Source organism: Tyto alba, unplaced genomic scaffold (genome assembly GCF_018691265.1).
Source record: "Tyto alba isolate M040663 unplaced genomic scaffold, T.alba_DEE_v4.0 Super-Scaffold_5, whole genome shotgun sequence".
NCBI classification, from domain to species: domain Eukaryota; kingdom Metazoa; phylum Chordata; class Aves; order Strigiformes; family Tytonidae; genus Tyto; species Tyto alba.
The window spans coordinates 15,391,005-15,530,789 of record NW_024881326.1 but is presented as its reverse complement, the minus strand read 5'-3'; the positions used below and the strand labels follow the sequence as shown (position 1 = coordinate 15,530,789).

General features: G+C 39.2%; 2 protein-coding genes across 11 annotated transcripts; both read left to right on the top strand.

Annotated features, from left to right (window-relative positions):
• The first annotated feature begins 2,058 nt into the window (after positions 1 to 2,058).
• Positions 2,059 to 57,583, top strand: HDX (highly divergent homeobox). 5 transcript variants are annotated; one of them, XR_006166980.1, is made up of 10 exons: positions 2,059 to 3,660; positions 11,698 to 11,844; positions 16,505 to 17,629; positions 22,980 to 23,033; positions 34,130 to 34,276; positions 40,329 to 40,424; positions 43,757 to 43,836; positions 44,437 to 44,495; positions 46,702 to 46,785; positions 49,456 to 49,568. XR_006166980.1 is itself a non-coding variant. In XM_042807354.1 (10 exons), the coding sequence occupies exons 2-10, from the start codon at positions 11,698 to 11,700 to the stop codon at positions 50,338 to 50,340; spliced, it is 2,094 nt and encodes a 697-aa protein (XP_042663288.1). In that variant the 5' UTR covers positions 2,059 to 3,660; the 3' UTR covers positions 50,341 to 57,583. The 5 variants fall into 5 exon arrangements, 4 of the variants coding, with proteins under 4 accessions (XP_042663288.1, XP_042663289.1, XP_042663290.1 ...); XM_042807354.1 differs by lacking the exon at positions 44,437 to 44,495 and adding an exon at positions 50,215 to 57,583 and having other exon boundaries at positions 40,217 to 40,424; positions 49,456 to 49,578; XM_032982747.2 differs by lacking the exons at positions 2,059 to 3,660; positions 44,437 to 44,495 and adding exons at positions 15,177 to 15,239; positions 50,215 to 57,583 and having other exon boundaries at positions 11,782 to 11,844; positions 40,217 to 40,424; positions 49,456 to 49,578.
• Positions 57,584 to 76,932: 19,349 nt separating this feature from the next.
• RPS6KA6 (ribosomal protein S6 kinase A6) lies at positions 76,933 to 120,379 on the top strand. Of its 6 annotated transcripts, none has more exons than XM_042807167.1 (23): positions 76,971 to 77,196; positions 86,865 to 86,924; positions 90,491 to 90,607; positions 94,198 to 94,279; positions 95,103 to 95,183; positions 95,621 to 95,700; positions 98,505 to 98,611; positions 98,883 to 98,920; positions 100,460 to 100,602; positions 101,430 to 101,500; positions 102,628 to 102,716; positions 103,175 to 103,239; positions 105,275 to 105,377; positions 106,349 to 106,372; positions 106,715 to 106,839; positions 107,124 to 107,249; positions 107,829 to 107,918; positions 108,592 to 108,750; positions 109,178 to 109,339; positions 109,773 to 109,849; positions 111,477 to 111,594; positions 113,525 to 113,665; positions 114,544 to 120,379. In XM_042807167.1, the coding sequence occupies exons 1-23, from the start codon at positions 77,116 to 77,118 to the stop codon at positions 114,667 to 114,669; spliced, it is 2,265 nt and encodes a 754-aa protein (XP_042663101.1). In that variant the 5' UTR covers positions 76,971 to 77,115; the 3' UTR covers positions 114,670 to 120,379. The 6 variants fall into 6 exon arrangements, with proteins under 6 accessions (XP_042663098.1, XP_042663101.1, XP_042663100.1 ...); XM_042807166.1 differs by having other exon boundaries at positions 106,346 to 106,372; XM_042807164.1 differs by lacking the exon at positions 106,349 to 106,372 and having other exon boundaries at positions 76,933 to 77,196; positions 106,670 to 106,839.
• Positions 120,380 to 139,785: the final 19,406 nt, after the last annotated feature.

Genomic DNA, 139,785 nt, shown 5'->3' with positions numbered 1-139,785 from the left:
TCTGTTCAGTGGGTTGGTTTTGCCTCATTGGCTTTCTTAGTGTTTTCTAGATCCAACAGAAAGCCAAGAAATGGAAGTAGCAGCTGTTGCTCTAAACTGTATGGCCAAAATTGCTCAGGTTCACCGCCCGGTGGTCACACACCAGCTCCCCTCTCTGGGACACTTCTGGGATGTTCTTACAGAGACTTCTCTTACCTGCACAGTCTGATAAAAATCTGAAAATGCTATGAACTGCTGGAAAAGGAAGGTGGTCTCGGGATGGGAGAAAAGAAGAACTGTGTGATTTTACAGGTGGGTTCCTGACTGTGGAATATGAAATAGGGCTTTTGTCCTCTTCCGTATCGCATGTGGGAATGATGGGACAGCCGCACCCCGTGGCTGCTGTTAAAGCAGGGAATGCCTACGCACAGCGCTTAGGAACCAGCACACGTATTCCTGAGAAATTCTTTCTCTGCCACATAGAAGCAGTAACACATACCAAGCTAAGTAACTAATAGTAAGCTGAGCTAATTAGTTTAATGAGCTAATATAAAGTAGCTACATCGGAGAGTCTCACTTTGATGCTAATTCCCTCATGTAAGGAGTCCTTTTATGTCCCGGGCTACTGTTTAAACCACTGGTCCAATTTGCCAGCCCCTGTTAATTTAACTCTGTTATTAATGATTGAGAAAGCATGTGGATCTGGTTGCAGTAGAAGAATATTTGTTTTATTTCATCTTGCCATAGTTCTTCCCTCGAGGTTTGTCTCATTGAGAGGCGACACCAGGGAAGGAAGTAAATAGTATGAAGTTCATTCTGGAGCTTGTCATTCCACTGCTGCAAACAGCAGCAGCTTTTTTAACCTATACATTCAGCTTACTCTTCTATATTTTAAAGTGTCTATTGTTGAGCGTGCCTCTTCTACCCCGCTCCTATCACCAGCATGAATATATTTTTTCATATTTCCTTCACCTCTTTTTTCTTTTCATATTCTGCTTGCTGGATGTAGAATTTTCTGCTTAAACTCTTAGTCTTACCATTTATACTGAGACAAATTTCTGTTACTGTGATCTATAAATCTTTATGTGGTCACAAGTCCACATATTAGTTTCTTTGATAACTTCAATACACAGCTGATGTCTCCTTTAAGAACAATTCTATGATTTTTTGTTATAAACTGTAGACAAAGCACCTGTGATCCCATTGTTACACAGATAAGAGCCCTTGAAATATTACCTTCTATTATTCAACATTTTAAAAGAGTTTAATAAGCTGTATTTTATCAAACACCACTGTATCTTTTTCAAAGGATTTTAGAGACACTGTCTCACTTTTGTTTCCCAAGCCCTAGATAATGCGAGAAGAAAACATCCAAATTTCTCTGAAATCATTCCATAGCAATTTCCAAAACAATAATTTTCTATAAAAGTGGTGTAGGTGGGGTTTTTATGGGTGCTCTATTTAATTTTTACAAGTTGAATGTTGGTGGCACACAGATGAAGGGAATGTATCTAGGGGAAGAAGCAGCGTAATGCAAGATTTAGGGTTTAATACATGGACTATGTGTAAGATCCTGTTATTAAATTCAGGGTGTTTACTACTCCATCTAATCCAATATAATTGGGAGCTGCTACCCGAGGGGATACCCTCTGCTCCGCTCCCTATCCTCAGCTGATTCCTCATGGTGGCTTTTTGTGGTGGACCGAGCAACTGTGGAGCAGCAGGAGAGTTGTATCAGCGAGCTGAGCCAGTAGGTAACCGATCCCACCCAGAAAAACACCACCTCTTCAGGTGGCCCACCTTGTTCATCCAGTTCCCTCTGCACCACACGGTTACTGGGTGTGATACAAAGGAAGTATCATATCAGTATGTCTGGTATATTATCCTGATTTGGTGGAAGTATGCAGAACTCACAACATCAGCTACACCTGGAGATGTACATGACCAGAGGAAAGCTGGCATGGTTCGTCCTCTCCTTTATAAAGCAGGAACGCTAAGGTAAAGACTGGCACTTTACTGAAAGCATTCAAGTAATCTAAGATCTTTGGCTCAGATTAAGCTTTATTAATTGATTGATAGACGTTCCAGAGTGGTGAAGGAAATGTAATTACAATGTGGATAGAACATGAACTGCTACTCAACTATTAAAGGACACTCTAGGACATATTTTATCTTGCTGCTGCATGGAAAACCATAGACAAACCTTTAGGTGGCCAGAAACAGAGTTAAATATATCAGAAATCAGTGTTTAATTTTTTAAACAGTATAAGTAACTTACTGTAGTTTTAAAATAAACATACACGTTGACTGCTTTTCTCCTCCCTGCCTATAAATAACCAGTAGCAACTCTTTTCAGTCCTACAGAAACGTTTACCTGTAGTTCTGATTAAAGTTGTTGCACAAAATTAATCGCCTGTTTTAATATTTTAGCATTGTGACTGACAGCGTAAACTATTCAGGATAGGGACATGACATATCTAGAGGCATTGTAATTAACACAACGAGGCCTCAGATCCAATTCAGGCTTCTTGGTGCTCCTACAGCCGAGCGAATAAATGACTTTACATGATTTCTATCGCATAATCCATCAGTATGGATGAGCGGTACCGGACTTCCCGCTTGTTTGTTGACTAGGTATCCTTTTGGATGGAAAACCGAGCCCGAAGGAGGGCTGGCATTGATGCACCTGGTGGTAGCGTGCCCCCCGTCATGGCCCAGCGTGAGGAGCGCGCATCGGTGCTGTGGTGCTGGTGCAGCCACTGCTCCCAGCCACGCACTGGTGAGGCGTCCGGCCCCCGGGGGGGCACCAGCCCTGAGCTGCCCACCTGAGGAGACCAACGTTTCCTTTCTTCCCACACCAAAGGTTATTCACCCCAAGCAATAAAAAGTTCATTTCTTGACTGCCATAACGTTCACGTGAATTGAAATCCCTTTGTGGGGCTTTTCAGATTTTACCAGACACACCTACTCATCTGCTCGGAGCAGCACAATAGAAATGTTGTAAAACACGGTAAATTTTATTTAGCTGGCTATTCACTGTTTCTTTCTCTCTGAAAAGGCGGGTATCGCTTTACGCGCACACTGTAGGCATCTCCACGGTACCCACCAACACCCACGCACAGGCGGGGACGCTGGACGGGCCGCCGAACTGTGGGTGCCCCACGCCCCGGGGCAGGTGAGCTCCGGGAGGGCAGGGCCGGGGGGGCCGCAGTGGGGCAGAGCTGCCCCGGGCTGAGGGCGGCGCGGCGGGGCCGCTCCCGGCGCCGGGGGACAGGCCGGGAGCCGTCAGGGAGGCCGGCGCTGAGGGCGCTGAGGGAGCGGCGGGCGCGGAGGGGCGACCCCCGCCGCTGAGGGGCTGCGGGGCAGCGCGGCGCTGCCTCCTCTCGCCCGCCCGCCGCCCGGGGCGCTGAGGCGGTGGCCGAGGCGGTCGCTCCCCGCAGCGGCCCCTCGGCCCGGCGCAGCCCGCAGCGCGCGCCCCCCCGGGCGAGGGGCGGGGGCGAGCACTGTCCCGGCCGGCGCTGATCTTACGCTCCCATTGGCCGCTGTCTGCGCTGACGTCACGATCATGATGAGAATTAATGATCGGAGGCGCTGATTTCATTGTGTGACGCCGGGACCGACCCAGCCGAAACCGGCTGAATCCGGAGCCCCGAGCCCCCCGGACCAGCCCCGCACAGCACGGTAAGCCCGGCGCGCCGCGCAGGGGCGGCAGGCGGGCGCGAGTCAGTCCCGAGGGGGCAGCCGGGCCCCCGCCCGGGAGGGGCGCGGCGGGCGGGGAGGAGGAGGAGGAAGAGGAGGGTGATGATGGCGGTGATGATGATGATGATGGTGATGATGATGCCCCTGGGCCGGCGGCCTGGCGGTGGGGGAGGGCGGCCGCGCGGGCTCGCGCTCGCAGACCAACCTCGGGCGCGCAGGCGCACTGCGCCGCCCCCGCCGGCGCCGCTGAGGCAGGCGCGAGGCACCCGCCGCTGCCGCCGCCGCCGGAGCAGTGCGCATGCGCGCGGCCGCCCGGGGGCGGGGGCGGGGGGGTGGGGGGTGTGTGCCGCCTGCGCCGGCTTCGGCCGTACCGCGCGTGTGCAGCGCTCTGCAGACCTCGGTGGCCCGCGGGGCGGCCGGGGCGCATGCGCGGGGGGGAGAGAGTCGCGCTCAGCTGTTACTGGTGCCCCGGGTGTGGGGGACGGGGGGGCCGGTCCCTCAGGCTGGGCTGGGGCAGTGGCGGGAGAGTAAGGAGAAGGCTTACTGCCACCTCAGGGTGCGAGGCTTGTGGGGTCCACGCGGCGGCAGGTGGGCACCCACTCGTGAGTGGGGCTGGAGGTGTCCCGCAGCAAGAGAGTGTCACGGAACAGCTCCAGCCTTGTTTGCCCTGAGGACTTATACCTCTCAAGGGCCATACTGGCTCTGTTTTGGTGTCAGACATACCTGGTCGCGGTGGCGGTTGGAGAGGGTGTCCTCTTGCTGTCAAATTTTATTCCTCACTCCTTCAGAAGGGAATGAGGAGGAAGAAGTTGTGCGGTCTGTGGTGTTCGGAAGGGATGGTGGTGCCAGGGGAGGTCCCCTCTGAAAGCCCGTTTGCTGCCCCCAGGCTTGACCTGCTCTAGAGAGTAACAAGTAATCCCCGACCCTGTCCCGCTGCGTCTGGTTAGCGTAGGGCTTCTGACATTATAGGTAAGGTCGTATGTAACTAACCAAAAGTAGTTCTGTGTCTTCCCTACTGAAGTCTTGAAGCAGCTCACATCTTCAGAGTAAAATTGCACTTTGATGTTAACTTCCTTTTTTTCTGACATACGTCTCACATGCTTGTGTACATGCTTAATTTAAAATGTGGCTAATCCAGTTGAAGTCAGAAGTCTCATTTGCATGAATAAAGTGGGATGGGCTGCATAAATCTGCAGAGTTGTGGTCATAGGTAATTATGTTACTAAGTTACTGAGGGCTGCCTAATTTGTCCCTAATAAAGGGCTGAATTGTGTAGGTAGAACTGTAATACAATATTACAAATGCTGCACTTAGTGAAGAGGGAAGCAATTGTGCTACGAGTCACTGTTATTTAAAAGCAGCTTTACAAGCTGGCCTGTATATTACACTTACCCAACCATAAGCATAATCTACTGCATTTACAGTTTTGTAGTTGTAACTGGTTTGGCCTGTGTAGGAAAGAGGCAGTAACCTACAAATTAAGATTATTAAACATTGTTGCTTGATGTACATCCAGTATGTCCACACATGGTGTGTAAGTTGGGTGGGTGGGATGGTTGTTTTCTTTCCATTTGGGCTATACAAAAACTTGTGAGCTTTTGGCAGGCACAGAAAGTGAATTAGGTGGTTGCTGGTCCAATTCAGGTTTCTAAAGCTGTAGTAAGTGTCACTACTGCAGTCTTGGTTTATTTATATAGATAGTAGCTTTATTATTATGGTTGCAGTTTTGCCCCAGATTTATATTGGCGCTGAGTTTTGTTATTTTGTACCACTGGAGGCCTGTGGAGGGAAAGAAAAATTTTCCTGTTTATTATTATGTGTTAATACCTGACAGTTATGTAGTGTTTTATCCTGTACAGTTTTTTACACTTAGTTACTTTGTGGTAGCTTGTACTCTGAGTGAATTAATTTTTTTTATTTCACATCCAAGTCTGGTTTCTGTTACTGTTTGAAATGAAAGAAGTATTGGTTTTATTTCATATTTTTCAAAATAATTAGTATTAATGTAGTATTCTATAAAGATTTACCTTGTAAGTAAGTTTACTTGGTTCAGCAGTCTTAGTATTTAGAGACTTTTTGGCACTAAAACTATAAAGCTATACATTGTAGGCAGACTTTAGACCACAGAATATTTTTTTCCTTCTTATGTTGCTTTTTTTTTTCTGCTTTTTCTTTTTTTTTTCCCTCTAGATCTTTCAAGTAGTCATTATAGAACAGCTAAGTAACTGTTGATTTTTTTTTCCCTTTTTCCTAGCATTATTCCCATTTTCTTATTGTTGTTCTTTCTTTTGTGGTACTCCTTGACACTAAGTTGTTTTCATTAGTTTCTAAAAATACATCTGTGGGCTTCATGAAGTCTCCCTGGAGAGTCTTAATTTTGGATGTTGAATAAAGTAACTAGAGTGGAAGGACTAGGCATTTACAGTAAACTGTGTGGCATAATTGTTACATTAAGTACCTGTGTCATGAAGCAAATGCACTACTACTTCAGAAGCAAACTTGTCTTTGGTTTTCTCATGTTTTCCCATCTCTACTTGTGCTCGCTCTTGCCACAGAAGGCAGAGGAAGATGGGTACTGTGGAAAAAGTTGCTCAAGCAGCTAAAGAAGACTAAAGACATTTAGCAGTTAGAATAAACTTAATCTCACCTGGCAAGGAGCCAATGTGACAGGTTGTGGTGTGTTAGTAGGATTGTCCTTCGTGAGGCTCATATTCAGCAGTCTTGGGGAAGCTGAAGGGTATAGAGTTCCTGTCTTTGTTCTTATCGCCTTCCAGCCTTGGATCTCTGGTGTGTTCCCAGTGCCTGACTTAGCACTTGGACTACATTTATGTCTCCCAAACCACTGCGTGTAGTGAAGGGATTCTTCTGCTACTATGATATTTTTTTAGATTAATATTCAGTTTAGAAAGGGTATGAAGAACAACATCTTAATACTGATGGGTGTACCAAAGGTTGAGGAATGGGAGACCACCAAAGTGGAAAGTTGAATGGTTAGTTGGCCTAGCACACATAGTAGGGGTGAAGGAAGTACTTACAGGAAACCGTCTTTTTCATTTTGTCATAGATTATTCTCTGCACTGTCACATAGACAGCAACATACTTGGCCAAGACTATCTTACTGTATTATCAGAGCAGGCAGATGTTGAATCCTTAAAAATACTATAACTTACGTTCATGGAATTTCAATTTGCATAATGCTTTGCCTGAATTTTATTACATTTCACAGAGTTCTTTTCTGTAACAAACTCTTTTCAGTGCCAATGTGTTGCCAACCAACTGGACACTTGGCTTCCCAAAAGCTCAAATGCATGTTTTCTAAGCTTGGCAAGTCATGATCAAAATGAAATTGTGGTAAAAATCCATGTGGATTTCTAATTTGGAGTCTGAGGTTCAAGACAAAGGTGATAAATCCTGAAGAAACCGGAGTGCTTCATAGGTACACGAAGTAGGAAAAGGAGTTTATTTCTTTTGAAGTTGCTGAGATTGTTTTGGATAATACTGAGTCTATTGTGAATGTGTATGACCTGCTGGTTCCCTTGATACTAATGTGGTTACCTTAATGCTTAGTAATGTCATCACTTTTTAAATTATTTCCCATATTAAAGAAAATGTAAGAATGAGTATCTTGTTCTGTGTAACTTTGAAAACTGATACTAAAGAGGTAATACTTCTTAAAAAAAAAAAAGATCAGTGTAATCCTTTGATGAATATACACTGTATTCATTTGTCTCAGAGACAGTAGCATTATGTTCTTATGGGTATTTTAATGCTCAGTGTACTTAATTTAGATAAATTGCAAGGACTGACAGGTATGGAAAGTGAGCAAAACTTGTTGCCTGTGAAGATAGGATATGCAGAGCAGTGCTTCATGGATTAATGTGATGGCTTTGGACTTCATGACTTTCTAATGGAGCTTCCATTGTAATTGGTTTATTCAACACAGGGTACTGTCATAGATATTCTAAATAAGCACTTAAGAACTGCTGATAGCAAACTGATTTCCATCTGGACTTTACAGATAACATACTATCAGAGAGCTGTTAACCTGCAGGAGAAGGAATATTGCAAAATGTTCTACACACTAGTGTGAAATCAGTACGCCAGTTATTGTTTTGTCCTACAATATTGGGATTGAACGCTTGGAGGTCATTACTGCTATTTCAACTACTAATAGTAATCTTGTGATCTTTTATATCTAGTTAGAAATTATTATGTTGGCAGTTTAAAAGCAAAGAAACTATGATTCTTAATTTCCTTTCTCTCGTTCTGTGTAATCTAAGATCTTCATGCGAAGTCGTGTTTCCTGCCCAGCTGTGACCAGAGCAGGTTGTGCTAAGTTGGCAGCCCAAATAGCAAAAACCACTCTGCAGCTTCCTGGGGGCAGAATGGGTTTGTTGGGGCTTTGTTCTATGCATTAGTGCTCTATGTTGAGGTTATCTATTGTTTTTGCACTGTCTGGAACTTAACATCCACTTGTTAATAACCATGTTATACCAAGCAACTGTAGTGTAGTTCAAAGTATTATGGGATGTAATGGACCTGTGGATGCAGTGGTTTGGTTAGTTTGCTTTGAGTTTAATATTTTGAGTAGAATTTGAACCAAATTTTCTGTTGGGCAGATGTAGCTGCCTGCATTGCCCTGCTGAACATTCTGTGCGTGCTCTGGTTTATTCTGCAATTTACCTGTAATTTCTGCTGCGTCTGGTAAAAGGCAGATTTTTTTTTTCTTTTTCTTTTTTTTTTTTTTTTTTTTTAAGGATTAATTAATTGGCAGAGCAGAATGAATAAGGTTGATTTACATAGCAGGATAGCTAAGGATATTTTAAGACTATTTTAATGTCCCTTCTGTAGTTTTAGTAAATATGTGTGTGGATAGGTGGGGTAGTGGGAAATGGTACAGAACTGTCTATTAGCTTAGGATTCAGTATATTTAATACACAAAAAGCATTAATGAATTCTCACCTGCTTATTTGAAAGTTTAGATGTTGGAATGTAAACTCAAGTTATGCCACAGCTTCTATAACTCCCTGTTTGTACCATCCTGCAATCTGTTTAAGTCAGTTTCGGGTGGCCTCTGCACAGATCCTCTCAGCTATACTTGACTGCATTCAAGGCAGAAGTTAGTTACTAAGGTATCTTACCAGTATTTTGGTTGGCAGGAGTAGATTACATGTGATTAAAATAAATTGCAAAAATTAGTTGTTTATTAAACCAGAACATGACCCTTCTTGAGTTTAGCCAGATGAAGTCTGTCATGCAATGCATATAGGTTTATCCAAAGATCAAGAGATTTCATCAGAACTAAATGACAGATCTAGAACTATTAGATCTACTACTATCTAGAACTACTATCTAAACTACAGATGTCACCTGCAACAGTGAAAGTATTTTAAGACAGAAGTGACTTTGGATACAGAAATCCACATAATTAAAAAATGTGTCAAGGACTTGAGACACATCTTTGCCTGCAGATTATCAGGTCTGATTCTAAAAGTTTATCTTGCAGTTGTAGGAGTCTTTATGGCAGTTGATGAAGTATTTGGAAAGCATGCTTCTTTTTGATGAGCATATGTATAGAAATGCTGGAGCTATTGGGTGGCAGACTTAATCTGGATTTGGAAAGATAGAAAGTTCATAACTATTTCTGATGAGGTCATTTGCCGGAACTGATCTCAGCTAAATAAAAAAAGACCACTGGTACCTAAACAGTAGTAGACACAGGAGTGTAAGCGGGGTCCTGTCAATCGTGTAGGAGGAAAAAGAATCACAAAATTAACTCTTACGTATTCTTTAAAAATAACAGAAATCGGTTGGTGGCTGTATCATCATGTATATCCACATGGGAGATCTGAAGACAGTCCTTAACTTTATAAAGTAGATTTTTATGAACTTTATTGATTTGCTAATGGGCTAATAATTGTCTTATCTGTTGCTTGCTATAAATCTCTTTAAATAGCGGATTATTCAGAGCAAGAGTGTCCTTTGTCCAGCTCTGACTGACTGAATATGTGTTCTGGCGGAGGCATAACTTGGGCAAAGCCTGACTTGTAGTGCTGTGTTTGATAATGCACTAGACTGAGGTGGTAAATAGGAATCGGGAACAGAGGTTAAAATGGGATTGAAAAGTCATCTTCTGTTTTAAGTATTAATGAGAAAAAAAAAAAAAGTAATTTTTACAAATTGGCAGTTAATGATTTTTCTATTGTATGTTGACAAATAGAGGAAAGTAGACTCTGAAGTCAAAGCTCTGTCATAGCTAAAAGCCTGGTAGCTACGAAGGGTTCCCTCATCCTCTTTATTTTCCTACAAAATGATAGTACGATTTCTTATTCTTTAGTTTGTTCTGCATTATTTTGATACATATACTTAAAGTATTAAAAATAACTTGTGGCTGGTGACTCTGCCTTCAGAGACGCAAAATCAGGTGCAGGTTGTTCTGGCCAGTGCTTGCAGTGTCTCAGCTGGCAGCCTCCCGTTTGGGACAAATACAGGCCGTGTTCTAGAAATCCTGTGATGATGGGGCTCTTCTTTTCTTACATATAACCAGAGGATTATATTATTTGCCTGTATAGACCATATAACAAGAGCATAAGGCTTCAGTTTTCCATTAGGGAGTCTGTTCTGTAGTTGATAATATTCAGCTGTTTGCCTTTTCCAAGCTAAGGCATGGATTTTCACGCGTAACAACGCTGTGTCTGGCTTAATATGTTCCCCCAACTGCTGCAGACGAGGCTGTTTCGTCCCTGGCCACCTCCTGCCTCTGCCATGGGCTGATACAGCACTGTGCTGAGCCTGGCAGGGGCACGGCCCTGGCGGGGATGCGGTGAGGGGTCTGTCCCGTGGTCTGCCGTGGGGCAGTGCTGCTCGCCATGAAGGCCACGCCGTCAGGAGTGCGTGGGCCTGGCAGGGGCCCGGGGGCCTGCCTGCCTGGTCCCTGCCTGCCCTGTCCCCACGCAGCGAAGCTCTCTCATGGGGGGACCCGGTGCTGAGCTGGCTCAGCAGGCTGAAGGCAAGACTTGAAGGAAGGGTTGCTGTTAGCCTGGGAGGAGCATGGGTCTCTTCATTCTGGTTGAGCATGCTGAAAAACTCAGCACTGTTTCGGACAAAGCGAAGGGGCAGGAACACATCCTGAGGTCCTGTAGTCAGCATTGGCTTAGACCCCTGTAAAACACCCCTTAAGTGTTCTTAAAAAGCCTGATTTATAGCCTCAGGGTAAAATTTCACAGTAGCTTGAACCTTTCTAAATGCAGGCTGTGATTTGTGTGGTCCCTCCTTCGTGTTAATTAATATTAGAGTATTAGCACTGCAGTGGGCTGGACCAGAATTGCCTAAAGCCCTTCTCTTTGGTTTTTTTTCCCTGAGTTGGTGTTCAGTTCTAGTTGTTGATCTTCCTGACTGCAGCTGGGAAGTGCTGATGCTGACACAGCAGGAGTAGCATGGCCAGCCATGAAGGGGCAAAGGATTTGCTGAAGTTGGAGACAGTGGAAACTTTACGGGTGACAAACAGTCACCTTTACTTTCTCTCAGATTTTGTCTCTTCTTTTCTTCTTTTTTTGGGGGGAAGGGGGGTGGGGATGTGGTAGGGGGTGGGGTGCAAGGTGGACAGGGGGGAGTGGGGAAGAACAGACCTGCCAATATTGTTGGAGCTGCTGGTGTTACTGTTTTGCCTAATGCTTGCTTTTTTTTTTTTTTTTTTTTTTTAAGGAAGACACTTTTTCTTTGAAACCAAAGGCTCTTGGACTTAGCAACACAATGTAGCATTTATTTATTTATGAAAGGCTGTCAGTGTTGTTCCAAACATGTAGTTCACCTGTTCAACTTGAGTTTATCACAAAGGAATCACTAATGCTAACTGTAACAGGTTTTTATTGGAAGTAAGTAAAAGTGTTGGTACAGGACTCTGTAAAGAAAACGTGTCAACACTTAACGTTATCACAGCAAGCGTAAATGAGAGCCTGTACATTCTGCAAGTATTACAGTTTTTATTCCAACTTTCAGAGTATCTTCTTTTATTTTTAGATGAATCTGCGTTCTGTATTTACTGTAGAACAACAAAGGATATTACAGCGTTATTATGAAAATGGAATGACAAATCAAAGTAAAAATTGCTTTCAGCTCATATTACAGTGTGCACAAGAAACTAAACTGGACTTCAGTGTAGTCAGGGTAAGTACTGAGGCCTTCCAAATTTGTATGTTAAAAGTTATACACATTCATTTCTTTACATAAAATATCTGTGGAGGACTGGAGTCTAACTTCATACTTGTCTTAAATCAGACTTCAGTATGCATGTGTGACATGTTCATTTTTATCCAGTGAACCTGTTTGTTTTCGCTGAAATGTCTTCACGATTGTTGTATTTAACAGGGGCCTGGATTGCACAAGGAGTGATTTTTTTGTTTTGTTTGTTTTGGATTTTTTTGGTTGTTGTTTGTCTTTTGTTGATGGTGTTTTAATTTGGGTTTTGGTTTTATTTTTTTGTTTATTAAATTGCAAATTAGTTTACCCTATAGAAACCTTGTGCAATGTATTCTATCAAAGAAAGGTCATGTTGTTAGGAAACAATTCTTAAGTTAAACAAATTTCTATAACCTAATGTATTTGGGGGAATAATTGTGGAAGCATTTTTTTTGACACACTCTCACACTTGTATTCCATGTCACAATCATAAATATTGTGATCCCTCGTGGTTATTTACAGTGAGTACATTCTTTTCTTATAAAAGAAGTAGTGCTAACAGGGGCTCTTCCAAAGTCTATGAATTCTGTGGGAAGGGAAATAATAATCCCTTTGTGAAACACTAGACAACAAAATGGCTGTTGTCTCAGAGCAGAAATAGAAATCATGAAGCTGAAAAAATAACAATGGTAGTGGAACTATCAGGATTTGCTGCAACACTGAACACTGAAGAGGAAGAAGTAAGACCAGTCTAGGGGTTTTGGTTTGGTTTTTTTTTTGTTGTTTTTTTAAATGGTGTACCGGTTGTATATTGACAAGGACAACCCCTCCTACTCCCTAATTGTTACTTGGATTCCCCTCCCTCAAAATACTCTGGAAGTACTAAAACTTACTTTCTCAGTTCTAGGTGGTGGGAAGTTCTGAAAGTCAGCCAGCAATTCAGACTTCCTGGAACAGACAAACAGTTGTAACAGTAATCTGGATGCTGATGATGCAGTCAGGGCCTGTTTTTCTATTTTTATTCTGATTGAAGGACCTAGAGTCTGAGGCAGCCAGTCTCTCCTCTACTTGGAATCCTCATTCACTCCCCGTCTTCATATTTCCCTGTCCCTCCCTGTTTCCCTTATTGAAATAATGTATCATGGCCTTTTTCCTTTAGTTTTCTTCCCTTACTGAGCCTTTATTTGCCATACTTAAACTTTGTTTCTACTTGTGAAGTGCAACAGAAACTGCATTTGTCCTGCATTTGTCATATTTTTGCATTAGTTTACCTTTCTCTTCTTTACGCCCTTCCTTTCTGCCTTTCCTAATCCTGGCCTTTCTTCTTTTCTTTTTCCTCTAAAACTCCTGGACAGAGATTAGTACTTCTTTTCACACTATTTGGCAAAACGATACTTAGGTTGCAGCTGGCATCTGCAGATATGATTATAATAGGAACATGAATTCCCTAAATGTAACTGTTACAAATCAAATGTCATAACTCTATTAATAGATTCTTTCCCCAAATCAGGATTTTGATAGCCTTGTCCCATAGAACTACATTCAGTCTTTCCAGTCTTGAGCTGGGTTGGAAAAAAGAAAACTCCTATTTATGATTTGAGGTAAACCTCTACAGATTTTATTACTGCAATACATTAAAATATGTTGTCCTTTTCAAAATTAGGAAATGTGGTAGAGTTACTCCTGGGAAAAAACCCTGGCCCTCTTCAAATTTAATAGAGAGATATTCTAGCTATGTCAGGTTTGAATGGCATGGCTTCATTCATTAATATTAGCACATTTCTGCTGGCTGATTTTTTTTTTTTTTTTTTTTTAACTTAAAGTGTGAGCAGTGTGACTTGATAAAATGCAAGAGTTCTCCGAGTCAGGTTTTCACAGGATCACTGAGTGCTGGGAGCAGTGATCAGGGAGGTGGTGTGGGGATATCCCCATAGTATAACAGCAGATATCAGAAGAGTTACAGCTTTGTTATTATTTTAGCCCTCTTGAAAGATTTCCTCAGGACACTATTTTCAGATTTAGGATGGACCTTCTGGTCAAAACTAATGGCCAGGAGGCACTGTCAGTTCCTCTGTGGTGTGTATCTGGATTTTGGGACAGTCTGAAATTCCAGCTCTGCCTAATTCAAACTGGGAATGTAAAATCAAGGTCTTTTAAAATCTGGGTAGTTTTCTTAACAGCTGGAATTTTGATGTATCATCTCTTCTTGGAGCTTCTCTTCCTTCTAAACAAGAGTTAAGAATTTCAGTAATGCTTCCAGTGTTGGTGGAAGTGCTCCTGAAACTTTCTTATTGGGTAACTTGATTGAAACAAAGATTCATGTCCCTTTTCTTAGGATATTTTTTACTTAATGACTCCTTTGTCACATCCCAAATTAATACCATGATCATCAAGCTAGTAACAATGTGGAGCTTCCCTTTCAGTCTAAGGGTATAGTTTTACATAGTTCTTCTCAGTACTAATGTCTCACAGTACTAAAAATGGGGAGTTTTGTACTCTTTTCCTTCTCCCAGCTATGTAATTCCTTCTGCCTTGTGCTGATCATCTCTTGCATTTATTCAGTTTCAGAGTAACCCAGTTAAATTTTCTAACCTTACCAAAACTTTTGTTCTTTTTTTTTTGTTTGTTTGTTTTTTTTTTCCAATTCAGTTTTTAAGCCTTTTGGGAGAGTTGCACTCACTGATCCTTCAGGTGGGTGCTTTTGGATAAATGGTAGGAGTAAGAAACTGGGGGACATTGTCAGGAGAATGAGGTTCTTTCAGCAGTAGCAAATCTGACTTGTGCTGTCTCATGAAAATGTACTTTAATCCCAAGTGCTAGTAAGTTATTTGCATTTTTTTTCAGGAAAACTTCACATGAAATGTGAGCAATGTGACTTGATAAACGCAAAAGTTTTCCAAGTCTGATTTTCACTGAGGAAAATCTTCAGGTTTTAGTTCTACACAGTTGGAAAATTTGGGGGTGAAATATCTTTTCCTGGTCCAAAATTTGCAGTGTCTCTATTTAATAATAATTTCTATTTTGAAAGTTTACTGACTGAGCAGAAATTACTAAAAATAAATTTTATCTTCTAAAATTGTTTTATGCAATAAAGTAACTTGAGATCTGTGGCTGTAATTTCTGTATTTAAACTTGCTTTTGAGAAGAAAAATTTTATCACTAATAACTGAGATTTTACTGCATGCAACATATCATGCCTCAAATTAGGCGTTTTGTAGAATTTGACAACAAAAATGAGTAGAATGGAATGGAAACTTCAGCATACTTCTGTATGGCAGTGATGCATATTTTCCTGTAGAAAAATCTGTTTACTTCCTTAGCAGGTATCGGTATGTGAAGAAAGCTTTCCTCCTTTCATGTGATGAGATGGAAACCCAAGATAGGTACTTGGTGCAGTTTGCTTGTTATGGGGTGAGGGAGTTTATTGATTAATCATCTGGTTTGGGTTGCTGAATGTTGAGATCTTGCTTTGGTTTGGTTTTAGGTGTAGCAAATGATATCCAGAGTGGTGCAGAAAACTGTTTCACCCTATCTGTATATGCGTATCTGATCCTTTTCATAACCAGCAAATGCAGATGCAAAAGCTTATTTTTCATTCTTTGGCACTTGTATCCTGCTCACTTATGCCCTCACATTCAGTAGAGACGTACTGTGGTAAAAGAATTGTGCAAGTCTTGTCTCTCTGATCGTGAAAATTGCCAGGAATAGTTAGGTGATGCATATGCTTCCAGTGTTAGAGCTGATGTTTCCACCAGCTAATGCTCTCTTTATCTTGAAATACTTATGTTAATGTTTCCCCTTCAGTTCTTTTAGCTATCTCTTAATGTGTTACTTTCAGGGACAGGCTTTGTATTTAAAACAGCAGTACATTTTAACCTGTACACAACTGCCATACCACCTGCATTTTTAAAATATTTTTCCTCTGCTATCTTTTACACAGAACCACATACTGTCATTGTCACTTTCAGAAATGTCCTTAATAGCAAATTTCTGTTGGAATCTAATCCCAGTAGTCCTAATCTTGTCTATTGGTGTATTTCAAAAGCAGATTTTGACATCAGATCTTGATTTGTGCAGCTGGCAGAGAAGGAATTAGCTCATAGGTCTAAATACTTCACAAAATCACTTTGTAGTTGTGTAAGAGAGAGTTCTTTTTCTTCCTCTCATCTAAATTCAAGAATTGGCAGTTTCTGTTCAAGGCAGTTTTGAAGGTCGTATCTCTCAGTTATTTGGTTACAAAAGTTTAGCTACATACCTCAATGATGGTTCTGCATCCCCAGGTGCTAAATATTAAAAACTTAACTTTAGGGGAATTAGTCACAGCTGTATCAGTGAAATAAATCTTAAGGGTAACTTCAGGACAGGGGGCATGATCCAGTGTCAGGATTTTTGAGAAACTGGGGCTTTGGAATTGAGACTGGGGTTCTCATGTGTATTAGTGTATGAATCCCAAGCATGAGAGGCATGGATTTTCACCCTGTATTGTTCAGATGCTGCATAATCAGTAAATGATTTACATATTTGTAAACTTAGGTCTCAACTTGAACACTTAACATTTCATCAGATCTGCTTAAAAATGAAATTGCCTAATTTTTCTGCTTATTTAATGCTTTGTTTTGTATTTGTTGTTGTTGTTTGTTGTTTGCAGACGTGGGTTGGCAATAAACGAAGGAAGATGAGCAGCAAGAGTGCTGTAGAATCTGGAGGCACTCCCCCAGGGACTGTCTCTACTACTCCCTCAGTACCTCCAGAAGCAGCAGTTAGAAATGTGGTAAATATTGCTCGATCCCAAAGTCAGCAGTCTTCTTGGACCTCTTCTAATAACGATGTAATAGTTACTGGTATATACAGTCCTGCTAGTTCATCCGGTAGGCAAGGATCCAGCAAACAGACAAATGCTTCAATGGCAGAAATACATAAAACCTCTATTCCACGACTGCCAGGAAAAAGCGATACAGAGTTTCAGCAGCAGCACATCCCTATAGGACGACAAGTACCCCATTGTAAAAATGCTTCCCTATTAGTAGGGGAGAAGACTATTATTTTATCTAGGCAAACAAGTGTATTGAATTCTGCGAACTCCATATACACTCACACTAAAAAAAGCTATGGTGGTTCATCAGTCCAGACTGCAGAGTTGGTGTTACCTCAGAAACCCATGATATGCCACAGACCCTGTAAAGCTGAACCCGTGGGATGTCAAAGGTTACAAAAACCGGAACATGCAGCTCTCGCATCGCATGTGCCCCCTGGACAAAGGGCTAATACCAGGGACCCTTCTTGTAGCACACAAAACCTGGAAATCCGCGAAGTGTTTTCTCTGGCAGTTACAGATCAACCTCAAAGAATTGTAGGAGGAAGCGCCGTGCAGAAGCATTGCTCAGTGGAAGGCAGCTGTCTGTCCATCGCAATGGAAACTGGAGACGTGGATGACGAATATGCTAGAGAAGAAGAACTGGCATCCATGGGAGCACAAATACAAAGCTATTCGAGATACTGTGAAAGCAGCAGTTCTGTTCGAGTAGAGAACCAAAGCGCAGCCTTGTCTGGGCCAGGAAGAAATGTGAGCTGTAGTTCACAGATGGTGAATGCCAGGGACGTGCCTGACAATATTCTGTATCATAACAGAGACTACCACTTGCCAGCACGGACCTCATTACATACAGCATCCAGTACATTATATAACAGTGCTAATCCATCAAGAAGTACCTTTTCTCCTCATTTTACATCTTCAAGTCAACTGAGGCTGTCACAAAACCAAAATAATTACCAGGTAATCTGTCAATTTATCTTTGTCTTCAAACCTTGAAGACGAGGTTATAGATAAGTACTATTTTCTGTGAAAGTTGGTATCTTGTAAGTGACAGGTTTGCCTTTCTGCAGGCTGTGCTCCATTTACATCTTTCAGTAGAGATAATTCCTTTGTAAACAGAAGTGCAGGTAGGGCTATGGTAGCACACTTATCTGTATAGCTGTGCCCGTGGCTTCAGGGTGTAGCTGTATATTAAAGATTGGTGTGGGCTTCATAGATTCAATAGATAAACTTTGGTTACAGGAGAGTCATACCTACGACTGCTGATGCATGCTTAAGTCTGTGTTGTCGTGACGTGGCTCAGCAGCGCATGTCACAGCGATACCCTGGGTTCTTCCTCGGAGGCACACTTCGCATGTGACACAGGGCAGAAGAGGGGATCATGCTATCACTTGTGTGCTGTACAGTTGCTTGCCCTTATTAATGTCAGCTTGGATTAGCTCTTCCATCAGCGCTGCCTGTGCCCCTTATGCAGTTTCCAATCTCTTGGACCTGTTTTCTGATAGGGATTAGGATCTCCTGTGAGGTAGCTAAAATGATAGGAGACACTAAGTGAGCAAATACTCTTCCTCTCCCACAGCATCTAATTAAAATATTGGTTTTACATTCAATCCCGTTATTTCCTCATCCTGTAATAGAGTGCCTTCAGTGATACTGAGAGGGGAAAATCGAGTGCAGATAACTGAGGAACTAAAAGATGTTCAGAAGAAGCTACAACACTGGCACACATTTTTCCTTTTTTGTTATAACTAGAGGAGAGATAATTATGCAGGAAACATCCAAATTGATGTTTTTTTCATGGATTTTTATGCTGTCTGGCATGACACAGTCTAGAGATACTGAGATAAAAGTCTTAAGACTGACAGGATGTTATACTATGTGTGTGTTACCTTTGAGCATTTGCCTGTTATTACCTTTTTAATTTATCCTGACAGTGAACCATGTAAACAACATACCATCTTTTCTTGTGCATTACTTACTAGTATAGGGAACAATACTTTGTGAAGCTGTTGTGTTGTTTTTTTTTTTCTCTTTTTTCTGACTTGTTCCTATCTCATGAGGATTTGAAAGAAAGCTTTTGAGTCCAAGTAAGTGCCGCTTTTCACCAGAATTATTGCTTTTCTTGGTAAACCAGAGGTTTGAGGAGCATATATACTCTGGAGTAGATTCTATGTGGTAGATGGGACATCTGCAATTCTTATTTATAGTCTTTTCTAAGCTGAGCACTTCAGATGAGCTGTTCTTTCCCTTTGTCCATTCTCTCAGTCTGTCAGTATTCGCTATTACTGTCCTTACCTGAGTTATAAAACTTATTAAATACCGTTTACCTGGTTTCATAGGAGGAAGAAAGCTGTAAAAGTGCACATCTGTTCAATAAAGGGCTGGCAAAGCTGCAGATGTGCATATGATAGAGTTAAGGAAATTTTTCTTAATATATTTCACTTCATGAAACTTACTGATACCTCCAGCTGTGTGCTCTTGGTACTTTATTTCACTCCTGAAAAAACATCGGTACTGCTTATTTGAATTTAAAAATGAAATTTGAAATAACTTTGATTTGTGTTTTTTTTTTTTTGGGGGGGGGGGTAGGGACAGAGTCTTTTTAAACAACTAGAACAGTTCATGGGAGATGACATTTTATACGTCCACGTGGTGTGATACGGATCAGAAAAAGGAGATCTCTAACTTTGTTGTGTTGTGTTCTTTTCCTTTTTTTTTTTTTTTTTTTTTTCCCCCTGTTATAATAACCTACCTATTTTTTCAGTAAGTGAGGAATTCATCTGTAACCCGTTTGATTTCCATGCCTGTCTGTCAGAGACCCTGTTCTGTGGATTTAGGAATGCATCTTGGATTGGGGGAGCTCCTGTTTCCCCTGGTATCCCTTGCTCTTCCACAGTCTTAAAACTGGGCAGATTGCTTTTAATTCACCTCTAAGCATGTGTGCTGTGAACCTCTGAGATGGCATTCTTCAGTATTAGAGAATTTACAAGGGAGGGCAAAAGCTGTGGGGTCAGGGCATGTAGTGTCATGAAGCTGCAGAGGAATAGTGTCCTATAGCCTGGCCAGATGCCGCAGTATGTTGAAGAAACAATGATGCTGATTTCTTCAGATGACTGTGTTCCTTGCTGAGAGTTTTTAGCATGCTCCAGAACAATGCAAAACTAAGTTCTGTATGTTAAGAGGTGTTAGTGTATGACAGTGACATCGCTAACACTCATTTATCATGTTGACCAGAAAATGTCACCTACTGCCTTCAAAGTCACATGTAACAAAGTGTACCCCACTAGGCTGATAATGTATAACATATTCCGTCAGAATCATCAGTTTTGCATAGTTTAACCCCCTCCTCCAAGTTCTCCCTTAAAATTACGTCCAGTATGACTGCTATTTCATGTAGACGCTCCCCTTATAGCTTAAGCTTATTTATATATGAAACTTCCATGGGCATCGATTTTGTAAAAGGTGCTGTTTGAATTCTGTCAGATTTATTCAGGATGGCACTTCCCTTCTATGTAGTCAGTTTCAGTTAATTTTATTGCCTGTGTTTAGCTAATTTATCCATCCGCATAGGAATGAAAATCCTTAAACTTAGGGAAATTTAAAAACAGATTAAACCTGAGCTACATGATTATTGGAGTAGTTAAACATCCAAGCAGATGCTTCTTCAAAGTCAGGACTGTGTGATTTGTGTTTTGATGAAGTAATTACTGTCGTATATTGGTGGGGTATCTAATTAGCAATTAGTTATAGCTTCCTTACTGGTTCAATTAATCAAATTCATATTAGTGTAACTTAAGAGTAAATCTAATAAAGTGATCAATTTTAATGCCTGAGCAGTTTCAGTAAACAAATTGTTCAACCTACTTACTTTTCTTAGTGTGGCTTTAAACATATTGAACTAGGGAGGCTATTCTTGCTGATCGTAAAGGCTGAATCATGATTTAGTCTTGGCTCCCTCCCCCAAAGCTAAGGGACAAAAATACTGTTGAAAGTATGTATATTTTAATTAATTTTTTATACACACTGAAGCGTGTTTAACTAATTTAGCCCTGTCTTCAAGGGAAAATCCTGAGCCTTGCAGCCAGTGCATCAGAACAGGATATAGATACAATATTTATTTATTTATTTTAAAGGTTAACTTTAAGAATGATGCTTTATATGAATGAGCTGCAAGCTTGCTTTATTCAAGGAAATGGGACTCAAATGTTTTACTTTTCTTTTTTTTTTTTTTTTTTTTAATGTGTCAAAGTGATTTGTTTACTTCCTTAGATACTTCTGAAGACAAGAGGAAGACTTTTTGTTAAGTTTGGGCAGCACAGCTTTTTGTTAGGGCAAGCAACATGATCTTCCCTGAAGAAACTTGAACAAAGTGTTTCCTGACGCTCATTCTTGTAACAGACGCAGAGTTACCTTTGTCACAGGAGTTCCTCCACCTTATTTCTGTGATGAAATAGTTCCAGCTGCATGAGTGGGGAGAACCTGTGGGGCTCTGGGGAGGACAGCAGCTGTGCCCAGGCTGCACAAACACTGCATATGGCCCCAAGTAATGCTGGGGTACACAGCAGCCAGGACTGGATTGGGGCTCTTGGTTTGTTCCAGTCCACTGAATTTGGGACAGTAAATTTATGGGTGAATTGGGAAAAAAATATGCAGGGACCTTATGTACTGTAACCACTTTAAAGTACAGCATAGGCAATACACAAGTGTTGCAGTGCCTTTGAATTTTCTCTAGCACCTGCCACAGTTTCCATTTATGAAATAAGCATTTCATGTTGTCATTTTTGCAGCTCACAGTAGCTGTCCCAGTTAGACTAGGACTGGAGATACACCTGTGGATGCAGAATAACTATCCATCTCAGTCAAAAAATAATTCCACCGCACTCCCGCCCAAATAAAAAGCCCCAACTCTTGTGCCTTTTCATAGAGCCGGTTGGAATACTCGCATGCATGGTCTTTCAAGTATTTATCTCAATATAAACTTGATTGTACTTGACGTCATATCTGTCAGAACTTGTGTGCGTTTGTCTTCCAAGTAATGGTTAATGCTCTGCAGACTGATTGCTTTATTCGCATAGAAAAGCACTTTTTTTCTGTAGCCCCACTTCAGAGAAGTCATCTGGGTGGATACTGAGGACACAACCACAGCGTATTCTGTGATGTGAAGCTGTTGTGTGGCATATAGAATTGTAATAGACATGACTTGCTTATACAGAATTTCTAGAATGTTTGTGTGCAACTAAGACATTAGTATTTTAGACACAAAAGCTGATGTAGACTTGACCTTAGGAGGGGAAGGTGTTAATTTCTAGCCCCCCTCAACTTGCCTTGTGCTGTAATGAGAAAGTGTCTGACCTTAGGTAACCTTCAAGTGCTTCCAGCTAAAAGCTTGAAGATTAGGAGTATTTTATGTATTTGTACACTAGACAAACTGTGCAAGTATTCTATATTTGGTTATGCTCATGCTGCAAGATTCATTAGTAGAGCAATTCGCAAATACAAAAACTATTAGCGTAGTTTGATACAGTCAGCAGAAGTGCATAGATTTTTCTTCCTCACGTGTATAGGGTGTGTAATGACTTGAAATTGATTAATCTCTCAAGAGCTATGTTTAGTCTCTCAAGCCTTGCTTGTCTACAGCAGAAGATGAACGTGGAATCCTAAATAAGCCTAAAATATTCCAGGATATGACATATTTCCGATGGCCAGGGAAAACAGTCCAGGATTATTATTTGATAAAGTCTGACCTCTGGGAATGATGGAGAAGCAATGGGAATCAAGGCAGCTAACCTGTGCCTTCACATCCCCTCCTCTTCCTTCTCCAACCTGATGGCCCTAGTTTTTCTGCTAATATGCAAATCCTTAATGTCTGACATTGAATAGCTCAGTCACTAATGTGATGGTGTTTTTTTCTGAAAGTTTAACTGATGTAATTGGAAAAATATGTGACGGCTGTTCTGTCAGACTTTGGCCCTTGTCTCAGTCTGCTTAATTTTACCAGTTTTGTGACAGATAGCAAGTGAAAATTTGTGTTCTGAAATACAAGTTTTGAGATAGCAAAACCACAGAAACACCTAAGTTGCCATCATGTTACCTTACCTTCACCCAAAGAAACCATGTTTTGTTTTTAACTTTACAACAGTAAGGCTAAGCGTGACGTTGCTTTGCTTTTAAATCTTAACCTGTTTCAAAGACTTTCTTACCAGAATTGAATGCACAATATTGAACTCTTGTGAAAGCTGTTCAGTACTAGCTATCATAGCGACCTAAGCTGCTGTTGTTTTCTGTTCTGTTTCCTCCTTTCCCTCTACAGATTTCAGGAAACCTTACTGTGCCTTGGATTACAGGTTGTTCCAGGAAAAGAGCAGTAAGTATATTTCCATTTAAGTCTCTAACGTGATCAAGTGAAGGAATTAAAAATTTATAAAAATGCATTTTAAAATGTCAGTTGTGTTTACCTTGTGTGGGGTTTTCTTCTCTTTATATTTTGAGTAATACAAACATTTGCAGATACAATGTTTCAGTTAAAGTAAATTCAATGTGTATCTTCAAAAGGAGGTCAGGGTCATAATCCTGTGTCAAGTAATGTGATGCCCAGGTATATGAATTGTGCTATTAACTGAAATACAACATCTGAATTTATAAGGTCTGAGAGTTTAGAGCTCAGAATACATTTTTTATGTTGAAAGTGAAATGGTTGTTAATTGAGGCAACTAAATGCTTAAGATTGTAACTCCCTCTTCAGCTGCTCTGCACATGCACAGAAATAGTCCTTGCTATCTGTAGTAACTTTATCAAGTTTAATTTTATCCACATATATGTCATTTCACATTAGGAAGAATCAGCCAGGTTGGTGTCCCCAATTCACAAATGAATCCAGATCATAACAAAATGTATGAAACAGCTTTTGTCAGGAATATACCTCTGTCTAACTCTCCTGTTTGATTACTGTTCAGCATTTTTGTTCATGAGTAGTCTGCTAGCTTCTCTTTGAAGACCATGTTGATTCTGCTTCCTTACCATGAAAATACACTCTAAACCTGCAGGTTGGATGGTACAACCAAGCTTTCAAGAGGTTGTTGCATGTTAGTCCAGTTATATCAGAAGCAATAACTAGGGAGATGGCTATCATGATAACCAAACTTAGCCCATCAAACCTTCGAACTCATTGATCTGTCAGTACCATGTGTGCTTATTTGGCAATTGTGTCTAGGTAACAGAAGAGCCTTTCCTTGCCTTCTCCTCCCTGCTATACCCAGTACTTTTTTCTTTTTTTATTATTTCCAGTTCTTCCATTTAGCCTTCAAAAGGTGTGAGTTTGGTAGTGTTTCCCATTTAAGGAGGAATCTAAGGACCATCACATTAATTGTGTTTTCTCTCAGATTTTTTCTAACTCTCAACTGTAGCACACTTCTAGTTTCTGCAGACTTTGGTAATATCACTTATTTCTGTTTATATAGCGAACACTTTATAAGAGCATCTCCCAGAGGAACCAGTACTTTTATACAAATCCTGTTGTTGCTCATTCCATCTTTCCTCCCCTCCCCCCTTAAGTCCTAGTTCTCTTGAGTAGGCTTTTTTAAATGCAGCCCTTTTTTTGGAAGGCACCTTCCCTCTGTCGCTTAATGACCTTTTAAAACGCCATGCAGCTGGTGAGTGTCCTAGAGTACAGTTTCACTGTTTGGCTGAGCTGATTTCACAGCACATCCCTGTTGAAAGGGGGAGGTTTTCTCCCCCCTCTCCCTATTGGTGCACTGCCAACCCAGCCCTAGCACTGGTGCTTGTATCTAATTGCAAGGTAATCCAGGTCAAGTGTCTGACCTGTCAGATAGGCATTCTTCTGCTGAGTTTGTCTTTAGTGAGTTGGATGTACTTGCTGGGGACCAGGCAGGGGCCAGAGCCAGCTCACAGGAGGCAGCAGGAGCGGGTGGCTGAGAGCAGTGAAGGGAGTGGGGCATGATGCTGTCCCCTGCTTTCCAGCACCGCATAGGTTGTTGAGGCATTCTGATCATGCTAGATATCTGATAAAATCTGTAGAAGAAATTTCTGCAAGAAGTTTAAAACCTTGAAGGATGTAGAAGTGCCTGTTTATTAAGGATGGTTATTAGGGAATTCTTTTTCGTTAGACCTTTATTCCTGTGTCTTTTTTAATTAATAAAATGGATAAAACCTTTTGGTTAATACAGTCCAGTTTGACAACTTCTGTTTCCAGATTTGTGGATGTACTTTCTCCAGTGTGAATGCACAATTAGCCTTCTTAAGGAGACAGGTTGAGGAGTTGTCGCACTAAAACTGCTGTATGCACACAGGTGTAAGACAACAACAAGAGGGAAAAAGCTCTTGCTTCTTAGGAAACTTCAGTTTCAAATGTGAAATTCTTTTGAAGAAAGAGTGTGAGGGAATAGAAATAGAATGAATAGAGTTGTAGAACTGCGATTATGGCAATTACTGCCATTCAAACAGTAAAAAGGCTAATCTGTATGTTGTTTAAATTAGAGAAGATCATCTTTTAGATGCTCTGAATTTTTAATCTTTTGCCTTGATGTTTTGTTTTCCTTGCCCTGTCCTTCAACTGTATCAAGAGAAATAAAAACTGTGCAGTTCTGCAGAAACTCTTTCTAGTCTTCTCAGCTATGCTGTAAAATGATGTAATCCTGGCTGTTAATGAATATTAGGCTAGAAATATCACCCTCTCGGTTATTCATGAGAATGTCTTTGGAAATTAGAGTTCTGTATTCTGTCATGGTGCATGTGCAATGCCTTGGCCTTTATGAATGCACTGATTTTCAGTTTTTCACAGGGTGGTGGAAGGATAACAAGGATTCAAATATAGCAGTGGATATACTTCCCCCCCCTCTTAAACCAGTATATCCACTTTTGTCCTCAAATTTAAATCTTGAGTATACTAACTGTGCTTAAGTTATGTGTCATCTAATGTCTTAGCATAATGTTTAGTGTTTATGGTAGATATACCTTGGGGTACTAACTATGGAAAACATTTGTCACATAGATGTTGACTCTAGGTAAGCTGTGCCTGGCTTAGTTGTGAAGGTTTTTTTTTGGTGGAAAGTGTGCGTTTGGTTTTGCTTCTTTTTCTTTTTTTTTTTTTAATTTCTAACTAGAAACAGTTCTAATGATCTTAATATCAAGTCTGAAACACAAAGTCATTAAACTAGCAGATTAAGGTTTTAGAATTATTTCCGCCCATCACCCTTCAGAAGCAGGCATAGTAAATCACATGGTATGTAGCGTGTGTATTTTGGATGGGATTTTAATTGAAACTTAAGTTGTCTTCCATGTTAATGTTTGGGCTAGTTCATGTGAGGCTTCAGTAGAATGCTGTCCTCAGTGGAGGAACTCACAGGGGAGCTGATCTTGTATTTTCCACCTACCTGGAGCAACACTGCATTGTAGTAATGGCTTTGATACCTTCTTGAACAGCATACTTCTGTGCTTTTGTGGAATCTCTGCCATAGGTAGGTTAGCTGAATCTGCCTAGATCTTCAGCCTGAAGTTTTTGGCCTCAGTCTGACACATTTTGGGGGGGAGAGGGGGACGGGCAATACCTGAAATGAGTAGAGTTCCTGTGCTAAATTTTTATATTTAAATTGCTTTTTCAACACTGCCTATTTGAATACAATTCTGGAGATAGTGACATTAAAGCATTCCCCTCAGAGTCCTGCATATCACAGGAAGAGTACAGTAGAGGCACTTTGAATCAGGTAAATGAGCTGGTTTCACCCCAGGTCTGTGTGATACCTGCCACCAGTTGTACTGGCACATCTGTGGGCATGGGGAAGCCAGCTGGATTGTGTGCAGGAGACTGGAGAGGGGAGATAAATCAATATAACTACTAAAGAAAATATCACATTGGTCCAAAAGTCTCATGAAAACTATCGGCTGCCACCGTAAGCCTACATGGGCTGGAGGAAAAATGTCTTAGAGTGTTTTTTAAAGTAAAATGAGTACCCGTAGGGATTAAAGCTACCTAAAGTTAAAGTGCACCTCAGTTGTACCTTTTGTTTTAAACCTATACCAACATTAACTTGTGAAGTTCTCTTCACCTGTTCACATTCCTCTCCTCTCCTAGAAGGGCAGAGGGAAGAAAACCGTTTTAGTCAAGTTTGTCAGAGCATGTCTGAGTGAGATAATCTTCAGCAAGGGACAGACGAGCCAGCCTCAAGGTCTCCACAGGACTGAATTGTGAACACCATCCTTTTTCATACCTGCTATGTCATTTGAATAACTGGTTAATGTTTTTCTCCTTCTGTGAAATATTTCACCACATATCTCAAGGTATTTCACTTTGTTAATGTTTACATTAGATGATAATAACACACATAGCATGTCATAACCTTCTTGCTGTGAACAACACCTCTTCACTACTCCCAATAGCAACCCTTCAGTTAATACAAAGGGAAGGCAAGTCTTATCATCATTTCAGACAAAATACATCTTTTTATTATATTGCATGCTGCACCTAAGTTCTGCAAATCACCTAGGCTTATTGTATGCTGTGATTCTGTAGGCTGAAACTATTTCATATCTGGCCAGGAACTGGAAAAACAGACTTTCTAGTCAAATATGAGGAAGACATGGATAGATTAAGAATCATGATAGTTACTGTCTAAAAATCAGTTTACTTTGAGACTGAACGTTCACTATTTAACAAGCTAGTTCAAAATCTCAAGAGGGGTGAGTTGTCAGTTTGTGTAGATTGGAGGTTGGTTTTGGAAATTATGGAGTGAGATGACTGGAGTTTAGAGTGTCATTTGTTGGCTAGACTATTCTGTTGTACTGATATCTCTTTTTTCCATTTTTTTCTTTTTTTTTTCCCCTATTCTTGGCTGTGTTTGGTTTAGAAACACATGTTGACAGAATATATGTAATTTTGGCAGTGTTGAAGCAGTTACAGCTCTTGTCAAGCTGTGGTACTATGAAATATTTATCAGTTCTGCTTCCATTGGAGCAAACTTAAAGCTTACCCAACCAGAGGGAAAAGATACAAAAAGTCTCCCTTCCATAGATCTAACACTTGCACTAATAGTATGTTAGCAATAATAGTTAAAGGGTGCCTTCAGATGCTGTTCGGCTTGCAGTCCATTTCCAAACACCTTTTTGCCTGAAGGCTTTACAGCTTGCTGCTGTGTCTTCTGTTCTGAATGAAGCTAGCAGTAGTCACTTGCTTTGCTAGGGGCCTTCAGGTACATTTCTTTGTCCTAAGAAGTTTGAAGATGTCTTCCAGTGGGCACATTTCTGCTCACACGATGAGAGGGGAACTGTCAAGACTCAGGGAAAAGCTGTGTCTGGATACCAGCTCTCTGAATCACTCTGGTAGCTGTGGTCACCAGCTGCTGTCCATTTTTTTTTTTTTTTTTCCCTGGGGAAAATCAGGCATGGCAGGGAGTCTTTAAAGCTTTACTGTGTGGAAATGCATGCAGTGTGCCTGTCTGCAGAAAGTATGGTTCTTTGAAAAAGTCCTTCAGATTGCACTGTTGCTGCACAGGCAACATGCACTGTGTATGAGCATCAGTCTCTAGCCAAAGCAGCAGGATTGGTTCTGTAGCAGGAGACTGGGTATCACTGACAGGAGGGACAGCTTTGTGACAGTTGTGAAACCTGAGGTTAAAACCTCAAACTGAAGGAATATGTAATCTGGCCTAGAGGTTAAATATGCTTGTAGTATTAAGAGAAAATACAGTTCTTCAGAATTTGTGTATGGGAAATGAAATCAAGAAATAATAAACTGAAGAATAAGAATAATAATAAATGGTGCAGATGGGAAGGAGGGAACAGGTGTAGAATGATTGATTTAGAAATAGCTATTATTATGTACAAATAAGATCTTGAGATATGAATTGATAATCCTCTGAAAAAAAGTCTGTTAGACTTAGGTAGTATCACAGTTCAGAGCTTCATGCTAACGTCATTAGGAATGGCGAACAAAGCAAAGTAACACTATGCTTGGGTAGAAGAATCTAGGATTTGTTTGTACCTTGAATGCTGTGTGCATTTCTGATTTCCCCATTCCTCTCAAAATACAGCAGAGAAACAGTGACAGCAATCAAAGGCACAGAACAGCCATGTAGTGAACAACCAAATGGGCTGTATCTTCAGACTTGAAAAGAAATGACAGAGGGAGTCGAGAAGTGTGATGCAGAGCTTTCAAAATATGAAAAGTACGGAGAAGCAGATACGGTCTCATTTGTTCCAGTATAAGAGTAGGTACCAAACCAAGCTAGCCTCGTCTGGCTCAAAAGGAGATTGGACGTGTTTATTTAGAGTAACTTAAAATAAGAAGTACCTCCAGTTTATAAGATGCTGTGGTTGCTAGAGAGTATTGGAGGTCGGTGTTACTGTTTGTCCTACTTACTTTTGACTAAACTGAAGAGCCTTTAAAATATACAAAAAAAGTATTACCCTCTGAGATTTCTTGCTGTTTCTCCATAATAAGAGTTTCTGAGTGGTAGTGACTAAAGTTTGTTGTCAGAGGTTTGTTTGCTATAAGTAACCATTACCTTAGAACATTCCATCACAGAGCATTGGAACTGAACTGTTGATTTAATATGACTTTACTGCAGTTTAAATGAACATAACTTTTTGTTAACACCATACAGTGCTCAGCTGCAGCATAAATGCAATGGTTATTACACTTATATTAAAGGTCTAGTTCTTTCTCTTTTTTAACATGTCTTTTATTAATAATCTGAAGATCGTGTATAGCTTTTGTGCCTGTGGCCTGAAACATTTTCAACTCATGCATAAAAACTGATCTAAAAAAGCAGGCTCTAATAAAAGGCAGGATAAGGACACTCTACTGCAATGCAATTATTCATACCAATTATAGACACCAGATTTGCACCACAAATATTGCATGCACAGTGGGTATTATGAGGGGCTTGGCAGAGGGCCAGGAATGTCTATAATAAACTGGGTCATCTCTTATAAGAATGTTGTTATTACACTTGAGAGGTCAGGGGATAAGCAGGGTTTAACCCTGCACTCAGCAGAACTGCTGATTCAATTTGCTCACAAGGATTGCTTTTCATTGTGAGTTGATAGTCTGTTTTCTGCTGGAAGAAGCTTCTCTCTGGTTTTAAAACTACAGACAACATAACTGGTAAATGTGAAGAATTCAGCAAACAGTTAACACTGCCGAGGATAAAGCTGAGCCTCAAATCAGCAAGCAGGGGATATGAAGAGAGGAAATGAGAATTGTGTTCACAATAGTAGTTATAATGAAGTAAAAATAAGAACCGAATTACTAGCTTGTGTTCAGCTGTGGGAAGTATTGTCCTAAATATGAAGCTTTGCAATATTATCTTTTGATATTTTTCCCTATGCTAACTGATGCATAACCATGAATATTATGATATTTATAGGACTGTAGGACTGTGGGTTTTTCCTGTTCTTTCCACAGTTCCTCTGATGATACAATGCATGAGAAAGTTATTAACTAAATTGATGGAAGTGTAGTTATATGTTCAGTGTAGAAAATCTACCCTTTATTTTCTCTCAGAAGTCACTGACTTTTGTAAAACCTTTATGTAATTTTTGAGCAGCTTATAATGCAGGAGTCAAACTTAGGTATAATCTTTGTCAAGTGGATGATCCTGTTATTGAATGTGGTTTGTGATTTCCTTAAGAAATTAATGAAAAGGCGTATGACACAGTCCATTATACGAAGGTAGTCTGCATTTAAATTTTGGACAAGCTGGAAGTGTTATTTGCATTTAGTGAGCATAAGGGTTGAGACTGATCCTGTTATGTTGGTACAGCAATTGAGAGCAGAGTGAGTAAAACAATCTTCCTATGTGCTCGCTGAGAATACCATAAAGCAGTTCACACTGACTGTGCACGAGTGTGCAGGCAGACAGCTCCTGTGGTTCACTCCATATGCAGTAACCTGATACCCTTTTAGCAGCATCTTTGTGAATCAGAGCCCTTAAATCTTGAGAATCTTTCTTTTGGGGTACCGGTAAAATTTCAGATCCAGAAGCCTGATAGATTCTGTCTTTCATTGCTGCAAAGCCTGACCAGCTGTATTACAGTCACGCTGCTAAAATGTCCCTTTCTGAAGACAACGCTTTCATCTTCTCAGAGGCTCAATTCCTACCTGCTTGGCTGTGTTCAATAGGTTACTCAGTGCTGATCTGGGTGGAAAAAAATGGCAGAAATGAGGTACAGATTCCAAAGTAGAAAAGCTCAAGTGGGATGAGAAGTACTAATTGGAGAACACGCTGAGTTTGCAAGGGTGATTGAGTCAGGCACCTCAGTGAGGCTGCTCTCCTCAACCCTGAGGGGGAAGTGACTTTTCATACTGCCTTCTATTCACACGCACTTGTGTTTACCCTCAGTTCCATTCCTGCTTTCTGGACTCTTTCATGTGGTGTGTGTGTTGTGGGTTTTATGTTTTTTCTTTTATATCAGTTGACTGAAAAACTTGTTCTCCATTTCCTGCACTGACCTGCGATTGGTATCAGTGTGATTCATGTGCTGCTGCACGAGCCCTTCAGGAATGAGTGAAAGGATAAAGCAGGCGGTATGGCAGTAACTGCAACAGCAACAAAGAGCAAAAATATATGTTGTCATCTGAAATACTAGGGATTGTTTTTGTCAAGGCAGTAAAACAAAAACTTTAAGTTCTCTTCCACCCCCCCCACCCCGGCCTTTCCATTGCCACAGTAAGTGGCTGTAAAAAACTTCTTTGGGAATGTAGCTACAGGATAGTTCCTGTAACTTTGAAACATATACTTTGATCTAAACTGTTGGCATTGACTCTACAACCCTGGTCTTGTAGCAAAATTGTACAGAAGTTGTGAGGTGAAAAACACTGAATAGCGATTTATCTAATAAGTTTTTTATTAAAGCATTTGTCTGATCATCAGAATTAACATAGATCCACCTAAAATGGAAAAGACATGACACTTGCCTTTTTAAGTAAAATTTTTGAAGGCCAGGTGGTTTTGCTAAACACTGCTTTCTCCACTTAAAATCTTCGTATTTAGTAAGTAAAAGCTGAGCAGCCTTTTCACCCTTCCTGCAGTACCATGCCTTTGGTAACTCTGTAGTCAGTTATTGTGTGTCTTTTGTCTAATGTGGGATCCTTCTGCGTGTCACTAATCTAAAACTTTTCTATTAGTGAATATTCTTGCCCTGTATTCTTTCAGAAGAAGAAGAAGCGTTTTCTTAGATAACTGGAAAATCATGTGGCAAGCAGGAAGCTGAACTTACTCCACTATCAGCTGGACTTTCTTTGGTTTTTGTTCTAATTTGACTGTTGCAACAAACTAGATGACAGAAGACAACACGAACTGAGTTGCTCCCTTATGTCTGCAGCAATATTAGGCCTAATTCCTTTTGCTTCTCTCCTTTCACCACGCTGCTGGGGAGGGGGGGAATTTCCACAGCATATTCCAGGGGGTTTCTTCAAGCTGTGCATATTAAATATGAAGAAATTTTCTGTTTTATTTTCCTAATAAGTGCATATCGCAGTAGGCTGAGTGAATGGTGGATTGTTGCAGCAGTGTCGTCAGTGTGAACTCTCCAGAATCAAAAGTGAATGTTATTTATTTATGTTTAAAAACCCCTCAGTATACTTTAGAAGGTGAAGTTGCCCTGAGCATTCAGGAAAGCAGGATAGGCCGGAGTGACTTGTTTCTCTTTGTAGTTTACGTGTTGCTATCATGCTTCTTTCTGCCTTCCCTTCCCTCAGTGTTTGGCTGCTGCTTCCCGACCGTAGAGCAACAGCTCTTCCCATCACTTTCAGAACTTACAGTCTATTTTGCCGACAGCTATAAAAGGAGATATTGCTGCAGTGATTCAGGAGATAACTATACTTGTAGGTAGGAGGAGCTCAGATCAGGCTACAGGGAAAACCAGTGCCTGCTAAAGGTGAATGGGCACCAGGGATTTAGCTTTGCTCAGCAGGGTACTCTTGAGGTGAAGTCCACTTACTGCACATTGCTGCTTATTCTAGAGCAGCCTAGAAATGTGCCAACTGGATTCCTTTTAGATTAAAATAGACTGCAGCGTGCCCTCTGGGGGTGCATCTCGTGTGCGGTGGCTGCTAACAGGCGCTTGGTGTGCGGGACGGGCGGCGAGCCGCTCCCCGGCAGCGAGCGTGGCGTGCCCGTGGGCTCCCACCCGCCTCGCTCTGCAGGGATGCTCCTGGCATCCTGTGCAATGGCTGGGCAGGGTGGAAGCAGCTTCTCTAAATCTGTACTTGTACGTATGAAATGATTGCCAAGAAAAAGTCTGAGTGCCTGGGAGCAGTTAATAATGGACCATGTTTGAATATAACTGATACTTTTTTTTTTACTGGACCACCTGGGATTATTTTAAGGAGATGAGGTTTTGATATGCCTGATTTATAGCCATACACTAAGGCGACTCATGTGCTTTTAACATTTTGAGAAATAGTAATTTTTAAAAGAAGAAAATTGCAAGGATTACCATATTCTGAAGATTAACAAAATTAGAATTGGTAACTGTACAAGACTGTAAAATGATTCTAATTCTGCAAAATTTCTTTTTACTCCATTTTAAAGTTATTCCATTGTAACTTTTAACAGTTTTTAAATGAGCAAACCCAGATTTCAGGTATTAAAATCATCATTATGTCTTACAAAATTCAACTGTTGAAATATGACAAATTTGGCATATGTGGCTACATCTTACTAGTGCAGACTTTATTGTTGCATTTATGTGCGCCAAGTAGCAGGAGAGATGACAAACATGGATTGGTATAAATAAACTGTAGATTTTAGTTAAAATTTTGGGGTAAAAGCTTTTGACAAAGCTTGTAAGTTCTAGTGAATGATACTGTATGCCCACAACAGTTCAAGTCATAGGATATCTACGATTTGTTTTTCAGTGTTACTCTTTGTATCAGGAATCCACTATTACATATTTTGATAAATGTACACAAAGAGTTAGGGAACTCACAAATAAACAGTGGAACCAATTTAAACTCTGAAGCTTACCAAATAAACATTAAAGTATTCCCTTTAGGAACCCAGAATCCTTTGAATTATACATGTATTGTGGTTTGCAGTAAGATAAAAGACCTTTAGGTGGGGGAGGGTGAGAAATTTGAAATGCCTTAAGGAATAATTTGCATAGATTGGGTGGAGAGAGTAAACAGCACAAGAGGAAAAAGTAATTTTCAGTAAGGCTTTATAGAACAAGATAAAACAAATTTAAAAAATCAGGTGGAGTTGGAACAAAGCTGAAGCACTTTAAACTTGCGTTAGCACTGCCATTGCCTTTAAAGCAAATCCCAAGGAACGCTGTACTGCCCTGGATAAAAAAAAAAAAAAATTCTCAAGGGAGAGTTAAAAGAGAAGAAAAGCCATGGAGACAGTATAACGTGTGTTTTACTGTATGCAAGACCTCTGGAAATTAAATGAACAGCATAAACAGAATTTTTTAAAATCTAACAGTATTTTTTTTATCTTACAGTTACAGGACCGCACACAATTTAGTGACCGAGACTTAGCTACCCTAAAGAAATACTGGGACAACGGCATGACCAGCCTGGGCTCAGTCTGCAGAGAGAAAATTGAAGCTGTGGCTGCAGAATTAAATGTTGACTGTGAAATAGTGCGGGTAAGAAATCTAGAGTCTTCCCTTATCTTGTTGCAGAAGCAAAAATAGGACAGATGAAAGCCTTTAAAAATTTCATGAGAAAGCTTGAAATAGATTTCATTTATTACATAATGAATGACCATGTTGGGAAGTGCTCTCTTGCTCTTTCTGCAGTCTATATATAGAAAAAAGCCCTCAGGTAAGATTCTTATTGATCAGCAGCAGAAGTAGCACTATGAGCTGTTTGACATTCTCTTTAGACTTGAATAAGCTTTTAAGTAGAAGTGTTACATTTTTTTAGGGATATCCTAGAACACTAAAAAGTGCTATTTATGTTGCTAGTAAGATACAAAGAAGCCTTCCTAAAGAGACAGGGAAAATATTTCTTATCAATGCTTATAGGAAAAAGTCATTGTAAACATAGTAAAGAAAATGCTGAAAAATAGGAAAAAAGTATTTCACAAGACTGTCTTGAAGCCAGGTTGAAATGTGATAGAAGGCAAAGAGTAATGCGAAGAATTCTAGGTCACTTCAATGTAGTAATTCTTATAGGTGTCATTGAGGAAGGATTGCTTTAGATAGTACAGGTTTGGTGTAGATAACCTGATTTCTGAGAACCATTCCACATCATCTGTTCCAGAGATTGGGAAGTTTGGTACAGTATCTCAAACTGTGGATGTCTCATTTGCTCAGTGTTTCCGTTCTTCAGAAAACAGTCCGACTGTCTTTGCAGTCAGTACAAAAACATGATTAGTCTTCTTTTCCCTCATAACAGGCATGACAATTGTGACTGGTCCTTTCAGCCTTCGTCCTCTTTCTCCACCGCTTTCTTAAAATTCTGACATTGCTACAAAAGCAGAACTAGAAGCCCTTATTTGAAACTTTTCTTTTGTGAAGATCTCTCTTGGGTTGGTATATCAAAATGGTATCAGAGCTACTTTCAGTATCAAACACTAAGCTGGTTATTTACTTGCTTGTTTTCCTGAGCACATGTGAATTACAGAAAATTAAATTGTACTTTTGGAGGCTGAAAAGAATTACTCTTTTCTCTGTAGAGAACAAAGCTGCTTCATATCTTCCAAGCTCTTCAGTTTGCTTTCTGAAAGGTGAAGCTATTTCCATTGACAGCATCTCAAAATGGACTCCTGGATAAGAAATACCTTATTCACAGGACAGTAAGACGACCCCCATGCTTTGCCTCCCTTACTTTGTTCCTCTAAGAACATCCTTATTGGTACACACAGGATGCCAGTATGCAGTTCTGTACACATCTTTCAATAGCATCTGCTTGAAATGCTTTTGTCTTCAGGGCAGATGTACTAGGCTCTGATCAACTTTATGGCATAGCATGTATTAGAACATACACAAATGAGTGAACAAAAAGATTTCTTTTCTTCATAGTAACTGGTGTTGTTACCAGTGTCTGACCTACCTCTGCCTCTGGTTCCTCTATATGGCAGACTTGAGAATTGTAGCAAGAATTAGACATAGGCTGGTCCTGCACAATGCTGCACTATTTTTGTTTGTAAGGGCTGTATTAATGCTACAGGACACATGATCTTCAGTGCTTGCTATTGTCCTTTCTATAAGGCCCATTGTGTGTGTCCCAGCTGTAGGACAGCTGGTTTCTATCATGCGCTCTAGAAGATCTGTCCTAAATTTGCTTGGGGATCTATATAGGCACACCGTATTGAGCCTCTCTCCTTACCTGCCAACTCACATTCTCTTCAGTAGGAAACACTGATGTCTGGAGGTTAGTGTGCAGCATGGTCTCCTTCCCCTAAGGAGTGAGGACACAGCAGTGGTGCAGTCAGCTGTAAGGCATGAGGGAACCACAGCATCTCCACCCTGTACTGCAGGCCCAGCCAGGAAGAGTTAGGCTGAGGGACACTTCTGGAAAAAGCTTTCTACTTTCAATGCTTGTACATTGTTGCCTTTGTCTTTCACTGTACCTTGAATTCTAGATAGTGTGCAACTAGCAACTGTTTTTCCATTTGTGATGTAAAAAAATTGAATGTAGCATATGTAAAATAGCATTATGTATATATATATATATATATAGCCAAGAAATTATATGTATACATCAAATAATACACACAACAAATATATATAATACATAAATAATATAATTTTATATAAATATACATAAACATATATAACTGTAAAATATTTATTTATACATATCATATCGCTTGTTTTGATTCAATTAAATACATGTCCTCATTTTTATTTTTTAATAGCTTTTTAAATGGAAATTTGTTATTTGTTCAGATAAATGTTGCTTTTCCAGAAGTACAAATGACTGATCCTTATGACCAGTACTGACTTGAAAGATCTCCAGTACACAAAAAAAAAAAAAATAAAAATCAAATCTCTTTTCCAGTACAAGGAAATATGTTTGCCACTATGCATAGTTCCACTGGTTTTGATCTTTTAAGGTTGAACAGGGAACTTTATTCCATAGATTTTGTACTTCTTGTAGGAGAGTGGACTTGCAAAGTGACTGCTGGTTGTACTTGAACATCATGCACATTTGCACCCTCAAATGTCTTTCATATGTTCCCAAGACACCAAAAGAGGGAAATAAAAAAAAGTTATGTCACATTTAAATATGTGAACTCTGGCCAATACCTCATTAAACTTACAATATTTCTTTGGCTTACATTATAATTATTGTTGATTGCATTTGTTTGGAGTTTTTTTGTGGTTAGTTACACATTTGTTTATATTTCTCTTGACTAATTTTATTCATTCATACCAAAATAGCATCCAAAAGCAGAATATCCTTCTTGGCAGTGAGACATTAGGTATGTGAGAAGGACAGATGACAAGTATCGAACTCCTCAGCGATATATAAGGAATATGAGAAAAATGCATTACAACTTTTTTTATTAATAAAACATAAAGCTTTCATACATACGAGGTCGAAAGCTATTCCTAAGCACCCACCACAGGCTAAATACCCCTCCTTCTCTTTCCCGGCAGCTCATCAGATGAAAGCTGTATTATTGAAGCTACTGCCTCAGTCTGAGTTTAGTGGCAAAATCAGCAGTTGCAGCACAAAGGCCACTCGTTCTTCACAGCTGACTAATGGTTCTTCTTGTTGGGGGCTCTAGGCCTAGTCTGGATCTGGCTTATGATTGAGAGAGGCATTGGAAAACAACTCAGAATCTTCCATCTTTATTTTTTAATTTAAGTGGGATTTCTGAAGGTTCCAACCTAGAATCTTTCTAGCATGTTGACACCCTAACCCCAATATCTGGAGAGCTGTAATCATGCTTTTTAAGTGGCTCCCTGCCAGTCTACTTACTTAGAAGCTGCCTGAGGGCAGATGTACGCTGGCTGCTTCTGCCTGGATTCTAGCCTTTCTTCCCTCACTCCTGCCAGTCGTCTGCTCAGCTGAAGCTGGGGAAGTTGCTGCTGAGTTCATTGCTGGCTGCTGTAAGTAGGTTTAATGAGTCTGGTCACATGCACTTTACAGACCGTGTTTGAAGTTTTTAAGGAGATAATATTTTAGGGATATCACTAGAATTACTAAGACAGTTTCCTAAAAGGAAATACTCTGCTCTTACACTCATCGTTGTACTGCTCCAGAATATTCACTGTTAAATGTAGCATGCAGGATATGGAACCTTATTACTTTTCTTTCCCAGTTTAATTTGAGACACTTTAAAAATATGTTCACCTTCTATGACATATTCAGTATGTTGAATGAAAGATTTTCTGCTTTCAGAGGTATGTAAAAAGACAAGATCTATCTTTCCCAAGAGCCTCAGTTTTTTGCTGAACTTTGTAGTAAAAAAGAAGCAGATTTGCTTTTAAATTTTATAGTTGTTAGCACTATTTATTACCATCATAAGATTATGAGAAAATTTAAAGAATAGCAAGATACTGTTTGGAAAAGAGACATAGGTCTGGAAGAGGTCACTTGTGTGGGGTTTTTTTCCTTTTTTTTTTTTTTTTCCCAACTGTATATAATGTACAAAAATATCTAGGTAGCTCTCCATGTATCTGTTTTACATTCCTCAGAGAGGAAAATCAGCAAACTGGGAAAGCAAATACCACCCAACAAAAATGATTTGCCAGAAATAGTGTTGTATGTGTCATCTTTTAGCTAAAGAGATTCAACTTTAAAAAAAAAAATTTCAAGGCTGGCACAAGCATGAAAGTATTTTTAGTAGTTGGGACTGCTGTTAATATTTCTTAATTTTTCTATTTGATAATCAAGGTATTATAAGCAAAATGGTTTTTACTAAACTTTCTCATGCTATATATCAGAACTGTAGTTAAAGTGTGATGGGGAAGAGGAACAATGCAAGTATTTCTAAAATAAGGTCAGAGTAATATTTACTGTATCTTTAAAGAAAAAAATCCTGTAATGTTTTAATGTGTTAGGTAAATTTTGTTGGAATGTAGACCTTATGGAAAGGATGTGCACTTTGCAATGCCCTGATCATATGTTTACAAAAATAGGAACTGCCCATGCTTTCCAGAGATATGTTTGATTTTTAGCAATCCAGAAATTCTAGCAATAAGCATGATTCAAAACCTAGTAACAAGCATGCTGTGTGTACATTGTCATCATAGTAACCAAGCACACTCTGTATGGTGGCCAAACTCCACTGTCCATCCTGGGCTAGCGTGTGGTCAGGTCCTGGAACAATGAGGATGGCCCCACTAGTGCTGTCAGTGTTGCTCCTATTTATTGTGGTTTACATGGTGTGGAAGCAGGAGGAGAGCCAGGTCAAGAAGCCTGGAAGTTAGCAGTCGGCAAAGAAATTAATTCCTGGTTCTGAGAAGGATTTTTGGATGCCAGTGGAGGACTGACTTGTGTGGAACAAGATGTCTGGAGTACAAAAGCTGTTCAGCAGAATTGACATTAGATGAGAAGTCAAAAGCCCGAGTTACTCAAGGGGAGGGAGAGAGTTAAGAGGTGAAGAGTTGCAGACGATTCTTACTACATCGTGTTAAACTTTATTTCTAGTCTTTAATAATTTTTAGTGTAGACTTTATCAGAGAAAGCAAAATAATTAACAGTTATGCATATCCACTTGGAGAATGTTGAATGTGATTTTTTTTTTTTCTTTTTTGGAAAATAAATTTTATTGATGTAAAATGAACTCAAAGCATCCATACCCATCTGATCATGAATGGGTTTCCAGGTTCCTTGGTCCTGGACTTATTTCATCCCCTACCACTGTTTACAGTATGGTCTTATATACCTTGCTGCAAACAATGTTTCTTAAAGACTTACCTTCCAACCAAAGAGGTCTGAAGGGTAATATTGCTCTGAACTTAAATCTACCAAGTAATGCTCTGTCATCAAAGTGGAGTGATGTAGAGCTATCACCTTGGACAATTTGTTCCATGCTGTAGGAAATCCTAGAACAGGTGGACCATTTGGGTCATTGGTTGCTTTAGTCCCCTTGGGGAAGTTGCAGAGTGGGAGAACCTGGATCAAAGATCTTATGTTAAATTTTTTGAATAATTCAGGTGGGGTGACCTTATAAGGGCATTCTAGTCCTACTCTTTATGTAGAGCAGGGTTGAATTCAGAGTTAGGTCAGGTTTCTAAGGATGTTGCACAGTAAAATGTTGAGTACCTTCAAGGTTGGAGGTGCAAAGACTCCTATAGACAAACCATTCCAGTGCCTCGCTGTAAAGCATTATTTTTTCATTTTTATTCATTCCTGCCAGAGCTTCTCTTGCTGGAACTTGTGCCTGTTGCTTCTTTTCTTTTTGCTGTGCACCTTCCCTCTTCTCTTGTATTGGAGGAGTGAACCTGGACACAGCATTCCAGGAAGCAGCTTAATGAGGGTCAAATATGAGGGAATGATCACCTTCCCTGAATTGCTAGCTACACTCTTGTTGCTGTAGTATAGATATGCTAATTTCACTTGGTTGTGGGCCTGTTGCTTTTTTTATAGTTTCTGATATCATTCATGTTTATTTCTCTTGCAAGACTTGGATTGGGAATCGAAGACGGAAATATCGTTTAATGGGGATTGAGGTCCCACCCCCTAGAGGAGGTCCTGCTGATTTCTCTGATCAATCTGAATTTGTTTCTAAATCAGCACTTAATCCAGGAGAGGAAACTGCTACTGAAGTGGGGGATGATAATGATAGGAATGATGAAGTATCAATCTGCTTATCTGAAGGAAGCTCACAAGGTATTTGAAAATGCAGTTACTACTGTGCATATATTTTTAAATTTGTGCAGTGTGCATGCTTTGGATTCTCTGTTGTACACATTCAAAAATATCTGAAAGTGTCTAACAGTCACAAGTTATCTACCTCAGCTATATTGAAGGTACTGTTTGGTTTCTTTCTTCTACTTCTCTCTGTATGAATTTTGTTGGTTTTGTTATCACAAAGCTTGCAGAAACCTTTTATCGTAAGATTTCTGTTTTGAAGATTCATCCGAAGTTAACTGACAGGTTCACAATTTGCTGATGCAACTGAGATATGGACAGACAGTGCAAATGTACAAGTCTCACTTCCCTAGGAAGCTAGGTTTTAAAAAATGCTCTCTGGGTAGCTGGCCAGTTCTACACAGCCACCTTGAATATCCATTCCTGTTACCCTGAGTCACACCAACAGTTTTCATAAACAAGCACTCACACATGTGAAGCTGCTCACTTTGAGCTGACCAGAGCTCTGTACTTACAGTTTTCCTGATACAAACCTCATGCTGATGATACATTCAGAAGATGTATTAGGTCAGACCTGGTCTTGAACTAAAAGAGCTTCACAGTACGCCAGAGCATAGCAGAACTTCTGCCATTAAGCTGTCTGCGGTGCGTTTATGATCTCTGACAAGCAAATACAAACCAACAGAAAAGATCAAAGTGAGTAGCAAGGGACTACTCAGAAAGCCTTAGGACTGTACATATGGGGTGCCTGTGTGTTTTCAGTAAATTGCATGATCTTGAGTGATAAGTGTCTTGAACTTAATTCCCTTTTACTCCACCTCCCAGAACCGCATGACCACATTAAATTGATCTCTCCCTCTCCCTCTTGTACATTAGCACTCCGGGCCTCGGGCAGATGAACTGCTGCTCAGCACATTCACTAGCTTCACAAGCTCAACTAATTGCTCCCAGTGCTTCTGATTAGAAGAGATCAATAAAGCCTTTGCTCTCTAAACTAAAAGAAAGTCTGATCTAGTGCATGCTATTGCAGCTTAATGTGCCAGACTTGATCTTGTCATTTTGACTGAACAATTTAAAGGAGAGAACTAGAAAAATGGGGAACTGCTAGGAATGAATTTGATAGCTTTGTCATGTTCTACTGTAAAGAGAATAAGATGATAAAGAAATGGGTCAAGTGATTGAAAGCCAAGCGAGATGCAGAATCCCAGAGTCCTTGATTTGCCTGAGGTGTGAAAGGAACTGATTTAGTCAGATCTGCTTGAAAGAAAATGGTGACAGGGGAAGAGTCTGAAGTCTCTGTAGCTTAAAGTGAGGAATAACACCACATTTATTGAACGAGGCTTTCATAAAACAAGATAAGGCTGTAAGACTATGAGTAGATTATTAGAGTCAAAGCTTATGGAAGTGCAAGAAAACTATAGGATTTCCACAGCATCCAGGAACCCCACGTTTGTTCCTTTATTCTACCACAGTAATTATTTCTATTAATTTCTCCAGTTCAAAGGAGTAGATTTCGCTGCTGCAGCGCAGCTTATTTTGAACTTCCTGGAAAGTATATCCACTAATAATGATGTGTACTTTTCAGTCACAGAAACATGATTGTTTTAATGTTTCAGCGCTATAACTTTTGGTCCTAATTTATAAAAAATCCAAAATGACAACAACAAAAAAACACTCTCAAAGACAGGAAAAATATATTTTTAGTCATCTAATAAGAGTGAAAGTGTTGATGGCATTTGCTTTTAAAATGTAGTGTGTAAATATTTAAAAAAAAAAAAAAAGCTATACTCTGATGCAAAATTAAGCATTAAAGTTCTCATAATGCTTTACTTTTTTTAAATGTCTGTTAATTGAATCCATAGTTTCTGTAAATGAACACATCTCTGTGGAGGCCATTATAGCTGTGCTAGTTTATATTAGCTGAGGATGAATATTTAAAGAGTTGGAAGTGCTGTAGGGACTTGCTTCATTCTACTATTGAATCCAAGTGGTGATTGTCAGAATTACCAAGTGGCTGGTGCTTCAGACTTTTTCAGAGTCCCTGAGGTGTACACTCCATGACCTCCATTCTTCCAAGTGTAACAATGGGATCATACATGCTCCTTGCTTTACAGTTCTCTTATTTGAACCCATTTGCTTTTGCTGCTAGCAGAAATCTTCCTCTGAACTTGTGACCAGAGGCAGATTGAATTTATTTGAAACAACTTCAGATAAAATTTGCTCAGTTTAGAGATATTTAACTGGTAGAAAAGTTATTTAAAACAATCAGCTGTCTGTGTATAGTCTGGCCTAAATATTATCCTATCTTCCCAAGTGTTTGTCATCTCCAGTTGAATCCTGTTACCCATGTGTTTGCGTGGAAGTGGTACATTCATTTGGTCATTATCTGCCTTCTTTCACTGTCCCCCCATGAACACTTGCTGCCCACTCACTCACCATGCCTCTTTTTCTCTTTAGATGTGATAGCTCGACTGTTTGGCCCTTTTAATGCAACCTCTGCTCTTTGCAGAACTCTGTAATTTTACTAGCACTTGGAAGGAGTATATTTCCAATTAATATCCTAGCTGCTAATGACATCGTTTAAGTTTTTTATCATAGCTGTCTTGTCTCTGTGTTTTGTTTTATTTCCTGATTTGCTGTCTCTATCAACCATTTTCTTCTTAACCATATATTAATGTGGAGAATTAAAGTAAATCTGGGAAACATACTTAACCATAGGGATGAACAGGCTTATCTTTCTTGTTTTTTCATGTTGGCCATATTTAGGGCTAATAGAATCATCTAGTGCTTGTGGTCAAAATTTAAGGATAAGATTTGCTGGTTTCAAGTGTGTATTTTGCTTATACATAAGAACTCAGCTTAGGTTCATTAGGCACAAACATTTGCCATACAAGAATGAAATAATCTGCTTGATCAGTTTTTGGTTCAAAACTAATCAGTGTCTGCAGGGAGGAGGTGGCATTCTGATATGTGCCCTGTAATTTCAGGGTATGCAGGATTTTTTTGTGTAGTAGTTTATTTTAATTTTTAAAGTTCTGCACAGCTCTGATATGAAACTATTAATCACTTTTAAATATTCCAACCTGAACCTAAAAATAAGAAGGTTTTAGTATGTTGCAAGAGAGTAACTGATAGTTTTTCTGTTTCAGGTAACAAGTGGCATGACGTTGGCCAGAAATACTTGTGATATGATGTCTCTCTTAATAAGGCAGTATTTTTTATGAATAGACATTGATAATATGAATTTGCTTTTGTATCTATCAGATGTGACATATTTAGTGGTAAAAACTATTAATGTTCATTCATCATCAACTTTGCATGAAATCTGAAAAACTAATTTATTTCTGCAGAAGAGACAAACGAAGCTCTTCAAAATGAAGAAATCGGTCACAAAGATGATGACCAGAATCCAGTATCTACTGATAATGTGGTATGTATACCTTTTCTTTTCCACTAATGTGACCTCCTTAATTGCTAATAAGGTTGTTGTCAAGCACTAGTGTTTTTTCACTAGGTGAAAACTTCAGTCAGGTGTGCTGAGTCCTTCCTAATTGGTTGAGCCCTAAAGGGAACTGTGCTAAAAGTACTAAAACATAGAGCTATGCACATTCGGAAGTTGAATTATATGGCTTTTTCTGTATTATAACAATCTGGTGTTCTTTTTCTGGAGTGCAAAGCACAATGCTTGGGTAGTGCTGTATAAGTACCTAGTATAGGAAAATAGTAAGAATAAAAAACCCAGACTGATAATTGAAAATGGTTTTCTGTAGCTTTTAGAAAGTCAAGTGTGTCTAGTGCTTCCTCTCCATAGCTAACCTTGAATATGTGAAATCAGACTGGGGTGGGGATGTACTCTCCATTCCCATACCCTTGACAGGGTATTATTTAGATGTTTCTTGTTTTCTCACTTGCATTCATACTGAGTCAAACGCAGTTGTTCTTGCTGTTTTTAATTGACTGCAGTGAGACAAGAAAGGAAAGACAGAGGGAGGAGTCATGGCAAATAATACAATATATCCCCTTTGTTTAGCCTGCCTTCTCTCAAATTAGAAGAAAGGAGAGGAGGAAGAGGAGAGAAGACCCCAAGTGGTAGGGTAATTTTTATCTTAAAAGTTATCTGCAGAATGAACAGGTGATGGTTCCAGTTCCCAACTGCACTCTTATTGCAGTCAGAGGTTAAACAACAGTTTAAAACATGACAAGAACATTTCTGTTACATTAATCATACACAACCTGAAGTGGGAAAGCAAACAGGAGATTCCCTTCCCTCTATATATATAGAGAGAGGAGAGAACATTTTCTTTCTTTTGTTAATGTATAATCATCTTTTGCATAAACTGAATGAAATCCCACAGCTGTATTTTCTGTGGTTGCCTGAGTAGAAACAGCTGCCTTTCTCCCTTCTGTTTACCTTAATGGCCTGCTGTGACCTTAGATATAATCACTCTGAGTTTCAGGCTGATGTATTTGCCATGGAGATGTAGAATGTAAAATGGCAAAGGTAAACGATTTGCAAAGATAATATCCGAGAGACTCAGTTCTTCAGTCTACATGAACTCCAGCATTATATAATTTGATATAGTAAGACAGAGAGGAAAAAAAGAGGAGGAGTGTTTTCATACTCTGTTCTGAAAACACTGTAACAACATTTTTCAAATGTATGCAGTTAAAATTGGGCTAACATACATTGGACTTGCACAGGAGAAACAGTTTTCTTTGAAATTCTAATCTGTTATTTCCCCAACTATCTTAAAATATATTATTATAACATAGTGTGAAGGTTTGACATTTATTTAGAGACTCTTTCTTCAAGCTGAGTCTAAAACCAAAAATATTTGAATTCACAGTGTTATTCAGGGTACGAAAAAGCAGCAGATCTTTGTGACATTAAGCCTCTGAAATGTTACCACTTCAGCTGGGTTGTCAGACACTGAAGCACAGAGAATGTGGTTTCCCCTCCCTACCTTCAACACATGCTTGTGAGCTTGGAGGGTACTACTAGTGAGAGACTGTTAACCTCTCTTGAAGGATTTCTCCTTGGTGATTAGAAGGAAATTTCTGATGACTGGTATGTATGCAGGCAGACAGAAGACACACACATATGCTGCAGAGAAGAAACGTCCTCTAAAATAACACCCTGAGAAGTAACCATTGAAGTGTACCGTGTCAGCGTGGGCCCTTGCCTACATTGTATTAAACAGTATACTAAAAACATAGTAAAGTTGCTTTAACTTGTATACAGTCTCATAAACATTTACAACTGTCAAAACAGTGAAAAATAGTAAAAACCCCCAAACCTCTCTTATATTGCCACTGCTTCCCTCTCAAAAATATAGTGAAATTCATAGTTTCATCTGGGCACTCATCCTTCTGAGTTTTTGTTGAAAAATGCCATTCTTACCACTATCTAATTCAAATTTATTCTATCAGTTTGAGATCTAGCTTAGATATGAATAAAAATTAAAATCTCATAAGTGCAATAAAACACGTACATTTTGTATTTTCTCCCATTGAAATAACCATTTAACATAATTTTCTTAAATAAGAAGGTTTTCTGTTGTGAATTAGAACATGCAAGTGGTAACTAATGTAAAAGTGAATCTTTTAAAACTTCAGATACGATTGGAATGTATTTCTAAGTTTTAAACAGCATTAACCTTGGCCTTTGACATCGTAATTTAGGTATCTTCAGAAATGCAATATAAAAAGCTCCCAAGAATTTTTGTGAATTAAGTGAAAATACCCATGTGTATGGATTTGGAACTGTCCTTTTTATCAATATCTTCTACTGTTTAGGGCATTTGACGTGCACTGTGGCCAAAGAAGGCCAAAGGAGACCTCTTCATATGTTTTAGCCAAGAAGTAGGTCACTTAAGACTTGCAGTAATGTCTGGTTTGCTCCAGAGGAATAAACTTTCATAACCTTCTTCACCTTGCAGGAGGTCTTCCAACAAAAGGCTTACAGAATAAAGTGCAGGCTTGTGCAGACTGTAATGAGATATAGTATGAAATTTAATGCCAAAAGCGTGGTGGTATATAGCTCCTCCTCTGTAAACAGCCTGAGTCACCGAGGCAGCAGCTCTGAGTACCGACAGTTTCAGTTTGGATTCCTCCTGGATCTTGTGGCTGAGGTGCATGATTGCCATCTAATGGGGGCTATGCAATTCAAAATTTCTCATGAGCAAACAAAAGGTCCCGTTACCTTCATTCTTTCATGCCAGTTTGAGATATGGGTGGTTGTTTTTCTAATCTATGCGTTCTAATATTTGGAATGAACCGTTTACTTCTGTTTCAGAAAATAGAAATTATAGATGATGAAGAAAGTGATATGATAAGTAATTCTGAAGTGGATCAAATGAGTTCTCTTTTGGATTATAAGGTGAGTAATTAGGCTATATAATGTTAAGCAGGATAGTTCACAGAAGGTTCAGACTGGTGTATCTGTAAGGAATTCAGCATCGGCATGTGGGAGCCTGCAGCTCTTCTGCTTTTACCGTGGTACTGCACATCATACTCTCTGTTACATCTCCTCGTGCCATTTACAGCCAGATTACTTGTATTTCAACCCAGAGGGAGGCAGGAAAAATCCCATTTCTACAGAGTAGTTACATTACTTTAGCTGTAGCCATCTGCAGCTCCCATCACGTGTCCCAAACAAAGCAATTTTTTTCGCCTCAAAACCAAAACTTTCTTTTTGTGCGAGAATTGTTTTTTGGAGTGCTGCAACATGCTTCTACATGCTGTCTGGTGCTGCCAGCTCTGGAAAGGGACATAACAGCTGGAATCCTCTAATAAAATGGGGGAATCTAAGAAGTCATTCTCATAACGTAGTACAGAATGTGTCTGGAATCAGGAGTCATGGGAGGGAGGAAAAGCAGTTGCATACCTGACAGCCACTGTCTTCTGCCAACTGGTAAAGGTTATGTGTTTGTTACTGCTTTCCTAAGAGTTGCCACAGTTCTGTGCTGTATATTGAGCATGTTTTTATGTATGTAGCTTTTTTTTTTCTTCTTTTTTACTTAGAAAACAGGTATATTCTTCTAATGATAATCAATTACCAAAATAATAAATAGGTGATATTTTCAGAACAAAAATTACTCCTTCAAGCAGTGTTTTCCTGGTAAGGGCAGTGGAGAATGAATATGGAGAGGGAATGACCTTTTCTTAATGTCACCTGTCACCAGAATGAAAGCCTTGTTGTGACAGCGTGCCCTACGGAACCTTGTTTGTTGGTTTGTTGTTTGACATTAGTGATTAGTCTTTGTGCCTACACATTTTCTGCGTAAATCTGAATTCCTTCTTTGGCTGGGAAAAATCCATAGCTAAATAGGCAACTTCAAAGTGTCCATCTGAAAGAAATGCATTCAGCTAATTTTATTCTGAAAGCCTCAAAATCGCAGCCCAAATATTTCTCTCTTATTCTCAGAGCTGTTGTAACCTGAAACTATGGTGAGCAATGTTCTGACTGAAGAAATGTGAATTTTCTGGGGGAAAAAGAAACAAAACAAAATAAAACAAAACAAAAACAAACAAACAAACAAAAAACACAAAAACCGAAACACCACCATTTTTAAAGGCTTGTTACAAACCTTCAGCTAAAGTTGAATTACAGCCAGTCTAGCAAATGTAAGCATGAATATCAGAGCATAGCTCTATGTTTGGGGCTTGGGGTTTTTTAAGTATCTTTATCATTAAAACAAAATGCCATCTTATAAATGCACTATTGAAATTTGCTTATGTAATTATTTGTTGCCACCAAAACCAGCCATCAAGGAACATACTGTATGCAAAACTGCCAACTGAATTACTCATGTGGTTGCATAAGCAAGGGTGGGTTTTTTCTTGCCTCTGATACCCCCCAGTAAATGCAACACTTAACAGGAATTATCTGTGAACCTAAGTGCTCTATGTGAATTGTGCATTTGCTAACAATTTCTGCGTGTGTATTTTTTTCATTATTATCTTATGGAGGGTGCACCTTTGGTGCTACCATGCAGACACCTTTTGCAAAAATGCGCAATGACTTTGATCTTGAAAAGTGAACTGTTTATTTAGGTTACATGATCCTTGAAAAGGTAAATAACAGGAGAAAATTAATTTTAGCTCTACACTAATCAACAGATTTCACGTTTTGATCTTGCATACCAATCAGTTGATAGGTTTGAAGGAGAAGAGATCTTTGGAATAAACTGAAGTACTTATCAAATTTAAATTTTTAATTAAGTTTGTTATTTTTATATTGACTTGCAAGTACAGTAATGTGGATTTATGCAAAGGTTGGAAAAATGCCTTTTTAGCCACAGTATACACATTATTGATATTTCTCCTTTTTTGTAAATACATGCCTATTTATTCAGTAACCTGAGAGATCTTGGGGAGTTTTGTGAGCTGACACTTCATGATACATGTCAAATTCAGTTGCACTAGAGGATGCTATATTTTAATTTGTGCTAGCTTTGAGGAATTTTCAAGTAATTTTTCCCTGGTCTTTGTGCCAAACCTTCTGCTGTAATAATGGAATTTAGTTGCTGTCTCTTCTCACAGTCACCCTGCCTTTTCAAGATCACTTCATCTAGGAAGAGACCTGAGCTTTGTTTTTCTTTATTTTGAAATGGAATTAGAGGTCATCCTTATAAAGTAAAAAGCAGTGTTTCTTTAAAAGGTTCATGTAAACTTTGGCCCAGGTCATTAATGCTTTAATGACAGTAATTCTGAAATGCTTTGTCTTCGTGTCACATGGCTATCCCATCTCTTGTGGAGGATAATGAGAAATGAAAAGGCACACACATTTTCAGGTTTAGTGTGACACTACTGGTCAGTCATCAGAAACTTCTGTTTGGATCCAAAGTCTAGGTGCGTTGTTCTATAATTCTACAAGTATAGAACTTCTGGCTGTACTTAATATTAGTTTTGGCAGGAATCACAATAAACACATTTTTACTCATTTCCACTAAAAACATTTAGTTTTAATGCAAGTGTGTTTAGATGTCATTAATGAGATGCAGTGCTGTTTAGTATTTCCAGAACTTTATGTAATTTTCCCCCACAGAATGAAGAAGTCAGATTCATTGAGAATGAGTTGGAGAATCACAAACAGAAGTATTTTGAACTACAGACGTTTACTCGGAGTTTGATACTTGCTATTAAATCAGATGATAAAGAACAGCAGCAGGTAAGTCCTGAAGTACGTCTTGATAACAGAAGGTGTTTGTCATTTTGTGTTCTGTCACTGCCTTGGTTTTATTCCATAATGCCCAGAGGCTCAAATTATGATTAGGGCAGCATTGTGCTTAACGTCTTACAGACAAAGAAAAGCTGAACTTTAAACAAAATAAAGATCTTGCAATCTACACAAGCAGTGACAGAGACAAAGAAGTGTGACTTTTACAAAGGGTCAGCCAGTGCACCAGTATACACTGAGGGACTGGGATTTGTCTGCTGTTACATCTAAGATATGAGATCTAGGAAAAAAGGCTTCTTCAGTTTCACTGCACCACATTTAATACATAGTATTTCTTTTAATGCTTGGTTGGATCACGTCTTGTATGGGGCAACGTTTTGTGATTTATTTAGGAAGAGATTTTGTTGCTTTTACTTTTTTCCTTTTGCCGTTAAGATATGTGATCTTGGACAATGTTTTTCCTTTCAATAACAATACCGACCTCTTTTTTTTTTTTTTTTAATCATCCAGTACCAACACTGACTGACAAGCTCAACAATTTTTTTTTCAATATATGTTTACAAGACATTTGAACGCTGTCATAAGACATATACCTAATATTGTATTGTAATATTTTTTTACTTACAGGCACTGCTCTCAGACTTACCTCCTGAATTAGAAGAAATGGATTTCAATCATGCATCCCCAGAGCCTGATGATACCTCATTCAGCTTGTCATCTTTATCAGAGAAAAATGCCTCAGACAGTTTGTGATTTATTTTTTTTTAATTGACAAAAAAGAAACCCCACATAATGTGTAGGTTTCAAGAGAACGACATTTTGCTATCCAATGTTCTTCAGTCAAAAAAGGAAGCCCAAGGTTAAGTAAACTTTCCTGAAGGATGACTGTAGTATGTCACGGCTACAGTTTGCACTGTCAAGAAATTCTGAATGTTTTTGGTAAATGAAAGAACTGTGTGAGGAAAGGTTTCACTTTTAGCCATTTGGCCTTGATTAGGATAATTTCTGACTTTCCAGAATAACTTGCTCTGTAGCAGTCTTTTTGAGCAGGGATCCAAGAGTGGAAAACAAATGTCCTGTTATACAGACAGCTAATTCTTCAGAGTTGCTTGCTCACCAGTCCTGTTTATTATTTTTTCCCCCATTTTTACTCAGGTAGGTGGACTAAAAATTTGGGATCCAAATAGAATAATGGGCTTTTTATGAGTTGTGCTTGAACCCTTTTGAAAATCTGAAATTAAACTGAAGTGTTTTTCATTATGTGACTTCAGATTGTTGAATCTTCCATTTTCTGACCAAATCAGCTGAAAAAACTTTGATAGGCTGACTGAAAAATTTGAATTATCGTCAATAAATTATTAACGTAAAGAAGCAGTCATAAGTGTTGTAACAAATTAGGTGGATTTGGGAAACCTGATAGCTGCAGAACACAACTTTCTGATTCTCTCACAGTAGCAATGGGATTAGATGTTTACACTACTATTTAGGGTTTTATGAATGTAGTTACAGTTTTTATTTGTCAAAGTCTGTATGCTAAAGTTCTGTTCATTGTTTCCAGTATTGGTTATATATTTTTTCACAAACTCCACTCCATTTTATGAAGACACTGTCATAAATCCACAGCTGTCATTGCATCCTGAAAAATATTCAGGTGTTTGCAATTGAGTTTTGCAGATCTTCTAAATGTGACCTGTTTTTGAAGTAACCCTGTCTGACAAATTTTTTGGCAAATGCCAGCTGCCATTTCTAAACTGTGAGCTTGATTGCAGGCAGTGGCTGTAATGAATTTCTTCTTTCCCAGCTGTTGTTGACATTGAATCCCTTTACTCATCTGATTAAATAGGTGTGCAGATACATTCAGATAAATTTAGTAGCGCATGTAGGTGCATGCCCATATTATTGATTCTCTATGACTTCTAATCTGAATATTCCTCAGCAAGCGTTTTTGAAACAGATACCTTCACAGTCTGGTTAAAAGCCTGATCTTTCAATTTTATGCCAAATAATAATTGACTCTGGTGAATCCTTATTCATGCAGTACAGTACGTAATCACCTTAATTTCAGTGGGAGGTCTAAGGCATAGCTCAGAAAATCCAGGGTGTTGGGGAAATAACACGTCTTTTTTTCTTTAACACTGGGATTAACTCATGATTTTAGTTTTTTTTCAGTCTGGTCTGTTCCTCCCTAATCACTTCTAGAGCTTTATTTTTTTTAGTATTGGTGGTGAGCTCTGTTCTTTCAGGTTTTTTCTGTCTCTGTCTTTTGGCATGAGGAGCTTTTCGCAATATTGTTAAATGCCAGGTGCAGAAAGGATAGTAACGGTTTTAAAATCTGTTTCAAAAAACAAAACCAAACAGTTTCACCGTTCTGACTACTATACAATTCAGTTAGTTCCCAAAAGACCTCTTACCATCTATTCTACAGAGTAACCCCACAAAAGCAAGCTGTTGGGCCTGTATTTGAGTTCAGGCATTAAAACTGAGTGGAATCCCAGGAGAGAGGGAAGGCACTCTGTGTAACCAGGAGGTAAGTGGTAGGCTACTCAACTTGTCCCTGCCTGAGCTGAAATGTCACATCCTGGGTGGCAGACACGTCCTTACAGCCTTACCCATAGGAGGAGCAGTATTTTACATGCCTGGTGAAATGACCACCAATCTAAAATTAAGGTTTGAGAGCAAAGGCCACAATACTATCTTTCAAACGTAAGATAAAGCTCAACTGTAATTCTGCTCTCTCTGAAAAATAATTTATAAAGGGTTTTCTCTACTGGGTTAACAATGCTTTCTATTACTGTTCTCTCCAGATAGGAAATTTGTGCCACTGACAATGAAACCACTTGTTTTCTGTGAGCTTTGCTGAAATAAAAAAAAAAAACATAGTGCTGTGATTTGGCACTATTTGGACCCTATTTTCCTGCTGCTTCTACTTAAATTCACATGACAAAAGGCAGGATACTCTTAATAAGAGTTCTTGATTTCGTGGTGAATTAAGTCATCCACCTTTATCTAAGATAAACTTGAATTGCTGATTCATATTTTGCTATGTCTTGCTTGCTATTTCATATGCCAAGCAAATTGAAGGAATTAGTCTTGAATCAACTACTCCCAGATTCAAGCAATTCTCTAAGTCCCTTTTCTCAAGGAAGCTGGAATCCTCTTTAGGATGTGCAGCTGAAACTCCAGCTGCAGCCAACGCCCCCGTCATCCCCAGGGGCGTGTTTTTCTTTGGCCCTTTTCTCTTGTAGGGTGACAAGACAAAACATAGCAAAGTACTTATGTTTTCATACCCTGAAACACTTGACAATATTACAGGATATTCAGGAAGAAAGAGTATAAATTGTATTCCTGTATAACAAAACGCTCTATATAGGATAATACTGTACAGCTCTTCTGCGGGGTTTTTTCAGTATCAGTGTATATTTCCTGCCATATAAAAACCAAAAATTTTAATGATATATTACCATTACTGGTATTTGAAACCATTGCAGCAACAATAGTTCTGCAGTACAGTGGCTGAGGAGCAGCTTATGAGGTCATGTAACATAACGCTTAATCATCTTTGAGAGTTACGAAGATGCATACCCAGGTATCGCACTTCAGCCTAGCACTGCACATGTGCTTTGTAGTTTGGGGGGGGGAGGGGTTGTTTGCTTGTGTCCCTAACAGGCAATGCAATGTGCTAATTGAGTTTGCAGATTGCATCCTGGTCCGTGTGACTCATTCAGCTGGACCTTAGAACAGTATGAGAGAATCGGGCATGTTCCTTTCCAGCTTCGTCTCAGTCGTACTGACAGACAGGCGTCGCGTTCGGATACGCGGTCACCAGGACACTCGTTTCCTGATGAAACCCTGAAAGTTCCTCAGATGATGGAAATCCCATGTGTAGGCCCATGGCACGATAAGAGCTGGTTTAAGGTTATTTCTTCTGTTCGTAGGATGATAACAAAAGCCCACATTAAGTGCTAGTTCTTCATTTGCATAGAGTTTTCATGACATATAAAGCTAATATCGTGTTGTGTAACAATGACAGAAATTAGCCCCCCCTGCTATTTTGGTGGTTTGGCTCTGTAATACGAATAACTGCTGCAGCAGAAGTGCTACATACTGATGTTTTTATCATCTTTCTGCTTTGTCCGTGAAAGATGACTTCCCTGGCATTGTTTATTCCTAATGCATCCATCGGAACGTGAATGATGAAGTATGTCTGTCTGAAGAAACCAAAGTGGAAAAAGGTAGTTCAGAAGAGACACTTTAAACCAGAGACAGGACTCTCTCTCTCCTTAGGGAGCAATGAAAGTCTTTGATGCTAGCAAGCTTGCTTATAGTTAAGCAAGCTGTTTCCTGAAGCTATGCCTCCTTTCATTTCCCTGCAGATGATGCTTCTGTCAAGTCTATAGGTCTAACAGAAGTGAGTAACAGTAAATATTCTAATAGTTGAAATTTTGGCAGATTTAAAAGTACACAAATAGATGTACCATACAAGTGTCGATTTTCTTGAGTGCTTGGTTCTTGAAGCAGCACTGCACTTTAATCTTTCCAAGTATTTCTTTTTCGCTAAGGCAATAAAGTCTGAAAATGACAAGCAGATCGTGGGCTTTGCAGTCCTCTGAGTAAAAAAAGGAAGGTACCAGTTATATCTTCGTCTTTTTAAATTGGGAAGTAGCTTATCAATTCCTTTCACCAAACAGAGACAGCTATATCTACTGTTGTGGTTATACAGTTGAAAGGGTAGGACAAATCAACAGTATCGTGCACATCCTTATTCTGGAAATGGAAATTACTGCTTAAAATCAACCAGCTATCTGATTTGGGATCTCTGTTGCACTACCATGTTAGTAACATTAAAAAGAAACTCATGCACAGCACTAGCTTTTCCCTAGGTACTCTAGTCGTAGCTGACTGTTGGTCTCAGGATACTGATAGCATAAGGAAAGACAATAATATGCATAAACAGAATAGCACAGAATATCTGAAACATGAAGAATTCGTAACTTTTAACGTTACAACCAAAAGCTTGATTTACTACCTCCAGTCCCGCTGCCCAGGTCCTTCAGGTCAGACAGTGAACTACGGAGCTGCTTTATGTGTCGGAAGGACTGGCAGCTGTTTAACCTTCAACTTGCATTTCAAATTCTGCCTTTTCTGCCCCAGATCATCAGAAGGTCGAGTAAATTGCTCAGTTGTGAGATGCCCGATCAAAGTTAGAGGGTGGTTAGTGAGAAAGCTCTAGCTAGTTACTAGAAAAAACAGAAGCTGATTTATGGAGTTTGATTTCTCTACCCAATTAGTAGTTTAGTACTGTGGCCAAATGCAGAATCTTAAAAGTTGCAAGCAAAAGAAAGAATAAGCAGTACTACAAAACTGAGTTTTTCTATGGCAGAATAGGGGTTTATTCTGACTAAAGAGTATTTATTTGTCTCTGAAAGGCACCAGCTGACATTTTGGTCAGAAGAAGACAGACACAAATGGGGCAGAAACTTGGGCTTGTGGTGGTTGCTCTTGTTTTTTAACAAATAAGCAATCCTCTTCAATAAAAGAGATGCTTAAGAATGTTCCCGTAAGGAAAATGGTTTCAGGTCAGTGCTTTGGTTCTGGTGAACATTTTACTGTATTACTGAACTAAGTCAATAATTCTTTACAAATTCTGTATTACATTTTACACACACTACCTCTGAAACATGACACCACCTTTAAAATCACACAGAAAATGTGAACTTAGGCATTTTTTTTTAACATTTTATAGGCAATAAATTATTCCAACATGTATCCTTCAATTTTGTGCTTGTTTTTTAGTTAAGTGTGAGGCATTCACTTTTTTATTTTAGTACTACTTCTATGTATTTGTCTTAAACACAGTATATGGACAAGGAAATAATAAAGATGTGATATTAGGGAGAAAAAAATTAGCATATGTTAGTAGTAGTATTTCTATGAAAGCTGAAGGATGGTGTAGTAAATGGGCTCGCTGTGCTATTTTTGGTACAGTTACTTTAAGGAATGGATATTATCCTTTATTCTGGTACTAAATGATTGTTGTAACATTTCTCAATACATCATAGGTTAATTTATCAGAACAGTCAATAAGTCTCAGCAATGTAATGAAAAGGAATAGGATTTTACTTTTTCTGAGACATAACAGTTCATAAATATGTCCTCATATTTTTGTCAGCTATTGTTTCTTTTTTTGCATAACTATGTATAAATTCCTTGCAGAAACAATTTTGATTTGCTTGTAAGCAAGTACTAAATGAAAATGAATCAGTAGCAAGCTAAGGTTTAAGTGTAAATGTAGATCATGTTTTGTAGTCCAGTTTCATCTTAAAAGAGTCCCTATAATTTCCCCCTTTGCATCTATGTCTCTGAAATATGTGAGGGGAGGTTGACAGAAGGTTCAAGCCCCTTCAGCCTGGGGATAGGGGAGGGAAGGAGACACAAGGAGGCATCTCGGTTGAATAGCAGAAATTAAGATCCTGGAGTTTTATCCAAGGAAATTACAATAAAGTAAAAAAAAGTTCTATACCTTGGAAGTCAAGATCTTCTACTTTGTCTTCAAATTTTGTGAAATACAGTTCAAAAAGTAATAGGCAAATCCACTGAATTGCGTTGGGGAAAACTCGTATTCTCAAATGAAAATTATATGATTTCTATGATTATTTCTAGAAATACTGAGTGTGTATGAATACACATATGCATATTTATAATGTGCACAGATACACTGAACTTGATCATCATATGTGTCTACAAAGGTATTTTCACTTAAAAGATTAATGTAATTCTTCTGAAATATATTTTATTTGCTCTCGTTTTTATGTCTTGCTATATATTGATTACATGGTTTTGAAATTTAGTCAAATACATCCATACAAATACTGTTTATAGTTTAATTCCTTGCAAAACTGGTAACTTCTAGGCTTGGAAATTTATTAAAATGCCCATAATAATGGTATTTCTAAGTCATCTTGGCAAATCGAAAAACTGCTGTATTTATGAAGGGGTAATGAGTCTTCTGCTATGATAATTTCTGATTTAGTTTCACTAAAGGTATGAGTTTGATTAAAAAAAAAAAAAAAATCCGAAAGTTTAAATACTATTGTATAACTTCAATGTTTTCCTTAGACTACAAAACATAAGATAATTGATGATCTTAAAACTTGTATAATTTCTTTCTGGGCTGATTCATTACACTTTATAACCTGAGTGTATTACTGAGTTTCTCTGTGAAAGTCAATATTTATATTTCATTTTTATTATTTGTATCAGTATGTGTAGCAAAGAAACTACTACAGATCTTAAACTGAAGTACCTCCACGTGGTCCAGGACATAGGATCTTGGTTTATTTGAAAGATGGATGCCTAGTGAAATACTCCATACATTTGTATTGATTTCTTTTTTCTGTATATATAAGGGTATTTATAATTTTGTGTTAACAGAGTCATCATGAGAAATGCTTATTTCCTTCTTTAGAAGCCTGCTCAGCTATTTTTATATAAAATGTTGGTCTTTGCCTTAATTTTTTTTTGTGAAAAGTTGTGCCATAGATATTTTAACTTATCCACAGATAGTTTACAAAATTTGCTTTCTCTTAGTTAACTATTTTTTTCCCCAAATTGTTCTAAATTGTTTTCTCCTCCAAATGTGTTGTTTTCTCCTCCAAATGTGTCTCAAGCTTGTTTTGCCTTTTTTTTTTTTTTTTTTTAAGTTTGGAAGATACATTCGTATGCATGCTTTGGTAGGTCAAGTTTTTCCTCTGTAGTTTATTGTTTATAGTTTAGCAAAACCTTTCATTGACAAAAAAAAAAAAAAAAACAAAAACAAAAAAACAACAAACTGAAGTAATGCTTGTACAAATGTATCTAGAATGGCCCAAATGGTCAGAGTAAAGGGCTATTTAGCATTGGTAAATTTGTCTACTAGACTTTCAATGATATTTTTTTACGTCTGTCAAGTTTGGGACTATGGAGAAATGAAATAAAGGTTAACTAACTCCTTTTCCTATATGAAGTTCTCAGTTTCTGTATTATTGCCTTGTGAAAATTCAAGTATCAAGAACTAAGTTAACGTCAGGGCTCAGCGCAGCTGCGTTCATGTTCTGCTTCCCTGATTCTTCAGTTTTCAGTATATCACTGGGCAATAGGAATTTCTGAAATAAAACTCTTTTATAGTTCTCTAGGTGGAATTTAAGAAGAGGCAGTTAATATTTATGGCAGCGGTGTGCAAGGTGAACACAGGTCGGGGGCTGTCGGTAATCTGTGGCTTCCTCATGCTGGAGTCATTTCCCATCTGGTGCATGGCCTGAACCAAAAGAAAATACTTAATTTTTACCAGGATACAGTTCTCAGCGTCTTACATGGGTCTCTGTGTTTATAAAAACAAAATCAGAAAACCAATATAACCTCTGCTGTAGTTTTTAGCAACTGTGAGACCCTGTATTTACTTCAGCCGTTCCTCGTAACAAGCTGTTCGTTGGGGACAGAGCTGGGCTGTGCCGGGGGCACACGGCGCCGTGCTGCCCGGGCCGGGGGGTCGGTGCTGCAAGAAAGTGACTACTGGGAGGAGTTTGGAACATCTTCATTTTTTACTACTTTGTGGAGACGTTTTTCAGAATGATATACAGAACTTGCAACCTTCTGTCCCAGAAACACTTCTGAAATATTCTCCCTTTTCATAACATGAAACAATTCACCTACAAGGCAACAGCTCGGACTAATTCAGGTGAACCATTAATGCTGAGGTGCTTTGTGTTGGGGGGGGGGGGGGGGGTGTTTAAGTTTTTCTAAAGATAAATGTGAGCTCTCTAAGTTGCTGTGCATCATGATTACTGTTTCTTAGCACAAAATCTGCAGAGCTGAACACGGTGGCCTCTGACTTCAGCTGGCAACCCAAGCAATTGGTTTGACACGCTGATGGAAATCTGGCAAAAGTTGTTCGTGCCGATTACAGTTTGCTTTTTGAGCAAATGTAGGTGATTAAAATAATACCACAGCTGTCCTGAAGAGCTTACAGTGCGGTACCATGACTGAGGGAAGGAATTTGAAGTTATTTCAAGACCAGGAGTAGAGGGAAAAATAGCTGCAAGAAATCCCCCGTAGAAGGGCTTTGGCGCCTGGCTGGTGGGCTCCTGCCCGCCCAGCTCCGACCAGGGTGCGCAGCTGAGGTTCTGCCTCCTCACCCTTTCATTCGAGGCTGCTTTTGTTCACACACGCTGCCAGATGGCAGTGCAGCCACGTCCATGCGTACCGTGTAGGCACACGCGTGCTCACCTGACTCTTTTCTCTTGAACTGCAGAGCTGTATTAACCAGATTATTAACAAAATGCTCAATGCTCTGAAGTCAACCAAATTAATCCAAACCTTGGAGCTAAAACCACATTCAGCTATTGAAATGTTGGCTGCAGAGGAGGCAGTTAAAAAAAACAGAGAGAGATGCAGACGAATGAAGAAGTAAATCTGACTCTAAAGATTTAGTAACAAATTTACAGGTGATGCTGAACTTGGATGTTTGGGGGAAAAACCACCCCAGTCAGGGATGGCAGCTGTAGCTGTATTGCCACCTGGTGGCGAAAACCCCAGTAATGGGGGAAAAACTGCCTTCAGCTGTCCCCACACTTTGTATTTCAGAATGACCAACTGGTTTTGTCTAAATAAAAAATCCAATATTAAAATAAGGAATGTTGCATTTAGTAAGGAGGAGCTTGAGATGAGACTGAATGTGCAGCCTTAACACTGCCCTTTTAGTTATGACAGTAACGTGAGTGTGTGTGTGTAAAGGAATGAAGACAGAAAGGTTTGACACGGAATTCTGTATCCTTGATGATACTTTCAGATTTTACTTTGGTTTTAAGTTTTGATAAGATCATCTGCAGAAGTTGAACCAATACATTAAGGTTACCAGATCAGTCATAAAGTTGTTTGGTTTTTTGCTAATTCAGTGCTGTGTGGAAATAATAACTAACTAGGATTTCGAGACTATGTCTAAAGAGACTCAACATGAGTATTTTTGCTAAGACAGTGAAGAACAACCAAGTATGTGTCAGATACACGAAATTTCCTGGATCTGTTCAAACCTGAAGGAAACTGTTCCCAGAAATTCAAGTGAAATATCCAGGGACTTGCAGCCCAACACAGAGCCTTCCAGGCATTTTGTATTCTCTTCTGCCTGAACGCTGTGTTACTACAAGAAATGCCTGTAAAAGAAATGCTATGAAAAAGAAGATACAATATTGTCTTCAGTCATCTGAAGAGTCCTGCTGAGGTGTATAAAGGGATGAAAAACTTGCATAACTGTTGGCTTCAACCGGAGGGAGGGTTTTTTGCCAGGAAAGAGGCTAGTGCAGGGGTACTGCGGAGTTGCTCTGGAAAATGATACTCATAACCTCTGGCCGTGATGCCAAATGCTGCTCAGGAGTGATGAAAAGCCTCCGCACACCCTCTCTTCTTGTGTGTGGTGTGAAGGCTGGAGAGCTGGACCGGGCCCGGCTGCCCCTGCCCCAGGTGAGATCCCTGCAGGGACTGCGTGGGGCGGGGCGGGGCGGGGCGGGGCAGGGCGGGGTGGGGCGGGGCGGGGGGCTTTCCTCTGCACCACCTCTGCTCTGGCCCGACGGGCTGAACGCGTGTCGGTGGTGGGAAATCATAAACTCGGGGTATATTCTGGTTTAATTGCCTCCACAATGAATTAGGTTTGGGGGTACTAAGGCTGCTCCATGGGACGAGGTGAGGTGCAGCAAGCTAGGGCAGCCGCTCCATCTCCGTGCTCCCGCTGCAAATGAAAATGCTCTTCTGGTGTCAGGTCATGCGGGATTGATTCTTTTTAATGTGGCTGAACAGAGCACACACCGCTCTGCTGGGTGTGAAGGTGTCTGAGCTGTAAGAGATGCAGGCTGGGGCAGAGGGGACTTTATGCGTAGTTGTTCATTCCTCTCATACAGCAGCTTCATTCCCAGCCGAAATATTCCCCACTGGCCCTTCCCTGGCCTCGGCTCCGTGTAGCCAGCACGGGCCAGTGTCACCCACACCAACGCGGGTGCGTTACACGGTGCACACAAGCTGGGGACATGGAAAGGTAAATAAATCTTTCATAGTGAATGATTTGACCAGCTAAACATGAGCTATTTACGAGCTGTTCTCCATGGAGAGCAAGGGTGAGGGGGAATAGTAATGGAATACAAAAAACAAAACAAAATCAAACAAACAAACAAACAAAAAAAAAACCAGGAAAAAAAAAAAAAGTGTTTTCTATTTACTTATAGTTGGTTTTATTTTAGTAGGGAGGAAAGGAGAGGCTCTGTCATTCCTGATGAGATTTGAAAATTTTCAGACTTTATCTAATATTTTATTTGATTTTTTGTTTATCTCTCTTCTTTGCTAGAAATCTAGAATAATCATAGATTGCCGACATTTTTTCACTAAAAAAAAAGCTGATTGTAAATATGAAAGAAAAATTTTCAGTAGCCTAAATCTTCCCACAACAGTCTCCTCCTCTTTTCTGTTTAATGTGAAATTCCCGATTAATGATCTGTTACCTCTTTCTTCAGAAGCGTTTTAGGTACAGCTGACCTCACACCACAGTGATGAGGAGAGGAAAGGATCTCACGTACTGACACTTGCTTGAACCAGCCCTGCCTTTTGGTCTGAAAGGCCTTAGAAACAAGACTGCAGTGTTGTTATTTGGGCACAAGGCCAGCTGCATCATCTGCCCGCTCCCGAGGGGAGCCAGCCGTGCCGGGCGAACGGAGGAGCTGTGGGTAAAGCCCTGGCTCAGGCAACGGCATCGCCCGTTTTCCGGAGGGATGTGCTGGATTTCATCTAGTGCGTCCCAAGAATCAAACATAAGGTGATCTTTGCCCCCGCTCTGCTGGTCCCTTGGTTCTCCCATATCACTCAATGAAATAATTACCCAGCAAAACCCTCTGACACACTACGCACATCACGCAGAGAGCATGCAGTTGCTATTTACTTGGTGTCTCAGTGTTTTCATGCCTCTGTCCCCGCAGCAGCCAGGCTGTGCCCCCCCAGCAGCCCCTCACCACTTGCCGATGGTTTCCAGCTCTGCCAAGGCAGGAGCAAGACAAGGGCCAAGCTCTCCTGTGCCCTTCAGAAGCACAAGGAAAAGCCCCTGCAGCAGGGCAGTGTGGCAGCATCGTTGCTTTTTGTGTGTGCAGCGGGAGCCTCCACCGAGCCTCTGCTCAGGCCGGGGACGGGCCTGGGGGATTAACGGGGAGGGGTGTGCTGACCCCGAGAGGGGAGATAGGAAAGGGGAGCTCAGGGGAGCCCCGTCCCCAAACAGCTTCTTCATTTCAAATCGGAGGATGTTTCCTTTTCTCCTTAAGCTAAGTTTGCTTCTGAATAGCTGAAGCCCTATGTAAAAACTTCCTTGATGGTTTGAGGCTTACAAACCGGAGCAGCCTAGAAGAGAGCAGGTGGTGGTAGCTCTGTCTCCCGGGGGCTTGTCTCATCTTCCCAGGTGACCACTTGGTTCAGAAAACCAAGGCTCTGGCTGTGGAATGGGTGCTTCATTATTTAACAAGTGATGCTGGTGTGAGGTCCTTCCCCAGGAGCATCTTTTCTCCCTCTGGCTGGCGCTGGGTTTCCAGGCAGCCCCAGGTGCAGATGAGCTGCCGGCCCCGTGCCTGGAGCAGTGGCGGCTCCCAGGGCTCCCTCCTGGGGAGGACAGAGCGGGTGGGAGCAAGGCCAGTGGGGAAAAAGGTAGTGAAGGCTAAAAGGAAAGGGAATTTGAATTAGGGAAAGAAAGGAGAAGCGGATCAGAGAGTGAAACATGAGAAAGCTGGTGAGAGGAGGTGGAGATCAAGGGGGGAGAAGAAGAAAAACCCCATAGAAGTACTTGGAACAGAGGGGAATTTAAAGTGAATTTTTTAAAAAAAGCAACCAGCAAGTGAACCCCCATCAAAGATGGATGGAGCCTCTAGCAAGAGAGTAGCAACTGCACCAGGAGGCCATATCTTGGGAGGGCCAAGTCCTTGAGACGGCATCTGAGAGCAGATCTCCACCGTCCGGCACCGCACAGAGGGCGCCGTGCCTTACAGTACGCCTAACAAAGACTGCACGTTAATTTGCCTGTGTTTAGCATTCTGTTAATACTTTCACTCTGCAATAATTGCAAACCCATTGCAACCAAAATCCCTTAGACCTTATTTCCAATAATAGTAAGTAAATGGCTCACTGTGATCTGAACTATAAACAGATTTTATGAATTCTGCCAGAAATTTAATATTGAATTATTTCTTTATGCCCACATGTCTTTCCTGGTTTTCTTAATTCTGCCAAATATTTAGCTCAGCAATCTCTCCTCTCAGCAACCCACACTCTCTTAGCTACATAATCCCTTTTTGGACCATTATTTAAAATTTCAGCATTTTTACAGAGCTGGCCAAAGAAGCAAAACTGATCTGAGAGGAATAAAACAAATTAATGTGTTCAGTTCTTGTTTGCGGATCAGGTTATCCACTCCTCACATGAAATCCGGCCTGCCAAGCAGCAGGGTTTGAACCCAACCAAGTAAAGGTGAGCCAGCCCGGCCCTCCTGGCCCCGGCTGACATTTGGCACAGGGTCCTTGTTTTAACCCTTTGTAGGGCGATTCCCCTCTGAGTGCACTTTTGTCCCCATTGAGCTCAGGGCCACGAGAAGAGAATGGATATATTTTTCGCATGGTCTATGATCACAATTCAGAAATATATGGTTTTCTGATTTTCATCTATTTAAAACATTAATTTATCTAAAATTTCTTCTTATAAGACCCTGAGTGCTTGGCTGAAAATATCCTTTCTTGCCGCCATCAGTGGGCTATGAGCTCACTCGAGGCCTGCTATGATGTTTCCTTGTACCATGATGCACACACATGATGGTTTTCAGAATAAGTGTGGCTTATTGTCTGAATGACATGTAGGAAAAACAGTGAGAAAATAAGCCTTGCTCAACAATCAGCTAATAAAAAAATCCCAATTTTGTGCAAACATTCATAATGAAGAGTCGTATCACCTTTGTATATTAGGTTTCAATTACTTTTCCCCCCTCTAAATCAACTTTCAGCTGAAGAAGCCATCTAAGCTAACAGATATTAAATCATGCACTGTGGCTGCTTGCTCCGTGCCCCGAGGTGTCCTGCCACAGTGGGGAGCAGGAGTGGCTGGGGCTGACGGTGCCATCGCCCCGACGTGCTCCCACCCGGGATGGGGACGGGGAAGGGGATGGGCGGCATCGCCGACTGCTCGCTGCTCCCACGCTGAAGCAATGTGTTGATTCATTCTGTAATTGACTTGGGCAACTCGAGGCAATCGGTTTCCAAGATACCACATCCTTCAGATATTTAAAAAATCATAACTCTGGCAGTATATTATATTTAAATGTCGATGTATAATGTGTGTGTGTATATATATATACACACTCATAGGTCTCTGTGTGAATTGAAAATGTAGGGATGGGCAGGGAAGCGTGTGTCGCTGTTGCATCTCACCCAAAGAGGCTGCTGGCGGTCGGTTCAGTGGGTGGCCCCTCTCTGAGTCACCGCGCAATCAATAGCTCAGCACGGCCTTAGAGGTTCCCGTTGGCTCTGCTGCCCTGGGGTTTTCAGTATAGCTCCAATTAACATCTGACGACATGCAGTTATTAAAGAACGATTTCAGATTTTTCTCTAAAATACAGGGGCAGTGGCCAGTTCCGGCTCAGCGAGGCACATTTTGTTTGCTGTTTCTGCAGTTCCTCACCTCCACACTACTGAGCGGCTGCCACATTTCACGTAGGGATCGCTGCCTTTCAGCAGTGAACTCTTGGCTTCCTATAGAAAGGAAATTTCTAAATAAGAGAGAGAAAACTCTGCTGTGATCTCCCTCTGGCCTTCCAACAAAAGATTTGTTTAAATATTGGTTAAACTGGTTGAATATTATGAGCCCTCAGAGCTGCACGCTCATCTTTGTGAGCTCTGCTTTACAATGCACGAAAAGAAAACTCATGTATGTAGAGGAAGAGGGGAAAGCTCTGAAGTGGGCAGGAGGGCAGGGAATACCCTGGAAGGTGGATGGGGATGGGGACACACAGGTCACCCCGTCCTGGACTGGCTCTGCAGGTGCAGCGCAGCGCTGAGCAGGAGCGAGGGGCAATGCCCAGAAAGGCAGAGTTCCCAAACCCCCTGCTTTGGGCTGCTGGAGCAAGAGCAATGCTTATTTAAATCCTGAGGTCTGGCATGAGCCAAACTTAGGCAGTGCAGAGTTTTGCCTTGTTTTGAGGCCAAGACAAGGTGTAAAATATGTTAAGAATGGAGATAAAACAAAGGCTTGGATGTGTGTCCTCCCAGATTTGTGACCATCGTTTTTTGGATTTGAATTTAAAGTCGGGATCCAAATCACCCAAATCCTCCTTGGGTGTAGGTAGCAGCAGGAGATCACAGAGGAACCATAGGGGAACAGAACCGAAACAGCCTGGAACTACAGATAATAAAGACAGATTAAACTGATCTGCAAAATGTCAGTGAAAGTACGTAATGAAGATAAGCCTGTAAAGCACAGACAACCTGTGAGGGAGGGTCACAGCCGCACCAGCTGCCAGAGACAGACACACAGGTCTTGGGGGTGAAAAGGTAAGAGTGGCAGGAATGGGGGCCAAACCACAACAGCCTCCTCGCTGGGGTGCCAGGGGGGCTGATCCTGGTTGATCAGGTCAGAAACAGGGTTGGAGGAGTCACCTGAAGACCAGTGTGGCATCCGGGACCGCAGCCGTTCGGCTTGGCCCGGGTTCAGGAGGAACAGGCTTCTGGGTACGGGCGCCGGTGCGGGCTGTGTGCTGCACGCTGCCTCGACGATGCTGCCCGTAGGTGTATCAGTGGGATGAAATGACGGTTGATTTTTGGCTCAATAAGTTAAAAATAAAACCCAACCTTTTTTTGTTCGGTTATATCCTCACTGCAAGGTACATATTGTGGAATTTTCATTGAAACATTTTAGGACTCTATTACATGAAAAAAATTAGACCTGTGCACAAAATACTTATTTATATTAAAAGTAGTATAGCAATTATAAGCAGAAATTCAAATATAGTCCATTAGAAAATCTCCTGCTCAAGAGTGTTTACAGGCTGTTTTTACTCTTATCTAGTAATAACGTTGAGTTACTTAATTACTTTTCCTATCCTAAAAATTTTACAGTGATGAGTATTTTTTCTAAAAGTATTTCTTAGTTCAAGGAAAGAGATCTTGAACTAATCCAACTCATGCTCTGAAATAAACTGAGTCACTCCAGCTTTCTCTAGCCAAGATCTGGCCTGATAACATTTTTGGGGTGACCCCTTCAACTGGTTAGTCATTTAAAGTATAACTATAGGCTTCTAAATGTGTATTTCTTATTTGTAGTAAAAGGAGGGGACTGTAAGCCCCTAAGTGACTCCTGCAAGAACCATCCGGCACCAGCGGCGCCTGTGTTGTGCCGTGCTGGCGGGGAGCAACGCCGACCGTTTCCAGCGCAGCCCTCGGCTGAAGCAGACCTTTCTCAATGCTCTTTCTGAGAGATTTCTGAATGTGCTGCACCAGGATTATAATAACCCACGTGTACGACTGGAGCTCCCCAAGGAGTTTCAATCTCTCCGGAAATCTGACAGATGATGCAAAAAGGCTTTTGCAACTCTCTGTGAAATGCATGCCAGCTGAAAGATGGACAGTCTGGAGGCAAAACAGCCGGCTGTAGCACTTGATGTGCTTAATAATTTCAGCAGTCTCGAGAAGAAATTAAAACACAAATTGAGAAGCACTGCACTCCTATGGAGATAAAACAGAAGGAAGATGTTTTTAAATAGAGAGTGGGATGAGGATAAAAACAAAGAAGGGTTGGGGCTGTGTTAGAGCTGATCAACCTGCTTGTTGTTTGGGAGGTTAAGGACCCCTCTAAAAGCTCAAACCATGATTTTCCGCTCAAAAACATTTTGAGATAGGAGGGACTGAGGTCCTGGGGGTGTGTAGCGATAGAAAATAACTCAGTACATGTGAATACGTCAATAAAGTTGAAATGAAATGCATTAGCAGTTGTTTTGGCAGGTGCTTTTCAAAACGAGCCACCAACCTGTGCAGATGAATCACCTGCTTTGAGGTCGGGCTTTGGCAAGGAGCTGTTTGGTTGTGCTCGGCAGCCAAGGTGTTTTGTAGGTGAGCTCTCTTTTTTTTTCAACTGTATACAGTATAATGAAATGTAGGTGCCACTTTGACATGCCAATAGCATTAAAAAAGCACTCCCAGAGTCTCAAAACAACTTTGGAAGAAGGCAAAACTGTGGGGTTGGAGTTAAACAAACAAGCAAACAAACAAGGAATGACAATTTTCATTCCCCCTGAGCTTCCCGCAGCTACCGGTGTGTTAAGCAGCTCTATCAGTGTGACATGAGAGGAGTCAGAAGGAAATGCTGAGCACTCAAGGAGACGTTTTATGGAGGAAAAATCTGTGAAGAAAATATTTATAGCAAAATGTTGTCCTGTATAGAAAAATGATACAACATATTTACCCCATTGAAGTCCTGTCTAGCTTTGTAATGGGACTTGGGCACCGGAGGAGTCTTGTGCTGGTTCTGCCCTCAGCTAATCATCATCTTTGCTCAAAAATTACCTTCTCTCAGTATTAAATGGGTGCACAGTTTTATTTGTAGCTGTTAATACAGAGAGAATGGTCTCTGAGTGAGAACGTCTTCCATCTAGTAAGCTAAATAAGAAATATTAATAGCTGGATGTAAAATGTCTGTAAAAACATAAAATACTTTATACCTGTCTCATAAAAATGTTTTAAGCAACAAGGACTTTGTCATAACAGAATAAATATGTTACTTCTGTTTCTGCAAGCTTAATAATTATGCTTAATCACCCATTGTTTGGTGATGCAGAATTTAGAAGGGTGTTTTGATTTAAATTTTTAAGAGTTCTCGGAGTTCATGTGCTTTAGAAAAGCACCATTGGAAGGGAGTTGTGGTACTCTAAAATACACAATTTATATCTAAATCTGAAGTTGCAGAGCTGCTCACCCAGCCACATGCTGCCTGAAGCCCTCACTGCTGAGCTCAGTGACAATTTTAGCTTTCATTTAACAAGGCTGACTTCTTCTTTTGAGTTGATTTGAACTTCAGCCCTTTATCATCTGCCTCGGTTTATGTGCATTTATACATACTTTAAATTTTTTAAATTAATATTTCAATGTGAATATTTGAAGTATTTTAATTCTGACTATCTCTTTCAACAGTTCCTGTAATTACAAGGTACGTCATTCATTTTAGATTTAAATATGCTTCCTTCCCACACAAACCCAGCTTTATTTCTTTTTTTTCTTTATATTACTGGTAGCATATTTTTAAAATTGAGCCTTGTTATTTTTTTATATTAAGAAATCAGATCCTCCTTTTTTTAAGAATCCTGCCCTAGTGCTTTTTGCTGTCCTTCCAAAGATGGTACTAGATTGTGTTTGTTGTAGGAAAAAAATATCAAGGGCTCTTCCTCCTCCTTTTATGAGATAAAGGTTGATGCTCAGAATTAGAAGTTTAAAAAAACCTCAGCATTTAATGAAAGTAGCATTTAATTTCCCCAGCTGTAAGATACACTGGTGGTTCTAAACTCTAGTGTATTCAGCATCTGTCCTTTTACATGATGGGATCAGGATCAGCTGAGCTACAGTTGTAACTCAAAAGAGGGAAGGTGCAAAACCAGCCCCAGAGCACTTTCAAGAGTGCAGCACAAGGTCTTAGACTGAGGGGTTTATTGGTGCAAGAAAATAATTTCATTACATATTACCTACACTGCTAGAATAGGAGCAAGTCTGTTTGTGAAATTACCCAAACTTTAAAGAGAAACGGCACTGCCAGGTCACTGCTACAGAATTTAATTTTGATGCAGCCTTTGCCTTTTCCCCTTTCCCACGAAGACATCCGGGCAGCAGCAGCGTTGCAGCAGCAAGGCTCTAGATCAAGCTCCTTCCTGCTGTCTTTAAAGTCCTGCCATATCAGCTGTCGGGCTAATTTCTCATTTGCTTAAACTCTGTGAAACATCCCTAACTGGTGAAATGTTGAAAACTTATACCAGGCTGGAGCTGACTTTTCTAGCTTCAGTAAGGTTTTCAAGGTACCCCCCTACCAGCGTTATTCTTGCTGTTACCAGAAGATTATTCATTGTTTACTCTGCAGTGGTCTGCTGATGTTCTGGTTTGTTGGGTAATAGCCATTCTTTAAAAGTCTGACCTCATTCTATTAGATGCTTCCTCCGTTGAGTGCTCTCATTTCTCACTGAAGCCAACACACAACATTTATTTAAAAACCCTCCCATTAAAGGCAGTGAGAATCTGCCTCTCAGATGGCATGGACTGTATTTTTTCCTTATCATTAAGAAGTCTGTCATTTTTTACTGCTTTCATCTGTTCTGCCATGGCTACTGATCAATGCTTGTGACAGCTCATCATTAAAAGGAGAAGCAACTCTTTCAGTGTCAAAGTCAACCTGTTGAAAACTCTTCATAATCACTTGTTCCCATAGATTTATGGCAAATGAGAAAATATTACAAAGAACTGGGAAGGGTTGCAAGTAATGTCCTTTCTTAACTTGGCATTCAGCTGCCCCATAACCACTGCCTTTTATTAAAACAGTGGAAGAAACAAGATAATGAAATGAACTGCAAAGCATTTTGTGGCATTTCCCTGTATGGAAGATACTGTTTAAAGATATATTGCCATTGTAATTGCTGCTTCACATTTGTCTTGGGAAAGCACAATGTGACTGAGATAAATAGTTTTGACTTTGCTGGGAGTCTTGTGTTACCAGATAGCATTGGCAGGACCGAGAAGTTAACTCTTGCAGTTAAATTAGCAAGACAAGTAATGAGCAATTCAGAGATATTGGTATGTAGAGACCCTGTATTTAACAGACCTGTGTAATGGCAACCGAGAGTAACGTGAGCTAGAGGCATGCTTCAAAGACAAACTTGCATCTTTCCTTAGTCTTTTAAACAAACCAGTATGTGACTGTAAAGGCTTCTCAGCCTGACATCCAGCCTAGTATAGAGTTTCAAGTAAGTTCTAGTCACTTGCCTGCTCATCTGCATACAATGCTGTTATTGCTCTAATTGTTTCTATTCTTGAATGTTTGGTATGTAAAAATGCAGTAAAGCCATTATGCAGGAAAAGGAAAGCAGTTGAGATGATTATTCTGTTATCAGTCATGACTAAGATGAAGAGAGATATACTAGCAAGACATTGTTCCTAAAATAGAGATCTTGCAAACAAGAAATGTCAGTCAAATGAGGTTTAAATTAAATTCCTGATAGCAATTACTTACAGAATGATCATGCTTCCATTGAAATTATTATGAATATTGTCACCATATTTAATGGAAAAAGAAGTTGGGCTTCAGATACTGCTTCTGAAACATGTTTCAGATTGTCCTCAGCTTTTGCCATGTGCTCATATCCTGCTGAACCCAAAGTCATGCTGCTCCAAAAGGCATAGTTGGCTGATCAGTGGCTTCAAGCAAGACTCTGCACCACAGCAGAGTATGAAAACGAGTTAAACTGAGAAATGGGCACTTGCAGGAAGTATTGAATGGCCACAAACAAGTGACCTCACTGGGAGGAGAACTGATGAAGTGAAGAAATGTGATGTGTGTTCCAAATAAAGAACTGATGAGTCAAGTTGTGCCCCAATTGGAACAGAAGCAAAGTGAAGACGGCTTGAAAATAACCTTGATAACAGTGGAGAAGAAATAGCAATCAATTCAAGTTATGTTGACCCCAGAAGCTACAAGAACAGCAGTGGGTTGGGAAGGTACACAGATTTCTCTTCCTCCAGGAGTGGGGATTCTTTAAAAGTGCTACAGCAATTATCTGAAGACCTAAACTAATATTACTGAGGTGGTATTCAGCGACCTACTCTCTATTCCCAATAATGTACCTATTACTCATGCAGTCAAGTCCTTTTGTTCTGCAATAAGAAGAAAACAATTTCTAAATATATTATTTTAAATAAGTGTCTTTATACTGCAAGACACAAACAGGTACTGCTGAATTATTTCTGACAGATACTAAGTCCCTATTTAATCTTACAGGTTGAGACATTTTTCTAAGCATGGCTCAGTAGGAAGTTAATTATAATCCTCAAAAATGGGAAAAATTTTCACCTGAGATGATTAGGATACTGGTTTGAGGCATGGTATGTGGGCTTCTAGCTAAAGTTAGGAACTGGCAACATCTTTGGCTCTATATCATTTCAGAAGTAACACCCTCTGCTGTCACAAAAACTTCCCTGAAGATTGAGATCACGATGATTTTGGATGCAATCAGTTCCTTAAGTATTCATCATTGTTGATACATTTGCACAATGGGACATCGTGATGGTTTATTCTGTGCTCTGTGGCAAAATTCACTTTGAATTCACATTGAATTTTTCAGGTTTGGTTTCAGCTTCAAGGATTACACAGGTTTGAAGAAATATAATTAAGCAAGTTTTGGAAAAATAGCGAAGTATGTGAGATTATTTAAAAAAAAAAAAAAAAAAGAAGAATTGAGTGCTTATGGTAGATTTGCCATCTGTTGGTGTATGAACACTGCTGCAGTAACTTATTTCAGTATTTAATTACTTTTATTGACCTGCATTTGGCTCAGCTAACCTTAGGAGTTTATGTAAGAAATCTTGTTGCTTAAGTTTTCTTTGGTAGCCTTTAGAAAGAGGTGAATTACCAAATAAATTCTTGTTGATGAGTACTTAGAATGAGGTTTGATAAAGCTGAGCCTTTTTCACTGGAAGTCATTACATAGAGGCTGGAGTATTTCTGTGGTTCTCTGCTGGGCTTTTCTAAGCACAGACTCCAAAACTACGCAAATCCCAAGTATCCATCTCTGCAGTGTTGCTCATGGATGTAAAACAAACTCCTTATTCGATAACTGCTTGTGTATCCAGTCCTCGTGGTAGGCCTGTAATTTACTTCGAGTCGCTTGTCATTTCCCAAAGGACTTTGATAGCTAATGACTGCTCATTACTTTCCTTTCTCTTTGTAATTTGTACACGGAATTAGTAGTTATTTTGTATTTACTTCCAAATCTCTAGTAAAAATGTGTACAGAGAAACTGGAAATTCCCCACCCTTCATTTATGAGTGACTAAACAGCCCATCTAAACAGGAATCTTCAGCCTGGGAAACAGAGCAGAGCCTGGTAGGACGGTGGAGGTGTGATATATACCATGCATAAAATCATGAACGATGTTGAGAGGGTGATTAATCACTCTCCTTTACAATAGGCAACATCAGATGAAATTAAGCAGTAGGCTCAGAGTGAGATATTTTTGTAATAACGTTTAGTTGTGGAACTTGTTGTGAGAAGTTACGGTTGCTGAAAACTTAGATATTCAAGAAGGCTTGGGCGAACTGGTAGAAGAAATATCCATCGAGACTATTCCACGCAAGATACTACCCTTGGCTCATGAAACCTGAATTGCTGGAGGATGAAAATAAATTCTGGAGAGGTGCTTTTAGCTACTGTTTACCTTGTTTGCGTTTTCTGCCTAGTGTCTGCTTTGTTGGCCAGAGCTGGAGATGGGATACTGGATCTTTGATTTGACTGTACATAGCTTTTCATTTGATAATATAGAACTTAGATGTGTCAGCTGTCTGGTTTGTAGTATTCACTCATTTTTTGGGGGAAAAAAATATATTGTAGGACATTTGAATTCAAAATGCATTTTGAAATTAAGAAGAACTAAAAAGTTTTAAGTGCAAAGTTTAGATAAGCATCAAAAAATTTAGTAGGATGTTACTTCACTGTGCTTATCTGCAGTTTTTATCCCCTACTGTTAAAGCAGTGTGATCAGCAGAGATAAATTAATTGTATTTTCCATATGGCTGAGATATTTCTTTAGCTCATTTTGGACAAACTTGACAAAATTTGCTGCTAAGTTTGTCCTGTGGTTCTAAAATAGCCCAAGAGAAGAGTGTTTGCTCTGATGGTGAGAATGAAATAGTGAGTATCAAGGATCTTTCTTAAGGTGTTGATCTAGGAGCATCATCTCAAATTGGTTTCCTTTTTTATCTGTGAGCTTTTAAAAACTTGCTACAAAATTATGAAAGATGTAGATGGAAAGATATAATCATAAAGTTGAAGCAGGGATTCATCAAGGGCCTCTTCACTCATGTTTCACACACTCAGCATAACCATAACTGAGTATAAAAGTGATTCTTGCTGTTCCCTCATGTAAATGTCTTCTCTTGTCTTTGTGGTGTACACAATAAACTGTTTAACAATATCAAACTGTTTATAAGATATCTTATCCCACATTTCTGTTAATACACACATACAGGAGCTTGGCTCTATTTGCATTTTTTAAATATCAATATATACAGGGTGGGATATGAACTCTCATGTTTCTATTTCATATTCAGACTAACACAGTATCGACTAAAGATTTTGTCAAGGTACTCTTCCATAACTTAATTTGAATACATGCAGAGGTTTGGTATTGTGATATTAGTTTCTAAAATTGTGAAAATCTTTCTGTAATATTTATTTTATTAGGACCAGAGCAATTTATGCTGTGTGTATAAGATCTCCATAGCTTAATAGCCACAACTGTGCCTCTGAACTTGTCTTACATCCCTGTGAGAGCACGTTCTCCAGAGCACCTCACCCTCTGCATAAATCAGTTCCTCCTCTGGAACAATTCTGGTGTAGACACAAGCATATAAATATACATTTTTGATGCATCAGGACAGTTCTTTTTCCTCCTTGTATGAGAACGAGTCACGCTAACAGAAGCATGCTTTGTACCCACGTAAATTCATCCACACAATAGGAAAGAGTTGTACTGCTCTGACTGTGTGTTGTTCAACCGTTTTGTACAAAAGATTAAAGGTGAAATGATGATGAACTTGAATAAACTTGCCCTGAGAAATTAACTGTATCCCCTCCAAAACCACCTTCACAATCGATACTGGAGTTCACAGTCTGTCTTGAACTGAAGCTACAAAAGCTAAATTTGTACCTGTTCCCTTGCAGGGGTTTTACCATCGTAGTCAAAATAGAACAACGTCAGTCTCGGCTTGGGCAGTTTCCTCAAACTTCGCTTCTTGTATAGCTTCCTTCCTGTCATCTAGCTGAACTAGATACTATTCACATATTCCTATATTCACACTGTTTTTTCTGCTTTGCTTTCCAGGGTGGAGCTGCACTGTACTTGCCATGGTTAGTGTGGTTCAGATTCCAGTATCGTTAACTGGGAGGAGGAAGGGAACACAAGACACTGGCCTGATGATAATATTCTTATTTTTCCTTTCTTGAAAAACATTCTGGGTCAATGAACACAAAGTTTGCAGGATTCTTTCAAAATAATCTTATTTAGGAACAAAGTTGATATAGATTGACAGAAAACTTAAGAGGGAACACAGTTCTGTAGTATGCCTCTCTGAGAAATGTCCTGCTAGGAATGATATGCAGGAAATTTGCAGGGACTTTTTTACCCTCATAAACAATCTGTTCTTCATATTTTCAAGTGTATGACTGATACCTTCAGGAAAATTGAATGAGCAAACTAAGCATGGATGTTGTCAGTTGGCTTCAGACCTGAGGTCTATAAAAGGGACGACTGAGTGGTTGGAGTTCACATTACTGACACTGAACAAGCTGAATTTTGGCTGCAGATCCTGTTTATTATTATTATAATTCCTTACCTATTAGGCTCAGTAAAGAAGCATTCTCAGCAACTTTGTCATGTCATAGATTTAATTTTAAAGTGAATAAATATTTAGAAACTGGTGACTAAAACCTGCATCTAATAAAAGTACCTGACACAGGAAGAAGTGGTTACAATGTCACACTGATCATACAATGACCTGCTGAGGAAGATAATGGGCAGAACCTGCTGAACAAATTAAGGTACTGGAATGTAAAAAATATTCAGCTGAAAACTGCACACCAAATGAGATATGATATCCTCATCAGAAAACTGCACACCAACTGAGAACTGATATCCATACAGTCATGGACACCAGCTAGAAAAAGTGAAGAAAAATATCCAAATATATAATATTTAAATATTCATTTGAAATCCAAGACACAAGGAGTTGGTCCTCCTAAATTAATGACTTGCTATTATATTTTTGGTGGTTTATTTCTCCTCATATGGGGGGGTGTGTCTTGCCAAGTTTTAAATTTCAGTGACATATTGTTGCCTTTTTATTGAATTCCTTTTGCTTCTTTGCTTGCAAGACCTAGGGTAAAAGACATTCTGAATGTACTTTTTCTTATTCAGTCATTATTTTATCTACATATATCATAATTTTTCTTTTATAGTCTTTGACATGAATAACAATCCTAACTTCTTTGATTATCACTTTTCTCTGAACTTGTCAAATATTACAGAGTGTTAAGACTTTGGGGATGTAGAATCCTTGTTTGCAATCTCTTATTGTTCGAGGCAATAGGAAAAGTCAGTGCAAGAAGACAGCATCTGAAACACAAGTTTAGACATAAGTTCTTGCTGAGCACTCAAGCACATTTAAAAAGTCACTTCTCACTTGATTTCCTTTATATTTAAGATCTGCCTCATGGCACTGCTCAAGTACGTACATACTTAATCTCACAGAAAAAAATTGGCCATTTGGCTTCTTGTGGATGCACACCATTTGTACAAACAGAGGCACAGGGGGTAGGTGGCTCTGTGTGGAGCAAAGGCCCATGAAGCTGGGGCTCGTCCCTTCGTCTCCTGCCACTTAATTGCTTTAAAAACTCCATGTTTTCACAATCCTACTGTGACAAAAATGAATGTTTGCAACTGACCTAGCCTAAACAGTTCTATATTTGAAATGTAAATTCTCTCTCGATATTAACTACTGGTAACTTTGGCCCTACATTTTATTGCATACATAGAATTTTCTGAAGGATGAACATTCCTGATACATACTCCCCGTTTCAGTCCAAAACATTTGTCTTCCATGGTTGAGTTACAGACCTTTAAAAATAGGTTTGCAATGGAAATGCTGACATGCCAGCTGGCTGTTGCTGCAATGACACATTCACAATAGGCAACTCTCTTCAGTAGGCTGAGTGACAGGGAACTGGTAATGGTTAGCTTCGTGAAACAGGTCGTTCTAATTTAATCAAGGACTACAGCAGCACAGTATCTTACACTATATGCTTGTTTGTACGAAGACTGACTTCTGAGTAAAAAAAAATCAGCGCGGGAAAGCATTCTGGACTATGAGGTCTACCAGTTTGTTTCCTTGGTTGTGCTAATTTCATAAAAATTATTTGGAAATTAAAAACTGTTTAAGCCTTTGTTTGCTAGCTTTATCTAAAGGGCAGGGCGTACTAATAAATCATACAGAGTGTTTAAATAAAAACTCAGTGTCATTGAGGCAGTTTTCTATCCTTAAAAATATGTACCTTTGATAGTATCATCTAGTGTTTTCCTAAAATCAAACGGTGATGTAGAAATATTATTTCTTCATCCGTGGTCTTTTTTCTACCCCTCGGGTTTGGAAATACTGTAGTGTTTCTCTCTAAACACATGCTTGGAAACAAAGGAGTCCATCCCCTTGGTGTTTGTAACCACGGTGAAGCAGGCTGCTTCGCTCTCTTGTAGACGTGCATACAGCTTATTCAGGCTTTTCATCTCCCGAAGAACCCAGGAGGAACCAGGCTACGGTTTTCTGCTCGCCAGCTGCCTGTGCTTCGTAGCCTGCCACCTCCCAATTCTGAAAAATAAAACTAAACTTTCCCGTTTTTTCCCTCTCTGTCGCTTCACCGGCAACGAGAGCCTTCCTCCTCACAGCCGGGTTGCCCAAAGTGTCGCCTTCTTAGGAGGGAGCTGCCCCCCAGGTGGGCCCGCCAGCGCTGATGAGGGGAACGCAAGGCACCTACGGTAGGGACCGCGTGTTTCTCGGTGGGCTGACGGGACAACGGTCTCTCGTAGCCGGGGGTTACTTCGCTGACTTCACACGACCGCTCTTTTTACCCCCATTGTTTTGTTTTAAATGCCCCCGCGCCGCTCTTCGAGGCCCTCCCTCAGTTTCCCCTCAGCCTCAGGAGGAAGGTCCGGCGGCCGCCCGCCCCCGCCGCTTAACCGCGGTCCCTCCGGCGGGAAGGCAGCGCCCCGCGCGGCACTGCTGCCCTCACCGGGGGCCGGGGTGTGTGTGTGTCACCCCCCCACCCCTGTCCCCCCTCAGCGAGGCGCCGCCCGACCGCGGGAACGTTAACGGCGCCCGCGCGTCACCGCGCGTCATCAGCCCCCCTCCCCCCCCCCCCATGCAGGGGATTCTCCGTCCCGCCCTGACGTCATCCCCATGCCGCGCAGGCCCCGCCCCCGACGGCCGCCATGTTGGGGGGTGTGCGCGGGGGAGCGCAGAGCGGCGCCGCCCCCGCCGGCCGGCAGCAGCCGCAGCTCGAGCTCCGCCGCCGCCGCCGCGCTCCATGCGCAGGGGGAGGGGGCCCGCCGCGGCCGCCCGCCGCCTGTGAGCCGGCCGCGGGCCGGGGGGGGTGCGCAGCGGCTGGCGGCGGCTGCCCGGCGAGGGAGGAGAGAGCCGGGACATGGTGCCGTTCGCTCCGCTGGAGGACGCGGAGGAGCCGGAGCCCTGCCACAAAATGGAGCTGTACGTGAGCGGCGGCGAGGTCAGTGTGGGGCCGGGGGGGGGGGGGGCGGGGCTCGCCGCTCCGCTGCCGGCTCCCCGCCGGCACCTGCCCTCCCCGCCGCCGGGGCGGAGGGCGAGCAAACCGCAACGCCCCCGGCTCCGCGGGTCTCCCCGCCTCGCTGCCCCCAGTCTGCCCGCCGCCCTCCCCCGCCGGATCCCGGTGCTCTCGGTGGCGCCGCCGCTTCCCCGCCTCCCTCGGGATCGCCCTCCTCGGCCGCCTCCCCGGCGCTGCCGCCCGGGTACCTGGCCTGCTTACGCCTCCTCCCTCCGGAGCCGCCGCGCCGGGACCGGCCTTTCCGGCAGCTCGCCCGGGCTCCGGCCCGTCCTGCGAAGGCGCCGGCCCCAGGCGCGACCGCAGCCCGTCCCCGCCGCCGCGGGAGGGCCCGTCCCCGCCGGCCTCCCCCGCAGCCGCTCCACAACCGGCGGCGGCTCCGGGGCTCGGGGGGCGGCGGCGAGCGGCGCTCCCCGCCTGGGCGCGGGTGCGGGGCAGCGGCCACGCGTGCGGGGCTGGGGGAGAGCCGGCTTGGCTGGGGAGGGTGAGGGAAGGGCGGCGAGCTTCGTGGCGCCTTCCGAACGGCGCTAATGGCACAGTTGTCGGCTCCCAGTTCACACCCAGCGCTGGAGGCTTTTCTGTAAACTCAGTTTTGTGGCCAGAGCTCCTGTGGAAAGTTACTTTTAACTTCTGAAAATTCGACTGTGCTAACCTGGTTGTGCACTCAGGCAGGTTGTCATTAGGAGAGGTCCCTTTGCTTTTTCGTTGAAGATCTACACAATGATTATCATATACGCAGCTAGCAGAAAGAACCAGCAGTGTGTGACTTAGCTTTGGATACTTAAACATTGCAAAGAACGAGGAACGACTTTGAGAGTGTCTTGGAGGTATTTCTTAGCACTCTAGGTATATTCATAAGCAAGTACCAAATGCTGTTTACAAGAGAATACATGCATTGTTAAAGCATAACCAGTTTTGCCATTTATCTCAGCAGAATGTGACCCTCAAGTGTTAAAACTTTTGCACTTTTAAATCAGAAGAGTAGGATTGTGTGTCAAGTATGACAAATAAAAGATTGCACCTAGGTGTATTAGACACACAGAAGATGTTATCTAAATAAAGCTTCTTAAAACTGGTCAGACTTGCTTTCCATGATGCAGTAGGCTTTCCTTATCGTAAGTAAAACGATCTGTAGCCAATTCATCTCTAAGACAAAGTGTGCAAAACAAGAGTAGGTTAAAGTTTTGGGAAGAGTAAAAGGATATCCTTTCAAGGATCTTGTTGAATCTTATTCTCTGATAAAAAAGTATACATATAAAGGGGAAAAAAAAACCCCAATAATTCAAGGTAGGAATAAAACTATAAAACTATGAGGTTTTAAATTTCTTAGTGTTGTTTTGTTTTTTGTTTTTTTGTTTTTTTTTTTTTTTAACTTTTCTGTAGCTGTGTCTACAGAGTGCCACTTCCAAGTACTATAATTACTGGACATAATTTTCTACACTATGGCTGCTACAATGTAACACTTTAAAATATTCTAATGATCTAATAATACTTGATGCAGTCCCTGTAACTTAATATTAGAGAAATCCTAATTATGTTGGTAAAGCTACAGGTAAGGATTAAAAAGTCAGCAGAAATATTGAGGCTTATTTATTAATCTTATGGTTTGTAAAAATAGGATGCTGTAGTTAAGGTATGAAGCTTATTGAAGGTCTGAGAACTTTCTTGGCCCTGTTGGTCTGTTTTTTAAGAATACTGCGATACATCAGTGTAAAAATAATGAAACTCAGAGTGTTGCAGCTGAAATGTGAACATCCGTGGCTACTGTGCATCTCTCAGTATTTATATAAATACCCTTCCACTGAGGCTGGTGCTGCTTTTGGAGTACTGTGTTCAGTGCTGCTTTCGTATACAGATTTTGCCATAAATATTGTATTGGCAGTTTTAGCAAGAGTGGCTGGAGAACCAGCCCTGGCTCCAGCCCAGCAAAGCTCAGACGGGTAGTTCTGCTGACGGTGGTGACATTTCAGTTCTCTTTGAATGCTTGACTGGGCTGGGGCCGACAGGGATGTGAGCTCGACAGGGCACTGCTGTAGGAGCCTGGCGCTGAGGGCACGCTCATCTCTAGCCAGCAGAGCCTAGGAAGGTGGATGTCCAACTGAAACGGCTCTGTTTGTAACATCTGAGGGCAACTGTTTGCAACAGTTGTTCTTTACATTGTATTTTCCTCAAGCCCGTACATGAACTACTTACTTAACAGGGTCTCCATAATAAAGCTATTTCAGTTGTGCTCTGATTAACATGAGACATGTTTGTTACGTCAGTGTTACGTTTGGCTAGCAGCACTTGAGACTTCATTTATATCAAAACCAGTTTCTTCAAGTTGCGTATGAAGTTCCCAAATTACATTAACATATTGTCATAACACTTTATATTAAGTGCATCTCAGGGATGTGTAGCGCTTTTCAGTTGTTGGAATTCTACATTTACATGGTTTGTGGATTTAACAAAGGCTTATTTTATGTTAAAATGAGTTTTGGGTTGGTTTGGATTCTTCACTTAAATTTAGGTAATTAATTATAGCCTATAGTAGCTACTACAACCTTACATATTGGCAAGCTGATAGATCTCGGTGACCGTGGCCTCACTGTAACCACAGTCAACAGTGCTACTGTGAAACAGTCCTATATTTTGAAGACGTACTTGTGTTTACTGGTGCTCTTGTGCATCAGTTGTGGCATAGGAAGAAAAAATCTGAGAAATGGTTTTCTCTGAGGAATCTTCTTGTTGGCTAAATTTAGGATTGCATTATTAGAAATAAGTGCATTTCCAGTGAAGCAGTGCTTGTGTTGACAAAGTAAAAGCAGTTGGCGAGGGAAGAATGTGATCTTGAAGGTAGGAAACAAATTTTCATGCTTCAAGGCATAAAAACAACATGAGCTTTTGGAAGAAATTTAGGATTGAATTATTTTGTCCTTTTTCACATTGGTGGTCTTGGAAGTGCTGAGGATTACATTTTGGACTGTACACTGTGCTGTTTCTGCCCGTTCTTATATTCCTGTGATAGTGTCACTTGTGAAGCAGTTTTGTTACTTTGGGAATTGCTTAAGCCTAGGTAGGAAGAGTCAGTGTCCTGCAGTTTAAGCTTCAAATATTGAGTGAACTTCTTTCCTTCTAAAATAGGATTAATAAGTTTTTTCATGATAATAAAAATAGGTAGGAGGGTGTTGATTATAATCAACTGTTGTAGATTATTAAAATATGATTGCAGTCTACAAAGAAACAGTAGATGTTAACACTTTATTGATAAGGCTGAATGAAATACAAAAAATACTTGGAACAAGGCAGACAACAGTAATTTTGGAATTTTCTGCTCATTTAACAGAAGTAGTCTTACATTTAAAAGGAGAAGTGTAATTGACTGAAGTGTATCCTGTTTGCAATACATGAGTATTGTTTATTGCATAAATGCATCCCATACTCAAATATTTATTTTTGAAATGAATACTTAAGAAACCAGTTGCTTTAATTGGCTGACAGTGATAAGGAGGACAAGGCTGGAACAATAAAGCGACTGGAAATAAAGTATTCTGCTAGAAAAATGGGCTGCACTGAAAGTTGCTGCCTTCCAGAAGGCATATTTGTGAGTTGAGCTTCGCTGCTATTGTATATAATCTTTTGCCCATGCCAGTTTAAATAAATACATCTTTGATTTTGGCCAATATTTTCAGTCCATCCTCTTAAGCATGTTCTGAGCCTGATCTGTCAAAGGCCACTGAATTTTGTCAGTGTTAGGAGTTGCATAACTACTTTGTGAGTAATTACTGGCAGTGACGTGGATGACTCAGCTACCTAGTTTTGTGAATCTGAAAATCTCCACAATTAGGTGGTGTTATGTTAAGAAAAGAAAGTAATAGTGTTGCATGTAACTTAAGTGCCCTCAGTCATTGCAACAATGTACAGTTTTTATACAGATCTATGAGAACAAGCTGCCTTAAAGTTTTGTTTGTTTTTTGTATTTTGTTTTTTTTTTTTTTTTTAAAAAGTAAGCACATTAATACTCTTAAATGGAAAACAATGAGTGTCTGCATTGAAAAGTGCTGCAATATAGTAATCTGTTTTGGTATACCATTTTTAAAGATCCTTTTGGAAATCTGCTGTGGTATTCTTAGTCTTGAGAAGGAGCAGGGGCTCTGTTCGAGGTGGGTCACCTTGGTTCCCACGGGATAGCTTTGGAGAGACCTCACAATAACCTGAAATCAGAAGAGTGATACAATTTGTTAACTCGTCATATAGAGAATTGTAATGTTTATGTAGCTGTAATACTTTACTACATTAAGAATAAAATTTGAAATTTGGTATTTTCATCAAGTTTAAATCTTACCCTTTTCCACTATTCTTTAATCTGCCATTAAACACTATTTCCTGAGTTGTCTGCTTTATGCCCTTTGGTTATGGAATTACACTCTTTCCCAGACAGGTCTTAGTGAAGAGATCTCAAGTCCTTTCCTAGTTCAGTGATCCCTGTGCTTATGGTTAGGTTTGTGTGTTGTCATGGCTATAACTAGTCTGAGACATGTAATTCTCCCCTGATCTCTGATAATGGGAAGGATCAAAATTTTCTCTTAAAATCAGTAATTATATGTTGCTGAAGGTTTGTTATCTTGTCTGAATGCGTGATTTACTTGCCACAGGAAAAGAACTTTGTAACTTTTCCTAGTAACTGATTATGGGTTTAAGTTTTTTTTTGTTTTGTTTTGTTTTTAAGGTAGGTGGCTTTATCATCCTCTTTTACTTGGTATGTTTAAAGAGAGTGTGAGTTACCTGGCCTCTTCCTTTTGTGAGAGGAATTGCAGGACAGGCTAGCACAGGGTTTGTGCCAGCAGTGGGCAGGTGAGAAGAAAGTTCAGTGTAAACCTGTAGAGTCTCACATGGGCACTGCCACTGGTGGAATATCCTTCTGGTCACATCGTGGTAGGGTGGGACTCGGCTTTAGTTGGTGTAACTCTGTGTTGGGTAACCCTAATGACACTGCTTCAATTTCCACTTCGTGGGGTTGGCGACTCTACTGGGGGAAGTTGTTCCTTCCCACAAGCACGTGAGCCCAGGCAGTGAAGAGCACCGAATCCAGCTTGGGCACCTGCCTGCCATAACAATATCTACATTTTAAAGCAAGCAAATAAGAGGACTGTTGCATGGAGAGAAGTTGTGGATGTTTTATAGGAAGAACAGGTGCCTTTGAGCTTCAGTTTTGTTCACAGTCTTTTAGACATTTAAAAAATATTTAATAAATCCTCACCTGTTTGTGCACAGAACACCCAAATTTCTCAAAGCTATCTGAGCAAATAAGATTCAGTAGGCCAATGTGTTGCTAATTAAATTAATGATGCAAACTCTCTGCAGATGTAATTCAGAATAAATGAGTAACAAATGTGGTTGTCTTAACAGCATTTTTTTTTTCCAAAGGCTTTCTTTTCAAAGTCTTTTAAAAATAATTGGGGTTTCTGATGTAGGCTTACACTCTAACATTTTGAAATAAGTACTTTAAGTAATAATTTTGTGTGTGGGGAAGTAAACTGGTTAGTCTTGTGTTCATTTGGATGAATTGTGAGGTGTAGGTCTGGTGACTGTAGCTGCAGTAACTTAGCAAATTAAGCACAGTGAAGAAGGAACTGTGGAGAATGCAGAAGCTTTTGTTGATCCGTATGTTGAATTCTACCTGTTTGAAGCTAGACTAGATTGTACATGGCTGGTGATGAATAATGATTTCTACTTCTAATAATATTATCACTAAAAAATTTTACAGAGAAATCAGAACTGGGAATTTTATATTCTTTTTGAATGCTGAAATGAAGATGTGTAAAAAACAGGGCAAAATGAGCCAGCTTTATATCTTCTACTGTTAGGCATTTTTGCTGACAATTTGCCTGGCTTCTTTTGGCCAAAACCTATAGACCCACCAAACAGTAACGCATTTACCATGGAAACAGTTAAAACATCCTTAATACTGGGTGTGTGGGGGGGAGGATGGTTCAAATCTTTGGTAATACTGGGATTCTTCTGTTCTGCTGTAATTATCAGAGGAAAAACATGTGCAATAGTAGTCAAGCCTTTTTCCAGCCCACAAAAGCCCTTTGGATATTCTCCCAAGGTAATAGGGTATAGTCCCAGGGAGTCATGGGATCCATCGCGGCTATTTAAATCAGAAAGCAGATTGCGCTGTGTTACCTCAGAGGCGGTTTGGCGTTGGAGGATTGGGTCTCTTAGCCTGCACCTCTGGAAAAGTAAGTTTCTTACCTGCCAGGTTGTCTGACCTTAACTTTGTTCTCATGTTTTTATGTTATTGTCTCGGTTATTTTTATACTAATTAACGATGTGGAATACTTTATGTACTTTTCAACATTTGTATTTGGGAAGTATTGATGCTGTTTGCCTAGATGTCTGAGTTTAGTTTGTGTCTTAATAAAAGTTAATATTTAAAATGTTCAGTTTGTTGTAGGACTTTATCAGTACTGAACAACAAAATGATTCAAGGATGAAAGAATCTCGTTTAGAGTAATGGTACTCGCTTCCTCTCTCCTGTTTATAGTGATATGTACTTTCTAATTCTCAAATAATATATTAAAATTGTGTGTTCATTATTTAGTGAGATATTTAGTAAGTAACGACTTAGAACATAACTATTTTAACCTCTATATATGTTTGTGCACAAATGATCTTGACTAAATCACTAAAAGGGGTCCCACTTGGCTGCAGAAGCAGAATTTTGTATTTGATTTCTATAGAGGTGGGAATTAAGTATTAATTGTAACTTTTCTGTCTAATATGGGGGGCAGTGGAAACTTCTGGTTTTTGAAACCTGGGCAATATAAGTAGCTGTACAGAACAGTAATGATTTGATTCTTGTAATTGATTTTTTGTTTTTTTTTTTTTTTTTTTTTTTACTGAAAAACTACTGGACTTTGGTTGCAATCTGACAGTTTTGTGTTTTTGTTTTGTTTTGTTTTTTAATGCATAGAGATCAGGGTTCACAAACAAACAAGGCAAAAGTGTAGTTGTGTATATCAGGCAATGCAAGTAGACTCATGCACTTGAAAATAAAATTCTTTGGACTAAAAATTGGCAGGCATCCCAGTCTTTGTAGTTAAAGAGAGACTGGACAGGAGAAAAGAAAAAAAAAAAAACCACAAAAACATGAACAACAATAAAGAGGAAAAGTGTACAATAGAAAATTGTTAATTAAGATGACATTTGATTGCCTGCCATAAAGATCCAATAACTTGTTGTATTTGATTTGCCAGCAAGCTGGAAGTATGCTTACATGGTGTGCTCAGGAGCTATGTAGATCATATAACATGCTGGGTTTTAGTTCAAAACCTCATTCCAGCAGTGACAGCTTTCTGTATCTGATTGCCTGGAGTTAAGCTACTGTTTTCAGTGTAGCTGTAGTTCTTCTGGCTGGTAGTATTGGTTCCAGAGCTTAAATTTACGTAACGAAATTTAGAAAATGTTGACCATATTTAAAGAAAGAAGAAATGCATGCTAAATTCACTTCAAATTAAAGTCCATGAGTGAAGAATTGTATTGTGTTTCTGAGCAGGTGGAGCAGAAACCCATTTTATTACTAGGTCCAAATAACTTTTTTGGACAACTTTGAGCCTCACATTGATTCACACTTGAATGTGATCTAGTGATATTGTGAAAAGAAATTGCATGGCAGTGAATCGTCTGAAGTGAAGTTGGAGTTAATTTCTGGTCTGAACTTTGAAATTATTTCTTGATGTATTCAATTAACTCATACAATAACAAGTATTGTGAGTGTCTCGTCCTTCCCAGTATTTAATTTGAAAAAAAAATTATGCATAGTAGAAATGAGTTTATAGCATCAGGTTCTTTAGCATATGTGAAGTTTCTGAATCCAGACTAATAGGTTAGTGATTTCTGGCCTTGAGAAATTAGGGTGAAAATCCATGATAGATATGAAAAATGAACATGTGTTGAATTTGCCACTGCTTGGTTAAACTGCCAGATTATAGTTTATGTGAAGAGTATGTGTGTAAACTGTTGTTAAAATAAATAGAAACTTAGAGAAGAGTGAAAGTAACCAAAGCCTCATGCTACTTGACTTGATATTATTTTTAAGGGGGGATATAATTCAACAATAAGTGCCCGTATCTTGATACAAAAATTGGAGATTTAAGTTTATCAAAATTATTAATTTAGGGTTTGGCTCTTAAAAGCTCTACTTGAAATCAAGAGTTCTAAAAGAAGCAGTGGAAGTGGTTGAGGGTTTGCTTAGGTGACGCAATTGTGGTGGTATAAACCTGTCCCTTCAGCCTTACTTGTTTGTCAAGTTTTCTGTTTTGTTTTTAAACAGGCGCATGGTCTCTATGGCATTTCAAGATTCATTGTAGTCTTGTGTTTTTCCAATTCACATACTAATAATCTCACCATATTTTGCTGTCCTAGGCATGTGCTTTAGATAAATTCAGAAGTACAAGAAAAAAAAAAATATGATTACCATGTCTAAGAACTTAATTGGTTCAGGAATAAAGTAGTTTGAGTTTCCTTATGTTACTTCTAGTATGTACTTTCTAGTTTGTATTTTGTTGTGTGAGGTCTATGCCACGTGAAGGTAGTGATGCTGAACAATTAACATACAAATAAATTAGCAATTACTGCTAGCAAAATCCATAATTGGCTTCACCCATTTTGTCAGGTATTTCTAGTTTTTAATTAAGGCTTTACATGTTTAAACAGGGCATGTCCTTTATATTTATGTACTTTTTTCTTAAGTTTCAGTTGTTGATCAGCATTGAGTTGTTTGTTACTTAGAGCTTAAACTAAATAAGGTAGGCAACTCCTAGCAGTTATTGTGTTCCTTTAAGAGCATGTAATTTATTTGCTTCTGTCCAGGTGCATATCATATTTTCCTGGCCCTTAAAGATGTACTTTTGAAATTGAGCCACAAGTATTTTAACATACAGATCTACAGATTTAAAAGTACTTCATTAAAGTTTGAGTTTTCTGTTTGCTAGATATTTAAATAACTTTTGATGCAAGAAAACTTTTAGAGGAATCTAATTTTTTTAAGGAAACAGATAATTATTTTTGTATGTAAGAATTCTGTGGTATGTGTTCTCTGATCTACTTGCTCTAGTCCTTTCCCTCTTGCCCCAAAAAGTCTTGAAATCACTTTTGATTCTTTTTTCCTTAAACTGCAACTAAATTTTCAGCACCAGATTTTTAGGATCTTAGGTTTTTGAAAAGCATCTGCAACATAAATTTTGTGTATGACAATTTTATGTTACTGTCATCTTGTATGGCTGGTATCCGTAGCTTTTAAAGAAGGAATTCTAAAGTATTTCCAATTAAATAACACTCTGGAATGGCATTTACAAAGGAATATGCTAGATGATACAAAAGGGAGATGCTAACTATAACTACCAAGTAGTAGTATTTGTTTGAAACTACAGTTTTAAATGAGAGCAACAAGAACACCAGTTTTCATTTGTGTGCTCTGAAATGTAAATTGGCCAAATTATGAACTCTGCTTATTTGAAATTGTTAGATTTTAATGTTGGCTTTGTTTTTTCTTTCTTCCCCACCCCCTCTCTTCCCCCCACTTCTTCATTCCCCTTCCTTCCCCTTTCCAGCTAAATGGCCTTAAAATGGCAGATGAGCCTATGGAAGAAGGTGAACCATATTCCTACCATGTAAGTATATTTGACAGAAGTTTGGTTTAGACACTCATTAGCATGACTTCCTTTTGAAGCAAAACTTATGCATTCCCTACTCTTTAATAAGTTTTGAGCCTATCATTTTATTTGACCAGATATGAAGAGGTTCTAGGTCTCATAGATGGTTTTGAAAATTAGTACCTGGGCAGGGGCTGTAAGTGCCTTGTTTGGGAAAGTTTGCTGCAGGAGGCAGTGCTTTATGGGAAACAAATTCTGTCTGCTGGAGAGAGTCTTTACAGACCTCTCAACCTCAGAAAATGCTCAGTCCAACCTTGAACCTTTTATACACCACATGCACTTACTGTTGCTCTTATTACACTGTCATCGGTTCTTCCTTTGTGTTTTTTAATATAGTTGATGCACGTTCATATAGAAGGTACTTAATTCCTCCTATTTTAGAACAGAAGTAATTTTTACACCAGTATGTTGATTTGACTTTTATGTAGAAATATCCCAGATAAACCCTGTTGAGCATGACTTCTGTCCAGTGCCTTGGAGATGTGCATATGTAGGAGATGTTGAAGATCAATATTCTGTATGCTGGATAAATCTTGGACTAAACTTCACGCTAAATCTGTATGTGGTGAAATGCCTGACTTTGCAAGGAAAAATTTGCCATTGTTTTTCAACACACCTGTTCATATATTTTTGAACAGGACCATGGAAGAAGGTGTCAGGTAGATCTTACTGCCAGCTGTAACTGCTGCTTCGTATTGCAATAGTAACTTTTTAAGTGATTTGGAGAATAAACTCTTAGGGGTAGATACGTAGTACTTGGACATTTCCTGATGCAAAGTAAATAAACAGTGTCATAGTCCTCTTACGTGTAGCAAAGAAAGATGAGCAATGGGTTGTCTCAGCCCTTTACTGTACTTGAACCAGAAGGATGTTGCTGAGCTTGTTTTTTAGGTGCTTGGAGCTACATACCAGTCAAGCTGTAACAAAGTGAGATGGCACAAAGCCATAACTGATTGTGGTGTTTCTTTCAGTGCTTTGTCTTCTATTGAACCTGCTGGGAATAGTTACCTCTTAGGCAAGGCAACTCAGTGGTAGCTGGTACCTGAGCCCTAAAGTAGATTTAGCTCCTCAAGCAGCAGAGCACAAAATCAGATAACCAAATTTGCAGTTCATGAAGGCCAAACTAGAACTAAAAATTTACCTGGATTATATATCTGTGAAATTCTTTACCTGCTCATTTCTTGTTGGTGATGCAGAGGTCTTTTTACACTTCAGTCATACCAATTTTTAGTACTTTAATGATAGTTAAGTAGGTGAAACTATATAGACGTCTTTTGTGAAGGTAAAACACTTCATAAAAAATAACTCATTTCATACATCTCAAGTTATTCTTTATTTTCATGGAAAACATTTTTCTCCTCAGTTCACATTTAGAAATGTTTCTCTGTCAGTCAGTCTCTGCAGCAACCACATGTGATGTCACAGGCTAATGACTCAAGGTGGGTGACAAACAGAAGAGCAGGTGAACTTTCAAAGATCTTTTCTCATGCAAAGGTTCACAGTAGTAGGCAATACAAATTAGGATGGTGAAGTAAAAAGGCTTCTAAACAAAGTACTTTATAGAAAGAATCAACCATTAAGATTGTTATACAACTTGGTGTATAACTTGCTGCTTTCATCTATCATCAGATGACTTGAAATGCTAGTGTTCTTACCTGGCTCAAATTCCAGGCATGTGTTTAAAAAAAAGAGATGTACATCTTTCCTATGAATATGTATATGCATAGTCAACAAGATGGATGGATTAAATGAAGTTAGGATGTATACACTGATGGTACAGGTATGTCAGCTGTCTTTTTTTGTGAACAGAGAGGGAAATAGAGTAGCTTAGAGTGTGAATTAAAGAATTAACTTTGTTATCTAGCAATGCCTTGTGTTAGTACCTACCTTTGCACGGGAAGCAGGTGGAACAAACAGGCCTTTTCCAGAAAGAGTATGAAATAAGAGACGTAGGGGAGGGGAAAGGATACAAAAGTACAATAATGGCTGGACTACAGTTTGTGAATATACTAAGGTGTTAGTTTGAACTCTTTCTTTCCACCTCTGGGCAAACAAAGCACTTAAGGCATAGATAGTTAATGCAGTGTGATGATTGCCCCCCGCCCCCTCCCCTTTTTTAATTTAATTATTGATTAAATAAGTACACATTTAGATGATCAGATTTCTGCCCTGAATTTCTGCATAAACCCACCTAGAGAATTTAATCTAGATACTTCTGTATCAAGTCTGATAATGCTAATTTATAAATCTTAATGCATGGTCTTGGACGGCAAGACATTCTGTAATCAACCTGACTATAGAATGTAGTTCTTTCCTAAAACCAAGTTTTTCATCAAGTGATAGGTCTTTTCCTGGTGGTGTTCACCGTCATTGAGGGAAAGCAATGCACTATAGGTTGGCAGGGTGTTTTTCTGGTCTCTACTAAGAGAAGCTTTCAAGATGAAGATCTAAAGAGAGGATTGGAGGACAGTTAATAATCATTTGAATACCCTAAAGATGTCCACGTATTGCAAAAGGTGGGTTTTTCTGTTGTGATTGAATTGTATTTGCAATGTGCAAGAAATTAATTGGTATTCTTGATAGATCTGAGGAGTGCTGCTCCTTTTTGTACATGCAAGCTCAGGTTGCTGTTGTAGGCCTTAGCATGTAGTTTGTAGTTTCAGGGGTACTTGTTTTGGCTCACAGAAAATTCTCTTGCACCATAAAAGCTGCAATACATCACCTGATTTGTTTTCATCATGAATGTTTGTCTTTTCACAATTGTGGCTGCTGTGCCTTGCTTTGGTAAAGATGAGAGTAACAGGAAAAAGTCAACAGAACAATAAATCTTTTATCTACCTGAGAATTGCTCTCAGCTTTCTGAAGGAGGTCTCCACACAGGGTAGTCTTTCCATGAGCTCTGTACCCCAGAGCTGTGTTTCTTCTGTTAGATGCAAGAATTCTCAGTGTTCTTGAGACGACTCATATTTTATTTATGCTCATCAAATGATGCATGTTCCTCTAGCTACAAGTGGATGACCATATTTATTATTTGCTGCTGTGAAAAGCAATAATTAGTTAAAATGATGAAATTTAATTTAGCTTTCATTAAGACTCTTTCAGGAAAGGGGAAGATGACGAGAGTAATCACTGGAAAACTGAAGGCCACTAAAACAGAGGTGAAGCACAGAAAGATCATCGTAGACTTGGTTTAAAAATCTGTACATTTATTCCTTTCATGTAAGAAAATCTGTCTTTGCAGTAGCTGTAATATTTATGACAAAAGGACATGAGCGTTCTTTAAGAATTTTACTGCAGTTTAGAAATTTTAGATCATCTATTTAAGAAAGGATGGATAGAAAACCTCTTCATTTGGACAGCTTTCTTTTATGCCTTATTAGAATTTCAAATATTAAAAAACAAACAAAAAGTCAACAAAAAAAATGAAACAACAGGAAAAGAGCAGGCATTTACATGTACTTCAAATGAGAGTTGATTAATTCAGGCCTGTTCATTGTTTTATTTTGTTTGCCTTTAAATAATAGGATGAAGGAAGTGTGAAAGAAATTCCTATTACACACCATGTGAAAGAAGGATGTGAGAAAGCAGATCCAGCACAGTTTGAACTACTTAAGGTTCTTGGACAGGGATCATTTGGGAAGGTAAGATAACAAACTTTATTTTCATCTGATGTCCACCTCGAACCTGCTTTGTCTTCCATTACTTCTATAATGCTACAAGGTTAGGTATAAACCTAATAAATCTGAGTACGGGTAGATATGCTTGTGGAAATTGTCCTGTTTTGGAGGAAGACATCCATCCTGTTTTAAAGTTGGGTGGGGAGGATGGTATGTGTGTTTGTTTTTTACAATGATAACATTTCTGACTTCATGGGTTTTAGAGGAAAAGCAGTGTCTTTTTCCATAGACTTATCCAGACATTCAATAAAGGTAGTGCTGCATCAAAGTTGCTGGGAATGTTTGAAAAGACACTGAAAAATTTCATTATTTTCCAATCTTGCTCTGGTGCCAGGGGAACACTGGTTGCATCAGGACACCAAATCATATCTGTTACAGAAGCAACAGCCTCAGTCTCTAGGCAGAAGGGTCAGTCAGTAGCGAATTTTAGGAGGTCTGTTATGGAAAGTTAGTTTGCTTTAACCGAACGGAGAGGCATGTTTGTGGTTCATCTGGACAAGCATCTGCAGCTTCATGGGAGCAATGGCGCCAACAGCAAGGGATTTTATCAGCTGGGTTATAGTTAGGGGTGGTTTTTATGCAACAGCTCTGGTGTTGACAAGCTCCATTTGCCTAATGCCATGGCTATTTGGAATAAAACTGTAGTGTTTCCAACTGCCTCAAAACTTTATTGCAGCATCTATTGAGGCATCTGAACGAACAGTATCTCTGTTCATATAGGTTGCCTCACATCTTCTGTAGCTTAGGTTGATGCTTGGGAGGTGCCAGCAGTGTAATAGACATCAATAGACACTTCTGGAAGAGGTGGTGATTTGTCTGTTAATGATGGTACTTGACACGCTGAGAATGTTAGACTTTCTTCAATGTATGAAACCTGTATTGATGTAGATACAGAATGGCTGTGGTAGTTTGGAACTTGAACCAAAGTAACAATAAGGTAAATAACCCGAGAAATGTATTTCAGTTTTTATTATTTTGCTGTACTTGTCAAGTGATCTACAGCGAAAGGACACTGAGTGAACAAATATTCAAATAATATATATAAGAAATATGGCATTTTTTTTGTTAGAATAATTTATTTTTGTATTGTGCCACTTGGTGTCACATTGCTGAAATTAAAGTAAAAATCAAATTGTCTGAGAAGTTTGAAACACATTAGTTGAAATATTAATCCTTGTGTATAAGAAGCTAACTTATTTTTTTAAAAACAGACTCTTAAACTACATCTTTTGCAACACATAAAATGTAGACAATCAGCTTTATATGTGTTTCCGTTTTCCTGTTTTTCTGCTGGTTTTGTCTATCTCATGGCAGGAACAAACCTCTGCACAGAGTTGTACAAGAGTGGGGGAAAACTTTAGACATTAGTAAGGCATTCTGTGAATAAGTGATAGTTTAGAAAACAGACTTTAAAGTATTTCTTAAAGGTTTTACAGCTTAAGAAAGATTTTGTTATCTGGTGGTGATGTTTGCCAATTCCCTTATACACTTCCCCTCTACAGAGTCTAAAAGGCTCCATGCATTTATTACTCCTGACTTGAGATGTCTTAATCTAATTTAGGATTCAGCTCCTCTGGTGTGGACATCTTAGCCCTGACTTGGGCAGATTCTTACTTCAGAGAGTTCAGACATCTGAGAGGCAAAGGAACGCTCTTGCTCAGAGTCCCACCAGCTTGATGGTGGGACTTTTTGTTGCTTTCTATTGAAAAGAGAAAAGAAACAATAGAGATTAGTGGCTGTTGCCTTCATGGTGGTTTTTCTCTTCTCAGTTCATACTTCCCAGGGATCTCCCTTTGGATTTAGCAAACGCATTTGTTTGCCCTAGCCTAGTATAGTGCTACAGCTCATCCTCTACCTGTCTTTTGACATCTGTGCAGGATTTAACACTGCTTCACAGAAATAAAGGGTTAAACCTTATGTCTGTGACTGAATTTCTCTCTTCAGCCTTTGAGAAGCTTCTAAGGCTTCAGCACCTCATCTGCTGAAGATCTTCGATTTGCTTAGGTGAATCATCTTGTGCAACATGTGCCCATCTTGATTTTGCTTCACAGTTGAACAACTGATCATTGCATCTCCACAAGATGTGGGATTATGGAGACAGACTTTGTCTGCAAATCAAATAGATGGTGCTCAAGTAGTTTTCAGTGGCAGCTATTTTGGTCCTTAAGAGCTAGAATTTGTAACTTGTACCTGAATTCCTTACATTCTCACAAGCTTCTAGTTATTAAGCACTGAAATATTTTACAAGCTTAATATTTTACTGTTATAATTGTGTATAAATCTACAGAGGCTTTCTTATTTGCTGGTGTTTGATTTACTTCCTTTACTATTTCATCATCAACATTGAGAGGAGTGCTGTGGGTCAATCATTGGACAAAACTTAAAGAAAACAAAAAGTGTGAAAACCTTGAAACATGATGATATTTTCCATCTAACTAGAGCTTAAAATAAAACCAACCTCTATCCCAACCCTGTACAATTTAGTCAGTGACAGTGTATGAATTTCTGATTGTAGAGTGAAAAAGTTAAGTTTATTTGATTATTTTTTAAAAATAATTTCTATATATTTAATAACTTCCAACAAAGCATATATGTAAATCTAGTGTTAATGAAATCTGAATAAGGGGAGTTCAGAGTGGAAGTTTTGGTTAGCTCTTGGCATTCTCTTGTGACTTGTACTTTTTTTTTCCAGTACAAACATTCCTCAGAAGTAATAATTGCTATTATAAGAGCAGCAACGTGGAAACAGGAGCACGTACCGAACAATTTTGTAAATTGAAAGACCTAGTAGTTAGAATATTAGTCAGCAGAGGTACATGTATTTGTACTTCATTATTCTATCTAATATTATGCTTTTCTTAGTGTCAAGTTATATACCCTCTATCTTTAAGACTCCTCTTGGAAGAAAAGAGTAGAAAAACCTGTTGGAGTTGCTATTCCAGAGGGAAAGGGTGCTTTGATCTTAAATGGTGAGGTTTTCTTGCTTTTGCCTCACCACTCTTACAGAATTCATGAATATAGCCTGTTACGTATTTGAGACTTGGCTCTTAAACCTCAGAAATCTCTTAGGAGGTGACAGACCAGGCAGAATTGTCACTGTCCAAGAAAATAATATAAACAAACATTTATATGTAAGTATTTATTTGATAAGTAGTTTAAACAGCTTGCTATATGAAACAATATATAGTTTGTGACCAATCAGAATACTTCAGAGAACTTGGTGGTGCGTGTACCTCTAATGTGATGAAGGGAATGCAATTTTGCCCTTCCTTTAAAGTTGTGTATTTAGGAAGGAACACTGAAGCTGTCTGAAATTAATGGGACGTTTGTGATAGTTGCTTATTTGATTACTAAGCTTGCTTATCCAAAATGACTTGATAGGAGTATTTGGCATCTTTTCGTTCCTCAGAGTTTTTGAGGAATGGGATGGGACTAGGGATGTGCTGTCACCTTGTCTGTATTAAGTTAAAAGTAAAGACATAGTAATGTTTTTTAGTCAAGTTTATGTAAAGTATTTTTAACACTCATTTTAAAAGTGGTGTTTATATTGCCAGGTCTTCCTCGTACGGAAAATAATTGGTCCTGACGCTGGGCAACTTTATGCAATGAAAGTATTGAAAAAAGCTTCTTTAAAAGGTGTGTGTATCTTTTGAGTTGGAACTTTAGAAAATGGGTTTCAGTGCATCTGTATCTCTTAAATGAGTCTTGTATATACTTGTTTGTAAATTGCTTTTAATCCTAAATATTTTTCAGTAAGTTCATAACTCTTCTCTGAAGGCAGCATTTTTCTAGAGTAACTTGTAAGTTCATGTTTAAAAAATATTTTAAACCTAGCAGAATAGCTTTAATTATGTGGTAAAAAATACTCTTTCAAAATTTAAAATTATATTATTTAATTCTGCTTAGTCTTTAATATAAAATAAATTAATTTCAGAAACAGTTTTTCTTTTGTCTTTTAAGTTAGGACTCTACTGTGGTTAAAATTGTTAAGTTATTCCTTCTTGTTATAGGTACCATAGCAAGCTAACTTACTGTTTTGGCTTCCAGAAGACACTTTAATGGATGCAGTTCTACTGTTTGTAAATAGGGACTGTTACTAGTTAAAGAGGAAAAGTAATCTTAAAAGACAGAAAATATATATTCAGTACAGATAGTACAGCAGCCTGGAAGAGTAGATGTGAGCTTTTTTCTTGAAAGTAATACTGTTTATCACAAAATACTGGAATGTGTTAGAAAATAAAATGTAGACATTAAGGAAACTGGGGCAGGTAAGAAACAAAATAAAGTTTTGCTGTCTGAAAGCATGTGTTTTGTGGGAGACTTAAAAATTAAAACCAAATAAGATATCAAGGCAAAGTACTTCTTTAGACAGCAGAGACTTTCTATATGCTAATTTCTGCTCCTTTTGTATTAAACTAAATACATTTGTTTCATACTAGTCTCTTTTTCTTTTTTGTAGTTCGGGATAGAGTTCGTACAAAAATGGAGAGAGATATATTAGTAGAAGTAAATCATCCATTTATCGTCAAACTGCACTATGGTTGGTATTTTTTTGCTACAGTTTCTTTCAATTCTTGAAGGCATAGCTGATTTTGTTCTTTCTCAGTTCTGTAGTGTCCATTTTAGTGCACAAATTAAGTTCCTTTGAAATTAACGATTAAATGGAAAATTCTTAAATTCTGCAGAGATTTTTTTTTTTTACTTTGAGTAAAACCAAAACACAGCAATTCACATACTTGGTGTTTCCCTGCTTGACAAAGGAGAAATAAAAGAACAGTATTTTAATGATCTCAGATGACTAAGGTTGTCTTCTGTGAAGAAGCAAGTAATCATTCATTAAATTACCTCATGTGCTGCTGAATTATTTGAGTTCCGTAACAAAAGTGTTACCTTTCACTGAAATTTCCAAGCATTCAGATCTGTTTTGTAGATCATCTTTGTCACACAACTATTGATTTTTTTTTTTTTTTTAAAAAGCCTTTCAGACTGAAGGGAAGCTATATTTAATATTGGATTTTCTCAGGGGAGGAGATGTATTCACACGATTATCCAAAGAGGTAAGTACCTAAAATTTTATCTCCGCTCTGTGTTAGACAGATAGGGTTTTTATCAGTATAGGGTTGTCTTCTATAGCTGTTTAACCCACATTTCTTGTTATAGTCAAGTTTTTAATAACTTAGTTGGGTTTCCCTCACATATGGTAGAATATAGTCTATAACATGATTGTGTATTGATTAGTAGCATCAGTTTTAATTTGGTATCTGTGAAGTACAGTTCTTTTGTCTAAAAATGTTTTGTTGCTTGGAAACCTAACTGAAGTAAATAAGATGGAGCAATAAAGAAAGGGGATGTATAGTTCTCATGCTCATAGTCAGCTTAGGTGCTCCTCGAAGTCCACATCTGTAAGAGATTTCTGCTGCATTGTAAAATTTCATAATGCTGTAATACAAATCCTAATGTTTAATCTCACAAAGTGTGAACGCTGAGTATTTTTGAGACCACTCCCCTTCATGTAACATTGGCATGCAACTGGAACTTTAATTTTTCATTCCTATTTTTGTTTGCTGGAGAGAGCTTCAGAGGAGGGAATGTGATGCAGTCTGCTATTATTTTTTTAAAAACATTTGTCATCAAATATAGATTATATGTTATCTTAAGTATTATGAACACGTCTGTAAGACTCTTTCTTTCTGTAAACCTTTCATAAAAATTAAATTTTTAATGGCAATTTCTCAACAACTTCACAGTAAGAGTGCTTTTCAGTGTTTTTACCAGTGTAAATATACTTATGTTGCTAATACGTAGGAAAACCCATTATCTTCAAGGAGAAAATTGAGTATCTGACTTTTTTTTTTCATGACATGGGGATGGTTGTATCCCCAGTATATCAGACCATGAGCTAAGTTATTTCCCATACGCTTTTTGTAAAATAAAACTTTAGTTTAGGAACAAGTGAAAGAGAAGGAAGAATTTAAAGGGGTTTTTGTTTTTTATTAAAATCTAAACTTGGTAAAACAGTGATCATGTCTAAGAATTGAGCTCAAAATTAATTAACCTTGAGTTTAAAATGGAGGTGAAAAGCTTAAACTGACTGACTTGTAAAGGGTTATTGGAAGAGTAGGTAGGAAAGAGGTCAGTCTCTGCTTTGATATAGATGTCTAATTATAGAGGAGAAACTGGTGTAGCAGGAAGAACTGTTCTTTTGCACTAACACAGCTGGGATTACCGAGTATGCAACATTCTTAAATAAGGGATGCAAGTCTATCTATAATAAGACTAGCTAGGTGGTTGAAAGAGGTATGTATTCCCATTGGGAATAAAGTAGTTATAATTGTCAAGTTTTCTTACTGTTAAGTCTCTAAATGTTGGGATTGGGTTTTTTTGGAAGACTTCATTTACCCTTTATGACTACTTTTAAACACCTGCTGTGTCAAAAGAGGCCTTTTTAATTTCTGGTGGGGAGAGAAGATATTTTCAAAAGTACATGGTAAAACAAAGATGGTGGACAATACACATGGAGGTAAATTTGCCATGGCATTTCATACTTTCCACAGAAGGATTGTTTTAAATTTGGTTTAGTATGAGGTTATTATAACACTTCCGCTGGTCTTTTCAATTCTAATGTGGGTATTAGTTTCAGCTGTGGAAGTGAAATGAATATATAATGAAGTTTTCATTGGTAACATTTAACGAAGTTGACTTGCCTGGTGTTTAATTTGGCACAGCAGTTTTAAGTGAAATTATTATTGGGAGATTGTAGATTACCATTTAGCATCATTGTATTCTGAGATTTGCATTTTGGCTACCCCAACGAGTAATGATATCCAAGGTTTCCTCCTGGTCTTTTGGATATAGATAAAAAACAATCTCAACATTGCTCTTTAAAAAAAATCAAAGTGAAACTTTGTAGCGTAACAGCTTTATTGTTTGTACAAAGTTAATACCTATCATTATGGAAATTAGGAGTATTTCTGTTGCCAGTAGAAGAGATTATATGTGCAATTCGAAGTACAGATCAGTGTACTTTATCAGTAAGCCCAGTTACCATAATTTAAGTCTTGTTAGCTATCTACTGTGAAGTTAAGATGGCTGTTTTCCTTGTTCCTTGTGTTTTCAATGAACAAGGAAATAGTTAATTTAAACCTCAAATTCAATTCTAGTAATTTAAAATTTACTATCTTCTCTAGTAATTTGTAGAACATGACAAGAGCCAAAGCAGGTATGATTCTTGTATATGAAATTAGAAGCAACCTGTTGAGTATTTAGGAAAGAAATACCCCTCTCAAATTCTCTATATGCAGCATTAGTCAGTTTTTCAGTATTGCACTAGGATTCTTAAAATTTCCAGAGAGCAAAGTAGATTCTTCAACTCCCACTGCAGATTTCAATGTTGTCATTTTCACCAAAGTGTTTTGTTTTGCATACTTTTTTCTAAATGATTTGTACTTTCTTCTTCTAAATACTGTTAATGTGAATTCCCAGAGACAGTCACCCAATACAGCAGTCGTATACTAAATTTTATGATGCAGTGGAAAACAGTATGTGCAGGATTGTGGCAAGAGGAGTGCTGGTGGTCCGTAACACCCAATATAACAAGTAAATTTATTACCTTAAAAGTTAGCTAATGCTTTGCAGTAACTGATGATGGTTTTGTTTAAGTATTGCAGGTAGTTCTTTTGTATATATGATGATTAGCCTGTATTACTGTATCATTTCTGTTAGGTGAATTAATGAATTATGAGTTCATAAGGCACTTGTAAAACTTATTTTGAAATTTAGGCAGACAGGTCTATTTTTTTTAGATTGCAGTTTTAAAAACTGAAGACAAGATCAGAAGGTAAATCTATACAGTTCTTATTAGGTTATGTTTACAGAGGAAGATGTGAAATTCTACCTCGCAGAACTGGCCCTTGCTTTGGATCACCTTCACAGCTTGGGAATTGTATACAGGGACCTGAAGCCAGAAAAGTAAAGTAAAATGTATTTTACCACTATTATGTGTATTTTGCTTGTTGCTTTGCATTTTCCTCTGTAGTGATGTAAAAAATTAAAAATATTTTTTGTTAGACTATGTAAGCAAACATAAAATGTAAAAAATGTCTGATTTAAATGAAGCAGTATCGGCTTGTTAAATTAATGACAGAAGTTGAACATCAAAAATGTTAACTATTATATTTTACATGTTGTATGTAAACATTCCTCTTTATGTGTGTTGGTGAATGTGAATTTTAATTTTCAGCATTTTGCTTGATGAAGCAGGACATATCAAGTTAACAGGTAGGTAACACTTATTAGTATAGCACTCTCTGAGCATATTTCTGTATAAGCTTTTAGTTATGAGCCTAAGGTATGGTCTTACTGTCCTGGAAGGTTCTGTGGAAGTTAGTTTTCCTGCTGGCTAATATTTGCATAGATCAAGTTGCAGTGTTAGCAGCAATATTGCTGTAAAGTGCAGATACTAATTGCTGTGGTTAAAATAGCAGAATTGTAATGGAAAATACAAAAGCAGACATTAGGTATGTTTTGGGTTTTTTTTTTAAAGAACTTTACTTCAGGTGGTGGTATGTTAGTAACTAAAACTATCCACTATTCCAGTTAGAGAGTGAGCTGTATAAAGGTTTACTGTGAAATGCTTTTTATCTGAAGATCAGGAGGTTATACACTTAGCCTAAAGTTGCTGACTGTGAGACTTCTTTTAAAAGGGGACAGAGATGCTTTTTTGGTGTAATATTATTTTCATGCACAATAAGACTTCTGAAATATTACTATTCTTTTGTGTTTCTGAATTATCACTTTTAAATACATATAAAATTGCAAAAAATGTTCTATGAGGAACAATTAAAATAGATATATTCTAGGAAATGATACGTACAGAAGACTGACTTTGGAAACCAAATTACTATGAACTTCTGAAAACTTTAAATTACATTTAAAGTGATGCTTTTGTATTATAAATTACATTATGTATTTTGATCTATAGATATTGCTATTAGATTCCAAGAAAAAATTAAGTTTCTTAAACTCTGAAAGACTTGATGAAATAATGGTGATGGAAAGAATCTTTATCAAATACATCATTTTAAAAATTTTGCATGATATATTTAAATCCAATTCAGCCCTAAAATTCTCACTTCCTTCTGAAACTAGAAAGAATAATTGATGGGTCTATTGATTAGCAATCATTTCCCCTTTGAAAAAAGGGGCACTTGAGAGCCTCATCTTGAGAGTTGGGCTAATATCAAGGACTTGTGTATTCAGTGGCATTGTTCCAACTAGGGGTAAAAAAGTATTCTGGGAGTAAAGTGAGCAGATATACAAGACTTCTTTACTGAACTTGAGTCAGGTTGCAGAACCCTGTTGTCTTATATAACAACAATATTTTAGTCTGATTTTATTTATTCATCACTCAGTAATACTAGACCATGCTCTCTTTGAAACTCATTTTTACTTCTATCCAATTTTTATGTGAATAAGCAGACAGTAAACAGGGAAAATTAGAACTTTTTATTATCTTAATGCTCTAAATGTGTAATATTTCAAATACTGAGTTATTTTGAGTAGTAATATCGATGGCTAACCATCACTTTAATATGACTTATAGAATGATTCTGGTGGTATGTAGTAAACTAAATGTCTTTAGTATCTCTAGATATCTGTGATTTCTTGTTTCATTAAGAGCTAGGATAATCACATAATAGTCCTGAAAGCAAACAAGCAAAAGCTGTCAACACTTGGATTTTAAAATACCATCTGCAGTATTGTTTTTTTTCTCTAAAGTTCTTTACTGGCTGTATTCTTGTAATGCTGTTGTTGTAGACTTTGGACTCAGCAAAGAATCAGTAGATCAAGAGAAGAAGGCCTATTCTTTCTGTGGTACTGTAGAATACATGGCACCTGAAGTAGTAAACAGGCGAGGGCACAACCAGAGTGCTGACTGGTGGTCCTTTGGTGTTCTCATGGTACTGTATGCTTCGTTGCTTACCTTGCTTAAGGTCACAAATACACTGTGTATGTTTAAGTGAATGTGAAATAATCTAGTTAGAATAAGCTTGTCCAGATCCATTAATGAATGCTTGGGAAAGGGGAAGAGTGAATTCAGTAACTGAATTGCTACTGAAATAGAAATTAATTTGAATAAAATTTATTCTTCACCTGCTTATCCCTGTAAAGTGTACTTATCAGGAACCATAAAAATCACGTGTAGTCCGTTAGTAGTTTAGAACAATTGTAGTCAGTGTGAAACTTCAGTTTGTGTATTTATTTTGCATGTTACTTGATAAATAAGGGAAAAAAAAAACCTGGAGCCTTGGTTTGATGGAATATTAATTGCATTTTTGTAAGTGTAAGCCTATTGAATGACTGCTGTAGTGGAGTAGTGAAATAAGCCTGTAACCGCTAGCACTTATGCCTTTGCTGTGATGTGTTAGAGCAGCAGGCAGAAATATGCATATTGACATTAAAAGTAAAGTATTGTTTTAGAATTCTTTTTCTTCTTGCTGTTTTCAGACTATGGCAACTTCTAAAACTTGATTATGGAGAGGATTTCATTACTTAAAGTAGCTTACGGATGTAAAATATTCCTACATCATCATTACATTACACTTGCCACTGTTATTATCATGTAAACTTCCAATGAAAATGAAATTTTAGATTCGTGAACTTCTTTGATAATCTTTTAAAAACTCAAGCCGCTATGTCTAACGTAGTGTTAGGACAGACTACAATACTTAACACTGAGCAATTGGGGGAAGAAGTGTTGATTTGGATTAACATTTGTTCTTTTCAGTTTGAAATGCTTACTGGTACACTACCATTTCAAGGTAAAGATCGAAATGAAACTATGAATATGATACTGAAGTAAGTATATCTTCTTACTTTTTGGAAAATCTAAAAATGTAATTTTTAAACATGTTTTAACAGCTTGTTATATCTCTTTGTGTTTGAAGAGCATTCAGCCAGAACAGGAACAGAAAACCCAAGCCCCGCCCCAAGGTTTAGATCCCAGACCATGATAGACTGTTAAATATCTGCAGGAATTAAAATCTTAGGGATGAACTTGTATTTTCATTGTAGGTGTATAATAAAGATAAAAACAGTACAGTGAGTTAGACCAGCATTATTTACCACTCGTGGTTATGCTCTCTTGCTGCTATTACAGCATACCTTATTTTGTAAGCAGTAGTTAATCAGGTGTTGCTTTGTGTACGTATATAGGGAGAGCTCACTTACATGCTCACATTTTTCATACTAAATTACCTCAGTTACAACAGAAGCTGCCTAGCAAGACAAACAGGGAGAACTGGTGACTAGTAGGTAAAACTGTTGGGCAAATACGTTCTAATCTTTATTTGTGTAGTTAAAGAATTTCCTTTAGACCACATTCAGAGCCTTGTTCCTTTTGAGGGGATGATAGGGAAGGGGGTGAGAGAAAAGCTCTGTTCTTACCAACACACAGCAGCTTAAATTCATTCTCAGGGTAAGTTCATAGTGGTATTACCTGTGAAAGCAGGTGGATTAGATCACTAGCGTCACTTGAAGCTCTAGGTGATGCTACAGTTCTGCAGAAGAATTTCTTGCCTTAGTGTAATTGTTTTCACAAAACAAGCTTGGCAAAGTCAGTGAGCTTTTATGTGATGGCTTAATGAGCTACTCAAGGCTCTTGATTCAAGAGGAATTTTAGCAATCACTTCAGGGGCAAGTAATTTGGGATTTGGTGAGTCTCTTCTGACAGTGATTCTGGTAGAGGTATTTTGGTGATAACTTCCTAGTGAAATGAAGATACCTTTTGAAAATAAATATTCCTGAGAATTGTTTTACTCTACTTTAGTAGTGAATGTGAAACTTAAAGTTGATGATTTAACTGTGTACACTCTACAAGACTTTGGAATAGATCCTTGATATATCAAATTGTGCAATGAAGTCTATGCAGACAATTTTTAGTAAGACACATTTCTTCCTCTTACCTGTTCTCTGTTTTCCTTTAGAGCAAAACTTGGAATGCCTCAGTTCCTCAGCCCTGAAGCACAAAGTCTTCTGAGGATGTTGTTTAAAAGGAACCCATCAAACAGACTAGGTTGGTTCATTTATTTGGATATTTGAAATAAAAGTAGTTCAGTTGAGTTGGTTATTTTAAAAAAGTAGTTGCTAGAGACTCTCAAGCTTCAGATGGTCAGTAAGATTTGGGATTAGATATAATTTCATATTAGCTTGGATCATGACTTCCTGGGTTTAGCTAATGAATGACTACTTTCTTGGACCAGTGACTCTAAGCAGTGAGCCAAAGCTTTGACAGTGTCAGAACAAAGAATATCAAAACTCTCTATTTATGGGCTTATTGTACTCTGTTTGCTTCCCTGATGAGGTGTACACTACTTAATTGAGTATTTTACATCCTCAAAATATTTCTGTATTTTCAATTCCCTCAAATAACTGTGACTAGTTAATTTCTTAAAATTTTGCATAATTCTTAGTGCAATCTTCTTCAAAGACTTCACCCAACAGTTTTATAAATACAGTATTTTCTTTGTTCAGGAGCTGGTTCAGATGGAGTTGAAGAAATCAAGAGACATCCTTTTTTTTCTACTGTTGATTGGAACGTAAGTACAAAATGATCTGAATGATAAAACTGTTTTTTTCTGTGTTGTAGCATTATGAGTATTTGCATCTGAATAGGGCACAATAAACATTGCAGTACTGCTGTCTTGCATTCTGGCTTCTACTGTAATCTTATTTGGCATATGGAGCTGTAGTATTTATGGTATGGAAAGTATTAATTGTAAATTGTACACTTAATTTTTAAATAATTGAGTTTCAGCTTTCCAAACCTTAAGTTGTCTGTTAGAGCATTTGTAGTTGGGAGAGAATGCTGGTCTTCCCTGTGTGCAAGAATCCTTCTCTTCAGTAAGTGTCCATCTAGTGCTTCCATGCAGGGCACAAAAATTCACTGTGATTGTAATTCTTTGACTTCTCTCTAGTTAGCCACAGCACATTCCTATTTTATTAGTAATATTCCATTCACAGTTGAAGTATTGACTCTGGTGCTCTGCAATGATCAGAGGTCTGTATGAGTTCATGATTGCTTGCTTAAATTTTTAACCAGCACCTTGTTGATTTTCCTCTGAGGTTCTCTAAGCTTTTGAGATGTGTTTCCCAGAAATGTTAGCAAAACTAAGATGCTGTATATAAAATAATTCTACCCCGAAAATGCTCCTTTGCTATAATGCCTACAAAAGGATACACACAATAAATAAGATGTTGCTGTGCTGAAAGGACTACCTGCAATGCTATTCAATATTGTGCTCAACTGTTTCTTTAAAGCATGTTGTCATTATCCTTCTCTTTATCTCTTGTATTTACTTCTGAGAAGGTGTTTTTCTAGCTGTGTTTATGCAGCTTCTACCATAGAGTCCTGATTAGCAAGGAGGGTTTTCAGTAACGGCAGAACCTCACAGTTTCATATGAGGACACTTTGTAAGAGAAATCTGTGTTGTTGTAGCTTGATTATCTTTTGGTTTTTAGTTTTGTTTTTTTTCTTGTAAGGGACTGATGTTGAAATAAATACCAGCAAGGAAGTTTGGAAGATCTGCATTCTAACTCTTTATTTTTTTATCTTCTTTTTTTCTAACTTTTTTTTTCATTTGACAATGCTTTGTATTTATTTCAGTATGATGGTGTTGATGACCACTTCTGAATTGTAGCTCATTATTTCTATGGAGTGAATTCAGGTCCTTCTTTCTTTTTTTTGTGTGTGGTTTTTTTTTTTGTTTGTTTGTTTTTTAAAATTCAAATACATTGCATGTTCTTGTGCAGGAAAATTAAATGAAAAGAACTGCAAAAAGTAGGTCTGAAAGGATGAGAGAAATGCCAAGAAAATATTCTCAGAACTTCCTGAACTTTGCATGGGGCTTCAATGTCATTTGACATGAAATTTTCTCTTCCTTAACTGTAAATGGGACTTACTGCTGATTTGAGATCACTTGGGCAATGCATTTTTCAAAAGCAAGTTGAGTAAAGGAGAAAAAAAGGAGCCCTTCCTTTTCCTTCTCTTAGTTTAGTAGATTAGGAAAAACCTAGAATTAGAGCTTTGAGAATTGGGCAGCTCCTTGCCAAGAGGGACACGCCTGTCAGTTGCGAGAGGTGTTTGCAACCCAGAATAGAAGGGTGAAGACTATTCTGTGTCTTCCATTTGGGGTGAGATTTTCAGGGTGGTGACAAAATAGCAGTGAACCAGGTCCGAGACAATGATAGAAGGTAAGATGCCCTATGGTTGTTCCATGTTCTTCTGAATAAGCCAAAGATGAACGAGTGATAAGTAGCAGCCTGCTGTTGTATTTTTAAAAGTACAGATGTAGTAGATGAGGCAGATTTGGAAGAATGAGGAAAGAGAGCTGTGTACTATTTGATTTGTCTGGTAACATTTCCTGTAGCATTTCAAATCAAAGGTACATGAAAGTAACTCAATCTTTCTGTATATATTTGTGGTTTTCTACTTGCTATATGTTATTCACACTTTCAGAAAACCATTTTAATACAGTAACACTTGACTTGCTTTCCCTATAGCTTAGCAAAATCGACAGCATCCGTGGAAGTTTAATTCACTCTTAATGATATGACTTTGTCCTTCTACTTCAGAAACTGTTCAGAAGAGAAATTCAACCCCCTTTTAAGCCTGCCTCTGGAAAGCCAGAAGATACCTTTTGTTTTGATCCAGAATTCACAGCAAAAACACCAAAAGGTAATTTTGCATGGTTATAAATTGGTGTGGTTCATGGGACAAGAGGGGTCAAATTAATGTTACAACAAGCAGCTTACCAAGAGAAAAAGCCAGTGACAAAATTAAAAGGGAAGGGTGCAATAGGGTACCAGTACTTTGTAGTAGTATGTTCTTCTCAGTGGGTTCCTGTTCTTTGAAATACTGTGCTCAACTTTGGTTCACCAACCAAAAAAAAAGGAATATTAACAGCTGAATTATGGTTTCTAGTTATGGTTTAGTCAGACATGCAGTGTTTGGGAGAGAAGTGTTTAATGCTAAAAGTAAACTAAATTTGATTCCATCAGTGATTATTTTTAGGTCCAATATTCCACTGAAAATTACCTGCTTGAAGTTACTTTCTTAACCCTATTCATTATAATCATTATTAAAATTAAATCTTAAAACTAGCATTACAATATTTTTATTCATTGAGCTGTTTCTCTCACTACCCATGATGGGTTTGACTTTACTCTTGAAGAAACGGTGATTCCAAGGTAGAGAAGGGTGGGAACAATGAACAGTAGACTGGGTACCTGTACTACTAGATCAGTTGCAAAGACATCTCAAATAGTTTCAAGAAGCTTGTGAAAATTTATCTTTAAAATACTCCTTAGATTATTGCACTTTGAAAATTTCCAAGTAGCTGAACTTTGAAACAAAGACAGTAATTGCAAGCATATATTGCTTAGTATGCTTCAAGTTTCACGTGAGGTTTTCTTTTGTGGATGATGTTTTTCTTTACTGGTGCATCCAACTTTTAAAGCCACCTATGTTTATTTGGAGAATGTCTGTGGTTCTAATAGGCTACACAAAATCATCAAGCTGTGCTTACTGTGAAATTTCAAACAATGAATTCAGAGGTGCACGTAACCTAAGGAAAATTTGGTTCAAATTATTCAGTAGTATTACTAATTTATTATTCTTGTATTGCCTCACTTCTGCCTTGCCAGCAGCACAGAAACAACTGAGCAAAATCTGTGAGCGCTCTTCTTTGTGATGCAGTCCTTGAACATAAGGCTATGATCTTTATTTCTTTCTCATAAGTACTGTTGTGCTTCAGTAAACTTCCTCCTAAAAACATATATTCATACATTAGTTCCTGTAGTGTTTTGTAGTTTTAGATAAAGCCCAGGAATACTTGCTTTGTGTGTGTTACTGGAATAAGAGGGGATAACTGACTAGAAGTCTTATTCAACATCTAGTGTTGCCCTTGTTTGCTTCCCTTCCCTCAAAATGTTTCTTCCAACATATCTCTCCTGAATGTTAAAATATAGCCTTGCTGGGATTTAGCCATCCTAATCAACTGTGTATGCCACTAGATTCTCCAGGAGTCCCACCTAGTGCGAATGCACATCAGCTCTTCAAAGGATTTAGTTTTGTTGCAACTACTACTGTAGAAGATCATAAAATATCACCACTCACCAATATACTGCCAATAGTACAGGTAACACTTTATTTTTTGGGAAACTTTTTTGACATGCCAAAGATTGACCTATATTTAGTGTTTACGGGCTGTTCTGTTTTGTCTGGGGAGACTATCATAAAATGTGCATGATTAAAATGCTTCCATGGGACTTTTTTAAAAAACAAGTTGCTGTTTTTCTGAAGGCAGAATTCAAAAGAGTAAACATGGGCAAGCAGAAGAAACTTTTGCTGTTGGAAATGATATTATGGCAAAGAGCATCTTGTTGCTTTAGGTGACAAATTGTACGTGTTTGTTTTTTAAAGCAGCTTCATGGAAACAGCGCGCAGTTTACTGATGTGTACGAACTGAAGGAAGATATTGGTGTTGGTTCCTACTCTGTTTGTAAGCGATGTATACACATAGCTACAAATATGGAGTTTGCTGTAAAGGTATGTTGAGTAAATTTCACTGTGACAGTTCTGAAATTACTGTGTAGTAGATTAGAAAATGTATGCATTTAAATTTACAAGTTACTGTAGCTTTTTATATGCTCTGAGAAATGAAAACCAGTGTTTTCTTCATTTAAATTGCATATTGACTTCTATAAGTTTTTTTTTTTCTGGGTAAGGTTATGGCCCAGAAGAACTGGCTTTGCAGTTACTGTCTTGAAGCCTGAAAATACTGTACAATGATGAGCACATGTGAAATAAAATAAGATCCACAAGCATGGAACTGGGCTGCAGGGAAGTAGTGATGTTTCAGACAGTCCATTGCACTTCTTTGTCCTTTGTAGCAGAATAGACTGCCTTAACGGTACAGTTTTAACTGGTAGCAAGGAGAGAGCAAGAAATGAATAAACAGTGGGATGTGAAGTTGGAAGATGAATTAGTCATGATGAGTATAAAGTAATGAACTCAAGAAATTTTTCTATTCTGTTGTTGAAGTGAGAATATAAATACAAAAGAATTTCTTTAGTAAATAGACTTTGTTTAGCCAAACATTGTTTTTCCTGTTGTTATATTTTTCAGATAATTGATAAAAGTAAGAGGGATCCCTCAGAAGAAATTGAGATTCTCATGCGTTATGGACAACATCCAAATATTATTACTTTAAAGGATGTATGTACCTCCTTTTTTCTGTTACTTCTTTTTACACAGTATTCAAATACAGATGTAGGGAGGTTATTGGGACTTATGAAATTACTTTTATATAGTAAAATATTTTAGGAGAGCAGTACATATAGCAGAGTGTTGAATATTTTCATATATGACATTGTCCTGATAATATTTTTTTCTAAATGCCTTTTAGTGAACTTGAAGTGAAAAATAATGTAAAGGTTAGAAATGTTGTATTTCCTCTTACTTCAGATGAGTAGCTAATGTGTTGGTAATGCGAATCTGAAAAAACAGTTGTAGGTTGTCCTGCGTATGCAAAGTGCCAGCAGTGAAAAATTGTCTGTGGAGGGGAAGAGCAATAGAGAGTGATAGGGCTACTCTCCTCATACAATTGACGTTCCTAGACTGAAAAATTTCATTTCAAGTTATTAGTTAACAATCAATTACTTCAGTGTCTCACAGAATGGCACGTAAGCTTTCTTGTGCTTTGTGCTTTAAGGCTTCTGAATTGCAGAATTAAATTTTTCAGTCACTGCTGTTTGTGCTTTATGTTCATATGTGAACAGGTAAACAATCTAGTCTGTAATATTCACATTTATCAGGATGTATAATTATAGATGATCTTTTTAATATATGTGTGCATTTATATACATATACACGTTAAACTTCTCATCAGGTATATGATGATGGTAGATTTATATATCTTGTCACTGAACTGATGAAAGGAGGAGAGCTGCTTGATCGAATTCTCAGACAGAAGTTCTTCTCGGAGCGAGAGGCTAGTGCTGTATTATACACTATAACTAAGACTGTGGACTACCTGCACTGCCAAGGAGTGAGTGGTTTTCTTCTGACATGGCTTCTTTCACATTTCTTAGAATTAATAAATGTCTTTTATGTGCTTTGGTTGCCTTGTTTTTATGGCAGAAGGGAAGATTTCTAAGTATTTTATGACAAAGGTGAGCGATATAAACAAGTACTCCTGTTATTCTGGCAAGCCCTTTTGACTCTACTTTTCCAGTTTATGAAGTAGCTTTTCTCATGCTTGCTGGCAAATGGTTATGTTAGTTCCAGTTGCATTACAAGCTAGTAGGCATTTTGACATTGAACTAGAATTTTTTGTTACTTAAAAGTTATATAATTATGTGGAACTGTTGATAAATATATTAATCTAGATAAGAGTTTTTAAAATTGCAAATTATATACAAACAACTGTACATGCAACTTCTAAATGATAGATCTCAAAATTTCTTTGTTTGAAGGTAGTGCATCGAGACCTTAAACCTAGTAATATTTTATATACGGATGATTCAAATAATGCTGATTCTATCAGGATTTGTGATTTTGGATTTGCAAAACAACTTCGAGGAGAAAATGGACTACTTCTAACTCCATGCTACACTGCAAACTTTGTGGCACCAGAGGTATCTTAAGCTGCCATGTGTTTTTTTTCTGTGCTGTTTTTGATGCATCAAGTACTTAAACTTTTTAACAGTGCTTAAAAAAAAAAAAAAAAAAAAAACACCAACAAAAAAAACCCCAACAAAACAAAAACAAACAAAAAAAAACAAACGCCCAAACAAAACAATTCTGCTAGTTTTCCTTAAGTTTAATTCTTTAAAATGGCTTACATCTTATTTTTGAGGGTGGATTCCGCTTATTAAGGATTTTCACAGGTGATGTTCTGGGAACAAGAAATGTTGTTAGTTACTGTAACTTGTATATTGAAAAATAAATAATTAAACCTCTGAAGTTTTCCTGGGATTGACTTAGCCCTCCTTAGGCTGCGTAGTGGTATTGGATTGGGGTGGGGTTTTTTTTCAGATATGAAAAGTCTTTTAACACTCTGTTTTATAGGTTCTCATGAGACAGGGATATGATGCTGCTTGTGACATATGGAGCTTGGGTGTTCTTCTTTACACAATGTTGGCAGGGTGAGAAATATTTCTTAGCTTTTTTGTTCTAGCATGCTGCATTAATCCATGCTTTCATTAAAATAGTAAGAAATTACCGAATTGATTTGACTGCAGAATGACTAAGACACTCAAGTGGAGCAGAAAGCTGTAAGTAAATGCATACATCAGCTAGGCTTATCTTACAGGTTAGGTTCAAGACTTCTGTCTTCTATAGTAGATGACTGCTGGGGGATGCCAAAGACTCCCCAGTTTCCAGAAGAAAATTTAGTCTGTTAAAGTATGTGGTGGTTTTCTTCTTTCTTCTTCTGCCTCTTGTCCTCCCCACCCTGTTACCCTTGTAGTCCACCTTCTTGTATCTCCTGCCACAGGCTTGACTCCTGTCCCTTATGTAGAACACACTGGCTTTGTAACCTTTTAAGTTTTCTAAACTTCTAAATTTTCCTAAGCAGTATGGAGCAATGTTTATCTTTGATAATTTTGTACTTTTTCATGTAAGATCACCACTACAGTTCTGCCGTCAAAACTCAGGTTGCTGTATGATTTAAGTGCAAGTATGCAGATATTGGGCAGTATACTGATTGCACACTTGGGAAACATTGTCTGAACAAAAGGTATGGCAGGACAAAAGTGTGGGGGAGGAATGGTCCAATGTGAATTACTGTATTTCCATTTTGTTCCTCTTAAGCTCCTCAACCAAAAGACTAGAACTAACTGGCTGGGATAGTTCCTAAACCTCTGTTGATGATGCTGATTGATCTTACTTTTATGCAGAGCTTTCAAAGTACTAAGATAGAATGCATTAAGTTTAATTATTATTGTTTGCAAGCTAATTTGAAATCTAAGGGTCATCAAGCTGTAACTACTTAATCAGAGTAAGATTTGGGGTGTATAGTTAAAACTGACTTGGTACTAGCCTGTGATCAGAGGAGATGCCAGAACAACATAATACTCTTGACATTCTTAAAAGGTGTATTTCTGTGACTTAGGTTGCTTTTCAGATCTGCTAATTCAGTTCTTTTGAGTTTGTCACAGTAGAATTTGTAGAAAGTAAGCCAGACTTACAGGAAACCCTGTAAACTGTTTCATGCCTCCAGAACTAATGGTCTTGTGGTTTAAGCCTTCCAAACTCACTTAAGTAAAAAAACTGTCGTGAACATTTTCTTGTAGCTTTTCCCCAAATGATAGATGAGTGTACATTGTGCTCATTCTCTGTCTAATTAAATGCACATACCCTAAGCACAATATTACTCTAGTTTTATTGGGCCATTCTGTTAGAGTACTGTTCCAGGTTTGGATTACTTTACATAAACTGGTATTCTAGCAGAATTTGTGTTTACAAATCACTTCTATTTAAGTTGAAAGTCGACACTGATTAGAATGCATTAAGCTATTAATTTAAGACATCTTTTTAGTCTGCATTTTCCATTTATTCTACTTAATTAACCACAACAATGGGGAAAATAAAATAATATCGTTTCAAAGATGAAATATTAATATAAAAAGTATTTAATAGTATATAGTGTGTTTCTGCCAGTCGTGGGATATCTACTCAGAATGATTTATGATATTTTACCAATTTATTGCAGCTTCTTGCCCTACAAAGTGTTTTGTTTGTTTATCTGTTTTTTTTTTTTTCTTTCAACAGCTATACTCCATTTGCCAACGGTCCTAACGATACTCCAGAGGAGATCCTGGTACGGATAGGCAGTGGAAAATTCTCTTTAAGTGGAGGCAACTGGGACACCGTTTCAGATGCAGCAAAGGTGTAAATGTGTTTTGTTTTGTCCTTATATTTTTGTAGATTTCAAATGAACATCTAATGAACTTTATAAAATAGTCTAGTCTATCACATTAGATTACTATTATTACCTGCAAACTTTACTGCAATGAAGGTCATCTAGTCTAACCTTCTGCTCAAAGCAAGGTCAGCTGTGAGTTCTGACCAGGTAGCTCAGGTCTGTATTCAGTCTGTCTTTAGAAGCTTCCGAGGGTGGAGACTGAACAGCTTGCCTGGGCAGCCTTTTCCAATGCTTGGCTGCTGTAATGAGGAAAAAGCTTCTGATTTCAAGCCAGAACATTTCTTGTTTTACTTTGTCCTCTGTTTCCATTCCTTTGGCCATGCTGACTAAAGGAATGTCAGCCTTTTTGGATGCCAGGTCACATTGGTAGTTCATGTTCAATCTACCAAAACCTCCTGGTGGTCCTCTACAAAGCTGGTCCCCAGCCAGTCAATCCCCACCCTGTACCTTCGTGATAATTTCTTCCTTTCCAAGCGCAGGACTTTGCATTTGTCCTTGCTGAATTTTATATGGCTCTGGTTAGCTTGTTACTCCATCCTGCCTAGGTCCCTTTGAGTGGCTGCCCAGCCTCTGAACTCATTAGCTCTTACCCCACACCTCCAGCTTGGTGCCCCACTGGAAACTTGTCAAGAGTGCCCCCTCTTCCTTCCCTGGAGTCACTGATAAATATTTTAAATAAGATAGGTCCCAAAATAGGCTTTTCTAATCACCAGTCTGGGTTTTTTATTGGATCAAAATCAGGTGTTTGTGGGATTCCTTAAATGGAAGGATGATTTTTTACAATTATCGGTTAGTTCTAGCAGCTAACTAGTCTTGCATTAATAGGTTAATTTTTTTGTTGTGCAATTTTTAAATGTTCAACACTGAAGTCATCAGGTCTTTTGTCTTTGTTAGTACTTTCAGCAATTGAACTAGTACTTTGACAATCAAATATATCCAGATACTTTGCCAAAAATCTTGATCAGCTCCATTATGCAGCTGTTGTTTTTTATTTAAAGACTGCATCTCTCATCGGTTGCTGTATGTGTTCTCTGGGTTTGGTGTTGGCCTGGTCTGTAGGTATCTTAGTCACCACTGTTACCTTTTATAAAGCTTGGCATTAATATTAAATCTTGTCCTGATCTTTTGGAACTGCACTATTTGTTCATTTTGGTAGGAGTGATTCAGAATACTTGTTGGCTGATGCTGTCTTAGCACAAGTAATTCAATTCTGTATATTTAAGAATGCTTAACATTTTGTACCTAAAACAAAGGGAACATTGTGTCAGCTTGTTCATATTTTGTTTTCTTTGAAGCTATTCCTGTCTCTGTTCTCTGCCCTGCCTACCCAGCTCTTATTTTGACCGATGTTGTAATTAGCAGCATTTTGCTAATGCTTCTAAACAGGCAAAAACAAATGTCCATTTCTGTTGGCTTTATTCCTTACCTAACTCCTTGAAGGAAAAATTCTTTGATATAGTATATCACTATATATGAGTTCAATTGTAATATGTAGTCAGTGGATCCTAAATATGTAGTACAAATGAAGAGATATGTTTGCAAATAGTATCTCTTCCATGAAACCTATCTGCTAAATTTTAATAGGATTTCTAGTCTTGTAAATATTATATTAATAAACAAACTGAAATATGAAACACAAACAACAGTAAGTTTATTTACAATAAAGACTTGCTCTGTTAAACTGATTAAATAGTACAACACATTGTTTTCAGACTTCTGTGGTGTCAGGGCACAGAATGATCCAATTTATCTGCTGATTTGTGTTGTGTGTGTTTGCATTGTGTTAATCCCTGCCACATAGGGTACTTTTTTCATTGCTGCCATAATTAATGCCTTAAAGTCTGCATAAGATTATTTCAACTGAATAATATGTGTGGTTTTCCTTTTTATCTAGGACTTGTTATCACACATGCTTCATGTAGATCCACATCAGCGGTATACAGCAGAACAAGTATTAAAACATTCGTGGATAGCCTGTAGGGACCAGTTGCCGCATTATCAACTAAACAGGCAAGATGCACCACATCTAGTAAAGGTAAAAGAACCTGAAGGCTGAATGTTGCTTGAGCTGGTGGATGTGCAATGAATTGAGTTGCTTTGAGCTACAAGCAGAACTGATTTTTTTCTTTAGAAAATAAATTAGTTTTTTTTGTTTTCCTAAGTATGTGCGTATTTAAGTTACATAAGCAGACAAATTATTTATAATTGTTTTTTAACCTATGTGTAAAAGAAGAGATTTTTCTGGTTGTTTTGTTTTCAAAGATTAAGGTAGCTTTGGCCATATAGAAACCTGATAAAAAAGTTATGAGATTGAGACTGCCACAGGTCTCCTAGCATTGTTGTTCAAGAAACATTTTGGGATTTGTTTCTAGCTCATACTGTGCTTTCCTAACATAAATTATTAAACTGCACTACAGTTTTTCCACCGGTGCTTTATCAGTTTGTTCTGTATCTGTGTTTATGACTTGTGACACACAAACATTCTACTGTATGCAGGCGGCTTTTAGGTTGACTTCATTAGTTTTGTTGGATTCACAAACAAGGACCTGTGATAGCCAGTCTTAATTGTGTTGTCTTTCATAAGTCAGGACCTGAATAGCCTCTGAAGTGGCTGTATTTGATAAATTAATGCTAATCTTACTTGGGAGATATTAATTCTGACCCACATTAAAAGGTTATTCCTACATCTGAGGAATGTGAGAAAAATATGCAGGAAAGTAGTCGTCAGTCACCTGTGCTTAGAAACCTGAAGGATTCAGCAGTAAATGTTTTTTCCAAAACTAACTTTAGAGAATGTCCTGCCATAAGTCCTGGATTTTTTTAGTAGAGTTAGTGAAAAATTTAATACTCAATTGCTTTATTTTCTGATAAAAATGACCTGTACACCCTTTTATATGTTTCATTGTTCTCTAGGGAGCCATGGCTGCTACGTATTCTGCACTGAATCACAAGACATTTCAGCCAGTGTTAGAGCCTGTTGCAGCCTCAAGTTTAGCTCAGCGACGGAGCATGAAAAAGCTAACATCAACAGACTTATAGATCCACTGGGACACCTTAGCAAACAGAAGCAAGGGGAAAATCCAATACGTGGCTCTATGTTGCCTGACCTGTGATGAAAAGGCATCTATGGTTTCCTGCTACACTACTTGAATTCTGTAAAAGTCCTTTTTTTAAAAAGAAAAAAAAAAATCCACAGGTTCATACTGTGTTGTTTTACAAGCCGTATCTGTTAAATTAATTTAAACATCAGGTACACCATAATGAATTTCTCTACACTGTCTTTAAGAGATCTGTTGCAAATATTATTTCACATTCTGTATAGTTTTGCTGGGTTCATTTAAAAAATGGTTTAGGGGACCGTTGCCAATGACCAAGTTGTACATAAAGTGTCAGTGTAAGTTTTCTTTTCTTCATACTTTTAGACCCTGTTGTGAAAGATAAATTCTTAATTTTGCAATTGGGCACTTAATTCATTCAAATTAATTCATTTAACTTGTTCATTAATATTATGAAAAGCTGACTAATATATTGTGCCAGTGTTAAATGCATTAGTGTTAATTTGGAAGGTCTGTGTTCGTATGGTGCCAGTAACGGATAAGTTTATGTGAAAATACAAACAAAAGGGATGTGTAAGTTTCTGCACTTTACCCATAACATTAACTTGCTCGCTTGTAGCCCAAAAGAAATGCTAGTTAACAAATGGCCTCTTACAGGAAAATGAACGTTTCTAGTTGTTACCATGAATGGTATTGTCCTGCACTGAGCTCAAGAAAGTATGTGTATAAAACTGTCAAAATTAAGGATCTCAATAACATTGGTACCACTTTAAGACAACATCATGCCATCCAATACTTTTCGTTACTTATACTGTTTATCCATTAGTGCAATAACTATGTTACTGTTTCCTCAGCAGTCACTTCCACTGAATATACCCAATATTAAGTTTGCTTGGCATATGAGACAAACTGACACTTTATTATAACAAACTTGGCATGTGGGTTTTGTTTTTTATTTATTTGATTTCTATAGAACGTTGCTTCTATCTGAATCTCTCGCCGCATGTACAAATATTACAGAACATAAATGCAAAATTCTCTTTGCCTAACTGTAGGGATAGTTTGGGAAAATAAATAAGCCTTGCAGTGTGCACAGATAAGGGAATTCTGACCAAGAATTTTCACAGTTATCGACAAATTACTGACAGTGTCCTGTTGCCAGCACTCACTTGCCCTGTCTGTCTTGGTGTTAGGACTTCAGCTGTTTCTAAATGCTGTGATAGAGCGGAAATTAATTGCAGGGCCAGAACTATCTTTGGATTTTCTGGCTCAAAACCAGTGCTAACCACTAATAGACTGAGAACTAATGCATTTGGAGATGATGAGCTTAAAAGTGTTTTTAAAAGTTGTAGACACTACTGTGCAGTTGTGCTATCATAGTATGATGATATCCATTTTAAATATTGAGTATATTAGTGACCAACAGTTAGACTGTGAACAGTTAGAGAATCCAAGTATCCAAAAATCAAATGTAGTTCAGACTGATTTGCTATCACTGAATTTCCTTCTCCACATACCTTTGGTAGCCAAGTACAAGACACCAGTGATGATAGAACTTGTCATTTTGAGACAGGAGAAAAAGCTTTCAGGATAATTCTGGCCCAACCACCAAGAGTGTCAGTAGTAACTCAGATCTTAAAAGGCAGAGGGTGCTGGCTGGTTTTTGCCTATACCTGTGGAAGTACTTGTTGGCATTGGAAGTACTGTTAGATAAGCTGCTTTCTTTTGTTGTGGTGGGGGAAGATGGAAATTATCTGGCCAAATAGTTAGGTATGAATATATGTAGATTTGAGACCTAATGAATATAGCAAACATAGGTGTGCTATTTGTATCATGCAGAACATACCCCATACTAAATTTATTGAGTGTTTGATAGATGTTGGAAGCTTTAGGGGCCATTTGTGCCTAGTTTTGAGGTGCCTGTTTGAAATGCTTGAAAGCTTATCAAAGAACACAACTGCTTCAAGGAAAGCTTATAGTTTAGTACAAAATCTGCCCCTTATGCAGCTGGTTCATCCTTCGTTTTGATACTGAAGAACTTTGCCAGCAAGAATGCCTGTAAACCTGTTGTCTACAATTCATCAGTATAATTTTTTTGTAAATTTACTAATGATTGCCAGAAGAACTTGAATTCACTCTAAACAAACAAACCAGAAGTGGTAGAAATAAAGCCTCCTTAGCCAAGGTCAAGGTATAATGTGAGTTGAAATGTAGTAGTAAAAGCTGTGTCGGGGATAGAGGGTAATGCAAGGCGTGGAACACAACTAAAATGTCAAACTTGAATTGTCTTCAGCTTTCCCATAAGGCAGCAGCTGGTCTTTAATGGCTTTATTCATGAATCATTTAGCAGTGTTTATACTGGTATTTTGTTTCAGCTTGCTTAGAAGCACCACGTTATAAGCACCTTAAAAGCATTTTGCACAAAAGCAGTTGTAAGCAGCTGAAGGTACTTAAGTTCTTCTTGGTGTGCAACACAAAGGTGGTGAGAGGAAAAGTACACAAACAAGGTGGATATTCTCATTTTTAGCAAATAACTTTATAGAAGATCTTTTAAATTATCCCTGCTGGTTTTATATCATTACTAGCCTTTAGTGCAAGTGATATTCTTGGGGTAAAAACCAAGTTTCACTGACTGCGTTACAAAGTTGTCTTACCACAAGGAAGATACATGGATGAACACCTTTGTTAATCTGACAGGCCAGTGTACCATGGTATGCCAATTTTAATCCTTAATTTGGGGGGGAAATTCACTTGCTATGTATATTTCAGTGTATCAGTCTTGGAAACATGTTGGATATGCAGGGATACAAAAGAGTTCACTTGCAGTTTACTCTTACTATCTAGTATTTGATGATCATCATTTTTGTGATACTTCTTTTGGAATTTCTCGCAGACTTCTTTTTTTGTTGTTGTTGTTGTTTTCCAGACTTAGATTTTGTTCAATTAAGCAATTGTATAAAAGTAGCATGGTCTGCTCATGAGTAATGAGTTAAATGTTTGAAATGGAAGAACATTTAATTTGAACCTGCTCTTGGCTGGAGTGACAGGTCAGTATACATTGTTTCACTGTCGTATCATCTCTGCACAGTTCAAGATTAGAAACTAGTTACAATCTTACTATTTTACTGATTTACTTTGTAAAAAAGTGAATTTTTTACAAAGGCTTACAATTACAAAGAAACAGGCACACATACTGTATATTTAGTGGAATTCCAGAGAACTAATTAATATCTTACATGATACAATATTTTGGATATGGCTTCTGATAATGCCAGCAAAATAGCTTCTACTCTGATGTTTGGTAATGGCAATTATAAATAAGTGCTGGTTCTCAAGTGCGTGTAGAGCCTGATACATTCTTACTGAAAAGTGTAGATGCCCACAGACATCAGCTATAGCTGGAGCAGGTTCATTATGTGCTTCACTGTTCTTTCACCCCTCGGGTATCACATTTTCTATCTTCAGTTTTCGTTTCGATAAAGAAATGAGGAACTCTGTTGTATTCCTGCCATCTATCCAAAAACTATGCAGTGGCATCAATATTGGCCAGTGTTGCATAACGAGGAGTGCTCATACCAAGAGAGTTACAGGGGTGGATTCATTTAAGCCACTATTTGGGGGCTTGTGTAGTCTCAGTGCTGTTGTTAGCATGTTGTGTGTTTTTACCATTATGCTTAAAACTAGTAAAATCTCTTTGACCACGCAAAGAGCCTAAGGTGGAGGTGGTCTTTAAGCATACTGTGTTTGAGGCCTATGTTGTGGTATGGTTTAAATGTTCTCCTTGCATCCAGAGGAGGCATCCAAAACCTAACCCAAGTCAGTCATATGGAGCTTGAATTCAGTCTTCCCTATTTTATTTAATTTTCCAAAGCTAATCTTCATATGTCCAATAGTTAAAATTGCCTATAGAAAACTTCAACAATTGGAAGTTACTTGCAGTATACTTAAAAACTGGTCATCTGCAGCGATAGATTGCTGCATCCAGTAGTCGGCACTGCCCTCAAATGTTACAATTAAAAAGTTGAGATAGCTTGTAAAAATGGAGTTTACTATATTACTGTGTAATTCAATTACTATCCTGATTTGTATCAATTAAATTAGGTTAAAACATCAATGCAAACATGAGGTTTTATGTACTTCTGTAGCACTTAAATTTTTCAGTCCTATCCAGAGTTAGAAGTTTGCAGATATCTGTGGGAGGGAAGGGAGAAGCGGGTTTTTCTTTCTCAGAGTTTTCAAAAGGCTTCTGAAGCTGTGATTAGAGCCCTTATGTAATCCTATAGGAGCTCGATATGATTTAAAAAATAAAATTTCCTTGAAAGTTCATTCAGAAACTTTCTTGGATATGTATTGATACCTGTTGGTAACATGCCTGTGCTGTCATTCATGCTGTACCATCCTTCTGCATAAACACCCCTTTAGTTAAGTACAGTCCGAATACGGTTTGTCCTTACTTCAGTATATTTTCAAAATGTTTACTCCCCCAAATTACGTTATTGTTAAGCCTACATTTTTCTTTGGGAATAAAAGAATGAATACAATTAAAAAAAAAAAAAATCCTTACTGTATAGCTATAGCTGACTTGTATTGCAATAATTTATGTAATTAGAAGTTCCCCCCAAACTAATCAGTGACTGGTCGTCTTGAGATTTTTCCCATGTAATGAAAGCAAACTTTTTTGAAAGCTTTAAAAGATATTTAACTGATTATGTCTCTTAATAATTAAGATTTGGAAAATAGCTTATTACCAATAGTGAGTTTAAATAACATTGAATCCTGTTTTGAGGTGTTTTTTTTTCATGTGAGAACTGAAAAGACAGGAGATGGATCTCCTTTGCAGGACAAAGTGTTCCTATTTTATGTGTTTTGCATTAGGCTTACAAGCAGCGTTTGCTAATTGCATTGTCATAATACCCCAAGCACTTTGGCATCTTGCACTGATACTCTGATTAGAGCTAAAACTCTTCTGGCACGTGACTGGCTATAAATCTCAGTATACAAAAGGGCATTAATTGAAAACAGTGTGCAATGAATTACATGCTCTCTGAGGTACTTCAAAGATGAAACTACAAAAGGTCCCCATTATCAGATATTGTAACTGTCATTTCTTTCTCTAAGCATATTGTGGATTTTGTATCATATTGTATTTATTTCATTTAATTTTAAAAAAATGTTTTCTTTAAAGCTCTGTATATATTGACATTAAAGTTTGCATTGTACTACGTTCTCTTCTCCTTGTAAGGCTGAATCTAGTAGTGCATTGTATGGTATGTTGTTTTTCTTTGCACTGTGCTGCTAAAAGATACTATTGCCTTGAATTACGACATGCCAAAGACAACCTCAAAATTGTATTTATTTTTGTTAAACTTTGTGAATAATGATAATGGTACAGTTTTAAATAGCTGGCAGTTCCTTGAGTACTAGAATAAAAAGGTTGCAAATTCATAATATTTTATAATTGACAAAAATCCATCATTTATAATTTGGAAGTTCTCCAACTCCTTTTTTTTTAAAAAAAAAAAAAAAAAAGATATAAAAAACAATGAGCGAACATTCCTAAATTAAATGTACTGTGAATTGCATTATTTGGTAAACCTTGCCAAAAATCTCACATACATCAAGAGCTGTTTATAAATTTATACTCACAGTCAAGTGTTTCATGCCACACTTTCAATAAAACATACATTCACTGATAGGATTGATGTATTACTTTAGGGTGGGATGATCTACCTTCTATATGTTTTCCAGGTATCTATTCAGTTTTGACTTTATAGATCAAGAAGAAATAGTTTTCCTGCAAAGGTCTGGTCCTTTGAAAATAAAGGTACTTACATTTTGAATGAGAGTAATCACATTTAAAATGGTGACCAGCGGACCTGCCCCGAGTTAAGGATGGGCATCACCATTTGCTGTGGGAGGTCTCAGAAGCCGTTAGAAGAGGGCTCTGCCTCCTGCCACCACTTGGTCTTTGGATTTAAGCTGCAGATTATTGAACTCTTGTCCTGTGTGTGAACTGTTACTACAAAGCCAAATGTTGTTGCTGTCCTTGCTATTAGGTGATGGAACAGTTCAGTATGCTGCTGATAATCCCCATCATAGAATGAGAATATGAGATTTCGATATGAAAACATTGATGTTAGATTGCAAAATCTGGGTTTAAAATACTGGTAAAGTATTTGTTAACTAGTGTTGCTGTTTATATTCAATATGGGTTACAGATATCTTATTTTTCAGTTGCCCCATCAGTCCAAAGCGCAGAAAGGGTTTTTTTCCACAGTTGCCTGAAGTTCATCTCCTGGGTGATGTTTGCTCACGAGGCACTTTTTACAAGCATTCTGGCCTGTCCTGTGGTGGAGTCACCTGGCCCAGGGGCAGCCTTTGCTGAAGGAGGGGGCTCACTTCACCTGCAGACAATTTGGGGAGGATCAAGTGCTTCAGATAATTTGGTTGAATTTTTTCCTTTTTTTTTTTTTTTTTTTTTTGTGTGTGTGTGTGTGTTTTTTAATATTTTCATTAATAAATTGGTAGCTGAAATAGTAAAGAAAAAATAGGAGCTCAATGAAGACCAAGCTCTTGGTGACAGAGCTGGTTCCTTTTCCTTACTCCTGCTCAGCAGTGTTGGGCCAGGGCTTGGCGGAGCGGTGGTGGTGGTGGTCCTGGGGACTCCTGCAGCTGGAGAGCAAACTGCAGTTATACCTTGAGCTGGGAAGAAGTGGGTGACTGAAGCCATACAGGAGACAACCTCTGAAGAAGTTTACAAGATGGCAGCAATGTCCTCTATTTCATTGAAGGTAGGCAGGAAGGAATAAACAAATTGGATGAAAAGATCAGTTTTAAAACAACAGTAAAAAAAAAAAAAAAAGCCCTGAAAACCACAGAGTCCTAGAGAGTGAGTTCCTGTAGGCTTCATGAAGATGTTCAGGGTGGGAGAAGAGACAAGGCATGGATTAAAAAACAACCAACCTTATTCCTCGGATGCCAGTGAGTGTTTTCAGAAACCAAGGACAGGGGCAAGTAGTGTCAGTAAGGAGACTACAGGCTGTGTTAATCAGTTGCAACCTGCAAATGTTGATTCTCAGCAGCTGTTTTCCTTCCCCATGATTCATTTATGAAGTTTTATGGCTCTAATAGCCACCTACCCATGTCTGTCTTTTGTGCTTTTATGGGTTAAAAACTGTTAAGGTGAAGAAAAGGCTCTCAAAGTTAATTAAAATATACTTTCAGCTGAGTAACTTTCCAGAGGTAGTCACCAGATCAAGTCCACATCACCAACAGCACCGTGTATTGCCATGCTGGCCACAGAGGACCGGGGACGTTGAGGAGGCCGGAGTGTGCTGCTCCTCCTTAAGCACAACCTGGTCAGTGACAGACCTCGGGGAAGGAGAGCAGAAGGTAAGGATTGAGGCTATGGTTAAGCAGTACACCAGTCTTAGCAAAAATCCTGAATTAAGAGCTCCCTTTCCAGACTGCTACTTGTCTCTCTAAAGTGGAAGTTAAGATTTGCTATTGAATTGGACACCTTCCCCTTCTAGCAGGGCTGCAGTGGGGAAGCAGGTGTGCTGCTGCTGTGCCACCCTCCACTTCAAACACATCTTTGCCCAAGCACTGGCATGTAGCAGGAAGGAGTAGCAGGTGCCTGCTGTCATAGGCATCCTGCCAAAATATGGATTTAATTGTATTTATTTTATTTTTTTTATCTAATAATTTCCCCCCATAACTTCTGGGAAATTTCTTTTAAGGAAAAAGACCAGAGCTTCTTGTATGCATCTTGAAAGACTCATAAGACAAATCTTTTGCCAGAGGTATTTCACCATATAAAGTCCTCAGTGACTAAACAAAATGTTTAATTCCCTAATACTGACTAATAGTGCAAATCACTTTATTACTCAACAGGTACTTTTCTGTCTCTCGTGGCTGGTGGCATCCAGGTTTGTGTCCTGGTCTCTGCTGCAATGGCTGGGATTCACAGCCGCAAATGGCTAGATTCCTCTTAATTTAAAAGGATTATATTTGCTTTTACTTTTAAAGGTTCTTGAGGGAGTATTGTAACTGCATTTGTGGAGCACACATACAGGCACTACCTGTTGCTAATCTGGAAGCTGGATGTATTAAACAAGCCTTAAGGCTTGTTTGCAGATCTTTGTGATTAAACTGAATGTTGATTATGTAGCAAGGCGTTAGAAACAGGTAATGTGTAGTTCTTCCACTTCTTTTGGTCTGAATTTAGTAGTTTCATAGGTGAGGTGAGTCCAACAGGTTGAGGGAGGGGATTCTCCCCCTCTGCTCTCATGAGCCCCCCCTGCAGTGCTGGGGCCAGCTCGGGGGCCCCCAACAGCAGAAGGACACGGAGCTGCTCGAGCGGGGCCAGAGGAGGCCACGAAGATGCTGGGGGGGCTGGAGCAGCTCCCCTGGGAGGCCGGGCTGAGAGAGTTGGGGGGTTCAGCCTGGAGAAGAGAAGGCTCCGGGGAGACCTTCGAGCGGCCTCCCAGGGCTTAAAGGGGGGACAGGAGAGGGGGGGAGGGACTCTGGATCAGGGGGGTGTGGGGATAGGACAAGGAGTAACGGATTTAAACTGACAGAGGGGAGATTTAGATTAGGTATAAGGAAGAAATTCTTCCCTGTGCGGGGGGGGAGGCGCTGGCCCAGGGTGCCCAGAGCAGCTGTGGCTGCCCCCTCCCTGGAAGGGCTCAAGGCCAGGTTGGACGGGGCTGGGAGCACCCTGGGCTGGGGGAACTAGATGATCTTGAAGGTCCCTTCCAATGCAAACCAGTCTGTCATTCTAGGATAAAGCAGCTATAGTAGCAGGGGTGAAGCACAGCACAGAGGCTGCTGCACAAAGAGAAGGCAATTCTTTCATTGCTCTCTTGAGAAGTTGGTACTGGGTAGATACAGGTACACAGCGACCTCAAACCCCCACTGAGTGTCGATGGTGAGTTCAGCTTCGGCTGTTGCTGTGCCCGTAGGGGCTTTCGGGGCGTTTAACGCTTGTCCTTGCCCGCTGAAGCCTGGCCCCTGCCCCGTGGGGCTGCAGCCCCGCCGTCTGCCGTCCCTTGAGCCAGGCTGGTGGCTTTTTCCTTCGGTCCCCCCTGGCAGTACACCCCCCCGGTACCCCGCGCCGGTGCCTGCGCTCCCCGCTGCCTCCGGGAGGTGGAGGCAGCGCCCCGCGCCGGCCCGCGGCCTCCTGGAAACCCTCGCACGGGGCTTTCATCGGGGGTGAAGATGCTGAGAGAGCAGTTACATAGCAGGGGAGACGGTATTGGAATTCAATTGTTGTTTTTTTGTTGTTTTTTAATCCTGCAGCTGAGCTGTTGGGAGCATCCTTCAGTGCTGGTGGTGGAATCGCCTTGGCGTTTGTATCGCGCTGAAGGGGCTTTGCCCTGCTGCCAGATGAGCAGCGCTCTGCTGCCCTGGGCCGCAGAGAGGAGAAGCAGGCGCAGGCAGGTGCCTGCCCGGCCCGCCGGCGGAGGGGAGCTGGGGCGCTGCTCAGGGACCGACTTCTGAGCAGCTCTGGGAACGCCGAGGTCGTGGCCCCCCCGGCAAGGTTTTCCCTATATTAGCAACCTTGGGAAAAGGGGAGCAGAAGGGCCAGGATGGCAGCAGGGCAGGGGAGGCCATCGCTCGGGACCTGCAGCGACGCCCCGTGTAGAAATGTTTGGGTCATTCTTGGATGTGGAACTTCTAACGCTTCATCTGCTCTGCCTTAGCAGGTAAAATTGGTGCAGCCAAGCACAGAAGCTGGAACTGGAAACAGCAGCAAGAGGCAAATTTGGAAACTTCTGATCTAGAGCAAAACCCTCAAAATCTGCAAAATGCAGATTTTTGAGATAAACAGAAATATTTTGAGGTCAAAATAGATATCAGGTGTATATTTTTAGTGATTTATTTCAAAGCTGTTGAACTCTACTTTAGCAAAAGTGACTTAGACACGTATATGCTTGTAAATACAACTTTGTACATGTTTACTAGTTTGATTAGGGAATTTATTGCAATTTAATATGTCATGATACCCCAGGGTTCAGCATCTGGAATAAATTTTACAACAGAAAAGCTCTCATTAAATTCTACTGGTAAGACAACTTTGGAATAAAAATTATTTAAGTGTTTGCCTTGCCAAGTTAGAAAAAGACATTATCTGATTTGCTGAGAGGCGGTGAAGAGGCACCACTGCCCTGTGTCACCGTGTCCTCTAAGGGCTGGTGTGTGTGGGAAGAACTGTAATAACTCACTGGCCGAGACTTCTCTTAGGTGTATGTGATTCCTTATAGCTTAATTTATGCTTATTTATATCAAAAGCTGCCTCTGTGTGGGGCACATACATTTGCTTCTGACACCAAATACGTTATCATTTGTGCCAGTCCTAGAACAAGTGCTTTCATCGTGCTGCTTCAGCTCCGCGGTGCAGATAGGAGAGCAGAAAAGGTACCTGGTGCTAGTAATCAGCTCTGGTTAGCTAATTCCAACACCCACCGAACTGGAAACGCATTCTTTAGCGGTCTTGCGAATTTTCTGTGCCTCGTGGAAAATGATCAAACTTGGAAATAGCTGAAAGAATTAATTTAAATGTACTGGCAATGGTTGTCAGTGATGGAACATGGCACCAGAAGGACAAATTTGAGGAAATTAGTAACGTAACTGAAAGTTCCCAGCAAACTACTGACAAAGGCAATGTAAACTTGGTTTCAAATTAATTATTGCAAATAAACATTTGAAATGCTACAGGCCAAATTAATATTTCAGAATTCTCCTCTATTTATTACTGTGCTTAATTTTCTTACTTAAATATATTTTGGGCCTAGGGCTGTTAAGAGTTTAATTTTTGAGGTACTTTAATGAATTATAAAACATGTTTTAAACAGAAATGAATAACTAATAAATGCCAAAAGTGATTAATTTTCTGAAATGTGGAAAGGCCTTTGTATTTAATTAAAAAAATTGCCCTAAATTGTTGGAAAGTAAAGAGAAAGAAAATACAAAGTGAATCAATTGAAGTTTTGATTAACTTACTAAGTCACAAATTGTTTTCCCTTTGTTGTGGTATGGCTGGGGAGGCACCAGATCTTGGTGCCGTGTGAGGTTAAGCCCTACTTCAGTATGAGCATCTCCTGCATCCCTTACACACTGCCGTGGTTTGGTGTTATCAAATAAAGAGTTGGTAAAATGATGCTAACTGTGAGACAGAAAAAACGTAGCAAAATGAATAAAAAATGATCATAAGCATCCTTTTTTTTTTTTTTTTTTTTTTTCCTAAAAGGGAGGAAAAGCAGTTTCTTCTAGGGGAGACATCTGGATGGGTTCATGGTGTAGGCTGTGTAAAAGATCGATGATTTGAGGACTGGTCTGGGTTAATTAGGATGTGTTTTTACAAGGGGTTTCCACAGATGCAGGAAAATTAACTGTGGCTTAATGCACAGAAGCAACTAAGAAAAGTGACTTAGGTTAGGGTGTAAGTTACCAGGTATCCAACATCCAACTCTATCTTTAAAATAGGTGACCTGTAATAATTCCGGTGCCTTTTAGGTGACTCGTACCTGTCTTTGCTGCCTGATCTGCTTCTGCTTTTTGCAGGTCACCTTGCTACAGGAGACAGCTTGGGACAGAGAGTGGTAAAGATTGGATTTCATTAGCAGCACTTGCGCCGTATTAGTTACCTGATATAGTTCCCAGTGTTTGGTTGGATCTGGGATGCTCCTGAGCCTATTTATTAGTATTTGGCAAAGTATTTCCTATAACAAAAAAAAAAATCTCACTGTCTTGTTTTTAACAAATAGTGCTCCCTCTGCATTATTTCATCATGATGCTGTTGGGAAAACTGTACTATAGGATATCTCATAATTTGAGGCTGAATCGGTAGGTTTTTTTGGCTTGAGACAAGCTTCCCACTGAACTCTGAAATACCCTTGTTTTGATGCTTCTTTCCAGCTGGGACACAGTTACCTTTTTTTTTTTTTTTTTTTTTTATCCTGACAAAAAGCATTTTAATATTGAAAAGCAGCTCTATAAAGTAGATTTGAAGCAGAAGCATTCTTATTGGTAAACTTCTCCCCAGCATTGAGGAAGAGCCGCTGCGTGGTTGAAGCTGTGCTGTCCTTGGGGTGGTGGTGATGGTGCTGGGGAAGGTTTCACTCTACAGGAATTTGTGGACCCATTTGGCTTTAGGCTGCAAAACAAGAGATGTCAACCTTTTCTACTGACCTTAACACTTAGGTGGGCGCATATCCATGATTTTGAGCTCTTCTTTACAGATTATATTCTTAAGACTGGCTGGTGCTGGGATGCCCCTCCCTTGATGCCAGGACAAACTCTGCACCACCCTCCCTGGCACCACAAACCCCAGAGCTGCAGATCTGTATCACCTGAACCAGCTCTTCCATCCTCTGTATAGAGAAACAAGATGTTTGGTGCTGGGGAGGAGTGGATGAGCAGTGTTCGGTCAGTGCTGACATTTGGGGCTTCCTTGGATGCTCCCACCCCCTGGGGAGGGTGACCAGGGGATGTACCACTGTGGGCCCAGGCCCCTTCCCTGCCTGGGTATTAGCATCACCGGCGAGGGTCACCACCCATGGAGAAAGAGAAGTTTGGATTCACCCTTTCCATCAAATCCCGTTATCTGGAGAGAAGCTGCCTTACCAAGGGTGCAGACCTGGGTGCTCGGCCCCCTGCCCGTCTGCTCGTGGATGTGCCCTTGTGGGTGCCCAGTGTTTCGGGGGGGTCCTTTCTTGCAGCCCCCAGCAGGAGCTGAGCTCTTGCATTTGTGGGGACACTGTCTCTGGATGGGCGACTCTGGTTTAACCTGGGAAAGGTGTTGGCAAATCCTTCATTTGGCGAGATGATTTCCAGGCAGGGAGGTAGAACTCTGGCTCCTGTTGCTCCCCAGTTTTCCTCTGGGCCACAGTGGGGAGTTGGAAGGGGACTGAAGGTGAGGGGAGCAGGGATGGGCTTTTTGGGTGGTGTTGATGATTTTCCCCATGTGTGGTTTGCTGTGTGGCCGGAGTTAAGGAGCCGTGGCCAAAGGAGGTGGCTGGGAAGGATGCTGGCTGCACACACCCTTGTTTGCTGCTTTTTTCTAAAAAAAACCAAGGTTTTGCCTCCTCATCAGCCTGAGCAGTGAGCGGTGTGGGAAGGGACCCAGTGTCAGCAGCCGTTGGATGCGGGGCCGAAGCAGCAGCCATCTCGGTGGCGGGAGTGCGAGGTGGCTTTTTTGGCTCAACGATGAAAGCCAGCGGGTGTTGTTGGCCGGGCTGGGGCTGGTATGGCTGCGGGCTCAGCGTCGATGGCCACCTCGTGCTGGCCACAGGCGGCTGCGGGGGGGGGGCTGGCACCAGTGTGCCCCCACCGACGCAGCCCCAGGGATGAAAACACTGGTGTGGTGGAGGCTGTCTGGCCATCTGGGATCTCAGGATAATTCTGGTTCTGAAAGATAATTTGTTTGATGTTATTAAACATCCCCCCCCAGGGTGCTCATATTGACCAACATCCTCCCCTGTTTGTGCTGGGCAAGAGGACCCACTCCCTTCCCCATGGTCCTGGGACACCCACATGTTTTAAGCTTGATTTTTAAATCAGAGAAGCATAGTGACCCTTTTAAATACTCACAGTAACTTTACAGATGTGTAAGTCTGACGGTTTTGATTGGGGCTTTGTCCCTGGTCGGCATGGCTTTGGAAATGCCAGAGAAAAGTTCATCCCTGGCTGTCATGTTAAATGAAAATTTGATATATGAAAATTAGACAGAAGATAGAGACAAGCATAGAAAAAAGTTTTAACTTGTACATGACACTCAGGTCTAGACGTATTTAGATGATGAAAATTTTCTTGTAGTTCTTGAAGTCAATCAGGAAGAAAATGTTCACTCTACAAATTTTTGAATGTGCTCTAAACATGTAGCAAGTCATGTATCGCTAATGTCTGTGATACTAATGAAAGTCATACATGGATACTGTTGTAAATAAATATAACAACACTTAAACATATTTTGTTGATTTAAAATTATATTTTTTGCTAAACACCAGCTAAGCTGTCACCTTCTCCAGCTGCAAACCCTATTCCATTTAACCTGTGATAGCAATGCCCAGGGTACAGCCCCAACAGAGCTCAGTCCAGAGCTGAAGAGGCTTTCTGTTATGCAGTTGATCTTTGTGTTAGTGGTTTATGGTCTGGAGAAAGCCATAACCTGTGAGAAGGCACCTGGTTCCTCCTCCTTCTGCTGAGGATAGGTCAGTCCCTGTGCCTGTGCTCATCCTGCTTTGCTTTTTGAGGCTACCTTGCTTTTGGGTGGTACACTCCATCACCCTGCACTGGTGGCTGGTGTTGGTAGCATGTCGTTGCTTTTTTCTGACACTATTTTCTTCTACGAGTCCCCAATCCATTTGCCATATCCTTCAGATCAGGTGGTGACATAGAAGTAGATACAACCTTGCTCTGAACCACAGCTAGCTGGATGAACAGCAGTTTAATCTATTTAAAGTTGGTGTAACTAAACTTTTCCTGGAATAGTATGACATTGAGGAGACGTGATTTTATAAGCCCATATTTTTCTGACCATTTTAATGTGTTTGCTTTTACTGAAGTGAAGAAACTAGTTGTAAGAACAGTGAGGTTATCCTAGTTTAGGTGAGCTTTTAATTTAAATTTTGAATCTGGGGCTTGTGTAATGCTTAAAATTATACGAGCCTCATCTTGACATGGGGATTTATGTGCACAGCTTCCTGCACGTTGAGATGAGAATACCTATCATTAATTTTTGTGGCTTGAAACCAAGCTTGATTTAGATGCTTTCTTCTCAAGGGAAGAGACGTTTTATAAAATCACCACAGTGGTAATTGTTTGGAGTTCAGAGTGAACTAACTTAAATTTCACATGAATCAATTGTGTACTGTAAATGATTTATGCCACAGCACATGCCTTCAAATGTCCTTACAAATTATATGGAGCTAAGAATAGAATGATTTGCTGCCAGTGACACACTGAAGACTATTCAGCAGAAGTGTTTGCTTGCAGATCATGCTATAGGAAGGTCCTGCTTTTCACTGGGGTCAAAAAAACAGGAATTCCTTCCAAACTTTCCTTTCTTGAGTGTGTAGAAATGCACACATGTGCACATACATCTCAGTATCTCTTCTACAAGGAGTTATCTCTTAGCAGGGGTTGGTTTTACACCTTACAGCCACCATTCTGCCTCAGCAGAAGACACAAAACTTGAGGACCAGAAATGTAGATGCTCAACAAGGCTAGAGGTCTAACAAAGGTGGCCCTGTTAACTGTTTTCCAAAGGTGTGAGCAACAAGAAGAGAGAAGTATTATTTGAGATGCAAAGATAAAAAGCCATGTGTAATTTAGGGCTTGGATGAAGCTAGAAAGGGAAATTTAAAATAAAGCATAAATCAAAATTTAATGGCTTAGAGGATGAAGTTATTGTAAAGAGGCATCATCAGGAAGGAAACACCAGAAAATCAGTCAGTTTAACTGTGAAATCTTGCATTTCTTGGCAAGTTTCTTTAACCTGCTGTATTTTTTCCCTCATTTTTTAAGCTAGGATTTGTAGAAAATAGATAACATCCTTTTTTTCTCTGGTCTTTGAAATTTCCTAAATTCTTTTTATTTTGAAATTATTTTTTTTGAGAGCCTTTTGAATGCTTGAATTGATTTCTGTTTCTTTTCTTATTAATGAAACCATTCAGCCAAGAAAACTTTGGAGAAGAGAGATCTAATTTACAGACCTACACTAGTGAAAAGAAATAAGGTGAACAATCAGCTGGACCATCCAAGGTATTATTACTATTTCAACGTAAGCTATTTAAGAAAATTTCTATGGGGAAATATCTGGAAATATAATAATCCTAAATATCATGAAAACAAAGCAAATATCTGAGTATACTGTAGAGACTGAGCAGAGGCAGACACTCATCCAGGAGGTTTGTTTTAGGCAAGCAAAAAGTTTTTGTTTTGCTGCAATCTGGCACTGAAAAAACAACTGTCCTGAAGCTTGCTATGATGCCATGCAGGTTGCCGGTTTACTGGGAAAAGCGCTTTTTCTGTTGTCTTGTATATGGTGTACTTTAAGGCCAGATGGATGATCGATCCTAAAGGTGATGTTGAATTCAGTAGTGTTTGCTATGGCAAGTGCTGAGTTTCTGGTTGAACTAAAACTGACACTTAATACAACTTCTCTTCAGTTTAAGCATTTCAGATGTTAAAAGGATCCTGCATGCCCCTCTTTTTTGGTACATTACCTGACATTTTAGAAGTGTGGACCTTTCTACCCAGGTTGTATTGTAAGTATCTCAAGAACTGTGTAAGCTCATTACAACTGTCCTAAAAGTTTGTTTGTTTATTTATTACCTTTAACCATCCATTTCATCATCCCTTTAATTGCCTCTGCGGCTTCTTTTTCTAGCTAAGCTTGGAGGGACATAAAGCTGAACACATGAGGTAATGTTAGGGATTGAAGAAGAGATGGATGCAGCCACAGAGAGAGGAACAGCCAGTGAGCCTGGTCCATGCACACTAAGTTTTTGCAAGCATATGGAGGTGGCCACAGGTCAGACAGAAGATGCACCGATGCTGAGCAGCTGAGGGTATTCTGCAGTCCCTGGCCAAGCTTTGCCACTGATCGACAGAGGGGCCCTGGCAGAAACACTCGCTGGAGGATCGTGTGGTACCGCACTGCAAATCTCTGCTTGCTCAGTGCCCACCCCTGCAGCACACCATCTCCCGAGTCGAGCTCGCCCACCCGCCAGGAGGGAACGGAGCCAGCTGGGGTGAAGTCTGACTTTGTTGTAGAGATGTCAAGAAAACCTGTGCTCTGCCCATTGCCAGGCCTGCGCAGAGCAATTATTCATGCTGGAGACCCAATGCTAGGAGACATGGGCTCAGAGAGAGGGAATGTCTAGTACTGGTAGGACGAGATCATTGTGCTGCAGCTTGAATGAAAGGCATTTTTTTTTTTTTTCATAACAAAGATAAGACAGGCCATGAAAGACACTTTTTTCCATGAAGGAAGAAGGCGTTATCCTGCTTAAATGATTTAGACAGACTTTATTTTCTAGGAAAGCCATGAGTCTCTTCATGGATCATTGTCTCCAAACTGAGTTGCTCAGTGAGACCTTTCGTCTATGGAAAAGAAACCCGAATAGTGTGAACTGAGCTGGTGACCTTCCACCACTGTAAGTCAGGAGCCGTAGAAATGTTTGCCAATGCTTTGAAAATAAATGGTTGTACTTGAGATGCTTTCCTAGGAAAAAGTTCTCAATATGGAGCTAGAGTGGGGCTAGATTTTAGCACAGATCTACCAGGACATAGGTTTCCTTTGCCTTTGAAACAAAATATGCAAGTTGGCTGGGGTGTCTGAGCTTTTGAGTTATTATAAGGAAAATATTCAGTGCACCTTTTCTTAGTTTAATTCAGGTACGGTGAGCTTTGTAGATAATTAGTTTTCTAGAAGCAACACAAATATACTTTTAATACTGGGAGAAAAACAGCATGGAGAATTCTCTATATGAGAACTTGGTTTGGTGGTTTCCCATTTGGAGAGTGATATGTACTAGTCTGTAGAGAGAAATCCCCAGTTCCCAGCTCAACGAAACCATGTGGCCACCAGCCGCAAAGGCATTTCTCCACTAATGGAGACAGGATCAGGCTGATCTGCAACATTTCTTTGTTTTGGTCAGATGAAACTCTGGGGTTAGTGCAAAACATAAGTATGTCTTAATTTACTTCTGATTACTTGTGATCTTGGACTGGTCAAAAACCCTGTGATTCTTCCTCCTGAGGAGATAGCTACCTGAGCTGGGTCTTACCTTTTTTTGCTTATCTCACCTTCCTTCCCTCATTCTTGACATGTAAAGAAAAAAAGGGTTTTACCACAGATTTTAAACTGTGGGCTAACATTTGTGTGTAGCATATATTTCCAGTAGACAAATTCCTGTTTGTCATTTGCAATACTCAATAATTACTGTTTTATCCAAAACCTGTTTCCCCCCCTTTTTTTTTGTAAAACAGGACAGCATCTCAAACCCACACATGATAAGCTGTTTATAACCCTACTACATTCTTCCCAGCTGGGCACATCTCCCCACTCACTCAGTGTCTGTGAGCACTTACTCTCCTCCCGTGGACATCTGCTTTTCTTACGTCACGTGGCTGCCCCAGCAGATGACATCATAAGGAGAATGGGAATCCTGCCAGGGATCCTGTCCAGTTTCTGCATCTGCCATTTGCCATGCAAATGCTGCATGTGACATCGCAGCTATTTGAATTGTGTGAATTAGGGGATGCAAATCTTTCACGAGCAGTGGAGAAATTTAGAGTCAAAACCACATGAAAATAAGTTCTTCCATAATATAGTATTTTGTTAATATGGCAAGATTACCCTATGAAGTTCATTCATGCATATTGCATCAATACAGACAATGCATGATGTGAGAAGATGGGGATCTTGCTTGATCATGACCTAATGCCAGTCTTTAAGTTTCTACCCATTAATAAATATTTCTGATTTATTGATAGAAATGAAGGAGAGGTGAGCACTAGCTGGATTCGTACTAGTCCTGGCACAGTGCTAAAATCCCGCTGCTGTCAGGCATACCAAGCAGGTCTGCTCAGGCATACTGTGTGCTGGGACTAATATGATTTGTATGCGAGGCTGCATCCAGGGAAAGCGTTGAACAGTTGCCCATGGGATGTCTGAGAAATGTCTTTTTAAGAAAATCTGTATGAAAATAGAGGAAATACACTGCCATATAGCAAAGGGTTTTTTCTGTGTGAGATAATGTGACTTTTTTTTCAGAAATTACTAGGCCTAATTAGAAATTGCCTTGTTTGAGTTTGTAGGCAAGAACATCATTTACGTGTGTAAATGATCCATAATGTTAATTCCTCCTAAATCATCGCATCAATATTAGTAAATTGGCAAATAATGACTCAGAACCTGTGGGGTGACTCTTGACCTCTACATAAGGCAGCATTCAGATGAAAATTAGTTGATCCATCTCTGTTGTTTAAAAATAGGATGTGATGTGAACAGAGAGGGGTTTTTATTCAAAGACTTCTGCCTGGTCAGATTTGCTTGTCCCTGGAAGAGGTGGCTGCAGAAGATGCTGTCTCAGTGCTTGGCTAAACAAGAAGCACCGAACTGGCTTTTCTGAGGAAAAAGCAATCTTCCCCTTGGCATATGTTAGCAGGTTGAAATTAACAGTAGATGGAAAAAAATGAGCAGCTTCTGCTTCCTTGCATGCAAATCATAGGAGGAAAGGAAAATAATAGCGTTTGAAACTTCTAGTAAGACTAATGTTATTCACGGACCAGAATACTGAACACCCTGATGTGGGTATTGTGTATGGAAACCCACTGAGGGTCACGAGGGACTCTTCCCTGAGAGTAGACATCTGGGAGGGAAGATTTCAACATCAGCCAGGCTTGTCTTGGCAAGTTCCTCTCAACTGTATCTTCTTTCAAAACCTTTATCTTTCTTTTGATATTTTGCCTTACTAGGCTTTTGTCCATATATTGAGCACAAATTAGAGCTTGTTAGTCAAGTCAAGTAGCCACACAGGTAGGAACCACATCTTCCAAACAACTATCAAGCTGGATGAGATTACCTGCTGGTTACCTGCAATGTTTGTCAGGGATTGTATCCAAATCTTACATACTTCGTACAAAATCATATATGATTAACATTTGACAGAACAACAACATCCTTCACAAAAGCAGATCATTTCATTTATTCAGACTCTTTGAATTAAATGGTGTCTGGAATTTCCAAGAAGGTAGTTTTTCTGGGAGAGAGCAGCAGTGAAACAGAGCAAGGTAAAACTGATGTTCTTGCTGTTTCTGCTTAGCTTGTGAGTCTATTGCACTCAGCAAAGTTACGTTTCTTCACTAGTGATGAACATCCTACCAACATGCGCTGAAAGTTTTTGTGCAATATTGCTCTTACTGGCATTTTTCAGGACTCTCCCTTTTGCTTCCTGGTCTTCTACTTTGTCACTTAGAAAGATCTTTGATTTTTGAAAAAAAACAAAAAAAAAAAAATTCTATTATGGGTTATAATAAGATACTTAAACTTGTGCTGTCGTGAGTTTAAAATTCAAATTATTATTTTCCTTCTGTCATACAAAGAAAATTGCAAAGCATAGCCAAAATAAATGCATATTATGGGACCACAACGGTATCTAGGAGGTGCTTAGTACACTATTTTCATTTAAAGAGGAGGGTGACTGCTGAGATATGCGCCTCAAGACAATTTAATGGGTCTCTTTTCACCGTTAGCGATCAGGTATTTGACAGATGCAAAATATTTACTACAACGACAAAAGCACAGACTCTAAATATGTCTGAGATGATGATGAGCCTAATGAGACTCATGGATCAAAAACTTAGTTGTTTGTTGGCAGGGAGAGAATTTCAGAAGCACCCTGAGTCTGTATATTGGATGTGGTGGGAATGACCATCCTCCTACATCTCAAGGCCAGCAGAGTGGGAAATGGGTCTGCAGGCAGTCAGCTCTACCTTCCCTCCTCCTCTGACTCCTATACCAGCTCTGGTGACCTTTTACAAACATCTTCACAATTTTTGCTGCCTCTTCCTCTCTTCTTTTTTTTAAAAAAACAAAAACCAGTCAAATAGAATTTTTGGTTGGTTGAGACATTTCTGTCTAAGATAACGTGCATGTTCAATGTCAAATATGTTACAGGAAAAGAGAAGAGTTATTTCTATGTATTTACATTGAAAGATGTTGTCTTTTACATAGTGTAACCTGCTTTATAGACTTGAAAATGCATCTTTGATGTTTCTCAGACTAAAGTGGAAGACGTGGATTTCCATTAGTGATTTTCCAGGCTAAGTTTTCAGTTGTTGAGAGATGTGAATGGAGACATCTTTTATGAAGAGGTTGCCTTCTCTGTGGTGGAGGAGAATCTTGATCTATAATATTAAAACTTTGCTTGGGTTTTACTTAAAGTTATTTCATTGACTGCTCACTAGTGCAATGCAGGTCATGATCAGCTTTAGAGAAAAACAAAACAAATGAACAAAACTACTGTTCTTCTACACAAGTACAAAAGGTCTATGTCAGCTGCTTACTTGTTAGTTAGTGGAAAGGGGATGGTGTTCTTGCTGATGTCTTGGGACATGCAGGTTTAGAAAGAGGAGGTTGGTTTTGATCAGTGACTCTGGTGGTAACTGCCCCAAAATTAAATCTAGGTCAAGAAAAGAGCAACAGTTGAAAAAGAGGAAATTTCTGCATTTTCTGCATTTTCCATCATGTCTTGACTGTCATTTTATAAAATATGCCTCAATTTGAGAGACATATTATAAATGTTATTTATTACAGAAATTTTAATGCAGTATTGCAGAGAACAGATTTAAAAGATCCAGAGAAATCCAAAATGAAAAGCTCAAGTCATTGCTGTGGAAAAAAAAAAAAGTTTATATAAACCATCAGCTTTGCTGCCAAAGTAAACTCAATGGCTTCTGCTTTAACTGTGTTCTGAGTGAGTTACCCAAGGTATTGAAGCTCAGTGGGAGTGGTTGCTGGGACTTGTATATCCAGTAATTGTGAAAAATAGAAGATTTAATGAGAAAGAGAAGGGAGGTGATATTTTATACAGATGATTTTATGAACTGTATAAGCAGGTTGTATTCTGTCTTGCATGGTCCAAACTGTTACTGATTTCACGTGGAGCTTTGCAACAGAATTGGTCTGGTCTCTAAGAAAATTATGTTACTTTCTTTTTCTTACATGTTTTACCAGACTATCACAAGTTAGTTTTAATGTATTACTTTTTTTTTTTTTTTCTTTTTTTTTTCCCCCGTCATTCCCTATTGTGTGGTTAGCTCTTCAGAAGAATCAGTCTTGGCTGTGGGAGGGGAATTACTGCCTGTATCTAAGATGTCTGGTTCCTTCTTTGTGCTTCTATCTTCCATTACTTCTTTAATCTCATGGGAAAATTCCATAAGTTTCTTCAACATATCGAGGGGAAAGGCGGGGGGAAGTGGACTTAGCTCTTGGGCTCAAAAGGCTTATGGTTGGGGATTTTTTAAATAGGTTTATATTCAAAACTTTCTCATATGTCAGTTTGTTTAATGAAATAGTAGCAAGGTCCTAACTGATATGTACGCAGCCTCAGATGGAAGAAAACAAATCTGATTTCTCCTGAAACTTTTTCACATTTCCTTCTCTAAGTTAGCAACATATTTGATATCTTTTTTGAACCTGGCCAAAGCCTATTAGCATTGTCTTGGCCTTTAATAAGAAATAAGGAGGGAGGTTTCTGTTCCTTTCTTTTGGTAAGGGAAGTATAGAATGTTGTTATATGTAATAATAAATTGTTTACTTTCTATTATAGATAATTTCCTGAAAGTATAAGTACAGCATATGAACATATCTGTTTTCTTACTTTACCTGGTATAAAAAGAAAATTTAAATTTTCTAAGTAAAAACTTCACACTCTAAGCACTTGTAATAGAGTAGGGAAAGCTATTCCTTGCTGTAACTGTTCTGGAATCTCCACCACACATAGATGCTGCTCCTTGGCCAACAGGCTTCAATCCTGTGAACAGACTTGAAACTGAGCGCAATGTAATTAGCACACACAACATTATTGCATCATTAAATGAGACAGCATTGTTTTTATGACACTGTACTTCACTTTTCTGACTTTTTAGAGATCTACTGTAGCCAATTTCTGGATATCCTCTAAGTGCAAAAGGGCTTTAACACATGTACAAACCATGGTTCACGTTGGAACCTGTGAGCACTGGTTGACCAGGGAGCCCTGCACCAGGAGATGCATCGTTCTGTGGGCAGATACCTCGTGCAGGTTTTAGTACATCTCTCTGCCTCAGAGCTGAAAAACTTTTAGGTTCAATGAGTTATTTACATTAAAGTTGGTAAACCATTTTATGCTCCAGATGGGGCAAAAAAAAAAAAAAAAAAACCCACAACTTGTTTTTTTTGACCTTTTCTTTAAATGAAAAGAATATGTGATATTTCATTTTGAAGTGATGTTTTGAGCCTTGATACATCTAGTTATGAAGGCTGATCTAGGGATGTTTATGACACTGTAATAGGTCTTTTCCATCATATATTTTTTGTACCTATAGGTCATGATTCTTCAGGTCTGGTGGTTGGGTGGGTTTTTGGAGGTGATTATGGTTTTGTTTGTTTGCTTTGTTTTTTTTTTTTTTGTGTGTGTTTTTTTTTTGTTTGTTTGTTTTTTGTTTTTTTTTAAGTTATTTAAAAAATTAACACTTCTCTTTGATAGCACTGCTGTGATGCACTGAACTGATAAGCCTCTCAGGGAATGAATGGCTTGGCTGAGTTTCCCGAAAGGCTGGGGAGCAGCTGGATGTGACCAAAACCTCCCAGTTGCCTCCTTCCATAACCCCCCTTCCTCTCCTCTCACAGCTGCGCCACCAAAGTGTTCACAGCATCAACTTTGGATGGGCTTGGCCCAGCGGGTGCAGGTCAGACACACAAAAATACACGTATACACACACATACTAGCAGCAACCTTTCTTCTAATGTCAAACTCCCTAAATCAGGTGGTCATATGTAGCCCAGATGTAGTTGCAAACATTTGTCTTTTGATGTAGTTTACTGTAAGAGGTGATTATATTTGCAAAACAAAAGCTGGAGGGGAAGAAAAATTTAAATGATAATCCTTGAAACCTTGGACCCCGTTGCTGCATCACAGAACAGATTAGCTCATTTATTTTCATTGTACAGTGCAATGAGCAACATTCATACTGAAAAGTAAACAAGATTTGGAAAATGACTGCATCTGAATAACTGTAAATTTTATTAACCACATAGACTTAAATAATGGCTTTTCCTGTATTTTTTTATCCTGTTTGTGTCCCTGTCTGCTTGCCCAAGTCTGTAAATCATTCATTTGATCACTTGTTCAAAATTTATTAAAATTGATTACCATTGTTTTCACACACAGAATGAATTTTCCAGATCATCTTCACCACTTTAAGCCTCAGACAACTCATGTCCTGTCATGGTCCGGTGGTGGGATGCTCAGGGATGAGTGTCTGGCTCAGCTACAAAGGGTTGAGCATAAGGGACTGCCTTTGTGGTCCCTGCAGGTTGAGGAAGCAGCTGTGGGGGCTGCTGGGGATGGGACTCCAACCGGACACGGGACTCTTTCTGCAGCCTCCTGCCCCTCGGGTGTGCTCACATCCATAGCCTCGCAGCAGCCTGCCATGCTTCATTATGCACAGAGAGCCAGCAGATTATAAATGTAAAAATACTCAGTCATGGGCACTCATAATAACTATAGAATTGTTGCTTTGGGGAGAAAACAGAGTTACTCTGCTTACAAACTTGTATATTTTCAATAAGAATAGACAAATTGGTTATGTTTTAAAAAAATTGGAAGTAGGGAGTCTGTGCACAAATATACCTCAGCCCATCAGCACCTGAACCTCTGTCTATAGGAATCAACAGGTTCTTGCAGGGAAATATCAGATTTTGGGCAGGGAAGGAGGACGAGGGGACAGAGAAGCTCTGTCAGCTCCACCTTCCTCCTTCACATGCAGGAACGGAGGTGGGAGCTCTTCTTCCAAGGCCTTTGCCCAATGTGTCAGCACCTCCCCCCCGAAGGAGTTGGGCTCTGCTCCAGCAGGAGGTTGCTGCCCTGTTGGGAGTCTGGTGACTTCACAGCCCAGACTGGCTGCGTCTTCTGGTCTTCAGTGGGAAGGATATTCCTCCCAGCACAGTGAGAATGAAAGCTTTCGGAGAACCAAGCCAACACAGGAGGTTTGTGATACAATCCTGAGAGCTGCCAGACTGCTTCTACTCCCGATAACATCTTAGAGACTTAAAGCAGCTGGATGTCATCTTGCTATAATGTTAAGAGGAAACTGGAGTCAGTCACGAGAGGAGACTACATTGTATGTAGCGGTCTCCCAAGCTTGTCAAGAAGATGCTGAGCAGATACCACCTAAAGGTCCCTGCACCTGCCTGTCCCCTAAGACACGTGATGTTCTCCAGCTTTGAATGGTCTCCAGCACAGGGGAAAGCTAACGTAACACGTCTCAGTTTGGGCTCCTAAAATTTTATTTCTCATGTAATGTAGAGCTGCTTTCTCCTGCC

Coding starts and splice junctions, on each gene's coding strand:
- RPS6KA6 (XM_042807164.1), top strand. CDS start 77,116: ATGGTGCCGTTCGCTCCGCTGGAGGACGCGGAGGAGCCGGAGCCCTGC. Junction 95,184..95,620: donor TATCGTCAAACTGCACTATG/GTTGGTATTTTT, acceptor TTTTTTAAAAAG/CCTTTCAGACTGAAGGGAAG. Junction 102,717..103,174: donor GAACCCATCAAACAGACTAG/GTTGGTTCATTT, acceptor TTCTTTGTTCAG/GAGCTGGTTCAGATGGAGTT.
- HDX (XM_042807354.1), top strand. CDS start 11,698: ATGAATCTGCGTTCTGTATTTACTGTAGAACAACAAAGGATATTACAG. Junction 11,845..16,504: donor TGGACTTCAGTGTAGTCAGG/GTAAGTACTGAG, acceptor TGTTGTTTGCAG/ACGTGGGTTGGCAATAAACG. Junction 17,630..22,979: donor AAAACCAAAATAATTACCAG/GTAATCTGTCAA, acceptor TTCCCTCTACAG/ATTTCAGGAAACCTTACTGT.